This window comes from Toxorhynchites rutilus, chromosome 1 (genome assembly GCF_029784135.1).
Source record: "Toxorhynchites rutilus septentrionalis strain SRP chromosome 1, ASM2978413v1, whole genome shotgun sequence".
In the NCBI taxonomy this organism is placed as follows: domain Eukaryota; kingdom Metazoa; phylum Arthropoda; class Insecta; order Diptera; family Culicidae; genus Toxorhynchites; species Toxorhynchites rutilus.
Window position 1 is genome coordinate 85,226,095 of NC_073744.1, and position 144,179 is coordinate 85,370,273.

Consider the following 144,179-nt stretch of genomic DNA (forward strand, 5'->3'; position numbering starts at 1 on the left):
TCCGCGCCTATTACATCTGCACTGCTTTGGAGACGGACATGAGCGGTCGCCCTCGAATACTAACAATGTTCGAGGAAGCGTATCCAGAGTTCGTCGGGAGGCTTGATCAGAACGCGATGAACGCGAGGCGTAGAGCGATTGTACGCAACAACATGCTCTCCCAAACGCAAATCGACGAGATCAAGCAGCAGGTGCAGAGAGAAATAAGCTCCAGGAACAACAGAGCAAGCGATGTGTCGAGACGAAGTTCAGTACGGCTGAGCAATTCATTCGCGTGTGGGGCACGCGAATCAGCACCAGTGGAGGCCACAGTACTACAACCCCCTGAGCCGGAAGACCCACAGCCAGGTCAACAACTACTACGCGATCTGGTCTTCCACTACGACGAGGCGATCTCACAGTTCCGCGACACAGACCCATTGTCGCGCCCCAGGATCCCGAAGTTGCAGCATTCCCGCAGGCTGACAAGTGCAGTAAAGCTCATGAACGAGCACGTTCTTCCGCTGCACTTGGTTGATGCTGAGAACATGGAGGAGCTGCAACTGAAAGTTTACTGTGCTGCTGTGGCGACCGCCAAAAGTTTAGGATACCGTATTAGGCCAAGAGGCGGACTGCTCCAACATCTCCGTGAAAGGCGTGAGCCTCCATGGCGAAGGAGATTGGAGCAACGGATCCTAAACAATTGGAAGACTGATGGCGTACAAAAGAGGCAGCAGATCGGCGAAATTATGTCGCCAAGTTGCTGTGATCGTGCGGCCTACTGAACTTCGCCAGCTGGGAGCTCACCAGCTGACGGAAAAACTCGACACACTGGTACAGCAATTGAGCGTCCTAACTAAACGGCTGAAACGTTACTCTGACTCTGCAAAGCGCCAGGAACAAAATCGGATGTTCAGAGATAACGAAAAAGCGTTCTACGACCACATTAGCGACGAGAAGCCCGACTACCGCGAAAGTTTGCCAGATATTAGCGATGTGACGAACTTCTGGGCTGGTATTTGGGAGACCCCAGTACAACATCGCGACGGGCAAATGTGGTTAAGACGGGAGGAGGAGAGTGGTGGTGAAATTGGAGAGATGCCAGCTATCATCGTCGAAGAGAACGATGTCCGCGAAGCCTCGCGGTACCTGAGGAACTGGGCAACACCGGGCCCCGATGGTGTTCAGAACTTCTGGCACAAGAAGCTGACCGTCGCACATCAAAAGATAGCTGAGTGCTTCAATAAGGTGCTACGTGACCCACACAACCTCTCTGAATTCGCCACCCGTGGCGTCACATTCCTCCTCCCGAAAGACAGCAACACATTGAACCCATCAAAGTACAGGCCGATAACGTGCCTATCGAGTCTGTACAAGATATTAAGCAGCATCATAACCGCCAAAGTTTCTGCCCACTGCGAACAACACCATATCATCGCAGAAGAGCAGAAAGGATGCAGAAAAAATACGCATGGCTGCAAAGACCAGGCCATCATCGACGCAGCCATAGTCGGCCAGGCGGTTTATAACCAGCGGAACCTGAGCATGGCCTATATCGATTACAGGAAGGCTTACGACTCCATACCTCACTCGTTTCTCGTCCGGGTATTGGAGCTCTACAAAATTGATCCCGTCGTCGTTAGGTTCCTGCAGCATGCGATGAGGCAGTGGAGCACGTCTCTGCACCTTAGTGATGGGGAAAATGTGTTGCAGTCTAGAACGCTGCAGATAAAGAGGGGGATATTCCAAGGCGACTCTTTCAGCCCGCTTTGGTTTTGTCTGGCACTGAACCCCCTCAGTAGGACGCTCAATAGAAACGGTCATGGCTATAAAATAAGGTATGGCGACGGCGCCCACGAAGAAGTGACCCATACCTTCTACATGGATGATCTCAAGGTCTACGCTGATTCACGTCAGCGTCTAGGTGTAGCTATCCGGGTTGTCGAAGACATAAGCAGGGACATCTGCATGGAGTTCGGCCTCGACAAGTGCCGCTGTGTCCATCTGCTGAAAGGGCAGCTTACCGAATCCGGAGGTTACGAGGTCTATGACGGCGAGTTCATAAGAGACATGGTTCGTGGCGAATCCTATAAATATATTGGATTCCGACAGCTCACCGGGATTCGCCACTCCGACATCAAGACGGAGCTGCGAGACAAGTTCTTGAGTCGAGTGAACTGTGTCCTGAGGACTTTCCTCAACGCGGGGAACAAGGTACGCGCGATCAACACATTCGCGGTTCCCCTGCTGACCTTCAGTTTTGGTGTAGTCAAATGGAGCAAAACTGACCTAGAGGACCTTGAGAGGAGGATGAGGAAAGCATTCAAAGAGGCCGGAATGCACCATCCTCAATCGGCACTGGAGAGAGTTTCACTACCACGCAAAGAAGGGGGACTTGGAATCGTCGACATTTCTGCACTGTGTGTTGCCCAGGTACGACAACTGCGCGAGTACTTCGCAGAACGCGCCAACCAAAACGCGCTATACCGGGCTGTTTGCGCCGCTGACAGAGGATACAGCGCTCTGCACTTGGCGCAAGCGGAGTACCAACTAAACTGCAATCTGCAGACAGTGGAGGAGAAGATTGCAGCTTGGAAGCAGAAGGCAGTGCATGGTGCCCACCCCCATCAACTGAACCGGCCACACGTCGACAAGGCCACATCTAATCTGTGGCTAACGCGTGGTGAACTCTCTTCAGTAGTAGAAGCCGACATGATAGCCATCCAGGACAGGATAATGCCGACGAGAAACTGCAGGCGGTACGTCTGGCATCAAGACGTTGATGACATTTGCCGGATGTGCCATCAACCAGGTGAAAACATAGAGCACATTATGGGAGGCTGTCCCGTTTTGGCCAACGCAGCCTACACCGAGCGCCACAACAACGTGGCCCGTATTGTTCATCGACAACTGGCGCTCCAATGTGCTCTACTGGAAGACAACGTACCAAACTACCGGTACCTGCCTGCACCTGTCCTGGAAAATGACCGTTTCAAGCTGTACTGGGATCGCACTGTTCTGACCGACCTCTCGATCCACCACAACCGCCCAGATATAATGGTTTACGACAAGAGCGACCGCAAAGTCACCATCATCGATGTCGCTATTCCACTGAACCAGAATCTGGAGGAGACCCACGGTCGCAAAATCTGCAAGTACCGACCATTGGCCGTGGAGCTCAAGGAACTGTGGGGGCTAAGGGAGGTCCCAAGAATTGTTCCAGTCGTTCTCTCTGGAACTGGAATTATCCCGAAGACACTTCTGGAAGCGCTAAAGGTGTTGAACATCGAGAAGGAATTGGCCGGCATTCAAAAGTCGGTCATCCTTAGCACCTGCGCGATTGTCCGACAATTCCTCGGTCAGGACTAAAACAGCACGAGCATGCAGATACGTGCATTCCGCAGAGCCTAGTCCCCCTTTGGCATTCAGAAGCCCGGGGGCAGGTGAAAATTCTGGCTAGGTTCGCCTAGTTAAGAAGTGAGATAAGTCTGCCTAAAAAAAATTAACTGATTTTGAGCAATGAAAAAATTCAATTCAAATTGACTACACACAATAACTGTCCCATGTCAAGATCCAGTCCGTGCCTCTAGGCTCAGACCCATAAACTACAGGGTTTTCCATTTCGGGCTTCCGAAAGTATACAGCCCTGCGCTGACAACGGTTTGACATAGCTGTCAACCAAAGCGTCATATCGTTAGTTGAATGTCTGCCATTTTACAATATGGATCGTTTTAGCATCGCACAACGTGCTATAAAAATGATGAAAAACCGGCAAATGTTTTTCGAGCATTACGGACGGATTTTGGTCGTCATGGACGGCGTACAGAGCACACAATCGCTAATGTAGTGCGTAAATTCGAACAAACTGGATCCGTAGCGGATATTGTGAAACCTATGCATCATCGTAATGTGCGTTCGGCCGAAAATATTGCTGCTGTTGCTGCCAGTGTGGAGGATGACCCGAATGTTTCGATTCCACGGCGTGCTCCGCAATTGGGCTTGTCAAACACATCATTGTGGCGAATTTTGCATTTGGACTTGCACCTACATCCATATAAAATCCAACTGATACAAAAATTAGAGCGTGGTGACCATGTAATGCGTCGGCATACGTCGATTGGGTGAACGAACAACAGCAGCAAAATGCTGAATTTTCGCATCAAATTTTCTCCAGCGATGAGACACATTTCGAGCTCGGTGGCTATGTGAACACCCCAAAATTTCCGTATATGGGGCTCAGAAAATCCACACGTGATTGTTGAGAGGCCATTGCATCCGCCAAAAGTCACTGTTTGGTGCGCATTATGGTCTGGTGGAGTCATCGGGTCGTATTCCTTTGAAAATGAGGACGGCGAGACGGTAACTGTGAATGGTGAGCGCTATGGCCGCATGTTAACCGATTTTTTTTGCCACAAATTGAAGATATGGATACGGATGACATGTGGTTTCAGCAGGACGGCACCACGTGCCACACAACACGACCGAACATGGCCATATTGCGAACGAAATTTGAGGGACGCATAATTTCGCTTTTTGGTGATGCCAATTGGCCGTCCAGATCATGCGATTTGAACCCGCTAGACTTTTTTTTGTGGGGTTATGCGAAAGACCGTGTCTATGCCCACTCTCTGCAAACTCTTGAACATTTGAAAGACAACATTCGTGAAGTTATGACCGAGATACCGCCCCATAAAGCCGAAAAGTCATCGAAAATTACCTGTTCCGGATCAAGGTGTGCGAGGAAGCCCTAGGTGGACATTTGAATGATGTTGTATTTCACACATAATGGCATAAACCAAACATTAATTTGGAATAAAAGTTTCATCGAAATTCGAATTCTAAGTATGTTTTATTTCAATTTACTTTCGGAATTTAAAGTTGGAAAACCCTGTATTTAATTTTCCGATTTATGGAGAATCGACACGCGCCTTGCTTACAGTGCAACTGTCAAAATCAGTCTTCAAAATGCAACGCGGTGCTGTGTGTAACAGGTTTTTTTATACTCAGTTGAGCTCTCACTCCTTGTAGGGGAAGTGGGGGTATAGTGGTCACCCTAAGAAATATACTCATTTCCAACGTCCACATATCGCTTCAATTCCCGTTTTTCGAAGAGTATCTAGCAATTCATTGTTGTTCAAGATAGCGAACGACTTTTACTATATTACAGTTGGTATGTAGGCGCGCTGTTGTTTTCATGCCTCGCTTAGAATGAGCGAATACAAAACGGACGCTATAATTTGATTTGTGTGTGTATAAATCAGGCGCGCATCACACAAGTAAGAAGCGATGTTAAGTATTTAATATATAAGTTCGTTATGAACACGCGCTGATGAAAATTGAACTCGAGTGCAGCGCAGCGTATGTTTTCTGAAGACTAATTAAAAATACTAATACTTCCACAAAGTCGTCACTGTTTATCCTTTTCATCGAGCCCCCTCCGATTTTTTCATTAGTTTTGAGATTGTGATATTTTGAGAGAGCTACTCACTTATACCTAGGCTGACCAAACGTACCATTTTGAACGGGACAGTATCGTTTTTTCGACCATTTTTATTGTCCCGTCTTTTTATCAATTTGTACCATGCAGGACTACGTCTTTGATTTCTAAATAAAGGGTCGCTCTACGAAATTGATAATGAGACATGTAACGACTGATCAAGGTATTTCTAACGCATAGTACGCGAGTTTTTTTAATTCTTTATTTTTAATACTTTCAACCACCTGGGCTGGTTCGTTACGCGAAAAGCTGTATACTGTTCGATGGGAAATTTATCCGATATTTTTTTTTGCTTAAAACACAAACAGTGATTGTATTAAAACAATTTGACGAATAAAGTGGGTATGTTATTTCGATATTACTCGCCACTCACTTTCCTCCACAACGCAACGGCAATTTTTTTGCCTACATTTGGACTTTATCCATTGCATGTTCATTTTTCGTTTTACAAGGTGAGTCAATGCGTATTACTAATTATCCTCCATTTGCCGACAGTAGGCATGTATCAGTTGGTAGACTCAATGGAGTGATGATCCCGGAAGATGATTATACTCTATGACCCCGAAGTTTCAACGAGAGTCTGGTTCGAACAGTTAAACGTTGATAGAGATTTCATTAGATTGGTGCTCAGGTGTCTGCTCAATCTATTTGTGTTCGAATGCCGTCTTTATCGTGTCTAGAAGAATTATAACATTATAAATGGATTGTGTTGAGACGTCTTTACTTGCAATTTGCTTCTCTAGCGACATGATAGGGATTTTTTCTTCAAAGGTTTGTCCCTGGACTTGGGTTTTATACCAAAATGTACATCGAAAATGCACTTGGCCTAAGGGAAATAGGCCTTCTACTATCGCAAAGCCTGGACTTCATCCGAAGAAGGTTCTGTTTTGCATTTGGTGGGACTGGAGAGGTGTAGTGTACTACAGTTCTTTCCTCAAGGTGATACGACCAATTCTTGCAAATATTGCAATTGACGGGATCAATGGAAAGCCACCATAGTTTGATTGGGACAATCCACCGCGTCATCAGTACTCCCCAGATCTTGCTCTAATCGATTATCCCACTCTTTTAAAAATGAGCCTAGTCGCTTCAAAAAAATTGTGTAGATTTGACGCCTAGTAGTAGACAACCTATATGGAATCAGACTTATAGGGATAGTACACTATGGAAACTTGAAAAAATTAAAAAAAAATTATTAATTAAAAAAAAATTCTGGCTTAAAATGTTCTCTGGGATGTCTACTTTACTGTAGTTTCTGTTCCAGGTTTATCCGATGGTACGTGTCAAAGTTACAAGCCAATAAGTGGACCTAAGTCTTTGCGTAACGAGCGCAAATCCAAATTTGAAAACGCGTTTTTCTCGAAACTGAGTTTTGAAAACTGGTGGGAGTTCTACCTCCGGAACGGTCCATCCGATTTTTATGAAATAGTTTTTTCCCAAATACTCCACTAAATTTCCTGTCATCGTACGTAGGATTTTTTTGGTATTCTGAAAAATAAAATTTTGGTGAATGTTTTTATCTCGATTTTTGAGGCAAAAACGCAATTTTTTTTACAAAAAATGTTGCCATTACGTCAAAAATCAATATTTTGAAAAAAATCTTACATACGGTGACAGGAAATATATCCAAGATTACGTAAAAAATCATTGGTTGAAATCGGTCCACTAGAAAAACTTGTAGAACTCCCACCAGTTTACAAGGTTTTGACTGCAATGGTTCAACAAACCGGTTGCGGCTATTCAGGGGACAGTCCAATTGACACCAATATATTTTATGTTTTTATACCTAATAAAACTATGATATCAGATTAATGATAGTAATTTATTTTCTCGTTGAACAAAAACGCGAAAATCACATACTTTTTATGATGTTCATAGTGTACTACCCACTCAAGTAATTAATCGATGGAGACTCCATATTTCGAATATGACGCAGCGGGAGTTGTGTCACGAATAATGTCGTGAGTTTGGAAGTAGAAAAGGAAAAGGACAAACAAGTTTGAAGTCAAAGATTCAGATTGGTTTCAAAACTTGTTTTAGAGATACCATTGAAGGAGTATAATGTCCCGTGGCAAATTGAAACGCTAGGGTAGCAGAGGACCCTCGTCCTCTGGCGCGAAAGTCGGCGAATTGAAAGACCCGAGCAGGATCCCCCCCTACAACATTCGTAACGCCGTCTCGATGTTAGGATAAACTGCTCCAGAGAATATCTGAGAATAATGTTCAAGATGCCTATAGGCGTCGAAGAGTTCAGATTCAGGGAATAGGTCCTTCAACTGCGTCTTGAACACTCTGATACAACTTCCTCTTTATCAACGTCTGAAGAATACTTCCGTCCGAATTTTGAAGTAGCCTGCTTCAATTGATCCATGCTCATAGATGTTAGTCCGTCTCCCTTCTTCTTCTTCAATGGCACTAACGTTCCTAGAGGAACTTCGCCGTCTCAACGTAGTATTACTTGCGTCATTTTTATTAGTACTTAGTTAAGATTTCTATGCCAAATAACACGCCTTGAATGCATTCTGAGTGACAAGCTCTAGAATACGCGTGATCACAGTGCAAGTCGGAGGAAATTTAGTCCGTCTCCCGTTATAATTAAAAAATCAGATGTTATATCCACCATAGCTTCTCCACGCTGTTTCAACTGTATGCACCGAATGTAGCTCAAGCAATTACTGTAGAACGACCAAACAGTGACTTTTGGCGGATGCAATGGCCTCTCAACAATCACGTGTGGATTTTCTGAGCCCCATATACGGAAATTTTAGGGTGTTCACATAGCCACCGAGCTCGAAATGTGTCTCATCGATGGAGAAAATTTGATGCGAAAATTCAGCATTTTGCTGCTGTTGTTCGTTCACCCAATCGACGTATGCCCGACGCATTCCATGGTCACCACGCTCTAATTTTTGTATCAGTTGGACTTTATATGGATGTAGGTGCAAGTCCAAATGCAAAATTCGCCACAATGATGTGTTTGACAAGCCCAGTTGCTGAGCACGCCGTGGAATCGAAACATTCGGGTCATCCTCCACACTGGCAGCAACAGCAGCAATATTTTCGGCCGAACGCACATTACGATGATGCACAGGTTTCACAATATCCGCTACGGATCCAGTTTGCTCGAATTTACGCACTACATTAGCGATTGTGTGCTCTGTAGGCCGTCCATGACGACCAAAATCCGTCCGTAATGCTCGAAAAACATTTGCCGGTTTTTCATCATTTTTTATAGTATAATTTAACAAAATTAACACGTTGTGCGATGCTAAAACGATCCATATTGTAAAATGGCAGACATTCAACTAACGATATGACGCTTTAGTTGACAGCTATGTCAAACGGTTGTCAGCGCAGGGCTGTATACTTTCGGAAGCCCGAAATGGAAAACCCTATAGAATACGAGGAAAAAAATAACTATTGAAAATTCTTCATTTGGCGCCCCAAAGGATCAGCACACACTACGCTGCTATCTGGGTATACATATATTTATAGATACAGTTTTTATTGATTACGCTACACGGACTCATACTTAACTCACTGTCCTATCCGATTTTGGAGAGTCACGATTACGAGAATGCATTTCTTCCTGGACGGATAATCAAAACTTTCCAAGTGCAATAAAATAGGTCATTCCACAGGACAGGTGCGAAAGCGGAAGGAAAAGCAATCGAAATGATCCAGCCACAACAAACACGAAGACGAGCGAAAGAAAATTATTGCGGTAAAACAAGCGAACAAAGCTTTCGGAGTGTAGAAGTTTGCCAACTTCGTTCTTCTGTTAATAACCGCCGTAAAAGTGTTTTCCTACGTGCAGAAAGCGCGAAGCAGACGCGGCAAGGTGGAAGTAAGAAGTGCACGTGGGAAAAACAAACAATAAAATCTTTCCCCCCACAGTTTGTGTCGCGGGTTCGTTGGGTCCGATGGGGTGCGAACTAGCGAGAAGTTTTCAAATATCATTAAAATTACTTCTTGTAATTTTCTCAGTTCATTAGCGGAAAGTGTTTGGTCGTATTAATTTTCTCTTGTTTCATTATTTGCACACTCTTTTTTGCTTGCTCTTAGCACTCATCAGCCGTACTCGGGAAGTGGCGCCATCTTGAATCTTAATATAGCAAGATAATACGGTAAAGAGTTCATACATTGTTGCAGACAGAATGAAAAACGAAAAATACAATGGAAGGTAGCTTACCACGTGTGCAAAGAAGAGTTCCGCGTTTAAAACTACTGTTGACGATATTGTCACGTGTCTCACATCTAAAGGCATATCAATGCTTTAGAAGGATCAGGGGTGATTCGAATTAAAGATACAAAATTAAAACGAGAAAAGTTTTGTCGCGAAGAGTAATTTTATATCAAACCTGAACCTCAAACCGGTTGACTGTAAGTATAAATACTCCAGCTGTCTCTATCAGCTATGGATTAATTAACTGCACATCGCATAAATCAGTTCATGGTTCCTTCTTTTCAATTTATGAGATCATTTTTTTCAGATTCTGCTCAATTCTGGGCGAGTCTACATTCGCATGGAATACCGATACTCATTGTGAATAGTTGAGTTTGTATGGAAAACATGTTGTGTCTGCATTCCCGTACCTTTACTCGGGTTGTCGCAATCAGTGTTGGCCTTTTCTATTTTCCCCCCAATTTTTAATAGTTATTATTTCGTTTTTGGTATTCCAAAAAGAAAGCGCTGTGATGAGTAACAGCCAAACCAGGCCGAGGGGTTCGTTTTTTTTGTCCTTGAACATATTTTTTACCTCATCTCAAACACCTTTTCCATGTTTCTTTTGACACAAGCATCAGGAAAACAATATCGCTCGGTTAAATTCATAGGACAAGCAGATTTTCAGGAACCACGACGCTGTTCCGTAAATTAGTATTTCGTGCCAGAGCATAACAAGTAAAGGGAGCGCAGAAGTGAAGGCAGAAAAAAAATCGTTGTTTCAATTTTTAATTAAACGCCAGTCCCTTCAGAGACCGGGCGTGTGTTGGAGAGCATAGAAATGGGTGTAATTTCAGCTTATGCATCGACTTCTGCTTGTCTGCTGCATTCGGTTCAGTTGATGATGAGTTTTCATTTCATCACATTCATAATGGTTAATGATGTTCCCATTTGAAGCACATTAAAACTATCCTTCGTCGATGTCGCTATTCGATATTATCATTATTAGTCGCAAAGTGGCCAAATTCACTATTTTGCATTTAAAATGGCCCAAGGAAAAAAACCTATATTGTTCAGTATAATATTCTATACATCAAAACTCAATTAGGCTAAGGGCATTTTGAATTTCGTTTTAGAGTTCCTACAAATCCAGGAATGCTCCATCATTTCAGTCAGGCTCTTTCAAAATTGGATTTCAAACGAAACGGAAAAAAATATCCGTCCTGTTTTTCACCCATCTGTCCCACAGTCAGCGGGGAGGACTAAGGCCAATGGAGCACAAAATATTGGTGAATTGAGGAGACGGGCAGATAAAGTTTGCCTGAAATGGCGCACAAGGAGAGTCATCGTTAAACATAATAAAATTATGAAAGGGATCATTGGAAAATTGTTCACCGGCAGACAACGAGTGCTCTTCAGCTGTCCTCTGTTCTTTGATGTACTTTTCAAGAGCGATACTGAAGACTTGATGTTTCCGTCGAATAGCTCGTGGGAAAGAATGTTGTCATAGGAGCATAGAAAAACAATTTGTGGAATTAAAATATCACTAAAACAAAGGCTTTCACACAATATGTATTGTAGATGGTGAGGATTTTGAGGAATCCGGCGATGGACAGGGAACAGTTTTTGAAACGAAATTGTATGAATTGATGATGGACTCACAAAGTTTTTTGTACAGTAAACAATCGAGTTATTTGTAATTCATTCCGCTGTTATTTCGAGAGTTTGTGAAGTATTAATTAGCTTTGTTCGTCGAATAAGCCTAACAGTACAACTTGATTCAGACTGATTCGTATAGTTAGAGGTTTTTACTCGTTACATCAACCGCCTTTTGCACCGTGCTTGGAAGACTTTGTACAAGGAGAACAATTGACGTATCATCATTGAAATCAAAAGATTTTGGAACTTGATTGTAGAGAATAATGCAAAACTTTATCGAATTGGTCTTGAAATCAACTTAGAAAATTTTACAAACTGACAAATAATCATTGATCAACATTTCAATAACCACACATACATAAACATTTTTTTTTTCAACATAAACATTATCCAAACTGACATGATTTTCCAGATCAAACCAAATGTCAAGAAAAAGGAGGCAAATTAGTGACAAAACACCATATTGCACTTATGTGTGAATATAGTAGATAAATAGATGTATATAGAGTAAGACGATACACGTCATAAAGATTTTCGATTTGAGTGGAGTGAAGTAGAATTCTCACAACTGGAAGAAAAGAATATTACCTTGGAGAGTAAAAAACGTGAAAATGTTGAAAAAATGAAAAAAGCTGGATAAAACTGAAAAAAATGTAAACTGGAGTTTTTTTGCCTTTGGCTATTTTGCTTGTTTAAAAAACTGGCAATATCCAGGAAAAACTGTAAGGTTGGCAACTCTGACTGCAACTTCTGGTCACCTCTCTATGTTCACTGGAGTTTCGTCGCTTCTTTGTTATCACGCTTACTAAGGTATGCGACATGTTTACATATATGCCATTATTTACTTTGACATCTATGTCATCCGCTTGGTATATTTTATCGCATTCTAATTGAGTGAGTAAATTTGAAAGCTATCTTTTATGTTATGTGTTTATGTGTTTAGTTTGATTTGCCTTTTCAACATGAATAGACTAGCACTAGAACTATTTCTTTTCTATTTTTTTTTCATTGTTATCTTTCCATTATTTCCATGGAGTGCAGTTATAATGTAAGTGCAATGAATACTTGTACTGAGCGACTTTTGGCAAAACATCGAAATATCGAACAAGGAATTAGGCTATTTTCAAACTAAGCATACCCTGCTGATTACTCGCTGTTTAGAACCAAACAAAAACAGAAGTCTCGAAACCTTCTATGTAGCCTGCAAGTGCCATTGGAAACCGCCCATTGCACCTCTCACATACCTTCATATCTATTGCACAAATACTGTTTGCACACATGTCCTGTGTGCAACCGAACCAAATCCAAATCTCCTGATGCAAAAATTTCTTTGATTCATCAAGCAGTGATTGAGCAATAAATATTTGAAACTGAACGTTTTGCGTGACGCGACCAATAATGACATTTTCAATTTATACTACTATTATGTTGTCGAGAAGCATAATCACACGACAAAAAATCATAGGTCTGAACAGCACTGAACAACTTTATGAAAAATAGTTTCCATATTTAAATTTCACGTTTTTTATTCGATTCGATTCTTTGTTTTTAGGAGGCTTTAAACTTTGCAGTTCATTCGCCTCTAATCACACATTTTCTATGTTTTGTATTTCATATCAGGAGATAACATAATAATTCGAAAACATTTAACATATGAAATAAAAAATACACTGAAATTAAAAAAAAAATGCGCGGGGAATACGTGGCCTATTCAAAAAGTATCGCGAGATTTGAATTTCCGCGAGTTGCGTAGATTAGATTCTCGTTTTTTATGCCGTTATATTGATGCTCATGCCGGAAAGTTTGGCTATTTTGAATGTTCAGTGAATTTTTGCGTACTCCGAAAAATGTATCAAAGAATCTGTATCAAACTTTGTCTGAAGAACTTGAAGTGTGCGGACGCATTCGAGATGCTAACTGTGCGACGCAACGTTTATCGGTTTAAATGTTCTCAAAGGGCCGAGAAGAAGTGAAAGGCGAAGAGCATACTGGATACGTCAACAACAGACATTAATGACCCATTACAGCGTGACGTGACAACGGTATGACTCACTAAAAACGGTTTTTTTCTCGTTTTCATCTATAAATCACACGATTTCCAAATGGTAAACGATTTTAAAGTGATATTGAGAAAATTTCCTACAATAATCATCAGTTGGAGAATATTTTGCAGTTGAATGCGCTTGTTGCCAGCCCAATACTTTTGTGACGTGACAACATCTGTCTTTTTGCTGGTTCCGACTTTTGAACATTAATGTTGTATTTTCAGTTCCGTTTCAAAACATACAAATAAACTTTGTTCTATGATTTGTCAATGAAAGATGAACGTAGATTCCTGTATACTTAGTTTTTCAAAAAACCCGCAAGAACATGCATTTTGACGACATGCATTTTGTGACGTGACAACGCGCTCTGTGCGAATAAACAGTCTCCACGAAGCGTTGTCACGTCACACAATCAATAAGTTGTATTAAATAAGAATTTCACCGTATTTTAGCAATACTGTTTTTTATGTTTTTTTATTACTCTGAATACTGTTTACTTTCCTCTGAGATCTCCCCTTCCCCTTCCAAAAGTTCATCCTATAGAGGAAGGTGGTCCTAACGCAACTGGTAGTCCTTTGTGTCTCAGGAACGGTATTTTCTACTGAATTTTCAATAATGTCAAATGAAAGGTGTCATAACGCTGACAATTTGCTCTCTTAATTTTAACGTTTTAGCGCCATTTTACGTTTTCATTCTTTCGAAAACAGAGAAGAAATATATTAGACCTGTGTGCAAAATGAGTTCTATGTTCTTTTAGATTTTGAAACATTGTGAAACAAGGCAATTTTAATTGTTTATGGTATGTTCTAATGTTCTAATAAGCTATATAAATTGAATCTACCTGTTTCCTGTAATACACGGTATCTCTTTATTTGGGAAAAATCGGGGTGGTCCTGAACCGACCTACAGTTTTTATAACGTGATCGTTTAACACGTTCACTCTGGCGCTTGCCATCAATGGCTAGCACAATCCTGGTTCATCCAGTAGCGCTCACTACAGACGGAACGCATTTGATTTTACTATCAGAAACTTTTGATAAACTCTTTGTATGCCTGTATGTTAATGTTTGCGTGTTGAAGATGACTTTGACTTTGACGTTGACTTTGATCGTTGATCGTTGATCGTTGATGTTTGTGTGTGCATTTTTAAGTGCACTTTCTTTGTAGAACTCCACACACGTCGCACTAAGACTAAGTTCTTTCCACTCAAACATTATCTCCCTCTCACTTAAATCCTATCTCTCACTATCAAACATTATTCTTTTTTTTATTCCTCTTCGCACACCCATGGATATATGCCAACATTACCATTCACGATCGTATTGTGGGATTTCATGTCATTCCCGGTCTTTTATATCCGTTTTTAACGAACCGGAAGTCACCATCCTTGATTTCAAAATGGCATCGGAATACGATATTCGACTTCAAGTGGTAAGCCCAAATCGTATGGGTTTTTCATATTTTTTTAGCATTCAATACTACCATCAGCAAACAGGGAGTTGGAATAAGATTATATCTTATAATATGGAATCTACGTTCATATATTGTTTAGAAAATATAGGAGAAAGATCATTTGTATGTTTTGAAACGGAACTGTAATTAATTATTATAATCATTAATGTTCAACAGTCCGAAACAGCAAAAAGTCAGGTGTTGCCACGTCACAAAAGCATTTGACTGACAACAAGCCAATCTAACTATAAAATATTCTCTAACCGGTGATTCTTGTTGGAAATTTTCTTAATTTTACTATAACATCATCTAATTTTGTGTGTTTTATTCATGAAAATGCAAAAAAAGTGTTTGTAGTGAATCAAAATGTTGTTACGTCACACTGGAATGGATCGTATACTTTGCGTGACGTGACAACAACTTCTGGAGACAGTCGATACTCCTCTCTTTGTGGATCGATCTCAACCAAATTTTGTGGGTTGTTGACCTTCATTGTTTGCTCAGAGAAACCCAAGTATAAAAATGTTTGAACCTATGTTCATCTGGTAAACTAAAAAAATGATCTATTTTTGTGACGTGTCAACGATTCAAAATACATGTTTTTCAAATGCTTGTTTCTCATGAATTACAAAATGCAACGTAGGTCTACTCGAGGCTCTTCAAACAAGCATTTAATCACGTATTCAATGTTATATAGACATTGAAGTTTGGTTGTGTTAATGAACAGGGGTCGATTTTTAAATCGAGTTGATCCCCAAAATCAGTTTTTCCTCATGTCGACCCCTGGGAAACCTATATCAACCACTTTAAAAACCAAAGCATAATCATCTCAATGGAAGCTGCTGACTTATCGAAGGCAATAATCAAAGTCGAGCAAAAACACGTGGAAGCAATGTTTTGGCGCAACTAGACTGACACAAAGCGGAAAGTTATACGGATTAAATAAATACTCAGACGAAGTCAAACACGTTTTATCACTTTAATAATTTAGCATGGAATGGATTTTACAGGAAGTACAAAATGTCAAAATATACACTGGTATAAAAAGGTAGTACATGTTAAGGTATGAAAAGGTAATAATGTAATCATCAAATATAGGTGTGACGAAAGCCGTGTTGCCAATATCTCTACACAAAGCAGCTGTCAAAAATTAACAGGATATTCTAAAGATATGTAAAGAAATGAATTGTAAACAATAAACACACTCCCACGCCAAACTTTATATTGTACCCCTAGATACTTACCGTTTTTTCATCACTAGTTTGGACGCCTGTTCACATATTCTAGGATAGGTGAACAAATATTTTGTTTAAGGTGAAGGTGGAAGCAAGCCTTTGTAGTAGTATAGGTAAAACCACGTGTAAAAATGGGGTAATAGTGTTTGTGAGAGAAGAGCAATTTGTTTCGTTTGTTTTGATCTTTGTACGTAAATAAGTCAATTCACTTATCAGACTGTGTGACGCTTCACTGACACGAGTCTTAGAATATATTTGAAAAAAAAATAACAATTCAATACTGAAGTAAAATGTATGAACGATGCTTTCCGATGATATAGAAGGTGTATTTGCATATGAAGCGAAATTCTGATTATACGCGAGCGTAACATGAGCATATTTATAACACATGCGAATTGGGGCTTTTGGTATTAACAAGTTTTGCTGCACAATAACTCGATGTTGATATTCCCTTAATATTTTCCTTCGTTGATCGTATTGTTTTCACAGATTCACGTTAAAGAGCCTTAACCCTTGTAATACTTTTCCGATTACTATTTTTGAAAGCATAGGCAGTGTTCCGTGCTTTGCAATAAAATTTGCTTAACCAATGTTAAAGTTGCTAAAACTTACATTATAGACCCATTAAACGTAAAAATAATAATTGTATTGACATCAACACAATTTGATTTTATTAATTTTCATGACATGAAACGCTATGACTCAGGAATTACATTTTATTGAACGGTTTTTATAGCTTTATAGCATCGAAACAGCTGTTTCGATGATGTTTTCTGGCATCAGTGTCGAAAAAGTAACGATGTTTTCACGATGTACAAACAAAACCATTGCGGAAAATTGAAAAATGAAAAGTAAACTTTCAGAGCACTAGCTTGAGTTTTACGACGTTTTCCACTATACATTGCGACGGCAGATGAAATTTTAATATTTTGTGAGTAGTCGATAAATTTTGGTTAATATTACTTAGTGGGAAGTGTGTGCAAACCATCATTTTCTTCACACTGTTTCACAAAATTTTTGATTTTCGGGCGAGGGGTAAGGGAAGGAGATGAAAGAAATGAGCGCCATTGTGACAGCCATTTGTGGCTAGCTTCCACTTCTTCTTGAATGGCGTTAACGTTCCCCGTGGAACTTTTGCCGTCTCAACGTATGCATTAACTAGCGTCATTTATTAATACATAGTTGAGATTTCTTAAGCCAAATAACACACCTTGAATGTATTCCGAGGGGCAAGCTCTAGAATACGCGTGACCGTAGTGCAAGTCGAAGAAAATTTATTTGACGAAGAATCCCCCGACCAGAACGGGAATCGAACCCGAACACCCGGCATGACAATGTGAGACGCTTACCACTCGGCCACGGGTGCACGAGCTTCCTAGCTTCCACCTTCACCCTAATCTTAGCGATTAATTCGCATAGACATTACTTTGAAGTTTGGAGACAAAGTGGTCAGTGGTGGATAAAAACTGACAATGATCTTTTCACCAAATCTGATATACCTTATCCCATTCTGCTCTTGAAGCAGTCCCTTTTGTGGCTTTAACCGTGGAAAAATAATGGACCATGTTTGTTTCAACAATGATTAAATCAAATTTAAAAAAACCAATACATCTATCAATTTAACATTTTATATGCGAGTGACACCTTTGACCAATTTACCTCCAGGCAAAAAAAAAATTTCACCTTTTTTCCCAATGATGGAAAATTTACTATTTTATATATTTTATAATCAAAGCCGTTTGCTATCTTGAACAATAATAAGTTGAACTAGAATATTCTTCGAAAAATGAGTATTGAAGCAGTATGTGGACGTAATAGCACATTCCTTATGGTGAACTATGCCCCCACTACCCCTACATGTTGAACAGTGTGTAATAGTCGAACAAAGTGTTTTTTTTTTTTTTATTTAAATCGTTTATTTTTACAGGCTCAGTTACATAGGTTTAAAGGAGCCGAACTCCTTACTGTATTGTTACTAGTATATAAACATTTTTCCTTAATTCTAATGTTAATAATATAGGAAACCGATTACTCGCGGTCGACTCGAGTTTAGAAGGGTGACATATTTTCTTCAGGAAAAGGAGGGGATATGAGGATATATTGACAATGATCACACTCACACTCTCAATCACACTCATCACACTCAATTCTTAAACCTATCTTATATCTAATATGTATTTACATTTCATCTTATTCTTAAGAAGGGATCCGATCTCTCACAAAGGAAAAGGAAAAGGAAAAACTAAGGGTGTAAGGACAATCACACACGAAGATCGATAGCTTTAAGGAATACATATATTTGAGACATGTAATCAAGGTCTAACCGAGCCAACACGTCTCTCACCGGCATCATGGGCTGCCTTCCTCGGGCCCGAAGGGTGACTACTAAATTCGATCTGGCGACAAGATACAGCTCGCACGACCAAACAACGTGCTCGATGTCGTGGTAACCTTGGCCACAAACACAAAGATTGTTGTCGGCAAGATTAATACGAAAGAGTAGCGCATCTAACGAACAGTGATTGGACATGAGTCGGGAGAAGGTGCGAATAAAGTCCCGACTCAAGTCCAGACTTTTGAACCATGGTTTAAGGCTAACCTTAGGGATAATCGAGTGGAGCCACCGGCCCAATTCATCTTCGTTCCATTTGCGTTGCCAGTTAACTATGGTATTTTTGCGGACTAAAGAATAAAATTCATTGAAGGCGATTTGACGCTGATAAATATCGCCTTCAATTGCACCTACCTTTGCTAATGAGTCAGCCCTCTCATTACCCGGAATTGAGCAATGTGAAGGGACCCAGACAAAGGTAATGACATAACAGCGTCTGGATAAAGCACTCAAAATTTCTCGTATTCTCTCAAGGAAGTACGGCGAGTGCTTTTCTGGCCTCACTGAACGGATAGCTTCGACAGAGCTAAGACTATCCGTTACAATGTAATAGTGTTCAACAGATCGTGAGGCGACGCTGTCCAGCGCCCAGTGTATCGCTGCCAATTCAGCAATATACACTGAGCAAGGATTCTGAAGACTGTGTGAGGTGCTAAAAAATTCGTTGAACACTCCAAATCCTGTGGACTCATTCATAGAGGACCCATCAGTAAAGTACATATTATCACAATTGATATCCCCATACTTTGCATCGAAGATCGTTGGAACGATCCTCGATCGAAGATAGTCTGATGTTCCATGGATATCCTGCTTCATGGACAGATCAAAATGCACAGAGGAATTGATGTAGTCAGGAAAACAAACACGGTTGGGAATATACGAAGAAGGATTAACCTGCATGGAGACGAATTCATGATATGAGCTCATGAATCCAGAATGAAAATTTAGCTCGATCAGTTGCTCAAAATTTCCGATCACCAATGGATTCATAACCTTACACCGGATGAGGAACCGAAGAGATAATAAATTGAAGCGATCTTTTAGTGGGAGTAGGCCTGCCAAAACCTCGAGACTCATGGTATGCGTTGAGGGCATACATTCCAACGCGATACGGGGACAAAGATACTGAATTCGCTCGAGTTTAATGAGGTGTGTTTTGGCAGCTGATTGAAAACAGAAACTGCCATACTCCATCACTGAGAGAATAGTTGTTCGATACAACATTATAAGATCTTCGGGATGGGCTCCCCACCAGGTGCCGATAATTGTACGGAGAAAGTTTATTCTTTGTTGGCATTTTTTACTCAGATACCTAATATGGGCCCCCCAAGTACATTTGGAGTCGAACCATACCCCAAGATACTTGAATGACATAGCATGAGTGATCGGTTTACCCAAAAGTTGAAGCTTTGGTTTTGCTGGTCTATGCTTCCTAGAAAAAAACACCATCTCTGTTTTCTCCGTGGAGAATTCGATCCCTAGCCTAATGGCCCAGGTTGAAAAATTGTTCAAAGTATCTTGTAAGGGTTCTTGCAGGTCGGATTCGTTTGATCCTACGACAGACACTACTCCATCATCTGCAAGTTGTCTTAGGCTGCAATTTTGTGTAAGGCAATTGTCAATGTCGCTTACGTAGAAGTTGTAAAAAAGGGGACTTAAACATGAGCCATGGGGGAGCCCCATGTAGGAGACCCGACTTACTGTCGAATCCCCGTGAGAAAAATTCAGATGTTTCTCACAAAGCAAGTTATATAACATATTATTCAATAGAGGCGGCAGACCCCGAGAGTGTAATTTGTCTGACAGGACCTCTATTGAAACAGAATCAAAGGCCCCCTTTATGTCCAAGAATACTGAAGCCATTTGTTTTTTGTCGGCGTAAGCCATTTGAATTTCTGAAGAAAGCAACGCAAGACAATCATTCGTCCCCTTGCCCCTGCGGAACCCATATTGTGTATCTGAGAGTAGGCCATTCGTTTCAACCCAACGATCAAGGCGAAACAAGATCATTTTCTCCAACAATTTCCGTATACAAGACAGCATTGCTATTGGGCAGTACGAATTGAATTCGGACGCGGGTTTTCCGGGTTTTTGAATAGCTATAACTCGTACTTGTCTCCAATCATCTAGAACAATATTATGCTCCAGAAACCGATTGAATAAGTTCAACAAGCGATGTTTCGCCACATCAGGGAGATTTTTCAGCAAGTTGAACTTAATTTTATCCGATCCCGGAGCAGAATTGTTACATGAAAGGAGAGCAAGAGAGAATTCTACCATCGAAAACTCGGAATCAAGATCGCACCTATCTTGTGGTATATCTCGAATAATTCTTTGCACTGGAGCGGAATCGGGACAAACCTTTCGTGCAAAATTAAAAATCCATCGATGTGAATATTCTTCGCTTTCATTGGATGAAGAGCGATTTCTCATGTTTCGAGCCAATTTCCATAATTTTTTCATTGACGTTTCTCGTGATAAAACTCCCACGAAATTTCGCCAATAAGCACGTTTTTTCCCTTTGATCAAGTTTTTAAATTGACTTTCAAGGTCCAAATACGTTTGAAAATTCTCAATGGTTCCACGTTTCCGAAAAGCTTTAAATGCATTCGATTTATCTCCATAAAGCTTGGAACACTGGCCATCCCACCATGGATTGGGAGGCCTTCGACGAATAGTGGAACCTGGGATGGGTTTCGTTTGAGCGCGAACCGCGCTGTCATAGATCAAACGAGAAATGAAGTTATACTCCTCCAATGGAGGCAAACCATCTCTGGAATTGATGGCTAGAGCAATCGCGTCCGCATATTTTTTCCAGTCAATGTGTCTTGTGAGGTCGTATGCCATGTTTATTGATTCAGAAGAATTCAACCCATTGGTGATAGAAATTTTGATTGGCAAGTGATCACTACCGTTGGGATCCTGGATTACATTACACTTGCAATCTAACGATAGTGAATTCGAGCAAAGCGAGAGGTCAAGAGCACTTGGTTTAGCAGGAGGTTTAGGTACACGTGTTGTTTCCCCAGTGTTCAAAACGGTCATATTGAAGCTGTTACAAAGGTCATATATCAACGATGAACGATTATCGTCGTACGGTTCCCCCCAGGCAGTTCCGTGAGAGTTGAAGTCTCCCAAGATCAATCGTGGCTCAGGAAGGAGTGAGCACATGTCAACAAGTTGCTTGCGGCTAACCGCAGCTCTCGGAGGCCAATACAAGCTGACTATACAGAGGTCTTTGCCTCTGATGTTTGCATGACAAGCAACAGCTTCGATCCCTCCAATAGGTGGAAGGTCAATTCTAAAAAATGAGTGACACTTATTGATCCCCAATAGTACCCCTCCGTATCTGTCATCGCGGTCCAAGCGTATTATATTAAAATCGTGGAAAGAGAGATAATTTTGAGAAGAGAGCCAGGTTTCGGATAGAGCAAAAACATCACAATTGAGTTTATGAATTAGAAATTTGAATGTATCCAATTTAGGGATAAGACTACGACAATTCCACTGTAAAACAGTGATATCTCCGACCTCTCTATTTAAATTAGACATCAAGAGAGATAATCATTGCAAGGAAGGGCCATGTTTGCATCAATTGCTGCAAAATTGTCTTTAGTACTGGAAGCATTGCGGTGACAATGGTTCTGATGGAGTCGGAAACATTAAAACACGTGAAGATTTGATCCACAAGGTCAGACAACTTTATAAATCCCGATTGGGAAGTTGAACTTGACGGAAAAACAGGGACAGTTGGGGTTTTTGATGTCCCCTCGAGTGCTGGGTCGTTCGAAGGTGAACTATTACCACGGAGGCCAGGAGGGACCTGATTTTGCTTATCCGCTGCACTCGATTTTTTGGGCAAGCTAACAGGGGGTATCACCGGAGGGACTTGTCCTTGAACTTTGGGAGTGGTCACATTTTTGCGCCGGGGATTCCCTTGAGAAATAAACGGCGTGCCCCCGTTAGCTGTATCCGCTTCCATTTCGTCAACTGGCAACGTAGCGAAGACATTGTGTGTATTGATTGGTTGTTGTTCTTGAGCCAGTGGAGAAGCGCCCTTCAAAATTTCTGCGAAAGTGCGTTTAGAGCGTTCCCTCAAAGAGCGCTTCTGTTTCTCCCAGCGAGCCTTGTATGTTTCACAAGCTGAGAGCACGTGTGGGGATCCCCCGCAATATGGACACTTGCCAGATCTTTCGCGATCTGCAACGATCTCAACGCCTTTCCATTTGGCTTAGGCCTGAAGAAAACAACCCAGGGACCAGTTCCGGGCGCATCTTCTGGATAGACCTTTACACGGGGAGTGGGAATAACAGGGGGGGAAGGCGAGGACGGGGATTGAGAGTGGGAAGACGAAGGTTGAGAAGGAGCGGGAAGAACAGAGGGAGAAGACGAGGTTGAAGGTAGAGTGGGATCGTTAAGGGCAGATGGGAGATTTGCTAGTTTTTTGGAGGGAGGCTTGGTAGGGTTAGCTGACTCGTCCCCAGAAGAAGTATCTTCCGTATTTGGTACGCGTTTGAGTGACTTTTTTTTATCCGTTAGGAGGGAACTAGAGTCAGAGACCTCCATATCCGAAGGTCCCCCACCCTCTGCCATTTTAAAATTGGCACTTATATTCTATGTATTTTTTTTTAAATAATATTTCACAATAATAATAATTCACAAAAACAAACAAAAAAAAACTTATAATTAATAAATATTTTCTCTCACTATATTCAATCTTATTCACCTATGAACGCACTCCAGTGCAGATGAACGGGAGCGTGCTGAAAGCTCGTTGGTGGTGGGAATGTGCCTACGACACCACTACACACAGTCGTCGGTGAAAGCTTACCCGCACTGTCACTGTTGGCACGATGACTCGGCGAAATCTCCAATGTCGGCGAAGCAGCGACAAAACAAAAACCAATGCTTGGCTTTCCGAGGATGAAAGCCTCTATCCACTTGCAGGCAGGGCACTTCACTCACTATCCAGATAGCGAAATGAACTCTTCAGCGGCAAAAAAACAACAATCACGCGGTAACCGATAACGGAACTTGGACGCGACTTTCCTTCGTCTGGTTACTTCGGGCAATCGGCGAAGAATGAACAAGGTGTAAGCCGGATTCATACTATTCCGACACGTAGGCTATCAGACCCCGGGCCGGAGCATTATATAAAAAATGTCACATTGTATACTGAGCTACACTTGTTTTCTCTCAATAAATAATGTTTAATCATTATATAAAGCTTCAATCTACCAAATATATAATCAAATAAAAGAGATGATTTTTGGACATTAAAATTTGATGCGGGATGATTTGGACCGTCTGTGGGGTGATTTGGTCCAGTGTGTGTTTCATCGGAAAAAGCATACTTATGTTCATGTAAAGTATTTTGGGATAACATTACAATCAGTAACAGTATTCTGGGATCGATACCAGGTGTCTCGGTCAGATTCCAGACCAGAAAAATTGGATTGAGACCATCTCGAATTCTGCATGGATCTTTTCACTGTTGTTCGAGCATTCATAAACACTTTCGATGCTTGGTCAAAGAAAATCCATTCTTGATGACCTGCGTTTGTCTTTCAAGCTTCTCCTTCTCCCAACGATGTCTGTCCATTCTCTTTTTGTAATTCAGTGGCATCTGGAATCAATTAGACCAAAGAAAAGTCTCAAACCTGTAGGACCAATTCACCCCACAGAAACGTGTCCATGTCACCCCACACAACATGCAAAAATTAAAATGCAATTAATTTAATTTATTGTTATCAACCTTACAGTTTCGCTGCATCAAATTGTTCCTCTTCTGTAGGCGAACAGATCTTTACTGCACAATACACGAAAAGTTTTTTTAATTAGCGGGAAAAACATAAAAACCACTATCGGAAAACTCACATTTTTTGACGATCAAAGTGCTTGCTGTGTTTATGCTACCGTTTCCCCCTACTTGTGAAGTTTTACCAAAGATTTTTTACTTTAGGTACATACGGTTCAACGATAGAAGGAAAAGACATTATAAAAAATTCAAGTAGAGCCGTAATTTTTGAGATAAAGGGGTGGTTCAAATCACCCCATATGACCAAATCACCCCGTGTTACCCTACATGTTGTTTGGTACATGGGCTGAAAAATCCCAGGATTTTTCAACAGATGGTGCCACTAAAAATAAACAAGACTCATTTCGAGATGTTCATCTGTGACTAGCTTATGTGTGAAGTTCCATTACATTTAGTTTATTTGTTCACAAACTACAGTTGTTCAAGTGTCACTTCCTGAGCATTCTATTTCTTCGAGAACAACATTTTATCGGTGGCTTAGTGAATTTGATATAGGCCGCACAAGCACAAGTAGAAATCGTAAAACAAGTGCATCGGTTCGTTTTGAATGATCATAAAATGAAGTTATGCGAGTTAGCTAAGGCGGAAGACATTTCAAAAGAATGAGTGGGATATATTTTGCACGACATTTTGCCACGACCAACGGCCGGCCGGGAAGGTTTTAGCCTCCGTTTTTTAGGATGCGCATTAGGGTGCCAATGAAAATGGTCATCTCGAATTTCAAAAAGTTACCCCATAAAAAATGTTCACTACCTCGAAAAAACACCCTATGCAAAATATCAGCTCAATCGGGCTTAAGGGAGAGTGGCGGAAAGCGGTCAAAGTTTGAGTTTTTTGAAAATCGAAAAATCACCCAAGGGAGTTTTTTTTTGTCAAAAAAAAAAGTTTTTTTTTTCACTTGGTCGTTTTTTCGCCTGAAAAATCGATTTTTGACAAAAAAAATTATTCGAGATTACTGTAAACCTCGACGTGTCATGCAGTTTAAAGACATTTGGCACCAACATTTTTTTTAAATCTCGATTTCCGGTGTTTTTTCGGTTTTCAAAAAGCTCAAATTTTAACCTCTGTGACACCAGTAAATGATGTCCGAATGAGCTAATATTTTGCATAGGATATATTATCGTGCAAATCAACATTTCGTAGCAATATCCGAATGAAAAATCGAGACAACAATTTTTATTGGCACCCTAAACCATACTTTTCGTTTCGTATTCCGAAAAAAAACTAATTCCCTGAGTGCCGATTTTTGACAAAAAAAAATCGATATGACACTAGATCTCGACGTTTCATGCCATTTTAAGACATTTGGCATCAAATTTTTTTTAGAAAACCTCGATTTCCTTTACTCCCCCCTTTGGTGATTTTTCGATTTTCAAAAAATTCAAACTTCGACCGCTTTGCGCCACTTTCCCTCAAGTCCGATTGAGCTGAAATTTGGCATAGAGTGTTTTTTTCGAGATGGTGAACATTTTGTATAGGGAAACTTTTTGAAATTTTAGGGTCGATTTTTTCCCATACATTCATTGGCACCATAATGTGCATGGCATAATCTTCATCGATTACCTGCAGAAAGGAAAAACAATAATCGGAGAGCATTATGCAGCATTATTGGACAAAGTGAACGAATAAATGAAAAAAACGGCCCCATATGGCGAAAAAAATAGTTCTGTACCATCACGACCATGGTTGCCAACTATAGTTTTTATAAATCAGGGTGAGTGAAAATAAAAATCAGGAAGAAATCAGGATAGATCATATTCGGTTGTCCGGAAAGTTCGTGTCAATTTTTGGGAGAACAAAAGCAACATTTTTTAAAAGCAGACATCATTTATTCAATGTTATATGCACGTTTTTGTTCCACAGTCATTCGCCATCTTTCATGTAGCTTGAAAATTGCATCCTACCAGAGTTGTTTGCTTTCTCGTCGAAAACTGTTCAATGAATTTTTAGTCTCTCCATAGAATACAAGTTTTTGTCTTTGAAAGAATTTTGCAGAGACCCGAACTCGTGATAATCTGAGTGTGTAATAACAGGTATGTTTAGCTGATGAGATGTGACATCCCTGCCAGGTTCCAGAATAATTTATTGTGTTATTTATCGAGACATAAAGTTTGGCGTTGGTCCGATGTTAGAATGTTTGAATATTTAAGAAAAAACTAGATATTAGGCTGTCAAAAAAGTCCTGCGGTATTTCCGCAAGGTGTCGTTGTAAGCGCGTAGTTCTAGTTGTATACATTGTATCGAGTCATACTATAGCTTGTTGGAAAGGTATTTTTTGTATAATATAGTCCTTGACAGTGTTTTGTTTGGTTAAGTCGTTCGTGAATTATAGTGTCGCAAATATGGAGCAAAATAAATAGAAAATCCGACATATTTTACAGTACTACTATGACAAAGGCAAAAATGCATCTCAAGCTGCCATTAAAATTTGTGCAGTTTAGGGACCCGATACAGTTTCCATTTCCACCGCACAACGATGGTTTCAAAGTTTTCGTTCTGGTGTAGAGGTCGTCGAGGATGCGCCACGCTCCAGAAGGCTTGTCGTCGAAAATTGCGACAAACTCGCTGAATTAGCCGAGAAATACCGGCGTAGTAGCAGCCGTAGCATCGGCCTAGAGCTGGGGATAAGTCATCAAACCGTTATTAACCATTTGAAGAAGCTTGGATTCACAAAGAAGCTCGATGTATGGGTGCCACACACGTTGACGCAAAAAACATCTTTGACCGTATCGACGCATTTGAATCGCTGCTGAATCGCAACAAAATCGACCCGTTTCTGAAGCGGATGGTGACTGGCGATGAAAAGTGGGTCACTTACGACAACGTGAAGCGCAAACGGTCGTGGTCGGAACCCGCTGAAGCGGCTCAGACGGTGGCCAAGTCCTCATTAACGGCCAGGAAGGTTCTGCTGTGTGTTTGGTGGGATTGTCAAGGAATAATCTATTATGAGCTGCTTCCCTATGGCCAAACGCTCAATTCGGACCTGTACTGCCAACAACTGGACCGCTTGAAGGTAGCACTCATGAAGAAAAGGCCATCTTTGATAAACAGAGGCCGCACTGTCTTCCATCAGGACAACGCCAGGCCACACACTTCTTTGGTGACGCGCCAGAAGCTCCGGGAGCTCGGATGGGAGGTTCTTTTGCATCCGCCGTATAGTCCGGACCTTGCACCAAGTGACTACCACCTGTTTTTGTCCATGGCGAACGAGCTAGGTAGTCAGAAGTTAGCCACAAAAGAGGCCTGTGAAAATTGGCTATCCGAGTTTTTGCCAATAATTTTTTTTTTCCAAAATATATATTTTTATCAAGGCTCATATGGCGTTAGCCTGACGCGGCCGGAGTTCAATAATTTGACAGTTTTTCTTATTATCTATGTTAGTAATATGTAACCGATTACTCGCGGTCGGCTCGAGGTTAGTATTACAAGTGTTCCCGTAATTGGGATGTTGCTGTCTCCAATGCTCTGTACGTGTGCCCGTCACGGGATACTTCCTATTGGGTTGCAGCTGACCATTAATCAGCAACGCCCCCCTAGTAAAGCGAGCTTCTATAACAGGGGTATTTGAAAGTTGGCATCTCGTTGGGAACAAGTCATCGAACAAAACGGCGCATATTTGACTTAAAACAGATGATTGTAACTAATTTTATGAACAAATGAAAATTTAAAAAAAATACCGCAGGACTTTTTTGACAGCCTAATATAAAGTTTACCATTGGGGCTTCGAGCATGTTGGCGAATAAATGACTAATAAACGATGGAAAGGCGACTAATTCACGAAGTTTGGCCTGGATCGCTGCCTTCAATTTGTCCGATGTTAGCGATACTTCTGGTTACTTGGTAGAAGCTTTTTATACAAAATTATTTGGTTACTCACCTTACTTGCAATATGAAAATGCCCTAGAATTGCATATATTTGCAATGCCGATTTCCCCAGATTTTGAAATCTGTGATAGGGAACACATTACGGTGGGTACGAAAGCTCCCCTTACTTTCATGTATTTGCAATGCCGATTTCCCACAGGCACCTTAGCTTTGGAGTCTGTAGTCTATGTCTATCTATCTATACAGCCATTCCATGCCAAACCGATATATTGGTTCTCAGATTTTCGTGAAAATTGGTAGTTTTGTTCTTTATCGCAAAATATTTGACCCGTATTTTTGAATTTTTTTCATTAGGGTGACCATTTCCATTTTAGGGTTGTCCGAAAAAATCAACTACCTCTTTTTTCCAAAAATGACTTTTTTTCAAAAATTTATAACTTTTGAACTTCTGATGATCGATATATCAAATCAAACCAATCACCTGGTCTTTTTTGAACATATGTCGAAACCAGAGAGACGTTTTTTTTTGTTTTTAAGTTATGATTTTTCAAAGTTAACCGATGGTTCGAAAAATCAATTTTTTCCTCTTTTTTCAACACAAAAATTCATAACTTTTGATCTACTGGACCGATTCAGATGATCGACACATAAAATTAGAGCCAAATTGATAGTCTTTTTTGGAAAATATTAGTCTTGCGAAAAACATGGATTTTGATTTCGTAATTATTTATTGTATTAGTTTTTCGTAGTTTACATGGTTTCGGGACCAAGCATGCTCTATTTTTTATATTTTTTTCTTGAAAGCTGAGGTTTTTTAACATAACATATCCGAAAATCAGAGCTGTGTTATTTTTTGTTTTTAAGTTATGATTTTTCAAAGTTAACATGTTTTCAGTCTTCGTTCAATATTTCTATGCGAATAGACTGGATATATGCGACTTGAATTCAATTAATTGGCAAATGTGTCATTTTTTTCTAAAAAGGCCAGCTAATTGGCTTTAATTTTATGTATCGAGCATTTGAATCGGAAATGATTTTTTGGACATCCCTAAAATAGAAATGATCACCCTACTGAAAAAATAAAAAAATACGAGTCTAATGTTTTGCGATAAATAACAATCTACCACTGTTCATTGTTCAGTGGTTTGCATAACTCGAGATCTAATCAGGTAAATTTAACCAAAATTTGCATATGAAGGTTTTAGGAAGCAAGTGTTTCCATGGTGATTCAACACCACAACCCCATCTCTAAGGGCAAGGGGATTGCCATAAAAATGAAACACAAACTTCTGCATAACTCGAGAACTGATCAAGCAAATAGATCCAAATTTGGGATGTCAGTGTTTTTATGTACGAGAAATTTTTCTATGATGGTATGACATCCCTCCCTCCTCTGGAATGGAGAGGGGGTCCCATAAAAATAATACACGTATTCCAACCATACATGACAATTGAAAATTCTCGGAAAAATCTGAAGGAAAATGGGAAAATTCGGAAAATTTAATTCGCATATGTTCTACAATTACATATTGAGAAACGTTTTTGGTCCATTTGATGTTTGCGCTAACGAAATTGATATTCGTTCGAAAATGGAAATGGATTTCAATGTGACAAAACGCAATCCTATATCGTCTTCTATCTATATAAATAAAAATGGATCGCCGAATCATATTTTCTGTATCAAACATTTATTCAATGTAACGGAGAAACATGTTATTTGCAAGTGGTTGAACGAAAATTGTGTCTGAAAATAATCTGTCACTATAAAGACGAGTTTTGGTAATAATAATCTGACACTATAAAGACGAGTTTTGGTAGAAGTACTAAAAATTTTATAGTAAAAGGTAATTTTAAAGGTATTTTTTTTTTTCAATCAATGAACAATTCTGCGATTGGACCCATGAACAGCGCTTAGTAGAAAACGTGTATTTGATAACGAAAAATAAATTTTGGGCGGGACGAAGTTTGCCGGGTCAGCTAGTAAAATATATAATTTTATTCATTTTCACTGTAATGAATTGCTATAGAATACCTAAAATTAATGATGCAAAATTGTAGTAAACCTATCAGAAAACGACTTAGCAATAATTGTGAGTACAAGAGGAAGCTTGTATTTTCAATTTCGACCAATCAGAACATGGTATTTCCGTTTGGATAATGGTTGAGATTCATCGATCGATGACATGACAAATATGTTTTTATTCAATTGAAAAAATTGTTATGGAGTGCCGAAATTGATCGACGTAAAAATCTCATCAATCCATCATGAAATGACTGAGTAATAAGCGTTTGAAATTGGACATTTTTCACGATGCGATCGATTTTCGTTTTTTAATTTGTACCCCCAATATGTTTCCGAAAAACGTAATCCTACGTCAGAAAAAAACTGCTACTTTAATTGATTCTCCCGCATAACCTATCCCTCGATATAATGCGGCGTAATATATGCTCAGCACGTAAAGATTCTAGCGAGCACAACTTTAAAGGTGAGAATAATAGGTCCTCACCTACGTTTGACATAATTTGTCGCTTAATTAAAAATTTTAATTACCGTTCGTTCGCCTCTGTCAGCATGTTACAAAACAGCTGGACCGTCGTCCTGACGGATAGAAGGGCATAAAAAGTTACCATTCTTCGTTTTGTTTTTTTGGGAATTTCACGAATGATGATACACATACCCGATTTGTTTCGTTCTGTTAGATTTTTTTATTTGATTTTCATTATGCTTCAGGTTAGTTACAATTTCATATAAACTAAATTTAGATTGTTAGTCACAACTACGTGCAGATTTAACGTGGTCCGAACTGAGTTACGCTGCGCTGGCATCATTCTGCTGCTTCATTTTTAAGTGATGAATTGTGTCGATCTTCAACCGCAAAAGCACGCAGAACGAATATTCCTCAGTCAGTCTCCGCTCTCAAATTTTAAACGAGGAAGTAATGCTGGAAAAGTCAAAATATAGCGAAAAACAAACTTCGTGAGCATTTTGCAATTGGAAGTAATTAAAACATTCAACTTTTTCAATTAAAACTTAAGAATTATACATTAAATAGTGCTAGTCTGACTCACTCTCTCCAGACGATGATAGTTTTTCTCATCCAAAGGTGGCAATGTAAAAACAAAAATACTCAATTATCAGGTGTTACCTTTGGATCAGCTTGCTTCCAGCATTTATGCAACCAGAAGGCTTTTTCGCACATGTTTTCTCCCTCCGGATAAAGACAGCGTTTTCCCATATGGAGCGCGATGTCGTGCATTGAATTCGGTAGCGAATCGTGCAGCTTCTCCAGGTGCACATTGCCCTCATCATCGACGACTCTCGCCTCGTGGAAGAGACAGTTCATGTAGCACTTGAGTTTCTCATCCTCGTGAATTTGACCGTCGCTGAACTCCTTGATGGCCTCTACGGTTAGATGGTCGAAATCATCTTTAATTCTTTGCTCGTTGAATTACTAATGGTCTAATGGTTTCATAAATTGTTTTCAATGCGATTTAAATATTCATTACTGTTCGATTTTGGCACCATACTTTCGGCACATATTGATTTTTTCACTTAAAAGTATTTTTTTAAAGACGCATCAAAAGCACAAACTGCTCGACTTCTAAGTGCGAGCTTTGTGAAGAAATACTCGTGTACTGGTGCAAAAATGAATATCAACACTAAATCCTGAATAATTCTAAAACCGTTTTTTCCTTCATAACTGGAAATCAGAAATTTTGCTCAATTGGTAAATGGTCAAATAAATGTTAGGAAAAGTGACAAAGGGCCTGGCCGGGTAAGGGAGTAAAAAGTGCCCCCAAACCAAATCACTAGCTGTATGGCAAATATTGTAAAGGATATTAAATAAGAAATTTTGGCGGTTTATTTGAACCCCTATGTGGTTTGACGTAGGATCTATAGTGAAAAACGTACTTTTTCGTTTATTTCACGCCATCATCAATAGATCCGAGATAAAAATTTGAAAAAAAATACTGAATGTACATCTTACCACGGTGTATCAAGAAAAATTATCAAAAAAAAAATTTCATCAAAAATTATTGTACCAAAAAAAATATTGAAATTTTGAATTTTTTTTTTTTTCGAGATTTAGAGATTCAGTACTACTCTAATTCATATTTAAATGTGCTCTCACGGCTTTTCTAGATTGATAAATATCTTCAAACTGTTTTTTTTTTCAAATATCTAATAATAAAAATAAAATTAAAAAAAAATACACAGTACAAAAAATGTTATAGATTTTCTGGCATTTCGAAATTTTGAAAAGAAAATATAACTTTGAGACCCACTCCTGCTCAAATTTTTGTTTAAATGCGTTCGTATGTGTTTTTTTTCTACATGTGGCGTAATTTCCTGAATTTTTAAGAGCATTGTGTGCTCTTCATCGTCAGCATTATTATTTTTATTTTTTTGTAAACGATTATTTTATTGTATTCGTGGTTTTGAATTGAAAGATTAAAATTTAAAAAAAACAAATCGGATTTGTGGTCTCAAAATTATATTTTTTTTTTCAAAATTTCGAAATGCCAGAAAATCTATAACATTTTTTTGTACTGTGTATTATGTTTTTTTATTATTTTATTTTTATTATTAGATATTTGAAACAAAAAACAGCTTAAAGATATTTATCAATCTAGAAAATCCGTAAGAGCACATTTAAATATGAATTAGAGTAGTACTGAATCTCTAAATCCCAAAAAAAATTTTTCAAAATTTAAATATTTTTTTAGTACAAAAATTTTTGATGAAATATTTTTTTGATAATTTTACTTGATACACCGTGGTAAGATGCACATTCGGTATTTTTTTCAAATTTTTATCTCGGATCTATTGAGGATGGCGTGAAATAAACGAAAAAGTACGTTTTTTACTATAGATCCTACGTAAAACTACATAGGGGTTCAAATAAACCGCCAAAATTTCTTATTTAATATCCTTTACAATATTTGCCATACAGCTAGTGATTTGGTTTGGGGGGCACTTTTTACTCCCTTACCGAACCACTCTTTGGAAATATAAAAAAAAAAATTTGATACCGCGCAACACTGAAAAAAATCACACATATCTAGAAAAGCCGTAGAAACACATTTAAATATGAATTAGAGTAGTATCGAATCTCTAAATCCCAAAAATTTTTTTTTCAAAACTTCTATATTTTTTTTAGTACTAAAATTTTTGATGAAATTTTTTTTGATAATTTTTTTTGATACACCGTAGTAGGATGCACATTCAGTATTTTTTTCAAATTTTTATCTCGGATCTTTTGAGGATGGCGTGAAATAATCGAAAAAGTACGTTTTTCACTATAGATCCTACGTCAGACCACAAAGGGGTTCAAATAAACCACCTAAATTTCTTATTTAATATCCTTTACAAAATTTGCCATACAGCTAGTGATTTGGTTTGGGGGGCACTTTTTACTCCCTTACCGAACCACTCTTTGGAAATATAAAAAAAAATGTTGATACCGCGCAACACTGAAAAAAATCACACATATCTAGAAAAGCCGTAGAAACACATTTAAATATGAATTAGAGTAGTACTGAATCTCTAAATCCCCAAAAAAAAATTTACAAAATTTGCCATACAGCTAGTGATTTGGTTTGGGAGCACTTTTTACTCCCTTACCCGGCCAGGCCCTTTGAAAAGATAAAATGGACATACCGTCTGTCACTCCGGTTTTCCCCACACATATATCGTGAAGAGGTTTCATTGCAACAACGAACTCCGGAGGCGGATACTGCAAAAATAAAATATAGATTGACTAGTTCAAAAAAATTGCTCACAAAAAAAGCTTTACCTCAGCGTCACGCCGAGGAGTAACGTCTGCAATGATGATGGCAATCTTAACTACGCAGAACGCTAACAAAACGCCGCGATTCATGATGCTCGCCAAGAGTAACACTATTCACGACCCAAAGATAATACTAGACTGAGAATTGAGCATCGGATAAAATGGTATTTATTTTGAAAATTTGCTGCCAACCAAACCCGCCTTTAAGCGCTTTGTCACGGTGAAGCTCACTTTCCCAAGCTCTGGTTATGTGGAATCGCACGAATGATGTCGCGATCAAGGGAAAAGCTAAATAAAATTGAACAGATAATGTAAACACGATGACAACGCTCTACAACGACTGGACGAGAACTTTGGATGAGTTCTGGCTAATTGCTATGTTCTGCTCCAAACGCTGCCGGTGCCTGTTTGTGACGATCAGAGGCGTAAATGAGAAAAAGATTAAAATCGAATCGGAAACCAGGGAGTGAACAAGAGTGTAATTATGTAATTCAATTTTTACAGTCTCATTCCGACTCGAGTCTATCAGGGATGAGGCGCTGCTCTGTTCTGGTTCTTGTTGCAGCTCTTAGTATCGCCATCTGCTAAATGTTTCGTTCTTGGTCCACCCCCATACCATAAAATCGTTGTCACTGTTTTCGCTTGGTTTAGAGCAGAAAATTGCAGAGTGTCTTTATTGAAAAGAACCCGCAGTGAGGGAACGAGCGAGCGAGTGAGCGAAAATGTGTTCGAACTTTAATTAAAAAAGTTCATCATCAATTAACTAAAAAGAGATTTTAAACTTCTGAGATGGTCCCCGCGAAACGACCAATATGCGAACGAATGAGGCAGCGTATAAACATGAGACAAGATTGACAAATTAATTGTCGGGTAATTGTTGTATAGATGAAAAATATACTTTGTAATCACGCTGTGTGTGGCCGGGTTTGGTTTTCCCCCTTTTCCGAGGTTAAATAGAGAGGAAAATCGGAAACGAGCATTGGAGCCACGTTATTTTTCGTTCAATAAATAAAGCTTGAAACGTTATATATTTAGGGAAGTGAACGTCGATCTTATGAATACTTTGTGATTAAGAACCTTAATAATACCCGATTTCTATTTTTATTGACAATAACAGCTTTCAGGACGTTTTTTAATATTTGACGAAAAAACTAGAGAATCAGATTTATTCTTGCCCCGTGTTCTTTTTTTGTTAGGAAAGCGTCGAATACTGAGACTGAGAGTTACAAAGTAAGCATCTGGAGGTTTTAGGGTGCAATAAATGTTTCTGTGGTGGTTAGATACTCCACCCCCCTCTCTATTGGGGAGACTGCCATACAAATGAAACACAAATTTCTGCATTACTCGAGAACTAATCAAGCAAATTGAGCCATATTTGGTATGAGAAGGTTTTAGGGGGCTCGAAACATTTCTATGATGGTTCGACACATCTACACCCAAATGGAATCGAATTCGGGATGTGAGGGTTTTTGGGTACGAGAAATGTTTCTATGATGGTATGACAACTCTTCCTCCTCTGGAAAGGAGAGGGGGTCTCATATAAATAATGCTCATATTCCAACCGAACATATTCCAACCAAACATGACATTTGAAAATTTTCGGAAAACTCTGCAGGAAAATAAAAAAAATCGAAAAATTCAAATCGCATGTGTTCTACAATTACATATTGACAAGCATTGTTAGTCCATTTGATGTTTGCCGTAACGAAATTGATCTTCGTTCGAAAGTGGAAATGGATTTTAATGTGATAAAACGCACTCCTATATCGTCTTCTATCATATAAATAAAAATGGATCGCTGAAAACGTGGATGTGATAACGAAAAATAAATTTTGGTCGGGACGAAGTTTGCCGGGTCAGCTAGTATACAATAAATATCTTTGAGAGCTGGGACCGACACCGATATTGAGGAAGCGCTTTTGATGCGGGCTGGATGAAAAGCGCAGCAAGATTGAATCGGGACTCAACTCTTAGAATGCGAACTTTCCTTAACAAAATGTCCATTAACATATTGTTCAGTGTGAGTTGTGATACAATGCACCAAATGACAGTAGTTTTTGAGCAAAGGTCGGAAAATTTATGAATAGTAACGTCATAATCAATTTGATGATGGTGATGTGCGTGACAAGTATTCAAGTGATTTGGACTTCTCGGGAAACGTGTGGATCGGGAAGATGTGGATAAAAGTAGAGATTCAGACTCCAGTCCCAAAATAGTTGAAACCCATCCACTAACCATGGTACTTATAATATTTCGAGTTGCAAAAAACTAAAAAAGGTGTTAACACACAACGGTACCACGCATGAACGATTAATGAAGTAATCATTTGTAAAAAAAAAAGTGGGAACTATATGTAAGGTGCCATCTGTAACAACATTACATTTCATACTCAAACGCCTGATATGGCAACACAACGTTCCTGAAACAAACCATCGTAAGTTAATTGTTTCTCCCCCAACCACTTTCAATATGTGAACAATTGGAGGTAATCAGTAAATAGCGAATTGCTTTCTCTCTAATGCAGTATGTGCTATGATATGCATTCTAATCTTTACAGTTCACGTTGGATATGCGGCTGTAATATCACTAATTAATGCCAATTGTTCGCACCTCCAATCAATCATTGATCCCAATTTGTGAATTGATATAACATTAATTAATTCGCTAGCTCTATGTCTAGAGATGTACATCGATTCGTTGTCACTTGCACAGTTTCATTCGCATTCGCGACATAGTCTGCCTCCCAAGAGAGGTGTCAGGGCTTCAGAAAAAAAGTTTTGATGCCAAATGTCTTCAAATTGCATAAAACGTCGAGACCTGCTGTAATCTCGAATTTTTTTTTGTCAAAAATCGACTCAATGGTACTTCATTTTCTAGTTTCGCAGACGTCATTTGAGCATGAAATGAAATCGGGATTAAAAAAAAATGTTGATACCAAACGCCTTAAAATTACATGAAACGTCGAGATTTACTGTTATCTCAGAACAAAATTTTTGTCAAAAATTTACTTTTCAGGCGAAAAACCGACCGAGTGCCAAAAGTGAATTTCTGTAAAAAAAAATTGAGATAACAATAAATCTCGACGTTTAATGCAATTTTAAGACATTAGGCATCCATTTTTTTTAGATCCCGATTCCATGTACTTCATGATTTTCATAAAAAAATTAATTTTATACGTCTGCGAAACTATAAAATAAAGTCCTATTGAGCTAATATTCTGCACAAGGTATTTTTTCTCATGCAAATCAACATTTCGGAGGAAGTCGCGTGTGAAGTATCAAGATGGTCATTTTCCTTGGCACCCTAAGCATTACGTTTACCTTGTACAGGCAAAGCTTTTTTGTGCGGACTTTTTTGTGTGAATTTTTTTTGTTTTTTTTTGTGCGGTATATGAAAATAAGAGTATCTGACGGAGTTATCGTCCATTTAGTTTTTTTTTTCGATGTTTTAAATGCATTTCAATGCGAAAAAGCATATGTTTGTCTAAGTCAGGGGTTCTCAAACTGTTTTGGGCAAGATACCTCTTTTCCTAAATTAAGTCATACCCATAGGCAAATTTCTATGAAAATCGTATCACTACTTTTTTTTCTTACTGAATAATTATCAATTTGAAAACATTGCAGTTGGTTAAATTAATAAACTTGACATTATTTTGTCACGGAGGCGATCTGGCTTAGTGGTAACATCAGCACCTCTCACGCAAAAGGTCACGAGTTCAATTCTCACTCCCGACATTCTTCCAAAAAATGGTTTAATGTGACAAACCAGCCAAAAGTGTTTGAATTCACTATAATACAGAAAAAAAGGGTTGTGTGCAAGACACGACCGCATAGTTTACGTAGGATTCCGTTAGGCTATCTACTGCATGCTGATTTTTGGATATGTTTGAAAAATTACATTGTTAAACTCTTCGATAATGATTTGGGTTCGTTTTGTCTGGTTGTTAGGTATTGTTTGTTCACTCCACCAATGTCCTTAACCGAGTGATAATGATAGAAGAATGGTGATTAGTCATTAGATGGTGCGTATCACGTACCAAAGCCGCTCTCTGTGGTCCTGGACGAGATGGCTCCTGTGTTATGTATGGATGAAATAAAGAAAAAAAAGCTCATCAATGTAGTATAAGATAATTATCATTATCGAACACAAGTTTTCTCACCAGAAAAAAAGTGTTACTTTAGTATAGAGAAAATATATTTGAAATGGAAATTTTTAATTTTTTTTATTTTCTGAGTGTTTATTCAACCCATTTCCTTTTCGCTTTAAACCCAACGGAACACGATGCTACATGCTTCAATGCGAATTTCAATTGGGCTAACAGCACCCAATACGATATGTAGAGCATATGTGAAATCACTTTTTCGAATATTCCTTAATTTTTTCAATTTTGCTCGTCGCATGAACTTTCCTTGTGAGAAAAAAAATCGTTTCATATTTCAAGTCATTTTAACACAATGCTACCACATACAATTTTACACTTACAGTTATGCTAAAAGTTTTACAATACATGATCGGTCATTGATATGAAATTTCACGAAGCAACCAACATAAAAGTTCCAAATTTAAATTTTATTTATATTCTATCAAGCATAGATTCTATTCAGTTCATTGAAACATCATTCTTCCATCAACCCATCGAAAGATTCTTAATGGAACGAAAAAACACTTGTTCATCGCTCCCAACTTATTCGCCAGCACGTATGCAATCAGCAATGCCCAGACTAGTTACAATGACTACTATCCATTTGTGCGCGTCGTTAGTTAAACTATCTACTGCGAGAGTATTTACATGCTGATTTCCCCAGACACCTTGGATTTGAAATCTCTGTTAGGGAATACATGTCGGTGGAAAAAAGCTCCCCCTACTTTCATGTATTTGCAATGCCGTATTCCCCCAGGCAGCTTGCTTTTGATGTCTCTGTTAGGAACCCGCAGCATGCGTCGTCAATTTCGACCAATCAGAAGTGGGTATTTCCGTTAGGATAGAGGTTGAGATTTTTCAATTGTTCGATAGTTAGTTTCATGACATATATTATTTTCTTCAATATAAAAAACTGTTATGAAAGGCCGAAATCGATTGACGCAAAAATTTCTTCAATTCATCATTAAATGACTGAGCAATAAGCGTTTGAAATTGGACAATTTTCACAATGTACTCGATTTTCGATTTTCAATTTGTACCCCAATATGTTCCCGAAAGACGTAATCCTACGTCAAAAAATATTTTCTCATCATATCCAACAAAATAATTAAATAATTGTTAATAGTAATTACTCACAAACTATTAAAAAAATTCAAATCGCAAACCAATCTACACAGTGCATTCAAAAAGTTCCGGTACTACCGCGCGCTAAAATCGGGAAGTGGCGCTATCTCTGCTTCTACGCGCGTACTACTTTCCGCCAACTCCTGGCCAGCTATCGTTTCTACCATGAACCGCTATCTCGATTCAGTAGCTAGTTTTGGCTGATAAGAGTAACGCAGTGTTTCATTGTCGCATCACAATTTCAATTATGCAGCAGAGAGCCGCCATCAAATGTTGTGCCTCCAGGGCAAACAGTGAAAGCGGTCTTCTACAAAAGTGTCCTGGAACGATTATTGGCACGGATAGGGCGCGTGCGATGATGTGACGCGTGTTATGAACACCATACCGGCTGAGCAGTTTAAACGCGCCTTCCGACACCTCTACGAACGTTCAAAAATTTTGTGGTAAGAGAAGGCCTATTGTATCAAACTTATATGTAATCTTTTGAGTATCTTGTATCTACCAAAATATCAAAATGCGGTTAAATATTGGTTAGTTAAAGAATTAAATCTCCGCGTTCGTTGGTTTTCAAATGGTTTCTCCGGTTTCGCATTGTTTGCAATCATAATGAAGCCTTTTTCGACAAAGTATGATGACGGAAAACCGAGAAGATATTTTTCAGCAATGTCTCACATCGCAGGATAATGTTTTTCAATGTTTCGTTGAAACTAGAACATATGACAACCTTGGTTGCACTCCTGCCGCATTGATGATAATCAATTTTTCTTGCATTATCACCTTCGCTTATTCCATAGGTGTGATATAGTACTGATTTATTATCCACTGAAGAATTTGAAAATTTTGAAGATCTAAAAACATTTTAGTAAAATCCTTGTGTAATGTATCCAAGTAAGTAACATATGATAATATAACATGGTCTTAAAGCTTTTGTGATAATTTTGACAAATGCAGAAACTGTGAATATTCTCTTCTGCTTAAATTTTGTTTTGAAATTTTTGTCAGAAGGGCCAATATTATCGATATTGTTTCAACCAAGTTGAAATCGTCACTCTGCAGCTGAAACACTCATCCAAAAATGCTGAAAATCTTACGATGCAAGAGGCTTTTGGTGGTCTCCAATGTGTTCACTTCATTTAGCTTTGTAATCTCTCGAATTAGATTTGAAATTGAGTATTATCATTCAAGCCCCAACGTATTTCAGAACGCATATGAACTTGCAACCTAAAGGCAAGCTTGTTATACAGTGAAATATCAGGAGCATTTTTGGACATTTGATGATGACTTCCTTCGTGTTAAATCGCATATATGTTTAAAATACAGAGAGATATTAAACATGCCTGAAGAACTCGTACACCCATACACCTTATCTTGTACGAACCTGTTCACGTTTTTTCACTTGCCGAATTTTTCATCTTGTGCTTTTTGTACTTTTTTGCATTCATCTTGTGCACACTCATCGTCTTGTTAAGTTTTTAAAATGTATAGCAATAATATTTTCTACTGAGATATTAGTCATTCTCAGGGATGCCATGTGTACAGAATATTCGGTATTCTACAGATTTTTGACAAATTTCAGATACAGAATCTGTATATACAGAATTATAGATTTTCTGCAAAGATACAAAATTTAAAGATATTTTTTCAAATTCAAATTTAAATGTTAAATTAATTACAGTTCATTTTCTCTGTCTACCTTCTTACTAATAAACTTCGATTTTTTATCGTTTTTTTTTTTCCAAAATATATTTTTTATTAAGGCACATGTGGCGTTAGCCTGACGGGGCCGGGAGTCCAATATTTTGACAATTTTTGTCTTACAACTATGTTAGTAATATGTAACCGATTATTCGCGGTTGGCTCGAGGTTAGTATTACAAGTGTTCTCATAATTGGTATGTTGCAGTCTTCGATGCTCTATACGTGTGCCCGACACGGGCTACTTCCTATTGGGATGCAGCTGACCATTAATCAGCAACGGCCCCCTAGTCTGTACCCCATATCTAGCGTGGTGCGTCTTTCTCGACTCGAGGAATCCAGGATAGAATGGTCACTAGCCGGCGCAATCATCAGTTCGTGTAGAGTTGTCATGAGCGGTACAACCTTTGGCTCTTGTTGAATGATCAGTGGACTGCACAACCTTTGGCCCGTGCATCTGTAAAGAGTGTGTGTATGTATTGCCGCGACTAAGTAAAAGTTTATCGATCGGATAGGAGGGATATGAAACGGGGACACAACGAAGGAAACATCATTAAACGTTGACATCGGAATTTCTGAGGAACAGGTATAGATGAAGCAGAAGATCAGGATCCCGGCTACCTAAGATATCCCGGACGGGGATATCCGATTGTCTGCCTTTTGCTCTCAGTGCTCTAGAGAGCTGAGAGCGAGCAGCATGGAACCGGATACACGACCAGACAACATGCTCGATGTCGTGGTAGCCATCGCCACAATCACAAAGATTGTTTGCTGCGAGCCCAATGCGATAGAGATGCGCGTTTAGGTTGTAGTGATTGGACATAAGCCGAGATATCACGCGAATGAAATCACGACCTACATTCAATCCCTTGAACCATGCACTCGTCGAGACCTTAGGGATAATCGTGTGTAACCAATTTTTCGACCAAAACACTCAATAGATGTCTTATTCTTGTTAGGAAATAAGATGAGCGTTTATCAACTTTCATTGAGCGGATTGCCTCTATTGAGCTGAGACTGTCTGAAAAAATAAAATAATGGTCGATGGGCAGTGTTTCAATGATCCCTAGAGCATAGTATATCGCACCCATTTCTGCGACATACACGGAACAAGGATCTTTGAGTTTGAAAGAGGCTCTGGAATTTTCATTGAAGATGCCGAAGCCAGTGGACCCGTTTATGTATGAACCGTCAGTAAAGAACATTTTATCAGATCCAACTTTCCCATATTTTTCCGAAAATATCGACGGAATAACATTGGAGCGTAGGTGATCTGGTATTCCATGGATTTTTTGTCGCATGGACAGATCAAAAGTGACAGAGGAATTGCAGAAGTATGGGAAGCAAACTTGGTTGGAGATGCCTGGTGAAGGGTGCACGTCGTGGGTAAGGTACTCATGGTATAAAGACATAAAACTTGACTGAGGAGTCAGTTGGAGTAGATTTTCGAAGTTATCAATCACCAATGGATTCATGATCTTGCAACGGATGAGAAATCTGTAGGATAATTCTGTGAACCGAAGAGTAAGCGGGGGTACTCCTGCCAAAACTTCGAGACTCATCGTATGTGTCGAATGCAAACACCCCATGGCTATACGCAAGCAACGATATTGTATTCTCTCCAGCTTGAGAATATGAATCCTGGCAGCTGATCGGAAGCAAAAACTGCCATATTCTAACACTGATAATATCGTTGTTTTGTACAACAGAATGAGGTCTCCTGGATGGGCACCCCACCATGTTCCGGTTATTGTTTGGAGAAAATTGATAATTTTTTATCGTTGAGTCATGAAGATATGTAGGGGAACTCGGGGCAAGAGCGCCACCTTAAGCTAATACGCGTTTTTGAATACTCTTTCGATATATTTTTTCCATTTTTTTGCTGGTCTGTTCATTTATACTTCTATTAAGGCGTAGCTATGCATCAAATTGTTCAAAAGTTATGTTTACTATGAAAATGTTTCATTTACAAAAATTATGTTTTTGGCTTGTATTTTTCCAGTACGGGGCAAGAGTGCCACCTCGACGGGTTAAGAGTGCCAATCTTATAAAAATATAATTTTTGATGAAAAAAGCACTGTGAAATTCACGGTTTAAGTTCTCAAGTTCAGGTGGCGTTCACGAAAACCCGCAAGCCAAACTGCTCTGGCCAATTTGAATGTTTTGTCAAAAGAGTGATCTAAATTATTTCACTCTGCGATTTTATACCCTAGGTTCGGGATGTCGTGTGTTGTCGGCCAACAAAATGACTTCTGCATATTAAGGATGTGACTCACGAGTTACTCCTCCTGTTGTTTAGAAAACACAGTTTTAAAACGGCCTAACTTCTGCACATATTTGGTCAATGTTCTTCTGGGAAAACTATATTCCTCCGCAGCTCGTCTTCATGATTTACAGAATGTACGGCAACAACCATAGTTTCCATCTGCCACTGGTTTCGGAACGAAATCCGTTTATATTTACAAACCATGACCACAACAAACACAACCACGATTACACTATTCGCGTTTGACAGATCGATTTCGAGGTTACGATTATGGCATTTTTACCCCGGTAATAATGGCTCCTTTTGCCCCGGAAGTTGAGAGATAACAAATTTATTTTTTATTGAAATAAATGCGTACGATTTGAATAAATGCATACAAGTTGAAGAAAAATGATTATTCTACACTCGACAAAAAAAAATAGAGAACAGAGTGCGAAGTCGGAAATTTTAAGTGATTTTTGACATGCTGTATCTTCGTGAAAAATCAACGCATATCGATGGGAGGCACATCATTTTGAAGCTACAGCTTTCAGGTATTAGAATATTTTACGTACATATTTTTTATTTTGGTGTGATAAGGTATAGTAGGCAATAATATCGGGAAGAAATGAAAAATCATTTCTTCGGTTTTTCAAGAATACACAATTTGTTGATAACCAACTCAAAAAAAAATCCATATAAACCAATTAATCAGCTTTTTTTTAGGTTCAAGAACGTTTCTGTAGGACCTTCCCACACCGAGATATTTCAGTTTGAATGAAAAATTACCCCCTTGTCTTTGATGATGAATAATTCAATAAACAACCATCGCACCGCAAATCGAAAGGCAGTTTTGAAAACTCCAATAAATTCTGCACAAGAATATTTTGTTACTTTGACGAAGAAAAATATTTAATTTTTTCACATTGTATTTCAAAAAAGGGTCAAAAACAGGATTTTCATAGTACTTTACAAAATCGACTGTAGTTCTGCAAATATCGCAGTAAGTTCTAATATTTCCAGGCAAATCTTTAGCCTAGTGTATTCCCTAAACATCTGTGAACGTTTAATATTGATACGTTCAACCGTTTTTTCTAGCCGATTTTTCAAAGTTTGGAGTAAATTAGAGGAGCCTTTAATCGCAATCGTATCAGAAGTAAAAAATCCTGCGCGACTCTCAGAACAAACGATTCGTAACATTCGTTTTTATAAGTTTATAGGTACAAATATTGTAAGGAGTGATGATACTCACACATATTCATACGCATTTCCAGACATACACGCACTCTTTACCCACAAACTCATAAAGACGAAAGTTACGATTCGTTCATTTTGAGAGTCGCGTATGATTTTATACTTCTGGTACGATTTTCGATTAAATGCTCCTCTAATTTATTCCAAACTTTGAAAAATCGGCTAGAAAAAACGGCTGAACGTATCAATATGAAACGTTCACAGATGTTTAGTGAATACACTAGGCTAAAAATTTGCCTGGAAACATCAGAACTTACTGCGATATTTGTAGAACTACAGTGGATTTTGTAAAGTACTATGAAAATCCAGTTCTTGGCACTTTTTTTAAATCGATGCAAAAAATTAAAATAATTTTTTTTTTCGTCAAAGTAACATAATATACTTGTGCAGAATTTATTGGAGATTTCAAAACTGTCTTTTGATTTACGGTGCGATGGTTGTTTATTGAATTATTCATCATCAAAGACAAAGGAGAATTTTTCATTCAAATTGGAATATCTCGGTGTGGGAAGGTCCTATAGGAACGTTCTTGGAACCAAAAAAAAAAGCTGATTGATGAGGTTAATTGGATTTGCTGTTGAGTTGGTTGACAAAAAAATGTGTTAGTCCAGAATATTCTTGAAAAAACAAAGAAAAATTGATTTTTCATTTCTTCCCGATATTGTTGCCCACTACACCTACACAAAGGTATGTGATGGTCATCAACAGATAACCATCACATATCTTTCATCTTACTACTTGACGAGAATGACGCACCAAAATGATTTGACGATCAAGATAAATGTTTAAAATTTGACTGTTCGGCACTTAGAGGCGAATGAACTGCAAAGTTTAAAGCCTCTTAAAAACAAAGAAAGAAGAAGATGTTCGGCATGTGATTTCGATTTGTTAAACACTGTCCTTGCTAATACAGAGTGGGAACGACTTCTGAACAATGATACAGTTGACCAGATGGTATCAGTTTTCTACGAATCACTCTTTGACGTTTATAATAGATACATACCTCAAAAAAGACAAGCATCGATCTCTGTTTACAAGCTTTGGTGGACTTCCGATCTACGGAAACTTCGTAACCGTATCCGTAAAATGCGCAACCGATATTTCCTAACGAGAAACGAACTTGACAGAGATGGACTTCGCGAGATTGAGATGGAGTATAAAGTCCTCCTTACTGCAACTCACGACCAGTGTTGCCACACGTACAGATTTATATGGAAAGGTACAGATTTTTTCGTTTTTGGTACAGATTCTGTACGGTACAGAGTACAAATTTTCGTCAAAAGGTACAGATTGGTACAGATATTTTCCGCGGGTGATTTTTTTTTACATTTGAACAAAGCTACATTAAGGTACATGATTACTTTTACGCCGCAGTATCGCTTGGTGCGGCAGTTCGAAACTTTTAATAAATGATAGTATGCAATCTAGATTCAGAAAAACTCTGTATATGCATCATCAATCACACGAATGGCGAATGAAATGTAAATGTGATATTTGTAGTAAATGAATCAGTATTTTCTATGCTATAAAATGGATTTTTCTCTGCAACGAATATCCTCAATGGTACAGATTTTTAGTACAGATTTTTGGGAGTAAAAGTACAGATGAGTAAGATTCTTAACCCCTCTGGTACAGATTCACATGTGGCAACACTGCTCACGACAACTACTTACGCAGGATACAGACTGCCATAAAACAAAATCCTTCTCGTTTCTGGGATTACATAAAACAACAGAAAGATGACAAAAGAATCCCTAACACCGTCAACTTAAATGGCACTTCTCACTCAAGTTTGGAGGCAGCCAATCTGTTCGCTACTTTCTTCGAAAGCGTGTATAGCAAAGAATCACCCGATTAACGACAAAACTTCTTCGAGCATATAACTCCGTACAACATCGATCTACCATGCTTACAGTTCTCACCGGATGAAATTCAAACAGTCCTCGAAGATCTCGATTCAACAAAAGGACCCGGAACAGATAACTTGCCTACTGTACTTTTAAAGAAATGTGCCGTGTCGCTTGCGAAGCCTATCGCTGCCATTTTGAATTGCTCGCTCCGGGACAGAGTATTCCCATTTGCATGGAAAATGGCATCCATTGTACCGATCCATAAGTCCGGAAATTACAGCTGTGTCTCCAATTACCGTGGTGTATCCATACTTTGCAGCCTCAGCAAAGTCTTTGAAAAACTTATTCACACGGTTTTATACAGAGCTGCTGTACCGATCATCTCAAACAGCCAACACGGTTTTATGAAACGTCGTTCCACAACCTCGAACCTCATGTGTTATGTATCGGAAATATCACGAGTGTTGGAATCAAAACGGCAAGTGGATTCAGTTTACGTAGATTTTGCCAAAGCTTTTGATATGGTACCGCACAATCTCATCATTGGCAAACTGAATCACATAGGATTTCCAGTATGGGTCACAGAATGGCTGCACTCGTATTTATCCGATCGAGAGGCCCTTACCGTGGTGAATTCCGTGCGTTCCAGGACATTCAACATTCCATCTGGTGTGCCTCAAGGGAGTATTTTGGGCCCACTAATATTTATTATGTATGTCAATGACTTGTGTGAGCTGATTCCTCCATCAAAACTTACTTTCGCCGATGATTTGAAATTTTTCCTGGTGATCGCATACGTCAACGATTGTGCTGCATTACAGGAGGATATAAATCGACTGCTAATCTGGTGCGATGACAACGGCATGCGCGTAAACAGCAAAAAGTGTAAAACAATATCCTTCGCACGCTGCAAAAATGTTATTAGTCATCACTATCACATGGGACTGGATCCTCTGGAACTTGTGAATTCAATTATCGAGTTACTATCGATTCTAAGCTTAAATTCAACGAACATATAAGTATCGTAATCGCCAGGGCATACACAGTACTGGGATTTATTCGTCGGCATGCTTCTGGATTCACCGACGTATATTGCCTCAAGACACTGTACTGCTCGCTCGTTCGCAGTATTTTGGAATATGCCTCCCCGGTTTGGACTCCGTTCCAGATTACGCAAATCCTTGCGATCGAGCGAATTCAGAAGAAATTCATGCGGTTTGCCTTGCGTCAGCTCCCATGGAATGATCCAATCAATCTTCCCAGCTATCCTGATCGCTGCAAGTTGATCAATTTAGAAATCCTCTCTGATAGGCGTAAAAAACAACAGCGACTATTTATCTTCGACCTTATAACTGACAACGTGGATTGCCCCGAATTGCTACAGCAGGTTCCGTGGAATATTCCTCCTCGTCGTTTCCGGAATTCTCCATTATTCCTAATTCCGTTCCACAGAACGATCTATGGCTTTAACAACTGTTTTAATTTATGTTTGCGATCGTTTAACAATGCTGGTGAGGAGTTTGATTTCACTTTGTCCAAAAACGTGTTTAGAGTTAGAATAAGGCGTTTAGAATAATTTAGTTTGTAAGAAAACAATCTGTACGACGTAGTCGAAGATGGTGGAAATATAAATAAAAATATGTACGAAAAATATTCTGATACCTGAAAGTTGTAGCTTCAAAATGATGTGCATCCCATCGATATGCGTTCATTTTTCACGAAGTTACAGCATGCCAAAAATCACTTAAAATTTCTAACTTCGCATTCTGTTCCTTTATTTTTTTTGTCGAGTGTATTTGTATTTATGGGTGGAGTCATGCAAACATATAGAAACTGAGGGTATTTCGTTAATTTGCGCCTATGCGTTTTATATAGATTGCAGTGGTAAGAAGCTCAGTTAGTATTTATCTGTTTTCCAATAAAAAAATATTTAAGGTTCTAGCTGATAATATGTGAGATATATGCAGTATCTGTATAAAACAAAGTTCTGTAGTTAAATAATTGTTAAATAATTGTAAAAGATGAAATGTCACCTCACTTATCCATTCCTGCTAAGGATGTTTTTGGGACACTTTTTGATCATTCCACACTCATCAGCGTGTGTTGAGTGAATATCCTCGCTTAACAATGCCAACAAAACAAAGTTCTGAAATCGGTTGGCTTCTACAATGGTTGACTCTATTTTGAAAGCAAAGAACTATGTACCGGCTGAATGAGGAGCGTCAGGGATGAAATTGGCGGAAAATTTAAAAAAAGCAAGGTTCAACAAAACCATGTAAATATAAACTTTATAAAATTGATTATGAGAAAACTTTTTTTTATGATTTATTTTGTTGTATTATTTAGTTGTTAAGCAAACTATAGTTTGCTTAACAACTAACATCAATAACAATAACATCAATAAATTCAAATCAAAATAAACCTTTCTTTCCATGTTTCCCGTTAGTATTTTAATAAAGACTTTTTTGCTAAAATTACAGATATGCAGTTTTTTTCAGAAAATTTACAGGATCAAATGTGGCAACCATGGTCATTCTTATAACAGGCTGGTTCACGTAACACAACTTATGGAGCATCTTAAATATTTCAAACAAGAACTTGTGTTACTTTATAGGGGTTGATATTCAGACCCCGTCGACCCCCAAAATCAATTTTCGTTTCTGTCGACCCCTGTGAAGGATACGCTAGCCTGTTCACTCTGATAATAAAACGCCATACGTTATACTGTGAATATGACATGTATTACGATACACATACAGTAGAGTTTCGATTATTCGGGAAATTGGGTGACAAGATCGTTATCCATAATCACGAATAACACAATGGAAGATTGGGGAGGTGCCATCAAGAACAGAAATATTTCAGCATGTAAACTACGATTTATGAAGAAAACAATCATGGAACATTTGAAATAGACACAAACAATTCCAGATAGGTATACATAATAATAATTAATATGTCAATTTTCAGCCCTCGCATAATAAAGCCTAAATAGTTTCTGACGCTAATATTAAAAATGGTTTTTTGGTGATAGTACTTTTTTTGTTCGATTCGCGTTTGTGGTATACCGGTACGATAACCGGTGCTTCACTGGATAGTTTTTTTTTGTTTTAGTTTACTACATTCAACATCGTTTCTCACGAAGTTACCAGTATAACAGGCGGTCGTTGTCTAGTACTAGGCGCGTAACACAAAACATTGTCTCAGATAATTTCCCTCCACTTAAGTAACGCAAAGCACTCCAAACAAGTAACGCGACCTTGTCTCCATCCCACTCGTTCACACTCTCTGAAAGTTTGTATTCCGTTTGGATTGGAGGAAATATGAGTTTTCCACAGCAATTGGTAGTTTTATGACTAAAAAACAGGAAGTGGGTTATATCTATGGTATAACCGCAAGGGTGACGTAGGACTATCGTTGATTTAGAGATCATTTGTTTGAAGTTGAATCTGAATTCATTCTGAATGAATGAATATTTGGAGAACTTCGAAAACGAGAGCGTTACGTTGGAGGCACAAGGTTTTATGCATCCAATATTGGATACGGAAATATCCTACTGATGGGGAAGAATAATCTTCAGAAGCTATCCTGTTAATTGCGATTGATTGAAAAATCACAAAACCAAATGTATTTGGTCACAGTGTTACATGGATAGAAAACATTAAAATAAACTCTTTCACATGAATGTAATTTTAAATTCCCAGAGGAACTGGCAGATTATTTTCAGTAACGATTAGATATTTCCACATTTTCCTCGATACTGGAAGCCCACCAGTGGTTAATGCTAACTCGATAACCATCTGTTAATAGCACTTGATTGAAATATATTTGGTCACAGTGTTACATGGATAGAAAACATTCAAATAAACTCTTTCACATGAATGTACATGAATGTACTGGCAGATTATTTTCCGGATCTTTCTCGATGTTGAATGGCATCCAAACGGAAAGAATTCCGCGCGTGTATGTGTGTGTGTAGCGGCTGCTTCGAGATCTTCCCGGGGAACCGTTTGTGGCATCACTCTCCTCCTGATGGATTCCCTTCTGGCCTAAGGTGCACAAACAGGCTCTTGGTGACACCGTTCATCCGCGCTTTCATGATAAATGAAGAGCTTTACCACAACAGCGACAACATGTTCCAATCGCTGTTCAATTAGAACTGAGTGGATTTCCGAGCGGCGCTCGCTTATATATCGATTGGTGATTTCAATAGCCTGTTTTGAAAGCAAATTTAAGACTATTGAAACATGTTTTTGGATCAGAAAGTAACAAGTATAGAACGCGTAGACATTTTATCTTTCGAATGAAGTGTTTATCAACCCATTTCGTTCAGTTGTTTAAGAGGTATTAACACTCAAAATCTCGGTCTTCGGCGTAACGCTTTCGTTTTCGAAACTTTGATTTTACACCCCTGTATAGAAATGAAAGACGTAGTCCTACGTCAAAAAGGGCGTATCGATTTTAGCAAGAGAAATCTATGAGTAGTACCGAAATAGTGTCTTAGAAAGAGTTATAGAGTGCTCTTTACTAAAGACGATATTTCAACTCGTTTCAATCGAGCAGCAAAAACGATACAACTAATGCATAATTGATTTGCTGTCATGCTTCATATTTTAAATCTCTTTTAGATACTGTCTCTTCAATTTCAAGCAATGACTGACATACACTTTTCATATCTAAGGCGCTTTGGTTCCTATCCTATCAGGTAACGCAACATTTCATAGATCTTCATGCAGCACATATTATCGTTTCATTTCTATTTTATCTAGCAACGATTGACATCCATATCCGACAGAACCGAATGATTACGAACCAGAACCTTGCATTTTGTGAACCAAAATTCTTCCAGGTAAAAGCGGCAGATAGTAAATGTAAATTCATAAAATTTAATAAAAGTGATTTTGAACCCCTTCTAAAAGCATTAATTTTAATAGCGATGCGTACGTTTTGTGGGGGCGTTGTGGGCCATTTGTGTTTGTCATGTTTGCTTTTGATATCAGCGTTTCACTCACGCTTTTTCGTCCACCCACGGGCACCACTCCTGTTTGTATGATTGTGAATGTGTATGTGCGTGTGTTTGTTTTTTTTTTGCGTGTTGATATGGAAGACTTCGGAATGGAAATAGATTTGAATTTTTCATTGCTTTGTTTTATTACTGGGAATTGTAATCGCATGCCTCTCGGCTGCTTTTCGCCTTTTTCGCCGACAATGTTTATATTATTTATTTTCGGTGTTTTTATGGTTATTGGTTTTAGACAAATTTGATTTTCAGGATCTGTCTTGACAGGCACAACGTTTAATTCGAGTTCTGTACGAATCTCAAGATTTCGTTATTCGGCTTCGCTCAATTAAATTATGGAATATTGTTTGAGGAAGCTTTCTGGTTTTATGGCGTTTACAAATGTTTCCAAATAGCGCTGTATGTCGCGATACTGCTTGAATATGGCCAGCATAATTTTAATTTCGATTCGTGGAGTTTTTACTTGAAGTATCCAATCTTTACGGGAACGGAAAGGGAACCATTGCGTCATAAATAAACAACGAATGAAAAAATAATGTATTTTCTGCGATTACCTGATACCACACAAATGTTTCAACTGTTCATCGGCACATTATTATTTACGCATATTTATATTTATTTTTGATTTTCTACATACTCCTTTTGAAACAACATCGACTAACATATATTTTTCTCGTCCTAAAGCATCCTAGTCGGAATGTTTTTTTTAGATTTAAGGATTCGCCTTGAAATCAACACTAAAGAACCAGATAGCTTTTAACAAGGATATCTGAGGTGCAGACTACATTTTTTTGAAAATTTATTTCACTGCTATAATTTGCTATAATAATGTAGAAAATCATTCATACGAAAAATACACATTTTCGAATTTTATTCGGATATTTAAATAATGAAACGACATGAAGTACAAAAGTATTGTTTTCTTTCTTTTAATTTACAGAAACAACTTAATCGTAAACATCTACCCTAATGACTTGAGTTAATAACCTTTCTTACGTAACGCTTTGATGTCCTGATCTCCGTAGTAATCCTCACTGAAAAAAATAAATATAAAAATAAAAACGTCATCAATATTATTCTTTTCAATGTGCTTAAACTTGTTTTCATCGGTATGTATATAGTGTGGTATGAGATATACAATCTTATTGGTTTTAAAGTAGCACATCAATCCTTATTTTACGCGCAGGCGTTCAAAAGCATGATTTCAAGATGATTGACATGGTCAAATGACCACCAAACGAACATGGCTCAAACAAATTTTTATTCATTCCGAACAAGCTATGCATATTTTTGAATGAAATTTACTTTTTTTGTCAGTCAGTTAAAAGTGTATAGGGGTTCGTTCGTGAGTTTTTCTTGCTGTCAGTATTGTATGAACCACGATTGAATGGCTTTTAATTTGTTCGGGAGTAAACATTAAATGATTCATACACACAACGGTAATTTAATTACGTACACCGCCCGGTTCCACTGAATTAGATTAGCTCTCGTTTTCGAACAGTAAACTCATTTGTTTCGTCAGCACTGTGAGTAAGTACTGTTCCCCAACGGAACTTGCAATAATAGCGCCTGTTTTCGTCCGGCAACAGCGAACCCCACGCTTCCAGGAGACTTTTCCCCCACCCACCCTGATCCTTGTACTGCACTCGCCTGGCATTCATCGGACGTGAATCGGTCACGGATGGAGTGTGTTCAGAACACAGATTTACATTCCAATAGTACGCATGAGTGTACTAATCAAATTTCGGCACGTTTCTCAAACAACATCAAACAGCATTGGCAAATTAATTAATTTGATTAGCAAAGAGTGAAAGCGCAAAAACCCAAATCATTGCAGAAATCGGGAGATTGCAAAACGATATTGCGGGTGTATAATCGATGGATGATGTGATTGGTGCAATTGTAGAATGAGAAAAAAACACGTTCGTTGAAATGGTGAAAAAAAGTTTTTTAAAGTTTTAAAGCTAATGTTTTAAAGCTAATGGGCCCTTGATCTTCGCAATGTACTGGTAATTTATTGTAATTTTTTGAGTATCTATCATGCAATTATAAACGATCATATTCGATGGGAAAAAATTCCTCCACGCATATGATTGAAACTCATCCACTATAGTGTACCACTGTATTTCATAATTTTGGACCATGTTTCTCTCAAACTTGTTCAAACTAATAAAATACGTTACTCGGAACAATTTCAACAATTTGAGTTTTTATTGTTGTAAACAAGGTTGAGATCTAATTGTATAAGTAGAAGAATTTCTCTCGTGCAGAAATATCACATTGTCACATTATCTTCCAAGAAGTTACAACACCCTATATGTATTGTTGAACGACAAAGAAGTCTTTCGAAACTCTTAGATTCTGATTATGTCACTTCGCAACTGTAATATCTTCTGAAGTGATCAGTGAAGTGATCATATCCAATAGTTTCACGTTTTAACTTCTAAAGATTTTTTTTTTGTATTCAGAATCTGGAGCTTAAAATTGCATTAGTGATATGGATAGAGAATTGAAGATCATGACTCAACATTTGTAGAGATCACATAAACGTTCTGGAACGATCCGATGAAATCAGTGACAGTGACGAATGTTTTCAATATAAACGCATGTTTTTCTTATCCTAAGTTAGCACAGTAAAGATGAACAATTTTATTACAATTATTTTTACATTCTTATAACAGGGTGATTATTTTGAACGTTCGTTTCTCGAACATTCCCAAACGCAACGAACAGGTAAACGATACATTCGGGTGAACGTCATCCGGAAAGTGGTTAGTGGTTTTGTGTGAAAGTGCTTTGTTAGAATTAATAACAAAATATTTATTTACCATTCAAGTAATCCAATACTGTTGTGAGATGTATTTGATAGAGGTAGAAATAAAATTGCGATTCAGAGAATCAAACATTTGTTTAACTTTCGCTAAATTTTAGTTACTGAGTTTGAAACGCCCTGATGTTTTCCGAAAATTCACCATGACTATATCATGATCAGATGTGGAACCTCGTAACCGCATATTACGTTACAAATCAAGCGGAAACAATTAAAAACCCCTTCAATGGTATTTTCCATGAACTAGGTCATCATTACTAATTCCATGTAAATATTTCAACCCATTAGCAACTAAGTTGTAAACAATATTTTTTGGAGAAAACCATTGGTGTAATTTTCATTATTGGCGCTAAAGAAGCAACAATGTTGAATAATTATAATTTTTTTCAGTCGTCTATTTTCCGGAAAATGACTGTTCAAAACATCGAACACTGGCCAAAACCTGCACTTTATTGCACCTCGAACGAGCAAAGGAGGATGAAAGTATCTGAGGAAAAATCTGAATTCATCCACCTATTGTGGGATGTGATTTTTTTTTAATTTATATAATTTTAACTTATTACTGGCAAACTCTTTCTTTCAAACGAAAACTATTACAGTTATTTTTGTTGTGGGCCATGGAGAAATGACAATGCTCAAGAATTATTTCTTTCCGATTATCCATTTCCCAAAAAAATTATCATTTTCCAAACCTGTAAAGTACAAACATGTTGCGAAAAAACAATGGCGTTGAGGGCTGATAGGTTGTCATTCAGTGGAATATTATCATCATCTCGGTTTCCTTCATTCAACCAGATGCCAGATGATTCTATTACTATATGGTTGCTTTCCGATGACATGATTATTATATTCTTTGTTTTTGAGAGGCTTTAAGCTTTGTAGTTCATTCGCCTCTAAAAATGACATGAAAAATTATGAAAGTTGCTGTTCGTTGAAAGTTGTGCGCGAGATAGCTGAAACAGTAGGCATCTCAAAAGACCGCGTGGATCATATCCTGCATGGAATTTTGGGCATGAGAAAGCTGTCGGCGCGATGGGTGCCGCGTTTGCTCACTCCGGACAACAAGCGCAACCGTGAGACCATTTCAGAGCAGTGTTTGACGCTGTTCAAGCGCAATCCGAAGCAGTTTCTGCGTCGTTCGTGACCGTCTACGAAACATGGATCCACTGGTACACATCAGAGACCAAAGAACAGTCGAAACAGTGAACTTCACCCGGGGAACGTGCTCCGAAGAAGGCGAAGAATGTCCTATCGGCCGGAAAGGTGATGGCCACCGTTTTCTGGGACTAACAAGATGTGATCAACATAGATTACCTGGAGAAGGGCAAAACGGTCACAGGGCTCTGCTATGCCAAATTATTGGGTCGATTCGACACCGAATTGCAGAAAAAAACTGCCCAATTTGGAGAAGAAAAAAGTGCTCTTCCACCATGACAACGCACCGGCTCACACCTCCGCCGTCGCCACGGCCAAGTTGGTCAAATTGCACTACGAACTGCTGCCCCATCCACCGTATTCTTATGATTTGGCCCCGTGTGACTTTTTTTTTGTTTTCAAACTTGAAAAAACACTCGCTAGGCAGAAATTTGAGTCGAATGAGCCGCTACGGAGCCCTACTTTGCAGACCACGAGAAAACGTATTTTTCAGATGGTTTAAAGAAGTTGGAGCATCGTTGGGTCAAGTGTATCGAGCTAAAAGAAGACTATGTTGAGAAATAAAAAACTTTTCCAAAAATTTTGTTTTTTTTATAGGCTAAATACTTATCGAACTGCCCTCGTAAGAGTAATATGAGCTTGACAAAAGACACAAAAAATCACGCATTGGAGCTGTCCGGCGTTGAAGAAATTGAATTCATTGATAGAATCCAAGGAGGTTTATTTGGACATTTTGAAGCGAAAACTAAGGGAAAGCGTATCTAGGTTATGGAGTGGCCAGCACAGTCTCTCGACCTTAATCCGATCGAGCATCCCTGGTCAATTTTGGAAATCAAACTCCAGCAATTTCGGCTGGTAATCACAACTAAATGGGACAAAATCACTCCGAAATCAACTGCTAAGCTTGCTGAGTCGATGTCACGACGAAGTCGAGCAGTTAATTTAGCCAAAGGTGGTCACACGAAGTACTAAAACTATGTGAGCCAGAAGGGTGGATATATTTTTTTTGCGTTATTTTTTAACTTGTTTTTGACGTAGGACTACGTCTTTCATTTCTATACTGGGGTGTAATTTTAATGTTTCGAAGACCAAAGCGTTATGCCGGAGAACGAGATTTTGAGCGTTAATAGCTCCTTAACAACTGAACAAAATGGTATGATAAACACCTCATTCGAAAGATAAAATGTCTACGCCTTCAATGCTTGTCACTTTTTGGTCCTAAAACTTGTTTCAGTGGCCTTAAAATAGCTTTCAAAACAGGCTGTTAAGATCACACAAATCGGTATAAAAGCGTGTGTCGCTCGGAAAACCACTCAGTCATGATTGCGCAACATTTGAATTACCATTGCTGGAATGATTGGATGTTTCCCTAACACAGACTTCAAAACCATGGAGCCAAGGGAAATCGGCATTGCAAAGTAAATACAAGCAGCGAGTACTTTTGTACTCGCCTGCGTTACTGCAAATCGAAATGTTTCCCTATCACAGATTTCAAAACCATGAAGCGTGGGGAAATTGGCATTGCAAATGAGATGCGAGCTGGTTATCTGCATTTTTGCAAACCGGAATGTGTTTTCCCAACACAGATTCCGAAACTAATAGGTTGGGAAAATCGGCATAGCAGATCTCGGCAGTACTTTTATTTCCCCATGCATTTTTACACTCCGGAATTCGTTTTGCTAACACGGTCTACAAAAGCGGGTAGAAATGCAACGCTTTGGCTCGGTTATCCAAGACTGCATATCCCTTCTTGGCGCCAACTCACTGAACTTCTACGCATACCGTTTGATGATTAGACAAAATGTTGATAACTATTTGCTGCTATAACTACTATCATAATGCATAATTTGACCTAAATTGGGATTTGTTTGCAATTGATTTTGTAAATTGTTTCATCAATTGAATAGTTTAATCAATAATTTAATCAATACATACGAAAGATAGCTCTGCGATTTCGTATCCAATGAGGAACATCCGATGCGAGTATTGCTAATTGAAAAAAACACAAATGATTTCTAAGTCAACGGCAGTCCTACGTCAACCTTACGGTTATATCGTAGGTATAACCCATCCATAGTTTTTTGACATCATGTCTTAAATCATCATGCCATATCATGTCTTTTTTATTTTGAACATGAATTGGCTTTTTTACATAATTAGTAATGAACTGAACAAACAATTAACCGTGTATTAATTTTCTGGTGGTTTTTTTATTTGAAAAATATTGCATACTGTACAAAAGACAGACAATAATTGGAGACAAGACAGCTGTAAACAAAACCCCAGGTAGCCATGAGTCCGCTGGATATGAGACAATGGAGGTAAATCATCTCAAACACTGAACCGCGCACTCTGATTGAACCGATTAAAGACAATACAGATGCCCAATAACCTAGTAACTACCAAACCTACTGCACCCTCCCTATTCAGGTAGCATTAGGTCTGGTGGAATGGCCACAATGGAGTCATATCCTCAGTCTGTCTTTACTACGGGTTTTGCTGGAACCGTTGGTAATATGGATGGTAATTAAGCCACTAAGGGCAGGGCTATTGTCTACCTAGTGCTCAGGACATCAAGAGTTACAGTTCAGGCCGTCCATGAGATCGAAAATGTGGAATGGGTGGCGTTAGGGATATTCCAAGGAAGTCGACAAAGTCTTTTGCCAGAAGATATCGAATATCTCAGTTATTAGAAAAACTGCATCTCTATTGCACGACAATAGTCCCCGCATAGAGCATGAAGAAAAGATGTAAACAAAATTAGCCCAGTATTGACTAGATAGGTGGCTTCTGTTATTTCAATAATTCATTTTGCGCCATCATGTACGTAGCTTCACAATAAGATATTGAGAAAAAGGCACATTAAGTCCAAACGCAACATGGCATGAAAAACTATACGAGAAGACGTTAGCGATGACTTTTTCTGAACTGGAACGATGAGTCGATAAGACAGGACCTCGAATACCACCTTCTTGTACCAATTCCAGTAGATATTTCATCAAGTAGGGGCAGCGCCTTCGTATAAGAGGTACAGAAGTGTGAAGAGGTTAGGTAAGCCTTCTAAGGGTCATACCGCTCGGGTCTGCCTTCTATGGCTAATACCCCTTGTTGTCGGAGGTACTAGAGAGTGAAAGGTTGGTTGCACACCTTACGTGAGCCACATCCTACGTATGGAAGTAATTGAATGTTAAGATGGAGGTATCACTCGTAACATACCCGTATGAGAGGCGTTCCAAATTAAATTCCAATTCATTATCGGAACATTTGCTCAAATTTACTTGTTATTCCCCTCCAATGCAAATATTCATTCATCGGTTTTCGTCAGTGCTACCAAACATTTTCACTAAAGAGTTCACTCTTCCGTAGTTTCGTAGTTCTACGTTAACAATGCAGTCGTGTTTTGGACATCAACCTTCAATTTTCTTAAGAATGATGATTGTATTGAATGATTTTCAATATTTATATGGCAAAAATGGTCGTTTGAGTGTGGCCGTATTCAGCTTATTCAACAATGTGGCAATCTCTTTTCTGAATAATTAAGGCAATATTGAAAAGACATTTTTGACGGTACTAGGATCTTTCTAACGGCTTCAACCGAGGCGTTTGAAACCGATTTGAAAATTGTATTGAAGCTGGAAGAAACTACTTTCGAATAATAAGACTATCAAAACACATTATTTGAAAAACATTAATTAACACACTCCCTGTTTGTTCCCGTTCGATCTACTCCGTGTTTTCTGGCAATTCAACACTCGCAAGTAAGGATGCGGGTCATCGATGTTTCAAGGTGATTGTGTGAGTTCCATTTTCATCTTGCATGTTAATTTGTGAGAAGGTTTACTATTTTGTTACAGTTTCATGTCGTAAACGTCCACAGCCGTCCACTGGGAGCGTCGTGGTATTGCTAACCTAACCCGTACCGTCAATAACGAGCAACTAATACATCGGCGATAAACAATATTCATATACCCGCCACTAGAAATCAGGAATGCGTGAATCACTCGCTCAAAATGCAAATGCATGGTTCGTTCTATGGACAATGTGGAGAGAGATGAAATATTGCGATTCATGCTCTGTCCGTTCCCAATTTATTGATTCTAAATAAGTTATCTCCGATTTCAAATCACATTTTCTATCTAACGAGCAGACAGTATTCTTTCATTATGCTGATATCACACACCGAGGATGCTCGATACAAAGAAAGGATGGAATATATCCTGAACAGCGGGATGGAATATATCGTGAACATATGTGTTGTTGGAACAAAAAATTGTAAGGGGTTGTATCTAGGACACGGCCGCATTTTTGACGTAGAACCACGGAATTATATTAATCAATCCGCTTGTTTTGACGTGGGACTGCATCTAACCTTTCAATATAGGGGTCAATTTCAAAGTTTCGGATGAAAAAAGTGTAAGGTTTTCCAACTGGTATTTGTAAGCATACATTCATGAAAGATACATTGTTCTTAAATAAATGCAGTGTATGTCCGTATTCCAAAATTTTGGAACACAAAAAAAATCCGTATGCTGCTGACACCTTCTTTGTCGAAGCATTCTTTGACACGGAGGGATTCCTCTTCTTCGAGGGTGTGTAGTGAATGCGGATGAAATTGCATTGCCGTTTCGCAATATATTCCATTCTTGCATCGAGCTGTGTGTGTATATGTGTGTGAAATCAACATTAGGTATGAGTGATATCCGCTCGTTGTGTTGCATTTAGTTACTTCTCGCCCGCAAGTGTGGTTTCATTACATTCCATCAGTGGAAAGAAACTCTACTCCATACTTCTCCTTCTCTTGTCTTCCCCGACAGAGATAGAAACCATTCTCGCTCGATGTTCGCCAGCAACGATGTTGCTCCAATGACCATCAAACGAGAAGTGGTGTGGGTTCAAATCGTGGATGGCTTATTTATACCAAATATGTTGGTAACTGGCAGAAACGAATGTATTAATTGCTCGTTATTAACGGTACGGGTACGGGAAGCAAACAAATCGGCAGAACAAATGTATGGGAAAATGGGAATGCTTCCAGTTCTCATTAATTTAAAGCGTTTAGGGATTGGGGTATTGTAATGTATAGCGTATCAAACAAATCTTAGAGAATTTCCTATTCGATTGGTACGCAAATCATCATAATCCGTTCGCTGTGGAAATAGTTATTAACGTTAACTTCATTTCGTAAAAACGTGAGCTGTTTTCTGATTTGGCAACCTTCCGGAAAGACGTCAAAAAATCTCCAATGACCGAATGTGTCAACTGAGAAAACCGCTGCGATAGCAATGCGTACATTGACCTATTGACCACTATGCTTCGCAGGTTGTGATAGGATAATATACGACGAACTCCAACCCCGTAACTTCGAAGTCGTAGCGCTGCAGGAACTTTGCTGGACAGGACAGAGGGTATGGTCCTCGACAACGACCCGATAGGAACGGGTCGACCCGAATAGGTGCACAGCGGGCAAGATGGTACGACCAAGTGGAAGCCGACTTGCGGATCCTACGCAGACTGCATGGCTGGCGACAAACAGCTATGGACCGAGGTGAATGGAGACGACTTCTGTGTACAGTTCAGGCCACTGGGGCCTTTTGCTGATTAAGTAAGTAAGTAAGTAAGCGTTTCAGTGTCGCTCTAGACAGCTAATAATCAACAGTACATGTCAATGCTCGACAATTGAGTTGAGTTCATTTGGAAACTGCTCAAATCGACTTTTTTTGCTTTGCGAATTGCTCGCGACCCTCAATGCAAGAATTCCATCATCGACCTTTGTCAGTGTTACCAAATATTTGCACTAAGGACTCACTCTTTCGTAGTTTCGTAGTTCTACGTTAACATTGCGGCCGTGTCGTGGACATCACCCTTCTGTTTTCTTAAGAAAAATGATTGTATTGACATATCTAAATAAATAATGTGTTGCAACGCGCAAATTCGAGGAAAGGATCGTCGGAAAACTTTCTATTTATGTAGCCAAAATGGTCGAATAAAAGTTGTATTTCAGGATCTGGGTAGTAGTAGTTTGTTCGGCGGAATTATTCCTGATCACTTTTTTCATGTCACACACGCCGACATTATGTGATATCTCACGCCAGATCACCATCTGCGTCACCTTGGATTAGGTTGGGGCATGCGATGCATCCCTTTTTTCAAATTTCCGTTATTATCTAATACACACGCACACACACATATCAAATATCAAGCAAGCACATGATTGTCATGTTATGATCGAGAATGTCGACATAAATTTCTTTCACTCGGTTAGCACATGGTTAGGACATGAGATGGCTAGTCTCGTCTTTGAGAGCCGTAGACAGTGGAACAGACAGAGTTATACAGAAAAGACAGAATTGATGGGATTGTGACATAATGTGAAGATATACTGTACGATAAATGCAGCGAAAGAGAGTAGTTACTGTTTGGGATTTTTTGAGATATTCCGTTTTATTTTCTTTTCTTCTCTTAGGTTTGTTTAGGTGTAAGCCTTTCAATTTTCCAATTTTTACACACGAATGAAATCTCGTTTTCATAGAAAAGTTGGTTTGTTTTGGGGAAGTATTCCCCAGTAAGTATAAATGTAAAACTGAGAGGCCTCAAGGGTATGGACAAGTAGATTACTGGAACAAAACAAAACACGCGCGTCATTGTGCTCACATGGCATCTTAACTAGGACGAAGCAAAATAAATAAATTAAAAAAGTGTATTTCTGATCTAGTGAAGCTAGAACTTGCTAGGAGTGAAATTTTTTGAAACAACTTCGAATGGGTGTTTTACTTTTTAATAGTGTCAATTTCAGCTGATTTGAGTATCCCTCTCTGACTATCACTTAACTAAAATCTTTACTTTAATAACAGTCTATGTCCCTCCGGCAATAAGCGAGATGTTCTTTCAAGGAGGATCTTTCAAATTAGGCGTATTACATCTTAGAAACTAGTTCCACTACTGCCCCTAGCGTCTAAGTCTCTAGGTTTTATAGAAGTACGTTTCTGTTTTTTGTTTTAATTTTCCTTCGCAGATGGGCGGTTCGATTTAGCATGGGGTTTGGATGGTGCACCGGCACCACCTTGCTGGAGGGCGAGACCGGCGAGGAGTTCGCTCTTACGGATGCTTTTCAAGTCCAAGTCACCATAGTAATCTTCACTGTAGGGGTGTAAATGAAAGATGTGAGGTTAAATGTGTAGTGAGATGACATCGGGAGTGAAGATCGTGTGTGTGTGTGCTTTTGTTTAAAAAAAAAAAGAACCAATTGGAAGTAGTAGAAGTAGTAGACATAAACATAGTTAAGTAAACATTTAGAAGTGTGTTAACATTGAGTGGGGCGTAGCGTCCAAACGGTTTGCAAGCCAAACTAAAAGGTGAAAAAAATCTTACCATCCGGGGACATCTTCTGGGTCTTCGCAGTTTCCAGTTCCGTCAGAATCACCGATCTTGAAAACGGTTCCAATTGGGCATCCGTACTCGCGGGCAACTCCCTCCAAGCAGATATAGTACTTGCGGCAATCCTCTGGATGGGCGTGTCTCGAGAAGGATCCAGCATTCGAGATTTCACCGGCAGCTGGGCAAGCGAAACCATTGGCTACCTCTGCGGGTGTTGAGAAAAAAAACGAAACATTGTTGTAAACCGTTGAAAGCGGTGCTCCAATTCCAATAACTTTACCTTCGACCTTGCACTCATGAACCTGATCGGCCCACATACACACACGGGCTTCACGATCGTAGGCCAATCCAGGAGAGCATTGGTAGCGGGAGGCTTCGCCGTTCCAGCAGTTCCAGAAAACATCGCACTTCGTGGGGTCAGCGAAGATACCATACAGACGATCGCAGTGTGGGGTGGAGATTGGTGGTTCTGGAACGAAAAACGGGAACGGGTCGAGTTATGAGACGTCATATTTTTTACCATTATAACAGTATGACATAAAGAAAGAATTCGATTTTCCACCATGTAAGCAAATAAATTCACGATTCAATATTGGTGAACAGAATGCTTTGTGAATTCAGTTGGCTTTAAAATAGTTGATTCTACCCGAAATGTATACAAATGTTCACTGCGAACGAATTCTGATGATTTGCATGTCAATCGAAGAGATATAATAGGATTTATGTAATAATATTTCTCGATAGATCGGAAAAATATTTGGATCAATCGATAGGAAATACTTCTACTGTGATATACGCATTATAAAATAAAGAAAATTGCGCATTCTTAAACACGAACTATTGAATAACTGGAACATGTCAAGCATCTGGATAAAAATTTCGCGTAATTCGGGTGGTTTTATGGTATCTTACAGTTGTGATGTAGAAAGAAAAAAATAATGTAGCGATAATGATGCCACAAGTCACGTTGAGTCAAACTGAGATAAATTTCGGGACTGTGACATAATCTGTTTTTAAAGGCGAAGTAACTGCAAAATTTGAAGCCTCTTAAAAACAAAAAAAAACTGAAATGGATATTCTGTTAGTAATATTTTAGACAGCATTCAGTCGATTTCATACGTTGAAGCTGAGAGTAAATTTGAAAATATGTTTGCTTTGTCGATCACTCGCGTTTCTCAATGCAATAATTTTGTGCAGTGGATCATGCAAGCATCGCTGGTGCTTCCGTCTGATCAATATTAGGATGACAGATGAATCGTGTCTGAACAATATGCTTCATCTTTTTCTTTGTTTGTTTACGGAGATTAAAAATATTTCGATTCATTCGACAGTTAATTTAAATTTTATCAAAGATGTGGGTTTCTTTCAGAAATACAATAAAACAGTCTTCAGAAAATATACGTTGCGCTGCACTTGAGTCCATTTTTCATTGGCGCTCGTTCATAACAAACACGTATTCTCTCAGGGTACGGAGTGTACCAAATTCATAAACAAGAGAGCACACATACACATCAAATTCTAGCGCCCGCTTTGTCTTCGCTCGTTCTAAGCAAAGCATAAAAACAACAGCGCGCCTCCATACCAACCGTATACGCTTGTGTGAAGAAAAATAACTCAACAGAGAAAGCAAACCGGATTCAAGTGCGGTTTAAAACAGATATAGAAATACGGCGAAAAAAAATTTGGCGCCAAACTCGGAGCAAAAACAGTGCTGACAACAAAACGTTTGATCTGTGTTTCGGAGCGTGCTCATTCGCCAGAGTGCATGTGTATACAAGGAGTGAGAGTTCAACTGAGTACAAAAAAGTAGAAGTGGGTTATATCTGTGATATAACCGAAAGATGGACGTAGGTCTAACGTTGGCTTAGCAATCAATAAGTAAAAAGCATATAACTCTTAAACATTTCATCTTTCGAATAAAGTGATTATCATACCTTAACCGGGAAAGAATTATTAACGCTCAAAGGAGGAATCGATTCCTTCTCGGGAATATCCAGCGCAAATAGTACCCGCTCCCCAAACCCCGATCATTAAAATCATCATTCATCCGGATCAGAATTATTAACGCTTGAAAAGAAATGGATTCTTCCTCGGAATTTCCCCTAGGATTGAAAACGACGATCGATTGAGCAATAGCCTGTTTTTAAAGCAATTTTAAAGCTATTGAAATAAGTTTGCGAGTCAATAGTTAACATTCATATAACACGTGGACATTTTGTCTTTCGAATGAAATGACTATCATACCACTCCGTTCAGCCGACAGAGAAGTATTAACGTTGCACTTCAGCGTCACTCTCTCGTTTTCGAAACTTTGAATTTACACCCTGGTACAGAATAGAGATGGGTAAAACCGTTCACTTTAATGAACCGTTCAGTGACCGACCGTTCACTTAAGTGAACTAGTTCTTTTGGGCAGTTCACTCACTCTTTCGTACATCAGAGGGAAATGCCAAAGCAAGTATAAAAAAGTGTGAGATGTTATGTAGGACTGTTCTGTTTATTCATAAAATGCTGTTAGCAAATGATGATGTGTCCGAATTTTGTTAAACATATTTTAGCAGAATATAAAATCAAGCTATGATTTTGGAATTTTGATTTAGTTTTAGCCATGATTCATTCTTTTCAGAAAAAAACTAGCGTTGCGCTGCGATGTTTTGCAATAACTGTTATAGCAAAACTGTACCAAAACGCGAACGACTCGAAACTCTCGAAATTATCGAGCACAATATGATATTAAACACAGTTCGTTCTGAACTGAACTGTATACACAGCTCACTCAGCGGTCTTCTTACACAGTTCGTTCTGAACGAAAAAAAAAAAAGAACGACCGTTCGTTCAATCTTTTTAGTGAACTAGTTCTTTTGAACAGTTCATGAACGGTTTGCCCATCTCTAGTACAGAACAGTCAAAACTTGTTACACATCAGCACCGCGTTGCATTTCCGAAGAGTGCAATAAAATTAGTTTCTTCAAATTCGTCTTAGTTGATAATTTCTCTTAGGCTTTGAAATAGAATGTGTTGGGGTCGAACATATTTGATATGTTGAAAATCCAACAAAAAATGGATACTAGGGCCGCATTGAAGGTACATGAGGGTTGTTCTGTGTTGTCAATCAAGAAAAAGTGAGTAAAGAAAGTGTGACCGAGTCGGATACAGATGAGAACCAATCTTCATTGACTGTTTCGTTCGAACCAATGAAGTATGATGTTTTCTACCCTCCTATACTCGCGCGCAAAATCATAACTCGTATGCTCGCACACAGTGTCACAGAAGGATGGAAGGAAGGTTTCGTATTGGGTTGGGAAAAAGAAATGTCGTATATTGTCAATATATGATAACACTTAAACATATCTTGTGTTGTACTTATCGCATCGGGTCATACTATGCGGCTATTTAAAGAGGACAATCTGTGCTACAAGTGTTGTGATTGTCCTTTTCAGTCTCAAGTTATAGCGCGTTAAAGATGGATTCCACCAAGCAAGAAATTCGCCATATTTTACGTATTTACTACCTGCGAGGTAAAACTGCAACGAAGGCGGCCGAAAAAATTCGTGTAGTTTATGGACCCGATACTGTAATGATTCGCACAGCACAGCGTTGGTTTGATCGATTTCGTTCTGGTGTAGTGTAGTAGTAGTAGACCGGCATGTGAGCACTCGCTCGATTGGCCAGGAACTGGGTATAGACCATAAAAGCTGGTGCCACCCGAGGAGTTGACGCAAAAAAATCTTTTAGACCGAATCAACGCCTGCGATGCACTGCTGAAACGGAACGAACTCGACCCATTTTTGAAGAATATGGTGACTGGTGATGAAAAGTGGATCACGTACGACAACCTAAAACGAAAAAAGTCGTGGTAGAAGCGTGGTGAGCCGGCCCAAACCATCGCCAAGCCCGGATTGACGGCCAGGAAGGTTTTGCTGTGTGTTTGGTGAGATTGGAAGGGAATCATCCACTATGAGCTGCTCAACTATGGCCAGACCCTCAACTCGGTTCTCTACTGTGAGCAGCTTGACCGTTTGAAGCAGGCGATTGACCAGAAGCGGCCAGAAACGATCAATAGGAATGGTGTTGGGAGCTCGAATGGGATGTCCTATTGCACACACCGTATAGTCCGGACCTGGCTCCAAGTGATTATCATCTGCTCTTGGTGATACTAAGTTGGCCTCAAAAGAGGCTTGCGAAAACTGGCTGTCTGAGGTTTTTTTTGCAAATAAGGCGGGGGGGGGGTTTATAAGGGGGGGATAATGAACTTGCCTTCTGAATGGCAACAAGTTTGCGAACAAAACGGCGCACATTTGACTTAAATTGGATAATTTTAAGTATGTTAAATAAAGCTCAGAGTATGTTAAATAAAGTTCGCTCAGAAATACGATATTTCATAAACTTCAGAAAACATTTTTTCTTCAACTTCATTCAGTTTTAATAATCATTAAATTCAGTCTCCTCAAAACAAAATTATTAATTTTCGGTCTGTGAGGCCGTATGCGAGAGTATTAACGCGAGTATTAACGAGGATTAACGTTGTGAAGATGGGAACTGTTGATGTCAGATGGAGGACAGGGAATATCTGCATTTCCGAAAATTCTGGAATATATTTTTTTAAACGAATGGATTCGTTGCATTGTTCAGCTTCATATGGTGTCGGTTCCGCACATGCCACGTTTGCGAACTTTTAACTTTGAAGTCTCTGTTTTTGAAAGCTACGATAAATTTAAAACAAAATCATGTATCTGGGCCCCAAAAACATCAACCTACAGTGAAAGCTCTCTATAGCGACATCGCAAGGGACCATCGTTGTAGAGAATTGCCGCTATAAAAGATGTCGCTATAAGGAGAAAAACGCCCAAGCTCACGCAAAACAATCAAATTATATTAGAAACAAAAGTAATTGACGTCTAACTATTGGAACTAAAAACATTGAACAATGAATGTGAATTTCAGCTCATTCGCCCGTTATTTTTTTCCCTCTAGATAGAGAAAAGGGTAATACGTTTATTATTTTTTTTTGTTCATAAACCAGCATAGATAATCTGGACAGCACCTACTCGCTGGTTTCGAGAGGGTGGGCTCATAGTTTCATTGTTGAATGCTCCGTCAGTTCTTGATTGAATAAACGATTGATTTTTTTATCTCATCGCCAGACAAAACATACCAATCGAACATCATTGACGCCATTATTCTTACCCCTTTTCACGACTCTAGTCCATATTTTTGTTGATGAATGAATTCGCATTGTGCGGCTCATTGAATTCATTAGACAATGTTGTCTTTTTAGTACCCTTTTCGAACATTTAAAGAACTGTCAAAGATTATTAAAAGAATTAAAAATAGATAAACATCAAACGACAGCTCCGAATCCTCGGATCAGCCAAATTTATGGTTTTACGAATGACATTTTCATCAACACTACACATATTCAAAGTTCAAATTTCTGTAGGAGAACAATCTATTGTGGTTTACTCAAATGCACACAGGAAATCACAAGCGCATAATTGGCTGGAGTTTAAACTCGGTCAGCATAAATAAATACACAGCATCGCTAAAATACGACACTGACACTGCGGAATTCATTAGACAATGTTGTCTTTTTAGTACCCTTTTCGAACCTTTAAAGAACCGTTAAAGATTTTCGTGTATTTCAACTCATCTTGGCAGTGAATGTTTTCGAAGTGAAACAAACGATACTTCAAGTTATTGCTTGATTTCTACATCAAAAGCTTTATCTATAGAACAAAATGCAAAATGCAATTTATTCTTCTGCTCTAGGACGGGATTCTTGTACAACAATTCTTCGATTAATTTGTTTCAATAAGCTTTCCCTATCTTTTATGGCTTGGATTTCTGTCTTTGTAAGTATCCGAAAATTTAAATCAGTTGGGCGTGAACACAGTTGATTCACAGTTGATTGAATCTTAAAATACACAACATAGACTATTTACGTTCGACACACACACTATGAGTGTAGTGAAATTGAAATTTGTCGCAATAGAGAATGTTATTTTATTTAGTAAATAGAAGCGTCGAAGTGTCGTTATAGGAAAGGTCGTTATAGAGAAATGTCGCAAAAAAGAAAAGAATTTCTATGCGATTTTGAAGGGACCTTTAAGCATGTCGTTATAGGGAGATTTTTCGCTATAAAGATTGTCGATATAGAGAACTTTGACTGTAATAATGAATTATAAAATTTCTTCTCTAAGTTAATATCGTACATGATTATTGAATTGAAAGCGAGTCGAATGCAATAAGTTCGTAGTCCAACGATAACAGTGCAGTCGTGTCTTGGATACCACCCTCCTATTTTTTTTCATTTTCACGTTCCAAACAATGAATTGATTATCCTGTATGTTCAAGCAACAATCATCTGTCTCACCGCTGAAGAGGTTAAATGGGCGAAACAAGTCTGTTTTGGTCTCATGAAAATAAATTATTTTAATAATCACTATTATCATAATTATTCGTGTAATGATTACTGATAAACATTCCGTGGCTCACCTGTTGGTTCAGAATAATTCAATTGCGATACCCATTTGAGCGGATTGAAATGTATAATCATTTATCCCTGCTATGGGCAAAGTGGTGCATTCGTTTTAGACGCAACTGATTGTGGTGACCAGTCGGTCACAGCCGTGACCCACGTTACGGAATATCTGCAACTGCGTGAACACGATTGATGGCGAAAAATGACTAAACATATGTGAAAAACATAATCCGCAAAACCAATATCAATTAAAATATTTACAGCGCTCACTTGCAGTGCGTAAAACCATTTTATTGCACCCCAAACTTTGATAAAACATTCCTGCAAATTTGGGAAGTCTGGAAAACTGCACTGATACAGTATAGGGTGTGCGTCTATTGCCCTTTGTAGCATAAAATTTGTCAACTACATTTGCGATGAAATATGTCGATTAACACCACACCCCCATATCAGGTGGAATATTCTACACCTGGCGCGGTTGCTGAATTAGACGCGAGTTTCTAATCTCACCGCTGCCAGCTGATGTGAATGGCTAATGCGTGGATCGCAACAGAAGTCATATTTTTGTTCAGCCGCAAAAATTAGGCTCCGCGCCGTTTATGGCTGGCAGTGTTCGCACATTATGGTGTGTTTGTGTGTGTGTAATGTATGTTTAAATACTTGCATTTGCGAAAGTCGCATGTGGTTGGACAGATGGGAGCGGATAAAAGGTGCCTTCAGGTCCACGACTATGGGAAAGACTGGGCATGAAGGGGAGCAGGGAGTAGTCGTGGGATGGGGAAAGTAGATTGCCCCACAGCCAGGGACGAATTTAATATAATTTATGAAATTTAATTTATCGCATCCATCTTCCGGTATAAATGATCTCGGTGAGCAGATTAGCAGACATCGTGGGATTGTGCAATATTCTTCTTACCAGCAAGGACCGGGGCTAATGGTGAAGTTACCGTTGGAACCCGTCATCATCTTCACGCGCGAAAGAGTTCGGTTTCATATGTGCATCAGTTATAGGGTGTAATTCTGTGAGCCATGTTTGTGGGGTTTTGGATTTCGAGCAAATTAAAATTTAGTACATTTTCAAAATTTCCAAATCGACACAGATAAGTGATGTTGTCAAAGATTATTAAAAGAATGAAAAATAAATAAACATCAAACGACAGTTCCGAATCCTCGCATCAGCCTAATTTATGGTTTAACGAATGACATTTTCATCAACACTACACATATTCAAAGTGCAAATTTCTGTAGGAGGACAATCCATTGTGGTTTACTCAAATGCACACAGGAAATCACAAGCGCATAATTGGCTGGAGTTTAAACTCGGTCAGCATAAATAAATACACAGCATCGCTAAAATACGACACTGACACTGTGTTAGCTTCTGCTGGTAATGTCTGGCCTCAGAGCCCTAGTTATATAAGGGGGCGGGATGGAAAGCCCGGGAAGAAATCAAACCAAAGATATTTATCCCTGGATGTCATATATTTACCTAGCTGGGTTCGGTCACCACAGTCAACATTGTGCAGGTAATCACAGTTCTCTGTCAGATATTTCGAATCCGACGCGTCGAAGGCCAGACCGTTTCCGCAGGTTTTCAGTTCCGCCGCATTGTTGTCGCACTTCCAGTATTTGTCACAGGATGTGTGATGTGGGTAAAAGCCGAAGTCATCTGGACATTTAAAACTTTCCTGGGCCATTGCTGTAAAGAGGAGAAAGAGAAACAGGATTGTTAGAATGACAAAACCATTAAGTGTCGTGCCGTATTAAACCATAATCCTGTACAGATTGTGTCGGAGGAAATGTTATCGTTCCCTGCGGTTCGTCAATAAAATCCCAACTCGAAAATTTCACGCGCAGGAAGATATAAACTGTTGATTAAACTCGTTTCTCCACCTTTCGAGTGCATCAATACTAACTGAAGAAATCCCTATTTCATCATTATTCTTTCCTGTACCAAACTGGAGGACTCGGTAAAGTACTAAATAAACTTCTGCGTTTGCTACAAATTCTCACCTCACCGGAAACAAATCAAATAAAGAATAATTTCCCGCGTGTGCAAGACAGCCGGAAAAACTTCCGCACTTTTGTGCTGAAACTGTAGATTACGGTTAACGGGAAGCAGACGAACCATGTCATTACGACTCACAGCACAGAGTGGTATCATTTTTACGCCCCCGCAAAACTTTGATCTCCTCACCGTGACGAGGATTCTCTCTGATTGTTCGAGGAGAACCGTCTGAACCCGTCTGCCATCAAAACTAGAACAACATATTGAGTGTATTTCTCTGAGATGGCTTATAGAACATAGCTTCACAACAAATGGCTCACAGAAGCGGTTAGCCTCTCGATGCGATTCTTGTGTACCTATTGTGTCATATTTCTCTAATGGCCAAACTTTTTCAGGGTGATAAATATTCAATCGATGGACTTTCATCACTATGTACGAAATTCAATTATGGATCGAAAACTTTTCGATGATTATTCGATTATGGCTTATCATCAGTTGGGTGTATAACACGAGCAAATATTATCTAAATCAGTGGGCTGATCTACCACCAACAATAACCGAAATGGCATCATAAAATCAGTAAATGTTTAAAACTTTCCCTAATTTCATGCATCAAAGCAACTCTCAGCGTTCTCAATAACTTCGACAGGCTGAAGCCATGGAGGAAGGTGAATGAGCACGACATTAAAAGCTTTCATCCACAAAAATGCCATAGCGAAAGGGAAGCTAATAATAAAATCAAATAAGATTGCACCCAACGCCTTCCAGACATCATAAAGCAACTTTCGATATCATGGGTTCCAAGAGGCATGAAGTGTGATACATTGAATGGTCTCGTGGATGTCTTCCTCTGTCAGAGTTGTGTTGGGCATTTGAGCAAAAGTTTATCTATTCACCCATCTCGTAGCATACATGCTCGGGTTGGAAATCATTTTTTGGTTATTGCTGGTGATTGATAGCATAGGGAAATGGACTCGGGAGAGGACCAAAATAGATTATTCTCGTTCATCGATTTTCGGAAACACCTATCTAAAGAATAATTGCGATCTGCGGATCCTTTGAGATCTGTTCGATCTCAAAAGTGGCACTTATTTCCTACCGTGAAAGGCGCAACAAGCGTAAAACAGTAGAAGGGTAGCTCTCGAAAGTTTAACTACTTCGGTGGCATTTATTCTTTTCTGTTTTAGTATTCCTCACCCAGCAGCGCCACACCGCGTTTGTTCGAGCTTCAAAGAAACCAAGTGTTCTCCCTTTCGTTGCATGGAAAACTCGAAAAGGTCAGGTATGTTGTGCCTTGCAATCTCCCCCACTCACACTTGCGCTGAATCACCGACATAGGTGGAATCGAATGGCAGAATCTGAAAGTTGATATAATATAACGTTCACCTTTTGGCAATTCTTTCACACACAAAAGATAGGAAACTTTAGAGTGTGTAAGCTACAGAAATTAGAAGCCAGCGGGAAAACTAACAGTGCAAGATCTTGTGAAAGAGGTAGATTTAATACTCGATATCAACAATAAGCAATATAAGTTATAATCTCCTGTTCGATAAAAGACGTCCTCCATGTTATATGGAGCCAAGCCATAAACGAACTTTGTCTGAAACTTCTGTCTCTAACACTTCATGGCAGCAGTCAAAGGTTGAAAAAACGACGAAACACGATGGGCGAATAAAGATATCATTATCATGAAAACGCCAATATACGAACACGATTATGATCGCTCGAAGTAACGAACGTCGTTCACGGAAGTCTTTGTCTTCTGTGCAGCATAACATCTCCAGCATCGATGAATGCCTCGGAGCTCTTTATCGATACTTCTGTGTTCCTAAAAACGAATGTTTCGATCGAAACCATCTTTTGCGCCACCCTCACGGAATGCTCCGAATTAAGAATAATAAAATTTCACTGTCTGCTCTCTAATTTCCCTCCGGGCTGCTTGCAGCCAATATCTACGATGACGTTGTAATTACAACGCTTTCTGGCTTTCCAGCCAACATCGATCGATGGTTGAAAACATGTTCATCCATTCAATCTTCGATTGGGATGATAGGATTTTGATAGCTCACAGCGGCCATCTTGGATTCCGTAAATCTGACATTGGCAGTCATTCGATTTTAGTAAGGCTTACCGTTTAATTTATGACCATCGCTTGCATAAAAAAATTATGTTTTCGAATGAGACTCATGCCGCTTTGAAACACGCCGTTATAGGTGTGAGTTAAACCTACAAGTGATTCATGAATCACCATTGCAATCAAAGCAACTCACAAACACAAACTCACGGTTTGGTATTTATTTTGGTGTGTTATTCGAGCCGTACTTTTTTTTGAAAAATAGCTTAGGATCTCACAGCTACCGTGAATAGCGAGCGTTATTGTGGACCTAATTTTTCTTAACGAAGGTTAACAAATGATGATATTCTCTTTCAAAAAGATGGTTCATCAACAACTGCACACAACAAAGCTCTTTCAGACTTTGTGAGTTTATTAAGTCATTGCTACTGCACAGATTCCGATCCCAGAAGTCAACTCGTTTTAATCATATCATATTTTTCAAAAAATTTTAGTGCATATAAATCATCAGAATATAAGTTTTTTTTTGTGAAATAGTTACGAGTTATTTCGTAGTTGACGTCCTGAGCAGGTGAGCAACCTACGAGTTGGCAATCAACGTGTTAATTGAAGGTTTCGTCAGTTTCATTTAATCACAATCGGCTGTCTCGGATAGTCTTCCAAGAAAGTGGCATTAAAAGAGACATATAAAGACGTCGCAGCTACACTTACCACTACATCTCTTGCGTCGGCACTTCTTCGTTTTCATTGGTTTCATTGAGTACATTTCGAAGCGTTCTCACATTCATTCATTCGAGCAGCGTACATTCGCTAGAATGAATTAATGTTTCGATTTGCTCTGAAAACGACGTTTTTAAACTTCGTTTGAGAGAGAAGAATGAAACGAATGAATGTGAAGCGGAAAAAGCGTGCACGAGAGAGTAACACTTGAATAAGCGGCAACTTGAGAAGCGGTAGGTCATTTTTGAGTGACGATTTTTTAATGAAAGTGAATTTGTAGGGCCCTGATACCAACGTTGTGTGCTCCTGTGGCCGAGTGGTTAGCGTCAAAACCTAACATGCCGGGGGTTCGGGTTCGATTCCCGTTCTGGTCGGGGGAATTTTTCGTAAAAGAACTTTCCTCCGACTTGCACTGTGGTCACGCGTATTCTAGAACTTGCACTGTGGTCACGCGTATTCTAGAGCTTGCCACTCAGAATGCATTCAAGGCGTGTTATTTGGCATAGAAATCTCAACTAAGTACTAATAAAAATGACGCAAGTAATACTACGTTGAGACGGCGAAGTGCCTCTAGGAACGTTGGTGCCATTTAAGAAGAAGAAGAAGAAGAAGAAGAAGAAAAAGAAGATACCAACGTTGTAAAGTTGTGAGTATGCTTGAACAATAATAAAAAAGTCGAGCCGGGGATTATTAAAGCATTTAAAAAGGCATTTTGTACAAAATATAAATCAAAGACTAGATATTTTCGCTTTTCAGCATTATATCTACCATATAAGAACATATAAAGCATAGCAGCCATTTATTCAATGTTCTCCATTGTTGATTCAGGGCTATTGTTTTGTGCCTAGTGGTTAGTTAGGATGCATACTAGCTATTGATGACATAGCTCGACTCAAAAAAATCATTGGCATCAAAGCATGAAGAAAGTTTTGTTGTATTGAAATCTTAAACTGAAGATTGGAGAGAACTGATAACACCAACATATCATACGAATATGTTCAAGACGATTTGCATGAAGGTTAACATTTCAGAAGAGTAACTGTGAGATTGACGAAAGAAGTGAATTGCTTAATCGTATGTTTTGTGCTAAAAATAACACAAACATGTACATTAATTTTTTATGAATAAATTCCAGTCGTGCACAAATTACGTAACGAGAGAAGGGATGAGATCGAGATTGCGTTACTTAGCGTGTATTAGAGATAGAAATTGCGTTACGTAACGTTCCTAAATCCGGATGTTTAGCGTTACGTCATTTGTGACCCACGCTTAACGTCAATTTTAGGTTTTTTTTCTGTGAATCGAGCCAAGAGTGTATAGAGTCACAGTAAGTTTTGGTTGTCAGGATGAATTCATTTGTTTACATCGCTGCTTCACCTAAGCGAGCGCGTCGTAATTCGATCTTATACGTTCGAAAAGAAAATATCCGTCTATTCTTCCGAGAGTTAGTAAAACTTCCGAAAAATCTGAAATCCACGGTGAAATCCACTACGGTCCCGGGAAAATATAACTATCGCCCGGTAACTTGAAAGTGACAGAGCGGCAAATCTAGCGGATCCTAAAATGCATGCGAAAGTAATGAGAACCCGAAGCTGTCATCAAGCTGGATTAAGTACCCAACCAAGGCGCCTCCATGTGAAACAATCATATGAAATTCACTTTCAGCCATATTGGAATTGCTGTCGGTATTGTTTACAAACTGCATCAGCACGCTGCCAGCGGCTCTCTTCAAACTGCTACGACGCTTATTCGAACGATGCCTACTATGTTCGACTTTCGCGAAATTATGTGAAAAAGAAGGGATGATTTTGTAGAATTTCATTCTCATTTCCACTACTCTCGCATGTGAAAATGCAAAAATGGCGTATCCTAGCAATAACAAAACAAACAACCCCCGCTCCACTAACCGTAATCCCCTTCTTATTGAAGTGATGATGTTGCTCCACCTGTTATACATTGATATAAGCGCCTTGGTACCCAACTAAGAATGTCCCATCAGTGTGACGTTTTTATGGCGATTTTATTCAGCTGAAATCCTCTATGCAAGCCTTGTTCTAGCAAATTAGGAGAAATTATTAAGCTAAAGCCAATATTATCGAATCGTCTATTCGCCCATATTCTGATTTGATAAGCTCTACTTAGCATGCTATTTCGAAGATGATCTTTGTCTGTCTGCAGTATTTTCTTCTACAATATTTCTTTAAATAGAATTAGTTGGTGTGCTGCCATATAAATGAAACACAAATTTCTGCATTACTCGGCATTCAATCAAACAAACGAAGCCAGATTTGGCATGTGGAGGTTCAAGGGGGCAATAAATGTTTTTTATGATAGTTAGACACTCCTCCCCCCTCTCTAAGGGGAGGCTGCCATACAAATTAAACACAAATTTCTGCATTTCTCTGAAATTAGTCAAGCAAATTTTATCCAAAGTTGGCATATGAAGGTTTCAGGGTGCATTAAATATTTCTATGGTAGCTAGACACTCCTCTCCCCTCTCTAAGAGGGGGCTGCCATACAAATGACACACAAATTTCGGCTTTATTCGGGAATTAATCAAGCAAATCAAGGGAATTAATCAACCAAAGTTGGCATGTGAAGGTTTGCATACAATGTTCCTATGGTGGTTAGACACTCCTCCCCGCTCTCAAAGGGGGGGGGGGGCTGCCAAACTAATGAAGCATAAATATCTGCATAACTCAAGAACTAATCCAACAAACAGAACCAAAGTTAGCAAGTGAAGGTTTTAAATGTGTATGCAATAAATGTTTCTAAGGTGGATAGACACTCCTCCCCCCTCTTTAAGGGAGGGCTGCCATACAAATGAAACACAAACTTCTGCATAATTCGAGAAATAATCAAGCAAATTGAGCCAAATTTGGGATGTGAGGGCTTTTGAGTTAGAGAAATGTTTCTATGATGGTATGACACCCCTCCCTCCTCTGGAGAGGGGGTCCCATAAAAATAATACACATATTCCAACCAAACATGACAATTTAAAATTTTCGGAAAACTCTGAAAAAAATGGAAATGTTCGAAAAATTCTATTCGCATATGTTCTACAATAAAATATTGACAAGCGTTATTAGTTCATTCGATGTTTGCGCTAACGAAATTTATCTTCGTTCGAAAGTGGAAATGGATTTTAATGTGATAAAACGCATATATATATATATATAAATAAAATGGATCGCCAAATGTGTTGATAAGAGCAAACTCGAGAAAGGAATTGTCCGATTTAGGGCTGTCTTTATTCTATCATATTTTCTGTATCAAACACTTATTCCATGTAACGTAGAAACATGTTATTTGCAAGTGGTTGAAAAATCTTGAACGAGAATTGTATCTGAAAATAATCTGATTTAATAATGATGAGTTTTGGTAGAAGTACTAGGAATTTTATAGTAAAAGGTAATTTTAAAAGGTAGATTAAAAGATCAATCAATGAACAGTTTTGCGATTGGACCCATTAACGCGCGTTTAATAAGAAAACGTGGATGTGATGAAGAAAAATAAATTTTGGGCGAGACGAAGTTTGCCGGGTCAGCTAGTAATAAATAAAAACAGTCTAGCGAATCCGTCAATCCGTTCTCGAGATTAGCAGTCACATGCACAAACAATTTCATTTTAATTTTATATTACTCATTGAAACACAAAAATTCGCTCATTTTTTGGCCCGGAGTAATTGAATGACAGATGTCCTCAAAATATGATGCTCACATGGCCGAGTGGTTAGCGTCACACATTATTATACCATGGGTTCGGGTTCGACTCTCGTTCTGTCTGGGGTATTTATTGTCAAAGAAATTTCTTGAGCTTGCCACTCAGAATACATTCATTCAAGCCGCGTTTGTTTGGCATAAGAAATCTCAACTAAGTATTAATAAATAATGCAAGTTAATATCTACGTTGAGACGGCAAAAGTTCCTTCGGAAACGTTAGTGCCATTCCAAAAGGTACCCGAAGTGGTCAATAAACTGCATCTTGGAATGATCAGAAAATCTGCGCTGCAGTATTATTATCAGTCATCAGTGATGGAGATCCCGATGAAGGAAGATCTCCGTCCAAACATGCTACTTGCAATAATAAAAATTGGACTGTTTGCGCTATTAATAGCACAACAATGAAGGCCTAGTATTAAAAGACTCACTGTGCGGTTCAACTGAACAGTTGAACAAAAAAAGTTTTCCTATGCTGAAAAGGCATTAGTGTGTACTACCATATGAATCGATAAGATAAAATGGATACGAATTTGTTACAGTTTTAAATGCTCATGTTTTTTTTTCTGTTGTTTAAAATGTTGTAAAATTAATTGGATTTAGAACGGAACTTAAAAATTTTTCAAATTGCTTTCCAATATTAATTATGATTTGATGATGGGATTTTTTTTCTCGTTTTATTGTCTCCTAGTGCATCCTAGCTACCTCATCTGTTTCGTTCATCTAGGTTTGAATCGGTTTGAATTCAGGCAATAGACAAACAGATATTCTGATGCCTGGCCTTATACTGAACTCAAGGGTTCATAGCAATGCTATGTCCCTTTTCCATGCGTTGTTTTTGAAATTTTAGTTCAGACAACTGAAAACTGTCATTCTAATAAATTACCCAACGTATGAATCTAGGACCAATTTCTCGATTCTTTCCGCATTCTCAGAGAGGTATCCGATAATCTCAAAGAGTCGATTTAGAGGTTACCCACAGCTTTGAAGCATATGTGCTAAATTGACCACTGATTGAAAAATATGTCTAGAATGTTTATTTTGTTTTATTAAATGAAAAATGAAATTTAGAAAAACTGTTGGAACTGAGTCAATGCTTTGACTACATAAATCATTTGGAATTTGAAAAAAGTTTTTGAAGACATGATGGTAGCGCTGCTTAAATAGTTGTGACTCACGCACTGAAATTCAGATTATAATGAATTTTGACAAGTGACTGACACAAATATGCTTTACACAAATCATTTTGATCTGTCAACGGTTGTGCCATCTATGGCGCCAAACCAGTAACTTATTAAATGAAGTATTTACCTTCGTCTCACACTTCGAAAATGAACCCCGAACAATGTGCGCGCGCTGAACCATGTAAGAGTAGCGTAAAAGCAATATGGTCTCTCAGCTTTGGAGATCTCATCATTGTCAGTACCGTGGCACACGGAATACAATACAAGTGCAACAAAGGGCGCCAAATGCAGTCAGTTCTAACGCGCCCCCCCCCTCCCTTTCCTTTTTTTTTACCAGATAGTGAACCAGTTAGAGGCTATGCATATACTGTAAAATTCGCTTTCCTTTGGAAAATAGGGTGCAGTAGCAAGCTTCATAATTGTGTGCATATATTTGCCCTTGTATCCGTCGTCGCTGCCGTCGTCGTCGTCCAGGAAATACTGGTCTGACCACTCCGTCTCTGACAGCGTTTGTCTCAGGAGAGGAGCGAAAGGAAGAGTGTTGTAGACTGCCTTGAAACTACGGAACGTATGCTTCGAGATGCCTGAGAACGATCTTGCGAAAGCGGCTCGAACGTTCCGGTGTGGAGTGCGTTAGGGAAACAGGGGGAGCGGAACATACCGGCTGCATTCTGTAGAGATGCAGGTTTCACTGTTTGTATAACAAGAACAATCTTGTCTAGAGCTATATACGCGAAAGCCAATCTGCTGCAGCCTTAATTGGCATGCAAGTTGCACCTCGGCACTGCGCTGCAAGGTATATTGGGCCCACGATTAACGTTCTCAGAGGTACACGACACCGCACGGATCAAACAAGCGAGAGTGCGTTTCGAAAGTACAAATCGTGGGATCAAACAGAGAGTGCGTTTTGAAAGTACAAATCATGGTGAATGGCATCGTTCTGTTGAGCGCTCGGGAATTCCAAGGTGGGGAAATGTGAACTTATTCCACTATTTAAATAGTGATTTCCAGACACGAGACTAGAAAGCCGACAGAGGTTAATGAAGCTATTATCACCGCTAGCAAATTTTTGGGATTCAACTGTGAAGGAAATGAACATTTTCATAATACACGCGGTCAGGATAATTGTTTCCAACCGTGTGTTAAATTCCATAAATTAGCCGCACCTTTCGTTGGCGATTCATCACACGTGAGGGGCATCCTCATCGATAATAATTAACCAATAATTACCACGATTTTTATCATTCGTCGCAATCTTTAATTTATGTTCGCGCTTCTGCCCCGAGCGCTAATGACGGCGACAATATCTAGGGCGCGAAATATTCTCTCATTAAATTTATGTCTAAATTATAGCACACACACATTATTGGCCGGCGAAAGTAACGGACTGCATCGGACTATTCCGAAACGATAGCATAACTTTGAATACTTTATTGATTTTAAATTACTCCCCAGCTGGTCATCACAAGCTCCGTGCAACTCGATGGGCTGGGTCGAACTGTGGTCAGACCGGCAATCATTGCCTATAGGATAATTGTGGAATGCACAAAACTGGAAATTTCAAACCAATATTTTCCAAACGGCGAAAGGTGAGAAAATTGGTCGCCCCTTTTATTAGCGAATGGCTGATACAAAAAAAATCCCCTGAAATAATCCCCATTGGCCGTCGAGTGAACATTTAGAAAACTTGCCGAGAACATCAAATGCCATTATGTTTTTTTTCTGTCAAACTGCTCGAGCCAAGTTGGTTTTCTACACAGTCTCGTAAACTCAATAGCTAAAGGCCTTTTATAGCGAAACCCCTTTTTACGGCCTTCGGAAGGCAATCGTTCGACATTTTGATGAGCTTCGAGATCGTGACTCTAAGCGAATCATCATCATCCTCGGGTAAAGATGTTATGATAAAGCGTAATTATGAGAGAGTAACTTGATTCGAATCGACTGGGTTTTTTCAATGAAACGCCGTTTTCTTGTTATGTTTCTGCTCAACGGCAAATCACGCCTGCATATACTTTTTGGCGATAAAGTAAAAAATATGTTTTTTTCCAATGAGGCAAAGTAAACCAATATAGAGCAGTAAAATTGTTGAAAGACATCGGTTTCTGCGAAGGTGTACCCACTGTATGCATACAAATGAAAGAAAAAAACACTCACAATCTCACTTTAACATGGTTTCATCCGTCAGATCTCAACGGTATGCGTTAATCTGGTATTAACATTCCGAATCATCCGGCGGGGCAGCGTTATGCAAAGACTCGGAGTCAATGTTGCTGCTAGTGCTTACATAAAGTGGCGCGGCGCTCACAACTCCCCCGACGTGTTTGGGGTCATCGGCCAACGCCCGTCGTCAACGGTGTTTATTGCATAACCCTTACTCGAATGACTCGCGCTACTCCTAGATTGCATCGTGTTTTTTTCACTTGGGATATTTTCATAATGCTACCAGTTATTCGTTTGGATCAAATATATTTTGGAGTTCATATCCGCTGCTAGTAATACGTTGAAGAAATTTGTATAAATCGCAATGACTAAGCGGCGTCGATTCGGTATTGCCACTGGTGGATGCCGATGGTGTGGGAAATGCCTACCACTCGCGCCGAAGTCGTCATGGTCAGCTTAAGGTAAACGGTTACTAAGCCAAATGCGTTCGTCTGTCACCGTTGATTGGTGTTCGAACGAGTGTACAAATATATGCGGTGGTGGTTTGTTTGTGTGGTTGTCTGTGATCTTTGTTTTTGCAATGATTTTAGAGGAAATATTCACCGTTCAGAGCTGTGTCGTTCGGAGTGTTTGTGTTGTTTTTGCCGCTTTGCGGTGACTCAATCGGTGACTAGGCGGTGCAATAGATACGGCAGTAAATGTTGCCCAATGATGTTAATTAGTGTGAGCCGCGTGGAGCCGCGCGCGCGAAATGTTGAGTAACACGCCCATGCTTAGCTCCACTACTATAGGTACACACAAGGTACAACTTTTTATCCAGTTGTAATTATTTTTGCTCTCATCTGAAAAGTAACAATAACGCTCACGCTATGCCACCCACTCTCCCCAATGCAGCGGATAATCGGCTGTTTGTAGAAAGGAAAATGTACAGTTTTCTGATTATGATGATGAATGCATGCAGCATGAACGTCCAGTTTACTTATTGCGATAGAGGAAACAAATATTTTCATTTGTGAATTTTTGTATACTCTTCCACTTTCCCTAGCAATGCTTACGGCAGAGTACGAGATGAGCGCGCCCGGGAAGAATTTCAATGATGGAATTTTTCGTATGATTCTCCAAATGGATGGGATCTCATATGTTCGCAGGTGACAAAAGCAGCTGGTATCATTTGTTGCTAATCACGCAGTAGCAGCTGGATACAAATTTCACCAAAATTAAAATTCACCCATATAAACGAAGTAATAAATTACAGAAATGAAACATCTTTTCCGCTTTGCATTCCGTTTCTCCCAAAACATGTGTGTGAAAAAGTAAATACTCTAATTACGAACAAACTCTCGGCATCCTTCACATTTGATGTCATCTCGGTGGAATGATGGAAAACTAGCGCGACAATTGAGCTCATCCGCTCCAGATTGTTTAATGGGGAGCAGGATGATGATAATGGGTCTATGTACCGCTGTCAGCTGGGTACAATGCTTTCGTTTGGGCCCAGCAGTGAAGCGTCAGGAAGTGAAATCTATAAATAAATAGATGACACTGTGGGAGGAATGTCGACTCCTTTCGGCACACGTAGAGCGCAATCCTGTGTCTGTGGCAAATTGCTCGTCTGCATTAATATTTCATTACACAGCACAGTTTACGGAAGTGGATGGCTCCATGCTACTTCGTCTCAGCCAAACATCATACCCACACACACACACATATATACACAAACCGTGCAAAAAAGTATCCTCATAAGATCTCATGACAATAGAGATAAACTACAATGCTCGCATAACGTGATGGCGCACCAAGGAAGCTGGATTTCGCTAGGTCGAAGTCGAGAACCGGATCACCGGCTGCTGCGAGGAATATGCTTCTCATCAAGTTCGGGTTTTGGCACTAACAAGCACCGAAGATTCGAACACAACGACAGCAGAGCGAAGTTAAACATTAATATTTAATATTCATTAATCCGGACACGGAGAAAGTATAGCAAATGAAATCCCTCCGCCAACGGATTCCTACTGGAGGAATGATCTACTCCCACAATAAACTAGCATTGGCTCTATTCCCACAGAGTGCTGGAATCAAATCAAAGTTAAAGTAGGTAAAAAGTTCGATCTCATTCGGCAACATGTAGCAGGTGACAAATGTAGATTTCAAACTAGATCGTCAGTTTCTCGTCAAGATATTTCTTTCGATTTGCATCGATGCCCGCATATTCCTGTATTTGCACCTCAGAATACAGTCAAGGGGTGTTCGTCAGCATGGGAATCTCAACCGAATACCAAAAAAATAGATTTTAATAATAATAAGATAAGTAATTATACGTTGAGTTGACGAGGTTCCCTAGGAATGTTAGTGTCATTAAAAATGCGAAACGGAACCTAAGAGTAACCTAACATTTCCATGAAGAATATACAGTAAAACCTTTTTGTGCGAATTTTTTTGTGCGATTTTCTGTGCTTGTGCGTTTTTTTTTTGTGCGATTTTTTTTGTTCGATGTATAAAAAGAAGCATATTTAACGAAGTTATCGTCCATTTAGCTTTTTTCGATGGTTTATATGCATTTCTTTGCATATTTGCGTCTCAATTATCCACCTCTGAAATCATTCCCCTCCTCTCATCAAATACTCTAAGTTTTTCTAAGTATTTGCAAGACATGATTTCTAACAGCAACACGTTTCGACATGCAACTAAAAGCACAAAACAGCCACGCGCTACCGAAAAGGCAAAGTGTCCCATCGCAAAGCAGGGAAACAAAAGGAAATTGAACGGTGAATGGCGTGGATTTGAGTTATTTTCTTGGGGGAAACTTTTTTTATGCGGTCCCTATCTACCGCACAAAAAAAGTTTTTTTCAAAATGTGTACCGAACACGAGTTTTTAAAGCTGCTGGTGAAGTTTTGCACGATTTTTTTGTGCGACCTTTTTTGTGCGGTCCCTATCCCCCGCACAAAAAAAGGTTTGCCTGTGTCTAGCGATTACAAAAACAAAAAAAAATCATGACAGCAATATCAGTTGGTTTGCAGCAGCCATAGCGAAAAAAGTCAAACAACTACGCTCGATGCTCTGTCCATACTGCCCACTCCGCCCCGGACGATGTCCAACGAAGAATTTGGACATCGTGAGTCATTTCGTGTTCGCCGGCATTTACAACATCCTCTCCCTTCTGTAGGAAGGCGAGAGCGTCGAACGGAGGCCTGGTTCCGGTCGCCCGACGGTGCTGCGCGAACGTAATGTGCAGCAGAAGCAGAAGAGGAAGACCGAGAGCAATGTAGTCTCATCGTTCCGCACCTTGGGTCGGGAGGTCAAAGCAAACCGACCAAACGGTAAAGAAGTGCTTGGCCAAAATGGACATTTTTATGAGAAAGCATTAGTCGAGGGCGGCTGTTTCTGGCGGCTGAATGGCAGGAGACCGGGTACTTTACGTCTCCAAGTGAGGGAATAAGCAATGACCTCAATTATATCTCGCGCACCAAGCTCTCGAAGCAGACCCTTTCGCGGCTGATTAACAGCGAGAAGAGGGAATATCCAGCTGTTCTTACTTTTGGAGCTAGCATTGAACGGGGAGATATACAATAACAGTGGCGTAGTGTGATCGGATGATACCCGGGACGGCTATCTTGGGTGTCACCCCTCCAATTAATGTCTTTGTCTTCTTTGATTTCGTTTCAAATGAAAAATTCAATTTATCTAACCAATAAACATTTTTATTATAAAATCAAATAAGGCTAACAAGAAATTATAACAGAAGCATATTATTAAATTTCACATTGTCGAAGGTAATAGAGTAACAGCAAAACTAATCCATTTGCAATAAATTTTAATTTTGAGAAGCTTGTTGACATGATGCCACAGCAATCCAATGATTGGCATCGTCCAGGATTATTTCCGCAGCTTTCAAATGTCTACGGAATCTTGATTTCGCTAGCTCGCATTCGGAAATTTCGCCGTAGAAAATTGCTAGTTTAAAATCTAACACAAGATCAAGTGCGATGTTCTGCGTGAAGTAGGCCGAAGATTCTGAAGCAATTCAATTCAACTTAACTAAAGATAGTAGGAAAACCGGAAAATCACATGTGAAATGCTGCTCGCTAGTTACGAAGCCTCTTCTCCATCGATTAGTGGCTGGCTATGAAAAATGGATTTATTTCGAGAATCCAAAGTGTCAAAGATCTTAGGTATATCGAGAGGAACATCGTTTGCAAGGCCAAATCTCTATGGACGGAAGAAAATGCTCTGTGTTTGGTGGGATAATACAAGTTTGATCTACGATGAGTTATTCAACATTGCGAAACCGATAGCACTGAACGCCAACGACAACAAATGATCATTTTTTTTGGGACCAACTCGTGAGCGATCCTTAATATGCTAATAAATACTCATGTAACGTGTGTGAACACAAAAAGGATGAAAAAAAAAAGAAAACATGCAAAAATGTTTATCCTTCCACATATATCTAAATATGCCTAGTACTATTTTGTTCAGTACTACGCCATTCCTGTCACTTTGTCGAATGTAAACATTGCATACAGTTTTTATTTCCTAGTTTGGAACTTTGCTTTAGACTAGACGCGTCAATAGTAGACCCGAGGACTACTTGGATTGTATGAATCTTGCTAAAGTCTTGATAGGTGTAAGTTCCCTAGGGATTTCGGACGAGAACGTACGAAATCGCTGCTCGCCTAAATGCAAGTGTCCAACTGGAAACCGCGAATGCAAGTCCCATTTCCAAATAAAGCAAACGTAAGACGCAGCCACCGTGCGGAGGAATCCGTTTTGCAATCTTGTTGGGTGATTTGTAATAGGACAGCACCTACACTCAAACTAGCGTTGGCAGAAAAGATGCCATTTCCTGTTCATGAGAGTCAAATGCGCAAATAATGAGCTATTTTTAAAGCTTAAAAATGGTTTGTATGTATGCGTGCAGACATCTCTTTCTGTTTTCTTTTCTCTTTTCATTTGGGGTTGTGCAAAAAAAAGTCCATACGACGTCATTGGGGATCGAACCAAGGCTGGCTGGAATGCAAAGTTACTTTTCACGACCACGCTATCCATATAGCTGCCAGCGCTATTATAAAGGACCGTAATAATATTACACCTGATCATAAAATGAAGTTGGAAGGCGTTTTCTAAAACGATAAAGAAGAACATGAACGAGAATATATCTTTCTCTGTCTGGGCCGTGTATTTGGCAAACTATACGAAAAGCTTTCATATGCTTTCAAATGTGTCTCCTGTTTCGCTCCCTCATATTGGCTCTAGCATATATATTATACAAATGATATACATGTATTGAGGAGTAGAACATTTTATGTTATCTTTCAGCTCATTTAATGTAATAAATCGGGATGCCAGAACATGTGCTAGAAATAAGAGAGCAAATAAGACGCCGCCTGTGTGTGCAGAAGTCATTTGGGTGGCCAAAGAAAGGCACCAAGAAACTGTACCTGATAGCAGTAAAATAATATGGTTAGTGTTCGAAACGAAAGCCAAAGAGGCTAGAATGCCGTTTGCGTTCGATTCAAGATCCGTAACTCGTGTACTCACAGACTGTGCGCGTCTCTGTAATACTGCTATTGTGTATTTTTAGGCGTTATTGGTGTGAACGCAAGATAAAGATATAATTGAATGAAAAAAACTCCAGAAAATATTTTGTCTTCAACTTCATTCAGTTTTAATAGTCATTTGATTGAGCCACCTCATTCAGTATCGGTCTGTCGGACCTATGCGCTAGTATAGGAAGGTAAAAACGCCTGATAATTCTGGAAAAGAAATGTCATTCCGAGCGAGTCGCGCTATTTGCCAGGTGGAAACTCTACGGAAGGAAGGATCGAGGATGGACGACCGAAAATGATAGTTGGAAAGTCGAGATAGAAGCTCGAGAGTTCACAATATTGGACGAACTCGAAGAGCGGAGTAACATGTATACGGACAAAATCGAAGAAATCGCTGTATTCAGCTACCTCTGATCAGGATGTTCCGAGTGAAGGAACCATCAGAGTCCGGCAAGAATGCACCAGCTACAAACGTAGCTGAGTGCTAGGTTACAGAAGTTGCAACAGTTAAAGCTTATAAAATAGATGAGTGCCAGTGCTGCACTGAGCGAATCGACCATAGATGATAGAGCTGTGACAAAGGAAAAAGAGTCATATCAGGCAAACGACGCCATTGCGGCTATCAATAAACAAGCAGACATACCGTCAAAGAGATGAACTGCGAGCTCAAATGAAGAGCAATCTATCGACGAAACGATAGAAACAACCACAATTGGATGGTATAACTTCTGGATCAAATCAGAACTATGTTTCAACACCAATCACTGAACGGAGAAATGAGTCCACAGAAAGGGAACCACAGGCTACAGTAAACAAGCAAGTTCCCAAACGAAAAAAAAAAATCAGGTAACGGATGCGGAAAAAGAAAAGACAAAAGCTCCACGAGGCAAAGGAATGGCAGAAAATCCCGATCACCCGTTCACGATCATCGCTTGTGCTCTTAACCCTTTCTCTACGAGCGTCGTCTTTAGACGACATCAGGGTGATACTACGCATCAATCCCACGATATGCATACTTTTCGGCGCAGTGCTCCGTGTTTTGCTTTGCTGTCATGACTTCCGCTGTACACATCATGGGAGGTAATTCTATTTATAATATGTCTCAATTTTGAGGTCATAAATCTCTACTCAGTGAGCCATACGAGTCAAATCTCTCCTACCGGCCCTGATTTGGACTTTCCGTCCATGACAACAAGGTTTTAAGAGTCGAGTGGCACTTTAGAAACCATGGCTATCGAAGAAAAACGTTAAAAACGGCTGAAGTGGGCACAAGATCACATCAATTAAACAATTGATGACTGGATGAAGACAATTTGGTCAGATGAGACATAAATAATGTTATTTGGATCTGATGGTACGAAACGCAAATGACGACGAACGGGTTCAAATAAAAAAGGGGGCGTTTGATTCCTACAGAAAACATGAAGCAGGTGAATTTTTGCAACACCAGAATTTTGTTCCACTGTTCCACTGACCTAACCTAATGACAAAATAGGTTTATCTGTGAATGCTTCCAGCAATTTCGCAAAAAAAATGAAACTTGATCGTCGGTACCTATTCCAACAAAATGTAGATCCAAAGCATACCTAGGAGCCGATATCAAATTGGTTTATGAAAAGAATAATCAATGTTTTGGAATGTCCATCACAATATTTTCACCTTAACCCAATAGAACCTTTGTGATCTATTCTGAAGGTAATGGCTCAAGAAAATATTCCAACAATCCTTCAACAACTACGACGAGTAATTGCAACTTAGTGGAACAAAATCACACCAGAAACAAGCTAGGCTTGTCGAATCGATGCCACAGCGGTGTTAAGCTGTCACTCATTCCAAGGGCGGTTACACAAAATTTTATCTTGATATTCGGAGTAAGACCGGAGTAAAGTAGATGGTATTTTGTGCCTCATTTCTTCCTGTTATTTCAATCATCTGATCACAAAAATTGACCAAGATTACCTTCATATCACATGACTATAATTTGAATTTATCTCTACCGATAGAAAAATAAACATAATTTTGATTTTGATTGCGTTATTTTGGTAGATTATTGGAGGAAATTTGAAAATTCACCAGGGGTAGTTCATCCACCCCGGGTATTACGAACTGTATACATCAAGAAATGTTTGGAGAAACGTTTCCTCGAGAAAGATAGAAAAACTGACATCCTGCCATTACGGAAAGAAGGTGATAGAATAGTATCCCGGAGCTTGGGGAAGACGCAAAAACGGTGAAAAGCGGAAGATAATTCATAGAAATCTGGCGTTCTACGGCGATAAATGTCTACGAAAGTCGCTGTACATAATTTTCGAGCGTTGCTCCCTATGCTTGGAGGTCATTTTCAAAACTGAAGAGCAAATGTCAAAATCAATATGAAAGGATCATCCCGCACACACACTTTACTTCCACTTCCTTCAAAGTTAGAGGTATTCTGATTAAAATCATTTCATTTAAAATCATTTTAATCATTTAAAAAAAATGCACACTCAAAGTAAATACGTCAAATTTAAGTTGACCACCAAACTCCGATTGCTCCACTCTTTGTGTTGAGAAGTTCCTTGGAAACGCTATTGCTATTGAAGAAGAACAATGTTTTTCTAATATATTCTTAAGGTGTGATCGTTACGACCTCATCAGCTATTTTGAAGCTGCCCGGGCGGGTGGGTTCAACACTAGACGGCAGCAACTCACATTAGTCAGACCATTTTATTATGTAAAAAACTCTTGTGCAAACATAAATTGGCGCCATACTCGTGTGAGAGTTACCCCAAAAACCACGATTAGCAACGAAATAACTAACCGGTTAATAGAATTGATCACGCCCTAATATGTGGCAGGCACTCGGCTTTTTCATGCAACTGCCTTCGATACTTCGATATGCTTTCGACTCGGCATGTATTGTCGTTTATAGCCGGTGAATTGGAAATAATATGCAGTGCAATTCAAAGGATCTTTCCGCAATTTTTTCAACATGGAAGCGATGAAGCGACCTGCTTACCCGGACAATCATTGCACTGTGCACAGTCACGATAAAAATCGATCGCGCAGGTGTGAAATAACTCCATTGTGGTGGTCTTGGGGTACACCTAGGAACTACTTTCACTTTTCCTCCAATCGTGAGCTGCTCAAGGACCGTGGTTGCAATGGAAACTTGTTATCTATTTTTTGCAAGGCCTTTGCGCCGTATGGATTTCGCGCCAACCTTTACCTGGTCGCTTGTATATAAATCAGATTTGTGCATATTCAGAGATGCTGATGGATGTCTCCAAGGTTTGACAGTTGCTGCTCAACAGAAACGGCTCTCGGTTCTCGGTAAAAGGTTAAGATACTTCACACATGACATTTGACTGCTGCGCTTCGGGTATCGGGAGCTGGATCTATATCTATTATTTGCATTCAGAAGATTGTGCATAAATTAAATAAATTAAGTTGTATCCAATTAGATTCAAGCATTCATTCTCTCCTGCTCACCACATGCCAATCACTTCGTCCGGTGAAACGGCAACCCAAGTAAACACAAACGACCGGCTGGCGCTTCAGATGAGAAAGCCTTCACCTCGCTTTAGTCCGGAGTCTGAGATTTATTTACGTGACTTTCACCGATGTGTGTTCTGTTGCATCCCCATTTGCACGAACAAACCGAACATAGTGATGCAAGGGTTTTACGAACGCCGACTCCCACTCCCTTCGCACGCATCTCCCCCTATTTTTGACGGGGGGATCTGTGTGTGTTTTGCTGAATTGATGCAATGCATTCTATGTTTATTTATGTGTTAATTAAATTCTATTATCCATTAATGCCCTCGTATGCCACTAGGCGTTGGATGGGAATTACCCGCATTCCTTGTGTCCGCTATCCCACAAACGTTTGGAGAACTGAACCGCCACTCGACTTCATGTCAGAGCAGCACAACCCGGGAGTAACACTACATAAATATTCGGTGTGTACGAAGCATTTGGGATGCAATTGAGTTGGAGAGAAGCATTGGAATGATTAAAGTGTGCAACTGGGTTTAATTTAGGCTGGTGGCTGAATAAAGACATTGAAACGGTTTTGAATTGCATTCGTGTCAATTTTAATTGATACTTTGGAAAAGTTCCCGGAACCAAAATCATCTCGCAGAATTCAGGGTTCATCAGGCACCATCTCACTATCGAAGATCAAGGCTACATTGAAACTACCATTATAATTTGGCACACTCGCCTCAATATTATTCGACTTAAAATGAACAAAACTCAAAATCTGACCTCCAAACGTAAATAAAAAAAAAAATTAAAATTCACCAAGTTCACATGACACGCCAGTAGGACTCGATAAATTCTTCGTAACTTCGAAGGTATTTTTTTAAATTAGGCAATTGGCAAAATTTTATTCAGTTTTAATCATTTTGAAAAAAAATTTATTTGAATGGCTCCGATGGGATTACGGGCTTTTAGCGAGATCAACGATTTTACCTAGAACACTTATCATCTTGCAATTACGGAGGGGGATCTTTGACACCTAAAAAAAACCCGTAAAATTTAACTATTGTGGTGGCCAGTCCGCCATCCGGATCTAGATCCAGTGGAGAACATCTGGAGGATCGTTGTGCGTTGGATCTGCGAGGTTACCAACAAGGAATATAACAGAATCGATGAGCTGAAAGTGTCAATTTTGGAAGCGTGCGAAGATTTTGAAATGAAAAATTTTTAAGAACTTGGTTGGAAGTATGCCCAGGAGAATTTCATGTTATCCAGCAGCTGGTTATTAAAAAGTTGAATTATTGATAAAACTGAATAAAATTACAAATATGAATTTAAAGCTTGAGTGCGGCTATAAAACATAGCCACATTATATGAAACTTAACATAGCGTCAAATAAAATAATGTCTTCTGCAATTATAATCGTATCACCTTGCTGTTTTCGTAATAAATCCATTGTAACTGTGGATGTGCAGCAATTGAGAATGTCACCGACGATTTTTTCAATTTTCGGATTGAAACGCCCGATAACTACGGCAACTATGCGAGTGAAGCTCAACATTTAGAAAAAAAGTACGTCAAAGGTGTGAGTGAAATCCACAAGGTATTCATGAATCATCGTGATTCATGAATGACAAGTGATTCATGAATGACAAGTGATTCATGATGATACTGCCCAAGGCGCCTAGAAGTGTATCCTAAGGTGAGGCCGTTTCGTCACTTATTTGGGTAGGGGAGCGGTATATGAAAACAGTAAGGAGGAAAGCAGAAGGGGAATTATTTGCTTAAAGCGTGAAAAAGACAGACTGATCACGAGCGAGCTTGGGCACAAGCGTATTGTGTTTTGTTTACAAACAAAACACAGTAGACTTCCAAGATGGCTGAAGAGTGGTTTGAGCAAGTTGGCCCACCTTAGGATATACTTCTAGGCGCCTTGGATACTGCTATTGCAAAATGCTCCCCAAATTACTGCGATCATTCATGAATAACTTGTGGATTTCACTGACATCAGTAACGGCAGTTTTGTGGGATTCCATAACTGTTCAGCCAGAAATGTGTCAAGTTCGTAAAATTGTTTTAGCTTTCCATCTACTTCAAAGATCGCTTTCCAACTATTTTGAAACTAAATCTGCGATCTTTCGCAGAAATATTAAATAATATGTAAAACTGGCCTGAAGATAATTGGCTATTATGTTGCTATGCATTAGGTACTCAGTATTATTTTCGGTTGCTGGTTTCACATCGTTGTTATGAGTGAACCAACAATGGCTTTCGAGTGCTTGTATTGGCGAGCTCTTATATTTATTTATTCATATACATTAAATTATTTCTGGTAAACCCTACAAATGAGAGGGAAATGCATCGACTCGCTCCGATTTTTAAAACTTTGTGCACACAATTTCGAACAAATATTAAGCATCTGTGCAATGTAATTGCTAATTACTGTTATTTGTTTGGAGTGGTGCAGTGGGTATTAATATCAACAACAAGTGATCGTACATCAATATATAGAAAAATGTCGTTTCAATTATATTGGCAGCACTGCACTATAAAGAACTTTCAGTTTGCTAAACAGAGCGATGTGTGGTTGTTATCAAATCGGAAAATACTAAAAAAATTTAAACCGATAGATGTTTCTAAGATTGCAGTATTTTTTCCATTGTTAAACCCCTAAGCGAACGGCGTGGTATTGATTCGAAGTTCAACATATTTGAGTCGATTAAGAAGGGACGTTCTTTTAAAAGAAGCTAGCGAAGCATTTTGCATACAGAGGGCAAGAGTATCGGTTGAAACGGCTGACCGTCTAGGTCTTACAGGAAAACTTCGCCGAGAAAGAAGAGTTCAATCATATGCTGTTCCCAAAACCAACTGTTCAGCAATCAAGCGAAAAATATGCCTCTTGATGATCACCAGAAACATTCAACGACGATTGTGAGAGGCTGGCTTTGTATTCGCAGATCAGCGAAGAAGCCGACTTAAAAAGACCGCTTGGTACCAGGCTTAACCTGCAGTGTTATAGAAGGACCTGTTAAACATGAGAAAGGAGAAAGCCAAATGGTTGGGGGATGTTTCTCTAGGTAAGGTAAGGGACCTCTCTTCGTCGTATTGATAGGGTGTCAGTAAGACAATGATCCCAGGCATATTTGTAAAAATATGAAAAAATGATTCCTTGATCACAAAATTGATGTGCTACAGGGCCCTCTAACTCACCTGATTCAAATCCAATGCCTTGAGAAATTGTGAACCGACGAAAACAGATGTATGTTTTCAAGTGGTGTCGTGACGGACTCAATGGAGACATGGATTTTGAGAATTGAAAAAAGTTTCGATACACTGCGAAATAGTGACTGTCCATGAAAATTGAAATGAAAGTCCGGACCCACATGCAATTATACATGAAAAAATATATATAACTTTCCATCCTAATATCAACCATTCTAGAGGTAAAACCAAATTCATGTTATGAAAATCATGTTTGTTGATAATTTATATATAGGATTTCAAATCATTGGACGTTAGAGTGCCAATGAATGTATGAGAAAAAATCGACCCTTAAATTTCAAAAAGTTATCCTATACAAAATGTTTACCACCTCGAAAAAACACCCTACGCCAAATATCAGCTCAATCGGACTTAAAGGAGAATGGTGCAAAGCGGTCAAAGTTTCAGTTTTTTGAAAATCGATAAAGACCCAAGGGGAGAATAAAGGAAATCGGGGTTTTCGAGAAAAAAAAATTGATGCCAAATGTCTTAAAATTGCACGAAACGAGATCTAGTATCATCTCGAAAAAAATTCTTTTTGTCAAAAATCGACACTCAGGGACTCGTCAAAAATAATTATCTCGATTTTTCGTTCGGAGCTTGTTTTGAAATGTTGAATTGCACGATAATATACCCCATGCAAAATATTAGCTCATCCTAACTTCATTTATTAGTGTTGCAGACGTTAAAATTTAAGTTTTTCGAAAACCGAAAAATCACCGGACACTAATGAATGAAGTTCGAATGAGCTAATATTTTGAAAAGGGTATATTATCGTGCAAATCAACATTTCGCAGCAAGTTCCGAATGAAAAATCGAGATAACTATTTTTATTGGTACCCAAAACTATTCGTTTCGTTTCGTACGCCAAAAAAAAAAGTCCCAGAGTGTCGATTTTTGACAAAAAACAATTTTTCAAGATGAAACTAGTTCTCGACGTTTTGTGCAATTTTAAGAAATTTGGCATCAAAAGAAATTTCCGAAACCCCCGATTTCCTTTACTCCCTCCTTGAGTGATTTATCGATTTTCAAAAAACTCAAACTTTGATCGCTTTGCGCCACTCTCCCTTAAGTCTGATTGAGCTAATATTTGGCATAGGGTGTTTTTTCGAGGAGGTGAACATTTTTTACGAGGTAGCTTTTTGAAATTAGAGATGACCATTTTTATTGGCACCCTATTGGACGTGCAGCAGCATTATTTTATGAACATGATTATTACAAAAAAATGTGTTATATCTTGAGAACGGTCCATATAATAATAAAATGTTGTATATAGATATTCCTGAAGATTTACGTGTAGATTTTTTTCATTCTATTTTTCTTAACGGTTGCGAGTTTTCAAAGTATTAACATATTACAAATTAAGAAATCATAACACCATTTTGGTGAGTCCTAAACATCAAACTTCGTTTGGTTTTTGATGGTTCAATTATAAAATTTTAATGAAAAATATGAGAAAATATATTGAAAATGGGCTTGTATATAATAATTTTTTTAAAGGGTATGTATATAACGTTAGTTTTTCTAGAAAGTTTATAGATTTTCCAATAATATTAAGCCCTTGATAACTAGCCGCAATGGAGATTAGTCATATGATAATGGAAATTATAGTTTTTAGAAGATCCCAAGTTCTATGTCTGGCAAAATAAGAGAGGCTGAGGTCAAGCACATCCAGCTGTCCCGAAATCGAATTGCATGAAGCAGGTAAACGTGAGAATCCCACATCGAAAATGTGGACATTTTTTGATCCAAATAGCAACAGAATAACAACAAGAACAGTCTAAAGTGTCTCCAACTGAGTTAGCAACTTAAGTTGGAATAAATTAGTTGAAGGTCAATCTTTCATTCGGTAGAATTTAAATGACTCGAGGAGTGATAAGATTAACCCCCGTTCCCTGAGAAGTTTTTCATGGTATTTTCATACTATGTCGGATCAATTATCTGCGAGAGAAAAAAAGTGACAAACATATGCATAAAATGCGTTTGTTTGAATTTACAGATACTAGCCGCGTAGTATCTATTCCTTAACATTCCAACAATCACGTTTGATATACTGCATACGACCTTACGGTTCGATGGGAGCTTTTTTCGCCTTTTGATGTTAAAATCATACCCCGCCAGCGCCCCCACCCCTCCACACACACACTTTCTGCTGACGTTCTTCTGGGAAGGCCAACACCAGCTTATGTAATCTATTCATGAAGTGCACAAATGGTGTGTGTATTTCCAAACCGGCCACGCGAAACAAAGCGCTGAACAATACGACGACGGAGACGACCTCTGTCTGTCCCAGCATTTTGCGTGAAGTCCTCTCGGGGACAAATTCTTGATCATTCTGATGGATTCTATCTCCGCTCTCATCTGGGAATATACACGCACGACGCATATCCTGTTAAGGAGTGTGTAACCAAGCGTGATTTCACATCCAGCGGGTCGTCTGTTGGTGAAAGATGAAATTAATCTTTCACAAAGCTCGCAACACCACACGCACCCACGCATGCATTGATGGCTTTTATATTTGCGTTTCAATTATTGCCGCTATCTCCCGGCTATTCCACATATCGATAATCAGTCAACAGCAAAATCCATGTGCCGATGTGTAAGTGACATAATGGTTTGACTATTGATTTTTGATATCTCGTGATTAACAGCCTCCTTGGCGGATCCCATCTATCATTGATGCATTTTCGTTTGGGGGGGGGGGAAATTTAATTACACTAAATATGTACTTGACGGATTTGCGCATCGATCGCCGTCGTTTATTCCACTTGGGTACTCCTTTCCTGGTACCGTCCGCATAAATGATGATACTGTATAAATTAGCGAACAATATTCACACGCTTGCAAGCTTCGAAAGCTAAGTTACTTGCACGAAATTGTGTCTCCGTCTTCCTTGCCATCACATGATTTGTGAGTTGACGCAGTTGATTAATTTAATTACTCTAAAACAAATACCTCCCAAGCCACGTCGGAACCGTTCAGCTTCAACATCACCCCAATGTTCAACTTCCCGCAGCTCACTTAAACGCACGACATTCGCGTAACCATTATCATTTCAACCACAAAATCTGAAATTTTAAGCTACTACATGGACTGAAAAGTCCCGGGATTTTTCAACAGATGGCGCCATTGAAAATGAACAAGATTCGTTTCGACAGGTTTATCTGTCACTAGCTTATTTGTGAAGTTTCTTGACATTTCGTTTATTTGTTTACAAACTACGGTTGTTTACGTGTCAGCATTGGTATAGAAAATGGAAAAAGAGAAAATGGTATAGAAAATGGAAAATGAAAAGGAAGATTTCGTATAATGATCAACCATTGTTTTTTTTGATAGGAAAAACTCCTGAACAATCAATGTAGTGGTTGACGAAATGTTATTCCACATCTGCTCTTTCGAGAACAACAGTTTATCGGTGGTTTAGTGAATTTAAAATGGGTCGTACAAGCATCGCAGATGCACCTCATCTGGAAGGTAAAAAGAGGTTACGAATCCAGAAATCATAAGACAAGTGCGTCGTCTCGTTTTAAACGATCTTGAAGTGAAGTTACGCGAGTTAGCTGAGGTTGAAGGCACTTCAAAAGAACGAGTCGGATACATTTTGCACGACATTTTGGACATGAAAAAGCTATCCGCGTGATGGGTGCCGCGTTTGCTGACCGTCGAACAAAAACAGTAGCGCGTTGATGATTGAACAGCAGGTTTTGCGTTGTTGAAGCGTAATCGAGTGGACTTCTTTCAACTTTTTGTGACAATGGATTAAGCGTAGATCCATTAACAACACTCCTGCGTCCAATAGGCAGTGGCACTGAGACATATTTCGAAGACTCAGACGATTCGTGTTATAGAAAGGGAATCGGAATGTTGGAAACTCGCTATACCAAGTGTATTACCCTCGAAGGAAACTATGTTGAGGAATATGTACAGCTTTGCCCAAAAAAACTATTGTTTTCATTAAAAATCCCAGGACTTCTCAGCCCATGTAGTATATTTATTTATTTATTTATTGTCAAACGTCTTCGACGTATATAGCGTGGCAGGGAAAGTTTTATGTGGAAAAAAGTGAACGTATGTCATTTTTTCCATGCATTTTAGCCAAATCTCCATACAAATTTGACATCAAATGTGCCAGCTCACCTTTTTACCGAATCGGTTTAATTTTTTGTGAGAGTGATGTTTCACTACAAGACAAAAAGCATAGGGCTTATAACTTCCATTTTTGTGTCAGTCCTGATGGATATGGTTATACCTTCTCGTTTAGGCCCGGTAATTGATGATATCGCACATAGTTTCAAAGTTTCCCGAATCTTGAATCTATAATTAATCTATGACGAAACATATGAAGCAGCTCGGAAATCAGCGGTTCATTTCGAAAGTAAAAAAAGTTAGTCCCGAGAGACTCGTCCAACGTGTTAAAGAAAAATAGAAAAGTTCGCAAAAAAATTGATTACCCATATGTTCTGCAGTGAAAATTTCGTCCAGTTGAAACTCATTTCTTCAATTGGAATTCAAGTTGACCAGATTGAGCTTCGTGTTTCGTTATTGTGAAAATAATTATAGATTTTCAGATGAAACAAGTATATCGATAATTGTTTCATTCATTCACTAATTGAACTTCGAAAGGCTTTGTCTGTTTTCGATAGAGAAAGTACCAAAAAACCAATTTCGGTAAAAAGAACTCAAAACACCACTTTTTGGAAGGACGAAGATCGCCGGGACTGTTAGTTATAATGTTTAATGACTTCAACGTCATACAATATTTGTAGTTGAATTACAGAAAATTGTTTTCTTGGCTTATGGCGACCGTTTCCTGACGGAAACACATGCAAGAGATTGTCCATTGACGCTTCAGAAAGTTAGGAAAAGAAAGATCGCCGGGACTGTTAGTTATAATGTTTAATGACTTCAACGTCATACAATATTTGTAGTTGAATTACAGAAAATTGTTTTCTTGGCTTATGGCGACCGTTTCCTGACGGAAACACATGCAAGAGATTGTCCATTGACGCTTCAGAAAGTTAGGGTTTCGATGTTGAAGATAAATAAAGAGTAGTTTCTCGCAAATGGGATCTATGGTAGATCTTGCCAGGAAAATGGGGAAAGCAGTGAAAACCTGCTACAGCTGCTCTGAACATTGGTATATGATAATATTTTGAGAAAATCTAATATTTCCAATATACTCTCACAGATTTTCCTACCAGCAGAGTCAAATATAAAAGACTTTTGAATCTAAACTTATAGTACTGACGAATTTCATGCCAACTCAACTAGACATTGGCATCAGCATCTCGGATTGGAATGAAAGAGTTTGGGCTTGAGGACATTGGAAAATTAAGTGTCTTGGCATACTTGAAACCATTTAAAAAAATCTAGACGACTGTTCGAAAAGAGTATAATCTTTTTTCTCATTTTCTTACAAAAAAAATATTATTTAAAAACTATATGATCTAGAAAAATTTTGGTCGGAGAATGGAATGCAGGAAATTGCTTAAGTTTCCGTTTCAAGACATTAAAATGAATTTTTGAAAAAAAATATTCTTATTTTTTTCTCAGGAACGTATTTTTTTGAAATTGTTTTTTTTTATTTTCAAATATTTGCTCTTAATGTTTCGTGATTTTTAATGAAAATTAGATAAAAAAAACAATGAAAAAAAGTTTTTCTCCATTTTTTTCTGTTACAAAAAAAAATAGATAGTCTCATATTTCTTGAGTAACATTTTTTTTAGATATTTCAAGTGTGCCAAGTAGCTAAAATGGCCAATGTTTCAACACCCACAATGTTTCTCTGCAATCTGGGATGATGCGACAAACTCCTACTAAGACGAGTTGACACGAAATCCGTCTATTGCAGATGAAATTTCATTGAATTTATGTGAAAAGGTGAATTGAGCACATAGCATAAATCGTTTTATTGTGATCACTGGATCGAGATGGATTTATTCCCACGTACCCATGAACCAAAGTGACTTAAGCTCGTTTCGATGGGACGGCGAATTAAGAATAGACAAGATATTGCCAACATGTCTTGATGCTCACTAAGTGCTACTCCACTGTTGGTGAGAGTGAGTGGAACTCTCAGTATTTGAGATTGAATGATGATTATCGCGTGTCAGGTAATGACTCGTCTGATCAAGATGCCAGATTGTGTGGGATATCTCTTTTTCAAGAGCCCCGCGAACTAATTCATTACGGTAAATATTTACTCTTGTGGTATTTCTTCAATTCATGCAAAAATTTTCTTGTGTTCATGTTCCTCAAGTTATTTTTGATTCGATTTCAAAGTTGATTTAGCAGAACTAGCGCAGTTATCATTCGAAATTAATACAAAATAACATGCTATGATCGCTTATCAGATAATAAACTCTCCTAAATCATGTTCACATCAATTAAATGGAAAAAATAGCAATGAGAGCTCTCACACCATGCAAAACAATTCACAACAATCCAACAATCCGTGCTTTTGCAGCTTACTCTTCCAATTAAATTTCCAAATTACCAAGTCTCCACAGTCAGATCGATCGAATCGATATAAATCCATGCAGGGAAAAAAGTGAAACTCCTTTCACTAAACAACAACATACGGTGCTTTCCTGCGAAGAAAAAAAACAACATCTATAAATCTTCGGCTTTAGAGCCGAGAGTGAAAATCGATGGCTAATTGGTGGAAAATTGCAGCGATTTTCATTAGGCGAATATCCACACTACTCTTCTCCCGATGGTAAGATTTGTTCGTGGAACGGATATTGTCTTTGGCCGAGAGAATCAAGTGGTGAGTTGAACCTGTTTCGGACAAAACAGTAACTAACTATATCTTGATGAAATTATCCCATTCCAATAGTCAATGGATTGTGGTTCCAAATGATTTCTAGCACAGTTGAGCGGAGAAAACAGATAGAAGGAACAAGTGATACAGTAATGAAAAAGCACTTTATTGTTTGTTGTCTGCCTTGGCTGTGTTGCAGCACAAAAAAGGTTAAGTTGCCATAGTTGCTATTTCTTCGGCCCTCCCCGATGAACAAGGAAACGATTCAGTTTGCAGGCGGTTCGCTTTTACTTCATTGCACTTTTACTTATCTTTGATGGACAAAGCCTCATTAAGATGAGAAACTCAACATCATCGACTAAACGGTGTGAGGGGGTGGTGTGCCTCATTGAGTTCCAAGTACTCCACTGCAATCGTAATTCACAGGAACTGAACAGTCGACGTACTTCGGGGCAAGATTTCAATCAAGCAAATTAACTAATTTGATCACGTGCTTGTCAACACCGCCGTGAAAGAAACGGCAAAGAACTAGATTCCGAGACGATAGCCACAACGATAGAACTGTCAACGAACTGCACGAATTCATGAACTTACTTCGGCTAAATGGCGGAACGTTTGGGGCTGATGGACGAATGGAACATCATGAATAATGTCGGACGTGTATGGACTAGCTAATATGGTCGGAGCACAGCGTGAAATTCAACGGAAAACTCATCCTACATGCGTGCAAAGACAACATAAAAATGCCTCCTCTGTCCTGTTTCGTAATACAATTAGAAGAGGCACAACGAAAATTACAAATCTTTAAACTGTGATCCGTTACTCAACAGTCGACGTGTGCCCGATTTAGGTCGATTGACACAAGTTCGAAAATTTTCGTTCGGAAACCGCCCCAAGCTCAGCAATGATCGTAATTTACGGCCTATTCAAATAAGCTGTTATGTCGAATTCCAACGCAAACGCCACTTACAAGATTAACAAGCCGCCAGCAAACCACACAACAACAACAAAAAAAAAACTGGTTTGGAGAAGGGGAGATTGCATAATTCATATCTTGTCCAACGCTCCAGTAAGCACCAATATTTTCGTTTCTTCGTCGTCAAGGTCGTGAGTGGTTCGCTGTTCATTTTTCTTGTTCCGTGCTGTATCCCCACCGGCGACAATGTTCGAATTTCATCATCGAGCTGCTGCTGCGCATGCGAATCTGGTTTTTCGAGTGCAATCGAAATACCTCAAATTATGAGCGCGGGAGGGGATTGTCTTCCGAATGATTTCGAAGTGATCAATCGAGATTATTCGAAACTAGGTGACCTTAACATACATATTTCCCCTGGAAGAATCACACTACAAAACTTGCGCAGCTTGTTTCTTGTGCAACAGATGTTATAGTCTTCGATATATTGTTTCAAATTGATTTTCCGACACCTTCGTGGGGGAGGAGGAATTCCGATGATAAATTTGGTTCACTTTCCGCTTAGTTTCCGTGTAGAGAGCCATTTGCTTCTATGCATTTTAACGGCGTAATTTTCTACTTCATACGACTACTTCATAGTTTGCACGATTCGAAAACATTTCCTTTCACTTGAGCTGCGCCTCAGATATCACTTAGATTTTAGATCCCCGCCAAAACTGAAGCTACTGCAACAATCGAACGAAACCAGAGTCACACTGTTTCCTCGTGTTATCCCACTCTAGCAATCGCTCAAATCCTTAGGTATGGGGACTACATGATAGTTTTTGCTACTGGTAAAGCACGCAGTCCCGAGTTGAGTTTGGTGAAGGTGTTTTTTTTCCTCGACACAATCGCAACAGGATATATGGTAAATAGTTGTATGTTGAGGTGTACATACCGGCTCCAAATAAAGCAACCACAAAAACTATGCTATATTTCATCTTGACGCACTGTTTTTCGCTTCCGCACTGTGAACGGAATGTCCTTTTCCAGGAACCTCAAATGTCCAAATACACTAAAACGGCTTTCAGGTATGCACACACCGTGTCACACCGAACAAACACTGCACAATCAATCAATTGGCCAACAGGTAATCTCCTTCTGCACACCCAACTACGGCACTTTTAAAGATATTCTCTGATCAGTGAACGCTGCGAAAGCTCTATGGAAACTGTATTAAAAACAAAATTTACAATCGGTTTTTATACCCCAGTAGGTGGAAAAAGCTTTTTTCTTTGGTTAGCCGCAGCACCAACACAAGCATTTTACGGCGAGAAAAAAAAATATATCCGTCAAAGTCGCGTCTCTTTCGTTTGCGCATTCGGTACAGGTTCAGACCTTATGTTATATGTTTGCGTTGCGCTGCCGAGTCTCTGCTCCAAAACTCTTTCAGCCCGATTCTCTATGCTCTTTGCGTCTGACGCGATTGTGGCCATTCGGGAGGGTCTTACAGACACGCACTCTTCCTCTCTCTTGCTCTTGCACGGCCACTGCAATTCGCGGGGGAATCCTCTCGGCGAGAATGCATTTGTTGGCCGACTGCTGCAGGAGGAAGAGAACTCAATCGATGGTAGCGATAACGAACTTTTCACCTCCACACTCCAATGTGATCCAAACGTTAGATACAATAATTCTTCGAAGATTCGAGATTGTTCAAATTTCAGGAGTAAGCAAAAATATATCGAACATGCCGATGATGTGATTAGAATATAATAAATCCGCACATTCATTACAATCACGCTTTGGGGTCGGACTGCATCTGAATCAGTTCTTTGATGGTCGTTCGGTCACAAATACATACGGTAACTTTTATAACTAGCGCCTTTTTTATTTTACCGCTTATTGTTGGTCTAGTGATATACCTAGAGGATCTTATAAATGCAGTTTTTTTACAGTTGAATATGCTGTTTTGCTAATTATTTGGTCAAATGTTTCCAAAAAATATTTTTCCAAAAGTAGTTTCTCCAGGAATGAAACAGACTGACAATGTTCCGGCCCCGTAGGGGTAGTAGGGGCAAATTGGTCATGGGGGGCAAAGTAGTATTACTATTGACTATTGATACCGTATTGATAGGCACCTTATGTTTGAAGAATTTAACGACTATCGAGTTATCTGTACTTCAGTAGAGCTGTCGCATGTCAAAATATAAATAAAAACAGAAATTACTCTCTCGATAGCCGTAGTTCAGTGCGCAAGGTATCTAAGGAATTTCTCGTGAAATTTAATTTATTCAATCTGATATAAAGGGTGTGTCACATCAAATTGCATCACGGAAAAAACGTTGTAGAAATTTAATTTTTAGGAATTATATCTTCAGCTTTCACTTATAATCAGATAAGAGTGTATAGATCACGTTGGCCATGCTTCAATGTCAATTTTTCGTAAATTTGGAAAAATGTCGTCGTGAATTAATCCTGTGCACTCATTTCGAGAATCCGGAGTTGTCACACCGGGACATCGGTAAGATGCTGGGAATCGTCCAATCCACGGTCAGCAGAGTACTAAAACGATACTTCGAGAACCTAACCATCGACCGGAAGGTGAAGAACGGCAAAAATGGATGCTCCGTCAGTGAAGAAGATCACAAGCGCGTAGTTAAGCAGTTTAGACGTGATCCGAGAAGTTCGGTCCGGGATGTCGCCAATAAGCTGAATTTATCAAGTTCATTCGTCCAGCGGACCAAGCAGCGGGAGTTTATGTACGCAGAGGTTCAGAAGGCTCCTAACCGCGACGAAAGGCAAAACATAGTGGGGAAGACGCTAGCCCGGAAGCTGTACACCGAAATGCTGACGAAGCCGCATTGCCTGGTAATGGACGACGAAACCTACGTCAAAGCGGACTTTCGTCAGCTGCCGGGCCTGTTGTTCTTCTCCGCAGAGGACAAATTCAGCGTTCCGGAGAAGATTCGCAAGCAGAAACTATCCAAGTTTGCCAAAAAGTACATGGTGTGGCAAGCGATCTGCTCTTGCGGAAAACGGAGCGCCCCCTTCGTGATAACCGGCACGGTAAACGGGCAGGTTTACCTTAAGGAGTGCCTACAGAAGCGCTTACTACCACTATTGAAGCAGCACGAGGGCCCACCATCTTCTGGCCGGATCTCGCTTCGTGCCACTATTCAAAGGACGTGTTGGAGTGGTACGAAGCCAACGGGGTCACCTTCGTGCCAAAGGAAATGAACCCGCCCAACGCGCCTGAGCTTCGCCCAACAGAGAAATATTGGGCGATTATGAAGCAGGCCCTCCGGAAGAACCCAAAAGTTGTCAAATCGGAGGCGGACTTCAAGAGAAAATGGATTTCTGTTGAAAAAAACTACAACCTGACGTTGTACAGAACCTTATGGACGGGGTAAAGAGGAAGGTGCGAGCATACGGGCTTGGACTCGAAGTATGAATAAAAAGAAAATGCCAAAAGTTGTTTAATAGTTTTTATTTTACTGTCTAAAATTTTCAAAAGGGTCTACTGGGTGAATTTCTACAGTGTTTTTTCCGTGATGCAATTTGATGTGACACACCCTTTATTGGACAAATCATCAGTTTGGACGAATGTTCACATATTCTACGAGAGGTGAACAGACATTTTGTTAATCTCAGCGATTAATTAGCATAGAAATTATTTAGATGTTTGGGGGCAAAGTGGTCATAGGTGAATAACAACTTACAATGTTATGTTCACTAAAGCTGATATACCTCATCACATACTGCTCTTGAAGAAGATCCTTTTGTGACTTTGACCTTGGATAAATATGCCATTTCAACCAAACCAACATCATCATGCGGAACGTTATGTTTTTCTTACTATGTTTTTGTATACAAGAGAATTTAAATTGAGACTCTAGATGAATAGGCCAAGCTTGTTTCATACATGTACCTACTACAGGTCGGACTCGATTGTATGTGATTCGATTATATACAGTTTGGAATTATTTTTTTTACATTTCAAATATGACTTGTTTTAATAAAAATTGTAACCTTTGAACGTTAAGGTGAAATTTAAGTGGCTATTATATGTACAGTGGGGTATAAATCGTGATTTATGAAGATTTTGCTTGAATTTTCATTAGGATTTTTTTTATCTCGATATTGCAGCGAAATTAAGAAAATGTTGGGTGTCAAAAAACAAATTGTAGAGTGGTTTGGGAACTTTAATTTGATTGATAGAAACATTCAGAGTCAATGTCAATTTTTGGGATAAAATTAATAATCACACATTAAAAATTACCAGCTTGGAAATTTTCACTTCCGAAACGGTTATTTAAATCCACTTATTATTTGTTCCACTACTTTATCCTGTACTAAATTTTCTCATCTTTCAAATAAAAGTAACAGAATCGTCTCCTGTAGCGTATTTTTTAATGTAGAGTCAGTTTGACGCAATAGAGTCCGAAACAAACAAAAAGTTCTGAAACTTTTTCATTGTTGAAATTTGGACAAATGTGTAGAATGATTTTTTCAAGAATTATGATCATTATGATCTATCTACCTTCTGAGGGATTCTGGAAAAAAAAATTTCATTTGAGAAAGGTTTTTTCTGGCTTCAAGGGGATGAATTGAAAACTAAATTCTTCTTTTATTTTCAATAAACAAAAAAATATGCATAAAACACGAATTAAAAAAAACATTTTTTTGACTCGATTATATACAGGATTAGATTATACACAGTAAAAAGAAATCGGAGACTGTATATAATCGAGTCCGCGCTGTATATCGAATATGATTTGAACAAATTTGGACGAAAAAAACGCATAAATATATTTTAGCTTGATATTTGCGGGTGACTACTTTGCTCACACTGGGTGACCACTTTACCTGTAAGCAAAAAAAAAGTTCGATTTTCACCTTTTTTTCTAATAATGAAAAGTGTAGGGGAGATGGGGGTAAAACGGACATGTTAAGAAGAACTTCAATTATATCTTTGGAAACACATGTTTCCCAAAACTTTGATGCAGTTTCTTTCTTTCTTCAATATACTGTTTTTCTACCTAATTGACCAAATATTTTACAAAAAAGTGTTTTTCAATATTTTTTACTGAAATTAAAACAGACCGAAAAGTACAAAAATTTTTTCGGTGCGGGTAATATGGACAGGTGCATAAATAGCTTTAAATAGTCAATAACGGCCAAGTCCATGGTCAGAATGGTCAGAAGTGCAGTAGTCAGAAGTGCAATGAAGTACTTCAGAAACATTTACCTTTTCATAGTTATGAAACGCAGTGTATATCGACACAAAATATATAAGGTAAATGATTTTGTTTTTGTTTTATAGTATATTTAGGATTCGTAGTATATTTAGTATATATGTAGTGTATTTATATATATGTAGTATATGTAGTATATGTAGTATATTTAGTATATTTAGGATTTTGAGATTCACATGTTTTAAAGGAATATATAATACACCTTTTATTGGTGTCAATGTGCACCTCATTCGAGCTAGCTTTCAATCGATCACCAGATGATTATCTGCCACGTATTTAGAACTTTTCTGGATTATAACACTTACAAATATTATAAACAGCATGCTTGCACACCATTTGTATCAGATTAGCATGGCTAAACTATTAAATTAACGCATTTCGATGACCTCAATTCTGATCATGAGTTGTCCAATTCACTAATGTTGTTTCGTCCACGTGATTTCTATAGCAACCGCTTGGCGCGCTGCAGTTTGTTTAGTGTCCTTCGCGCATAGCAGAAATAAAGTGTCTCTGTGTTGAATGTGTTGAGGTGAGCACTTTTAAAATGCCCAAGAAACGACTATATTCTGAAGAAAGGAAAATATGAAATTAAAAAAAAGGGGAAAATTTTTTTTGGGCAACCCTAAAATGGAAATAATCACCCCAATGATAAAAAACACGGCTCTAATGTTTTGCGATAAAGAACAAAACTACCACTTTTCACGAAAATCTGAGAACCACTTTATCGGTTTGACATGGAATGGCTGTATATATACATTTCCATCGCACTTCTAGGTGGATTGACACTATTTTCGTAACTCAAATAATCATTCAAGACACTTACATGTTGTTAATTGAAATTATTGAAAAATTGATTTATAAACACATTACTTAATAGAAAGTAATATTCACTACTTTGACTCATTGTCAGGAGTAGTATTACTTTTTTTAAATCGTAGTTCAGTGAAAAATTAATATTATTCAACAATTCCTTGAAACTTACGAGTGTTTATCACTAGAACACATTTCTACGTAATCAGAATTGTGTTTTACTCTAATTTACGATAGCTATTCAACAAATTATATAGTTCGAAAACTACCATTTTTGACCCATTTTCACCCCCATCGACAGTATATGGATATAGAGTGAAACGACTTTACGGTATTGCGTTCAATATCACAATGAAAGTCCTAGTTTCTAATTACATAACATTTCATTCGTTATACATGGTGAATGATTTAAAATGATATCAATGTTGCGTCAGCACTATCTCTGCTTATATTTCAGACAGCCATTTAACCACTTTAGGGTGCTCCGAAAATATTTTTTTTACATTTTTCCAAAAATAACTTTTTTCAAAAATTCATAACTATAGATCTACTGTACCGATTCAGATGATCGACATACCAAATTCAAGCAAATTAACTAGCTATATTTTCGTTTTTAAGCGGTTTTATTTATCTGACCCTGTAATTTGTATGTTTGTAACATGTTTGTCTGTAGCGTTTTACCACATTAATAGAAATTTGAACCACTTCCTGTTGACCGATTGATCTGAAATTTGGAACACACCTTTATCTCTGCAGTCATTATAAAACTGCGAAGTTCATTACTTTAAAAATCCAAGATGGCGGCCGCTACAAAATGGCGGATCACATATTTTCTCAAAACCCCATCAAAATGAGTATCAAGTGAAGGGGCCTGACCAATAGATCACAGCTATTTATGGGAAATTCAAAACCAAGATGACCGCTGTAACAAAATAGCCAATTACTTTTTTAAACGGTTTCATTCAATTTGACTTGTTTGTATGTATGTTTGTATGCCAGTAGGGTTGTCGCACATTGATAAAAATTTGACCCCGTTCCTGTAACTTATAGATCTGAACTTCGGAACAAACCTTCATCTCTGCTGTCATTATAACACTGTGTATTACATTATCTTGAAAAATCCAATTTGGCCGCCGGTAAAAAATGGCTGAATGGCTTGACATGGAGAACACACTACATTATGAACAACATAAATTCAAAAAGGTGTATGTATTTTTTCGTAATCCCCTCAATATCGGTATCGAAGGAAATGATTTGACTAATAGCATACAGTACATCATCAAAATATTCCGAACGAAATTATGTAAGAAAAAATGAAAAAAAGTTGAACAGTTTTATTGTAGAGAAGTATACTAATCATACAGATAATGTACTAAAAACTAAAAAATAAAAAAGTAAAAAAAAACTTTTTAATGTACTAAGAGCTAGACAATAATTAGGCAAGTAGCAGTTAGTAGTTATCACATCCCTTCATTCATTAATCTAGGGCAATGATGAGACTCAAATAAAATCGTGGGCATATGATTTATTAATTTTTACTTTTTTTTCAAAAATGCCTTTTTTTTAAAAATCGAATTAGATGATCGACACATTAAATTTAAGACAATGAGTTAGTCTTCTCTGAACAAAAATATCACACTTACGAACATAATGGATTTTGTTTTCGTAATTATTAATTGTATTTGTTTTTTGTAGTTTACATGATTTCAGATAGAAAACGCCATTTTTTTATATTCTTTCTTGAAGCTGATTTTTTTTGTATTTTGTATTTTTTTTGTATTCAAAAACCAGAGTTGCGTTTTATTTCGTTTTTGGGTTATGATTTGTCAAAGTTAACTTGTTTTCAACCTTCGTTCAATATCCCTATGTGACTTGACTAGATGTATGTGAATATAATCCTATTGTTTCGCAAGTGTAATATTTTTTCAGAACATATTGCACAATGCTCAATGGTCCAGGAGATGCGTTTAAGTGGAAACTAGCATCTAAAGCTCGACAGTTATTCTTTAGACAAAAACTGTCTTCGACAAAGCTGTTACATATGATAGAGCGCTCATTTTTATGTTATCAAAAATAGGGTGACTAAAATTGTCAATGAAAAAAAATATAACTTTCTTATCTTTATAAATAGAGATAAACATAGTAGCACCCTGTGTTAGGTTGTGTAGTGTGGCACCAGTTATTTTAAACAAGTTTGTAGAACAAAACTTTTTTTCTATCATTTAATATAATCGAATTAGCGCTTTTTTTCTAAGTTGCATAAGGGTGATCATGAAAAAAGGGTTTTTTTTGCTTTAACTTTCATATTTCAAATTCTACATCAAAACTGTCTTCGTACGACTTTTAGAGCTTATCAATTCCAACATTTTGCGATGCAGAACTTGTCAATATCTTAATCCTGCTCAAAGTTATTGATGTTTTTTGACGTAGGACTACGTCTAACCGGAAGATATAGGGGGTGAAATGGAAATCTAGGCACTGAACAAGTAGGAAAAAATGCAAGATTTGGAACGCTTATAACTCGAGCATTTCTCAATAGATCGCAAAGGTTTTTGCATCAATTGATAGGCAATATATCTACGCATCTATCATAACGAATAACATATCATTTTTCTTGAGATAAATAATTGAATAATTGTGAAATATCAAGCATTGTCAAAATGCACTATGTGCCCATTTTTGATTGGTCCATTTTGTGCTCCTCAAATCGTACCGACCAAAACGGGCAACCAGAGCAGCAGCGAAATAGAATGAAGCACGATTGGAAAGGAAAAAGCAAAAAATGAACGAAACATTGGTCGCAGTCTCACACATGCGTAATTCTCGAGCCAGCCAGTCAGCTTAAAAATCCTCGCTCCGCTGCCGTAACGATCATTTTTTGTGTGGACACCGACTGGACAACATCGTTGCTGGACGGGCTGGACGGCGAGGGATCGAGTGCCTTTCTCAAGGCAAGAGGGCGGAGGTGGTAGCGCTGGAGTAGAATAGAGTAGAGTTTTCAAAGGGCCTTTCTCAAGGCTAGAGACGAATGAACTGCAAAAGTTTAAAGTCTCTATAATACAATACCTTCCTTCCTTCCGTAACGATCATTCTCATTCAAACCGTACACCACATCGGTTCGCATCACAACACATCAACAAACCAACCCAAGCAGCCATTTCTGGACATGGTAAAGGAGGAAAAGTGAAGGGAAAGGCAAAATCCCGCACGAACCGTGTTGATCTGGAGTTCCCCGCAAGGGTAGCTAGGCCGAGCGCGTTAGTACCAGTGCACCAGTCCACCTAGCCGGCGTTATACAGTTTCGGCCGCCGAAGTGATCGAGTTGGCTGGTAAAGCTGCTCGCGACGATAAGAAAAACCGCATTCAGAACAGAACACATCAAGACAACAACAGGCAGTTGCAGCGAGTGGCGAGTGGCAAACGCAATCACAAAACGGCATCAGGTAGCAGAAGAAAAAAGTTTGTTCTTTATACAAACTGCTTTGGTGGCAAATCCAGAACAAGGCGGCATCGAGGGCGTTCGAAATGGTTTTTTTCAAAACCACGAGTACTAAGTTTTCTAAATTGGAACCATTCCAACGCTTTTCAGGGCCATTAAACCTTCCAAAAAAGAGTTTAAGAAATAAAGTTCAATGCTTTCTAAAACAATATCCAAAATAATAATAAAACACAAATTGAAATTTTTTTCATCATTTGTTTGCCAGGTTATGATGAGTATGTGAATTTGGCAGTTGTTCTGAGCTTATTGATTTTCACCAATTCTTAAATTGCTTCTAGATTGAAAGTACAGTAATTTACACTTATCTCGACATTTAGCTAATTGGACGGACCTGTAATGCGACATATTTATTTGGACATTTTTGTAAACATGGAGTTCGGGGTCCAAATTATGGCCCCACATTGAAAGTCGACACTGTACCACTGTCATCGCAAATGTTCAATTACAGGTTAAAATTACCGCCAATCCGATACTGAGTGGTGGTAATGCGACGTGCCATTGAATGTAATTTACTGTAAAATATGTCACAAGCTGGATGGGAAGAAATTTTCCAACTGTGAAAGCTGTGGCGAGTGGCAAATGCAATCGATAAACAGAAAGGTTTAGCCGAACATGATGGGGGTACCGAGTGATAACAAAACAATAAACTCTTTAGATTGAAGATAATTTTGTGATCCTGAAAAGGACCCTTTTTAGCCTGCATGTGAATCCAACGAGCGAACAAATCGTAATGAATGTATTTTTTTCGCTCATTCGTTCGTCTCGTTGGACTCGCCCCTCTGGCTGAGTCTGCCGATTTGTCTCTATCCTGTGAGTGTGTACCGCTAGAGTATAAAACACGCGGACCCTAAAAAATATCTTATTTCCTTTCAAACCGTAAAACCGTGTGGTTGTACGGCATCGGCATCGTGGACGTAACAGAGGAGGACAAGTTAAGGGAAAGGCAAAGTGTCACTCGAACAGGGAACTGGAGACAGGGAACAGGTCTCCAGTTCCCTGTTGGTCGCATTCACTGATTGCTCCGCAAGGGTAACTAGGCCGAACGGATTGGTGCCGGAGCACCAGTATACCTAACAGCGATTATAGAGTTTCAGCCGTCGGAGTGCTCGAGTTGGCTTGCAAAGCTGCTCACGACTATTAGAAAACCCGCATCAAGAACAGAGCAGCTTCGGTTCGGCGCTCATCAAGACAACAATTAGTTTCAGTGAGTGGCAAAGTGTTTCTCCGGCACGTCGCATTAAATGTAATTTACTGAACAACATGTCACAAGCTGGATGGGAAGAAATTTTCCAACTGTGAAAGCTGTGGCGAGTGTCAAATGCAATAGCTAAACAGGAAGGTTTAACCGAACAAGATGGGAAGATCGAGTGATAACAAAAACACAACACCAAAGGTTCTTTTCAGAACCATCAACATATTCATATAGAGTAAACAGTAAACTAATCCATTTTTCAGGTAGATAGGTAGGTATTCACGTAGGAGAAGAAAATAAAACAATATATTTAAAATATATATTTAACAAAAGCTCTCCCCTTTGTATAGTCCTACGTCACTCCGGTTATGTCCCCGACATTACCCACCCGTCTTTTTACCCAAAAATTCATGATTTCAATTTCAATTTACTCAAACACGAAAAATAACATTATTTTGGAAATCACACATCATGTAGAGTGAAATAAAAAAAATGCCGCCACTGAAATTTGTTTATGTTATGCCCCAGAAAGAATGACAAACAATTGAAGAGAGCGTATTTTTTGGGAAGGAATATCAATTCCATGACATTAAGTGAAGTTGAGATATTGACAAGTTTCGCGATGCAGAACTTGTCAATATCTCAACTTCACTTAATGTCATGTTTGTATTAGTAAGCTCTGAAAGTCTTTCGAAGACAATTCGCATGTAGAATTTGAATTATAAAAGTTAAAGCAGGAAAACAGTTTTTGACATGGTGACTTGTCAATATTTTGATCCCACTCAAAACTATTGATGGGTTTTCACCCAAAAACTCATGATTTCAATTTTAGTTTACTCAAATACAAAAAATAACATAGTTTTGGAAATCCCACATTATGTAGAGTGAAGTATGGTCTTTCAAATGCCGTCAACAAACTCTTTTTTATGTTTGCCACAAAAAGAATGACAAGCGAATGAAGAGAGCGTATTTTATGGAAATAAATATCAATTACTTTGAGTAGAACTGATATATTGACAAGTTCTGCATCGCAAAATATTTGACTTAGTAAGTAAAAAGCGTTATATCGGTTATTTCAAGAGATAGAAAAAAAACTTTTTCCAAAAAAATTTTCTTAAATAACTGTGAACTATTGTCGAACTATGTTTACCTCTATCTATAAAGATAAGAAAGTAAGATTTTTAATTCCATCGTAAATTTTGTTCACCCTATTTTTGACAACATCAAAATAAGCGCCCTTTCATATGCAACAACTTTGTCGAAGACAGTTTTTGTCTAGAGAATAACTGTCGAGCTCTAGATGCTAATTTCCACTTAAATGCACCTCCTGGACCATTGTGCATTGGCTTTAATTCGATATGTTTATTATCTAAATCATTTTCATTTGTTCAAAAGTCATAAATTTTGGAAAAAGTCAATTTTTGGAATGAGGCGCAAAAAAATATTTTTCGTACTATCACTGCCGTTCTACGCATAGTTGTTCCATGTTCCAAAATCAGCTTTCTGGAATATTTGTCTATCAGAAGCTTTAGGCATATCAATTCCTCAATACACCGGGTTTTTATAAGCAGTGAACTATTGATTAATGAAACGTAACAAGATACCCTCACTTGAATCTATCATGTTCGATTACGGGCTTAAAATTCATGATGAGACAGTTATGCCTAGAATATCAACATGGGACAATTGAACTTGATGTTGTTTTTTGAAATATTGGGAACAAACAATATGTTTTTTTTGTGTTTTCCGAAATATTATACGGTTAAGAAGAAAAGTGAAATTTTCCGAAATGTAACATGTGATAAATATGCGTAAAACTGCAGTTTAAAAGCATAAAAAAGTAAACATAATTAATGAAATAGCCAGTAGCATCGGAATTTAGTATATGGTAGGGATATATTTTGTGACGTGTTGTTCGGCGTGTTCTTTTATTCTTTTATTTGTTTGAGATTTAATTAGTTCTACCAAACCATAAATGAGTACATTAGCCCTGGTGAAAGCTTGACATGAAATTGTTGTACTTAAACCGATTCATTTATTATGGATCTACAAAAAAATCATGGTGGAACCGTTATGCCTGGAATATCAACATGGGACAATTAAGCTGGATGTTGTTTTTTTTGTATATCTTGTGTAAAAACCCCTCAGCATTCAAAAAAATATAAAAAATATAGCGCGTAATTTCGGAAACAAAATTCAGATGTTCAGATGCTGGGATGAGTATTACGGCCGAAAATTGAAGTAAGCGCTCTTAAAGTTGCAACCACCGACTCCGAATTTCGGTAGTAATTTTAAATAATTAGTGAGTATCACCATGATAAAAATGTTGATTTTGACTAATGGTTTGGACATTGATAGATTACTAAAATGTTTTAACGGGTTCGTTCCACGAAGACACAAATCTGTCAAGTCGCTAATGAATGACCCTTTATTTTGGGTTATAAGTTCGAAGATACATATTAATTAGTACATGTTGGACGACTTTTTGACGAATAAAGCAATCAGAACAGAAACGGAATATGAACCTGAAACTGAATATTGAATTTAATTTTCCACAAACATGCTTTGGAATAATCTTACCTCAATTTTGAAAAATATCACAAATTGAGTTTTTAAATTAGTTCGATCCGTTTTAAGAAAATGGTTTCAGCTAGTGTCACAGATTAAACATTTCGATGCAATTCAATAATCCAAATGCCATCAACGGAGAGGCATAATGCATCCAATTTTTATCTTGAGTGAAATGTGGTAAAATTAAATTCAGTTGGCAGACACTTTGTGATTTGCATTCTCAACTCATCGCGTCGTCTGCATGTCGAACTTTTTCGAATCATAACCGATTCGTCAAAACGAGGCGCGGAGTTTTTATGCATTTAATGAGTTTTAATTCTTCTTTTCTTTCGTGCTGTCATTTGTGTCATGAGTGCGTCGCAGAAACTCGTTTCACATAGCCCGAAACAACAAGGCGTTCTAAAACCGAAATGCCAGCCAGCAGCAGCAGCAATCGCAATCGGTGGTTGGTGTACTGGTACGTGTTTGGAATATAACTTTCAACATTGTTACCGTGCCGTTTGACATGGTGACAGAATAAGAATACATTGCATTTCCATCGTTACGACGCTCGGCGGTTGAAGTATTCTTCGGTAGTATGTACATAGGATGATGATTATTTTAACGGAATCGCATCCTGTTTTGCTACAAGAGTTTACATTGGAACAGCATTTTTTTCTGGCTAGACTTCATTAACTTGATTGAGCCGCCGAAAAACGACTGCTGGCCTCGTTTTGAGCTTACGATTTTGGCTTGCTACGGAACTGGGTGTGTTTGTGTGTGTAGGGTGCTTCTTTATTATTTTCTTTTTTTATTTAGTTTTAATCAAATTGCTGAGGAATAAATCATAAGAACGATCGTTTTGGTGTTCTTGTATAGACTTTTCCAAATAAAAGATCGAATCGAATCCCTGATAATCTCTGATATCAGAAGTAGATCTTGAAATTATTCTCTAATACCGTACAAGGTTACCATAGGGTTAATGCACATCAAGTAGTTATGCAATTAAGTAATTAAAAAAAGTAAAAAAAACTTTTTAAGTTAAACGGTTTAATGTACTAAAAGCTAGAAAATAATTATGCAAGTTGCAGTTAGTAGTTATCACATCCCGTCCTACATTAATCTAGGGCAATGATGAGACTAAAATAAAATCGTAGGGCATATGATGAAACAAATAACTGAGGATAATGGAAATTCGACATGCCCACGATTTTATTTTAATCCCATCATTGCACTAGATTAATGAAGGAAGGGATGTTATAACTACTAACTGCAACTTGGCTAATTATTTTTTTGCTTCTAGTACATTAAACCGTTTAACTTAAAAAGTTTTTTTTTACTTTTTTTTTATTTTCTAGTTTTTAGTACATTATCTGTATGACTAAAATAAAACCATTCAACTTTTTTTTTAATTTTTATTTTTTACCTAATTTTCTTTGGAATATTTTCTTCTGGTTCGTCACTTTTACTTCCATTTTTGGAAGAATGTCGGGAGTGAGAATTGAACTCGTGATCTCTGCGTGAGAGGTATGAATGTTACCACTACGCCAGATCGCCTCCACAATTATGTACTGTATTCTATTAGTCAAATCAATCCATTCGATACCGATATTGAGGGGATAACAAGAAAAAGACGGGTGGGTAATGTCGGGGACATAACCGGAGTGACGTAGGACTATACAAAGGGGACAGCTTTTGTTAAATATATATTTTAAATATATTGTTTTATTTTCTTCTCCTACGTGAATACCTACCTATCTACCTGAAAAATGGATTAGTTTACTGTTTACTCTTTACGAATATGTTGAGGGTTGAAAAGAACCTTTTGTGTTGTGTTTTTGTTATCACTCGATATTCCCATCTTGTTCGGTTAAACCTTCCTGTTTAGCTATTGCTTTTGCCACTCGCCACAGCTTTCACAGTTGGAAAATTTCTTCCTATCTAGCTTGTGACATATTGTTCAGTAAATTACATTTAATGCGACCTGCCGGAGAAGCACTTTGCCACTCACTGAAACTAATTGTTGCCTTGGTGAGCGCCGAACCGAAGCTGCTCTGTTCTTGATGCGGGTTTTCTGATTGTCGTGAGCAGCTTTGCAAGCCAACTCGAACACTCCGACGGCCGAAACTCTATAATCGCTGTTAGGTATACTGGTGCTCCGGCACCAATCCGTTCGGCCTAGTTACCCTTGCGGAGCAATCAGTGAATGCGACCAACAGAGAACTGGAGACCTGCACGGTTCGAGTGAGACTTTGCCTTTCCCTTAACTTGTCCTCCTTTGTTACGTCCACGATGCCGATGCCGTACAACCACACGGGTTTACGGTTTGAAAGAAAATAAGATATTTTTTTGGGGTCCGCGTGTTTTATACTCTAGCGGTACACACTCACAGGATAGTGACAAATCGGCAGACTCAGCCAGAGGGGCGAGTCCAACGAGACGAACGAATGAGCGTTAAAAGGGAGCGATGGCAAAAAAATACATTCATTACGATTTGTTCGCTCGTTGGATTCACATGCAGGCTAAAAAGGGTCCTTTTCAGGATCACAAAATTATCTTCAATCTAAAGAGTTTATTGTTTTGTTGTCACTCGATATCCCCATCTTGTTCGGCTAAACCTTTCTGTTTAGCGATTGCATTTGCCACTCGCCTCAGCTTTCACAGTTGGAAAATTTCTTCCCATCCAGCTTGTGACATATTTTACAGTAAATTACATTCAATGCAACGTACCGAAGCGCCACTCAGTGTCGCATTGGAGGCGATTTGAACCTGTAATTGAACATTTGCGATGACAGTGGTACAGTGTCGACTTTCAATGTGCGGTCATAATTTGGATTTCTATGTTTACAAAAATGTCCAACTAAATAAGTCGCATTACATGTCCGTCCAATTAGCTAAATGTCGAACTAATTGTAAATTACTGTACTTTCAATCTGGAAACAATTTAAGAGTTGGTGAAAATTGAATAATCTTGAAAGTCCCCAACTATCAATAAGCTCAGAACTACTGCCAAATTCACATACTCATCAGATCCTGGCAAACAAATTATGAAAACATCAATTTGTGTTTTATTATTATTTTGGATAATGTTTTAGAACGCATTGAACTTTATTTCCTAAACTCTTTTTTGGAAGGTTTAATGGCCCTGAAAAGCGCCTTGTTTTATGGAATGGTTCCAATTTAGAAAACTTAGTACTCGTGGTTTTGAAAAAAAACCATTTCGAACGCCCTCGATGCCGCCTTGTTCTGGATTTGCCACCAAAGCAGATTGTAAAAAGAACTAACTTTTTTCTTCTGCTACCTGCTGCCGTTTTGCGATTGCGTTTGCCACTCGCCACTCGCTGCAACTGCCTGTTGTTGTCTTGATGTGTTCTGTTCTGAATGCGGTTTTTCTTATCGTCGCGAGCAGCTTTACCAGCCAACTCGATCACTTCGGCGGCCGAAACTATATAATGGCGGCTAGGTGGACTGGTGCACTGGTACTAACGCGCTCGGCCTAGCTACCCTTGCGGGGAACTCCAGATCAACACGGTTCGAGCGGGATTTTGCCTTTCCCTTCACTTTTCCTCCTTTACCATGTCCAGACATGGGTGCTTGGGTTGGTTTGTTGATGTGTTGTGATGCGAACCGATGTGGTGTACGGTTTGAATGAGAATGATCGTTACGGCAGCGGAGCGGGGATTTTTAAGCTGACTGGCTGGCTCGAGAATTACGCATGTGTGAGACTGCGACCAATGTTTCGTTCATTTTTTGCTTTTTCCTTTCCAATCGTGCTTCATTCTATTTCGCTGCTGCTCTGGTTGCCCGTTTTGGTCGGTACGATTTGAGGAGCACAAAATGGACCAATCAAAAATGGGCACATAGTGAATTTTGAGAATGCTTGATATTTCACAATTATTAAATTATTTATCTCAAGAAAAATGAAATGTTATTCGTTATGATAGATGCGTAGATATATTTCCTATCAATTGATGCAAAAACCTTTGCGATCTATTGAGAAATGCTCGAGTTATAAGCGTTCCAAATCTTGCATTTTTTCCTACTTGTTCAGTGCCTAGATTTCCATTTCACCCCCTATATCTTCCGGTTAGACGTAGTCCTACGTCAAAAAAACATACACCTTTTTGAATTTATTCATAATGTAGTGTGTTCTCCAAGTCAAGCCATTCAGCCATTTTTTAGCGGCGGCCACATTGGATTTCCTAATTATTTTTAATGTGGGACAACCCTACAAACACACAAACATACATACAAACAGGTCAAGTTGAATGAAACCGTTTAAAAAAGTAATTGGCTATTTTGTTACAGTGGCTATCTTGGATTAAAAAAAATATATGGCGCCATTTTGTGGTGGCGGCCATTTCGGATTTGCATTTCTCATGTATAACTGTGTTCTACTAGTCAAGTCCTTTTATTTGATATCCATATTGATGGGGTTATCAGAAAATAAGTAATCCGCCATTTTGTAGTGGCGGCCATTTTGGATTTACATTTTTAATAAATAACTGTGTTCTATTAGTCAATCCCTTTCATTTGATACCCATATTGATGGGGTTTTGAGAAAATGTGTAATCCGCCATTTTGTAGCGGCCGCCATCTTGGATTTAAAAAATTTCAGATCAATCGGTCAACAGGAAGGGGTTCAAATTTCTATTAATGTAGTAAAGCGCTACAGAGAAACATGTTACAAACATACAAACATGCATATTACAGGGCAAGCTAAATAAAACCGTTCAAAAATACATGCGTTTCATGAAGTAGGGCATTTCTGTAATGCAATATTCGTGTTTAGATTTAAGCTACATCATTAGGGCCGTTACAGACTGTTGATGAATTGACAAATAAAAGAATAAATATATGTCCTATTTAACTCTTTAATTTTCATGATTTTCATGATCATACTTAATATGCTATACAATATAGAGGGAATCAGGGTACAACCGACACCCTAAACATTTCCACATTCGGATCTAGAACTATCAGACAGAAATTATTTTTCTCTTTTTGAAATGGTGTTTCGAGTTGTTTTTTGCCAATTCAATAGCAAAAAAAAAGGATTTCATAAAAAAAACACGGAAGCTTTGGTTCCAGCTTGGGTGAACATCCACCGGAGAAGTAACCAATGAGCGGTGTTCGAGGGATACCATGAGCTCTGGCAGCCTTTTTTGTTGACATGTTTTGACAACACAAACACGAGGTCTTTACAAAAATTCATCTCATTTCGTGACCCGAAACATCCTGCCAGAGTATTCTTTTTTTCGTTCCGCTACGATTCATTGCTATCATTTTCGCCATCCAACAACACGAAGGTAAACATTCCAATCATCATTACCTCTCGCGTGAGCCTGTGTGAGTATTATCCACCACAAAACAGCCAATTTCGCATCTGTCAAGACCAGTGTTACCAGTTTATCCGCTATCAACAAACGCTGTTCATCGTGACGCCGTGGTGACGCTTCGAATTTACGATGGATATTTGCAATAGCTGTGCGAAGTCTATGACCACGAATGAAGTTATATGCGGCGATTTTTGCAAAGCAGTTTTCCATTATGAGTGCGTTAATTTGTCTAAAACTTTTTATAGAGACATTTGTGGAAACTCAGCTGTTTTCTGGCTCTGCAAAGTATGTAGTGATTCGATGAAGAACGCTCGCTTCAAAAATGCCATGTCGTCGACAAATGCAGCCACACTGGAACTGAGGGAAACATCCGTCAATGCTGCGCACGAAGGCATTATCGAATCGCTAAAAACGGGAATCCGAGTCAATATTTTAACTCAAATTCGGCAAGAGCTTCAACATAATTTCAAACAGATCCCGGAAATAATCGCAAACACAACTATTAGAAGTGCTCCGCGTCGTCCTTTCGAATCCTCAGTCCAAAGTTCTGCCAAAAGACAGCGTGGAAATGAAGCTTCAACTCTCGGTCCTACTATTCCTCGAAAGCTGGTCGGCGGGACCGACGGCCAAGGCACTGACGCATCTGAAATCATCACGGTTCAAGAACGTCCAGCGGAAGATATGTTCTGGCTGTACTTGTCAGGAATATCTCCGAAGGCGCCCAATGAGAAAGTAGTCGAAATTGTCAAGAACAGATTGGCAACTTATGTCCTGAAAGTTGTCAAACTTATTCCGCGAGGAAAAGATACGAACAGTCTCTCGTTTGTGTCTTTCAAAATCGGGATGAAGCTTGATCTCAAAACGAAAGCAATGACATCATCTACCTGGCCGGTTGGAATCCGCTTTCGCGAGTTCGGGAACCTGAGCTCCTCTAGGACGGGGTTTCCAGATCTAGTAATCAGTGCGCCAACAACATCCAACTAGCGTCGTCTACGCAATGCTTGCACGTCGTGGATCGAATCATCTGCTCTTCCAATCGTAACACTGTGGCGACGTTGTTTCCAAAGCATTTGACAATTTATTATCAAAATGTTCGAGGCATGCGTACTAGAATTAGCGAGTTCTACAGGAAAACGACAAGTTGTGACAACGACATAATTGTTCTGACCGAAACGTGGTTGCGCCCAGATGTAGTAAACAATGAGCTTGCATCAAACTACTGCATTTTTCTGCGGCGGCGGTGTTTTGGTCGCTGTTAAATCCTATCTTCGTTGTAGTGCAGTTACGTTAACAAGCTGTACTCATCTCGAACAAATGGCCGTTTCTATCCGTCTTCCCGGGACAACCATCTACGTCTGCGGAATTTACATATGTCCGAACTCTCATCCTGATGTTTATGAATCACACGCAGCTGCTGTTCAAGAGATTTGCGACCTGTCCTCAGTTTACGATGTCATTGTTGCACTTAGCGACTACAATCTCCCACATCTGTCATGGTGTTTCGGCGAAGACTGCAACAGTTACCTGCCAGGTAACGCGTCTACCGAATCAGAAATAGCGTTCGCAGAATCCATGCTCACATCCGGACTTCACCAAATTAATTCAGTTCGTAACGTAAACGGCCGCCTTCTTGACTCGGCGTTTATGAGTGAATCTATCTATGTAGAGCTCATAGATCCGCCATCTTCACTATTAAAAATTGACCCTCACCATAATCCGTGATTGACGAGAGAATCGACGAAAGCATCCAACTTTTTTCAGCATGTGAAAACAACTTCGTCAATCAATGTGTTCGTCTCGCATCATACGATACCACTCAGTGTGTGAGCGAATCCAAACATGTGGTAGACAAGTTCATTCTGTCTCGTAAGTAGAAAGAACAGCAGCTCTGTCGACCAATGATTCACTCTCCGTCGATCGGATTTGTGTGCGGATGAGACAGAGAAGGATCCCCAAGCGATAATTTTCCCGTGATTGTACTCATTTGAACAATTATCATACCGGCAGCAAGCGTTTTAAGGGCCAATGCAGCAAATGTCTGTATATTGTGATGCATACCGTACAAATATTTATAAGCAGGGAACAAAGCGGCGATTTTTATTCGATCAGTTGTTTTTGAATGTCCCTTACTTATTCTTTAAATTTATCAGGTGTAATACATATTTTAGATTAATGTGGGTTAATTGTATATGCGATAAAAGATGTTATGATTTGTAAATGCTTGTGGTACAGTAGTTTGCTTCCGAAGAATAGCAGCATAAAGGACATTGGAAAACCGCCAGCAAGTAATTTTTAACGACCAAAAAAAAACAGGACTACCGGAAACGTAAAGAAGAAAACATCGAATAAAAAAGTATGATGCATGAGAACATACACACAGATATGATATGAAATAGATAGCAAGAATTTTTATGTTATCCGGATGGTCTATATTTACCAGTTTTCGCATGGAGTATAGCGTTTCACCAATCGATGGAAAATAAATACGATACAGTAATCTTCCGAATATACATATTCCAGTTTTTGCGGAATGTTTCTTCAGGAAAGTGCAGCAACCAAAAACCAGACGGGTTTTGTATACCCAAAATTATCAATAGGCTCGAGCCTAAATAAATAGATCTCTCTTGCACGATCCATATTGAGGATTGTGTTAGTCACAAATAGATAGGTCGGGTTAATCCTGAATAAACAAAAAACATCTTTATCGCACGATCCTTATTGAGGATCGTGTGAGTCAGTTTAATGATAAGGTCGGTCGATGCCGGGCCTAAATAAATACATCTCTCCCGCACGATCCTTGTTTGTGGATCGTGTGATTCATAGGGTCTAGTTTTAAGATAGGAATTTTTGTTTATGTTTTGATGTTACGATAGCGGGGAGCTTATCGTAAGTTCGTTTTGTTCATTATAAACAAAGTAGGTAATAGATTGAACCAACTCTACCTGAGTAGTCAGTCGGTAGGAATTAGGATAGATTATGTTTCGTTAAGATGAATCAGAAAAATAAAAGTGAGTCGGAAGTTGAACGCCGAGAAGAGCTGTGGTGTCTCTCGATAGATATAGAAAGAAAGCCTAAGCCCGCTCGGCCCGTCGCAAAAGAAATGAAGTTCTAATGTAAATCCGGAAGGACTTTTCACACCATCAAATAACGTTACGTTCCAGATTGTATCCATTACTTCTCCCAACAAAACGTTTTTAACCTGTTTTAACCCTAATATTCTCGCGCAAATCGTCTCCCAGACCGACAATCAATAATATTGTTTTAAAGAGGATAAATTAAATCACTTTAAAAACTGAGTTAAAGCAAAGAACACATATAAATAGATTATCACGTATTCTGCAAGGAACATGGAACAGCTTTTCTTCTGTTAAGAACTTAATAACAGAAAAGGTTACAATTATGATTTTTTGGGGTTATATTGAAATAATTTTAATATAAGTAAAAAAGAGTAAGTACAGGTCGGACTCGATTATCCGGAGGCTCGATCATCCGGAGTATTTTGGTTTTGATTTTTTTTTTATCGAAAGTTTTGAACAATTTGTTAATATACTTTATAAATATGGTTATTTGAACAAATTTGTACGAAGCTAAATAGAGGAGAGAGCTGGAAAAGGGGTTGGTCTATACAACTAGTTTCGATTATCTGCAGTAAATTTATATACGTTGGCAATTCCAAATTTAAATGAATACATCGATTTAATATTTAAACATACCTAATATGATAATTTAATGAAACATGGATGTAGTTAGGATGAGCAGTGTCTGTTTAGTATGTTTTAATTCGGTTATCAACAGTGCATCATATGATCTTTCGAATAATCATGGATGTAGTAAGGAAAAGGAAAAGTTGGGGTAGGAGTGTTGAGATTGTTGCAAAGAATACAAAATAAGTGATTAATATTTGAATCCGCTTGGATAGTCCTTTGATTTATTGGATTCTCAAAAGATGTCTATTTCGCATCTTCATATGTTACGATATTATCGCAGAATAGATTTAATTTAATTAATTTTTTTTTTCTTGCAAATTATTATTTATTTTGGTTTAAAAATAAATTCATGAGTAACGATGTGCATTAGAGTGCCAATGAGAACGGTCATCTCAAATTTACGAATGGGACTTCCTGAAAAAAAAAATGATTACCTCGAAAAAATACACTATACAACATTTTAGCTCATTCAGACTTTACTTACTGTTGTCGTAAAGACGCCAAAGTTTGAGTCTTCAATGTCCAGCGCGGATACAACCAGGTTACAAAACTAGAGGGACGAGATATAGCTTCATGAGGATGCATCGTATGCCTTTTCGAAATTTACAACAAATCAGTTTAGCCAGCAAGTAATCAACTACCCATCCCCTCTTGGATGATGCCTACACACGCTATTAATGATTTTTTCACTCGCTACCAATGATAAATCATTGATTTTTGAAACAAGTTATCTCAAAAGCTTATTTCAATAAGTGCGATCGTTTGCCCCATAGGCTGCGAACTTGTGCCTCCACTATTGGACAAAAATCCGCTTTTGACAATTTGTATTATAATAAATATTGGACAAGCAAAACTCGAAGCATTTATAGATTGCGTTTCGATGGTTATATATAGTTACTTTTTAGTAAGCAAACTGAACACTATTGGATTTCCTTTTAAAAGTTATCGAACGACAACTGTTAGGTGCGCACCTGCGAGCATTAGCACATCGAAAAGTTATATTATAGTTATATTTTCATCGCATCGCATTTTTGCCTTGCGATTCAATTCTTTTCTGAGAGCGACACCACTCTATCACAAAGCGATTCGATCCAAAGCTCCGAGGCTAAGCACCCAATCGGATCAGGAAACGAAAGTAAAGCGACGGCAGAAACTAACGAACGAATCATAAAATGATACAAGCAAGCATCGATGAACACGCGCACAAATACCAAACGATGACTCTCACGCTGTGTTCATTCAGTGTTTTCGTTGACACGTCAGTTTTCTGTTTCATGAGTGATTTAAAACATATTATTGGGCCTTATTCCCGAATACACTACACGTGAAAACAATGTGGAGTGAGTACAACCTTATTCCGGATTGCACGCCACTGTAAACATTTGGTTGAATTCATTATGAATACACCAAGTTCATCCACCGATGTTATTCTGGTTTACACTTCACGCTCTTGCTTGTGTAAACAGAGCGATTCCCCGTGCTTATCATAATCATACACTCTCCCAAAAACTTAGTATATATGACGAGTTTTTTGGTAAATATTACCAATGATTAATAATTTTTGAATCTACTTGAATCTATTTTTCAAGTGCATTTTGGTTGAAAAAAAATTCTTTTTTCCGCATACTGTCAAACGTTTCTCATATAAAAAGAGTAAACGTTTTCATCACTCTGGCTTTGTTTATTAACCTTTTGTGACCGAAATAGAAATGAAATAAAGGTTGTAATTTGGGTAATTCGTATTTTTAGAAAGGAAAAAGTTCAAATAATACAACTCTAGTGTTCGAAATAATTAAAACCTAACATTTGACGAGAAGTAAAATTGAATTACAATTAAGTTTAGAGGAGTTTTGAAGTCAATAAGACTGAAATTTCTGAAAATACCAAAACTAATTTCTGCAAATCTACCGAATTGTCAGTTGTGCTTTCATGATTTCAAACGCTCGCATTAATTGATGAAAAAATGTAGTTCTTTCATTTAATCTAATTAGATTATTTTTGTCTTTCATAACGATACTTTCTCTATGTGGTTTATTTTAAGAAAATAAACTTTTTTCCTTCCTGATTATTGACATTTCAATTGGTTTCTTTTTGACTACCAATTTGATCCTATTCGCATGACCCAGATTCGTACATATTACGCGATAAGAATGTTAAATCGGCCAGTATAAGCCAGTAGAAGCAGTCGGTTCAACGTTGATTTAACATACACTCTAAACACGTTATGTTAAGCCAACCTTAATGCATATATTGTATTTAATTTATTGATCTTTTGTATGCATATTTGTTCATTTATTGAACTAACTTTTTTAAATTATTCATTGAACTATCTAAACTATAGACATCTGATCCTGCATCGATTGGGTCTGATCCACGGCTACAAATTAGGAAAAAATACACAATCATTACTACAAATAGCTACGCCAGACTACTCAATTCTCACCATTATCCTCTCCCAGGACCAGCGTGTAATTACTTCTCAGCCAAACACAATCGGGAAATATCACGAAGCTGACGAAACCCTGGCGGCATTAGGTGAGGCCTGCTCTATGCCCCGTTGCAATATTGACTTGACACGCAGCGTCAGTGGATACGGAACCTCTGTCGTGACGAATCCGGAAAACATCCAATTGATCGAACCACCGATCACAATCTGCAAAGCGTTTATGAAGTTGTCCTTGACCAAATCCAATAGCATAAAGATGAATCTAGGACTCGAGAGGGTTCGTCTTTGTGTTTCGAAGTACCCAGATTCCTTGTTATTGAAGCAATGTCTTCAAATTCTCCCGCAGCAGACGATGACGAATCATTGCTATCCAATATGTATCAATATTAATTAAAGAAATTGAATTGATTTTCAAGAATATTACTTACCAGTCCCGAATTCGGGTTAATTCAACCTTCTTCTGTGAAGAAATCAATATCGGAAAGTAGTGCCGTTCAACTCAATTATCAACTCGGTATTTAAACTAATAATGTTATATTTACATTTTCTTCGCGGTTGCCAGTAATGACAATCGTAAAAGTTACTAACACCGCGAAGTAAAATGAATCAATCGTTGGCAGGGATGTGTATTGCATCTGACATTTATTTTACAAACGATTGGTAATATTTACAGAAAATATGTACATTCTACTAATGTTTGAATTACAAAAGATTTGGAATCTTTTTTTAGTAATCCATTTTCTGGGTGTATCGACACAACTCGAGGATAAACAAAACAAAATACAACTGACGTTTCTCTTAGAAACGACATTGGAAATGAACACACGGTCATTTTGGTATCCACTCCACTTAATACACGAAGTTCATTTTTACACTTCACGAAACGGGAATAAGTACAACAAAGTGAAGTGAGATGTAAGCGTAGTGGGAACGTAAGTGTACGTGGATACGGGAATAAGGCCCATTGTGTGTGTTGAATGAATCAAATAAGAGAATTGAACGAGCGCTCGTTGATGCGATTGGAACCATACTTGGGTGTAAGTAACGTGGATGACTTGGATTTTAAACGATGTGACTTCGCGGCGCTTAATGACCTGCTTGCGGCGGTTGACTGGGATGCTACACTCAGTGACGCATTCACGGACCAGCCAACTGCACTGTTCTACGAGAAGATTTTCAGCATACTTCACGATTATATGCTGCGTAAACACAGGAGTTCTGCAGTTCACTCAAAACTCCCTTGGTGGACACCAGAACTACGACACCTTGGAAATATCGTTCGGAAAGCGTGTAAGCGTTTTTTTCCGCGAAAGATCTTGGTGCAACAGGGAAAGATTAAAACACCTTGAAGCGCTCTATAGCGAATGTCAAGAAAACGCGTTCTGAAGCTACACTAACCGCACCGAGTAGAATTTGAAACGTGATACGTCATATTTCTGGTCCTACATTAGGAACCTTAAAAATACCAATCGAATTTCTTTAGAAATGACGTATAGTGGAGCAACTGCAGACTCGCCCGAGAAAATCGCTGACTTCTTCGCGGACTTTTTCAGCTGCGTGGACAATAGTGACTCTCCCTGTTTTTCATCGGCTGGTCGAAATATTCCATCGTTTGACATAAGCCTTCCGCAATTAACTTTCGCTCCAAATGGCGTAGGTGCGGTTTTGAAAAACCTCGACCCTTCTAAAGGTGCCGGTACAGATTGTCTACCTCCAGCAATTTTCAGGGAATGTCAACCCAAATCTTCAACCGCTCCCTGCGCGAGTAAAGGTTTCCAGAGGTTTGAAAGATGGCATCGATCACTCCAATCCACAAGTCTGGTAGTGTCCACGCTATTAACAACTACCGAGGAATCTCGATACTATGCTGCATCGCCAAAGTTTTTGAAGAACTTGAAGAACTTGATTGCATGGTGTGCTGATAACGGCATGGAGCTGAACATCATCAAGTGCAAGACAATAAGCGGGGGGTCTCCGTAGCCACATTGGTTGCGCGTTCGCTTAGTAGGCGATCGATCGTGAGTTCAAAACTCAGGGCCCCCATTGACCATCTTTGTGTTGTTACAGAATAGCTACGTCCACGCAACAATCATCAGCGATGGAGATCGATCCACGGTCGAAATAAGATCGATTCATCCATACAACTGCTCTGCTCTGCAAGACACATCGGGCTGCTGTTCTATAAATAACTCAACAATGATCAATCAACTGTCTTCGCTGTCCCGTCTTACTGGATAATGGGAAGAACAGAAGGAAATCTCTTACGCCTAAATGGCTACTGTGTAAATATGTACCATTTGCAATGGTATAGCAGGGAATACTCTAACGCCGAAAAATGGCAACTGTGTAATGTGCTAATTATAGATATGATAAATATGTGACATGTACACGATTAAAATTCGGCTCTGTTACAGCTAAAATGCTAATGAGCCTAAAATAAACAAAAGGGATAAAAAAAAGACAATAAGCTTTACGAGGCGTCAATCGTTTGTATCTCATGACTACGTTATTTGCTCTGCTGTAATCGATCGCGTTAACTCCATTAGAGATCTCGGCGTTATTCTCGACACCAAACTGAAGTTTACCGAACACATCAACACCGTCATCAGAAAAGGATACGCTGTCTTATGGTTTATCCGGTGGAACTCGCAGTCCTTCCGGGACCCGTACACGCTGAGGGCTTTGTACAGCTCAATGGTACGTGTCTCTGAAGACGCAGCATGCGTGTGGGCTCCCTACCATACAACGCATATCGTCTGGATTGAAAAATTGCAACGCTGCTTTATCCGTTACGCCTTAAGGCAAGTGCCATGGAATGATCCCACTCATCTTCCTGATTACGAGACTCGCTGTATGCTCATCGACTTGGAAACTCTGTCGGCAAGGAGGACGAAAATTCAACGTTTGTTTGTATTCGATTTGTTGTCCGGAAACATCGACTGGAATGGACAACCATTCGGATTACTTTCCGGTGGGCCAAACGGTCAGTAGAGAATATTACCTTGGTGCCTCATTTTGAGAGAGTAAATTACTCACAAACGATCAGATTTGTGGAAGGATAACACTTGGATTTTACAACACGATAATACACCAGCTCATACTTGGATTTTACAACACGATAATACACCAGCTCATTGATCGATCATTGTGAACGAATTTTTGAAAGAAAATGGCAGGAATGTGATTGAACAAGTACCGTACTCTCCAGATATGGGCACGTGTGACTTTTTCCTATTTTCGGAACTCAAATTATCGCTTCGTGGGACCCGTTTTGACAGTATTGAAGACATATAAACGAACTCGCTGCGTGAACTGAAGGCTATTCCAAAATACAGCTATAAAAATGTTTCGATGACTGGATTGTTGATAGGAAAAAGTGTATTGCCTCAGGAGGGACCTATTTTGAAGGCGATAATATAAATTTAAATGTTAAATAAGGCAGTTTCTTTAAAAACACAAACATATATTTGACAGAATATATGTATGTTCTGTAAACTGAATACTGAATCAAAAAGATTGTAAAAGTTATAGTGGTAAATCATTATTTGGACTTCACATTACTATGTATCAGATGAACGTCTTGTGGTACATAAGGGGAGGAGGAGGTCCAAAATCCGTATTTCTAGCTTTACGTTATTACATGGCGTCTATGAACGATGATTTTGCGATTATCCGATTGGAATACCCTATGATCAGAAAGTACTGGGAATTTTTAAATAAAACAAAATAGAGTTAAATTTCAGGCAAAGCTATTTTATATCCGCCAAAATATGATCCATCTGAAACAACACATAGGTGCCAACGCTTGACCTAGTGCATACCTGGTAGGCTGAGGAAGGGAAGGTCTTTAGTTCCCTCGTCGCATTCTCTTGGATCCCCTCGATCGACTGAAATCTCTTTCCACGAAGTGGCAACTTCAACTCGGGGAACAAAATAATGTCGCACGGGGTCATATTAGGTGAATACAGTGCTTGCTCGATGTTGATTACTTGATGTTTGGTCAAATAATTCAGTACAATTCGGCTCGGTGCCATCATGCAAAATCCACGAATTGTCGGACCACATTGACTGCGATCCAGCATGCACGATACGTTTAAATAAAAAAATCCCGCTACTTTCTGATCATAGTGTGTCCTCAACGTTCGTTACATACCTCAGTTTGGAACTCTTAAAGAGAGGGTTAAATATAGAAACCGAAGAAAACCAAAGAAAGCGAGTACTTTATTCATGTTTATTGTCAGTTTTCCGTATGAAATGAAATGATTCTCTGTATCCGAGGTTTTGTCCTTCAAGACACCCGAAATATCAACTCATCAAGTGATACTGCAACAATCGGACTAGTTTAAAATGTCACTGGACCCGAATTTTGCGTAAGTATACATTTACATTTGCGTTCAGCGTTGCTAAGATCAGAGCAAAATGTTAAAACCATGTATATTAGCATGTCAAATGGGAATGGCTCAGTTTGTTACACATTTTTGGCATTTCGATCTATTGGCCATGAATTGTTTGCCAAGAGTGTTTAATTAATGGAAATTATAAGGGGTAAAACTTTAATTGGTCCATTAAAAGTTACATTTTTTCACTATTCTTCCACAATCGCGAATCTTACGCGTGATTCTACTATCAGTACCACCAAAATTATTTGACGGAATTGTTGCGTGTTGACTAGCTGCAGCATTAATATTTCTAAATTCATTATAGTAACACATTCCAAATCCACCAACCACTTCATATTCGTATACATACTGCTTTCCAGTCAGAAATGAGAACAACAACCATCGTAAATCAGCTCCGTAAGGATCACAATGACCGCATGATGATCACTGTCCGGTTTTGTCTATGCGCAGTAATCTCCACTAAAACAATTCCCTAACGATTATCTAACTTGGACACGCAAGTTAGTAGTGTTGGGTGGCAACTCTCGCATATCGTCAAGGTGAAGATAACATGAAGAGAGAGAAAACTGATTATGTCTAGATCACCGAATGAAAGCAACATCGACATTTTTGTCAACAGGTCCATTGTGACGTTGTGCTTCAATGGGTTGTAAAAGCAAATCCGACCGGTAATGTGGTGAGGAGAGAAAAATATGTGCTCTGGTATGATGATTTCCACTGCGTCAACAGCAAAAAGTCAAGCGGTCGATTCGGGGCGAGATTATGTTACATTTTGCTTTTTTTTGCTACCAGCTTGCGAGGTTTAATAATATATAAATGCTCAACTGGTTTAGCCAAAGTTGTCTTTTTATCGGAGCAAATCCGAGATAGGCCCCCAAAATCATAAATGCTGAGTCTTGTCGAATGTTGAATTCGAGTGTAATTATTTAAGATGCCGAACATTTTTACATCGCAATAAGTTTGCATTGCGGAAAAGAAGAAATATGACAGCCCAACCTTCTTCGCCCACATTTTTCATTCCACTTGTTATGTTGCCTTCTATGAGCAGACAACAATGTTGCGTCATATCGTTACCTGTTTAGCTAAAAACAATTCACACCAAGGTGCTTGTCCTTCGTAGGTGTCAGAAAAAATAATCAATATTAATGCAACAATTTTTATCAATTGCCAAAAAATTTCCGGAAGTGATAAATTAAAAAAAACAAAACCTAATATGCAGGATCATTATTAACAACATTCATATCGTTTGGAGAAGGCAGCGTTTTGACGCCCTAGGTATAACATTGTCTCCGGGCTATCAATGTCTAAAGAAAACTAGGCAGTACGCATATGTCTGCAGACAAGAACACGTCCGAGAAATCGTCGAGCAGCCATGCATATGTTTTGATTCAAATCAATTCACCAACAGTTGTCTTCTGGATAATATCATTTTTAGGAGTAATGAAACGTTTGGATCAATTTTTGGGACATCCTTTTTTTATTTTTGCGAAAAAGGATCTTTTTCTATTTACGATTCAAAGAAATGAGAACTTCAAGATCGACGACGCATCATAAACCATTAAATCAGGTCTTTTATTCGGTCAGAGTAGGCAACAATGGAGCAGAAGGTAGTATGTGAATATTTCGAACCATGCTGTTTTTACACTTGTTGTAAGCTGCCTATCATTACGTGTTCTAGGGATCGTTTTCAACGTACCGATGTCAGAATTATTGACTGTAGTTCGCTTTTCGCATTGGTTAGTCCTTAAACTGAGTAAATAAACTCACTACAAGAAAGCCACTGATTTGATGCAACCTTGCCGTCGAACCCTTCTTTTCGTGGTAATGGAAGTTTTCAATATGAACTGAAAATCGTGTCCAGCCTTCATCCTCCACTCAAGATTTTCGAGATCAGTTTTTGACCATTTATCTATTAAAACTGAAAAACCATTGGAAAATCACAAAGTTCTGGATGTATCGTGCCTAGTTTTCCGAGTTATTACGATAAATTTCGGACACTTTTCTTTCAGTGTAGTTTATGAAATATTTCACTAATCATTGAAATATTTCACTTACATGACAGCTGAAACCCTCCTCTTTGTTTCGATATCCTACATGTTAACATTCTTCTTCAGTTTGGTAAAATGACGTCGAATCAAGTGGAAGTACGCAGACGTATTTTGCGCGAACGGCAGCAAAATCAAACACTGTCGGTACGTGATCTCATCAAAAAGCTAAAACTGCCGAAGAGTACCGTGTTTAATGTGTGCAAATCTTTTGACCAGCGCTTAACTGTGGATCGGAAGGTTGGAAGCGGAACAAATCGAAAAGTATGCTCCCGACAGATGGACCAAAAGGTGGTTGCCATTATTGAGAAACATCGCAACCTTACAGTTAGAAATGTGGCTGGAAAGGTTGGAAAATCTAAATCGTACAAAAAGTGAAACAGAGGCAGAGACTGAAGGCGTACAAAGTGAAAATGGTACCCAATCGTGATGGTAAGCAAAATTTCACTGCAAAAAGCCGTGCTAAGGTGCTCTACACCCAGTTTTTGCAAAAAAATTCATGCACCATAATGGACGATGAAACTTATGTTCTCGAAGACTTCAAACAGCTTCCGGGTTTCGCTATTTATACTGCAATGCGAAGGAATGCCGTAGCCGAGTGTTTCCGGACCAAGAAGCAGTCTAAATTCTAAAAGTACTTTGTTTGACAGGCCATATGCAGTTGTGGCCGAAAATCCAAATCCTTCGTCTCTACCGGCACTATCAACAAAGATGTCTACGAGAAGGAATTCTTCTAGAAGCGGTTGCTACCATTCATAAGAAGCCACGACTCTCCAGCGTTGTTTTGGCCAGATTTGGCCTCTTGTCACTATGCAAAATCCATCCTGGAATGTTATAATGCACATTAGGTCAAATATTTGCCAAAAACAGCAAATCCACCGAACTGTCCAGAACTTCGCCCAGTGGAAAAGTACTGGGCTCTTATTATGCGAAAACTATTCGAAACTAAGAAGAAAGCGAATGGGATTAATGATTTCATGAAAAGATGGAAAAGCACCGCCGCCAGCATATCTGAGGATACTGTACGGAACCTAATGGCAGATGTTCGTGAATTTTACAGACAACGTAATTAACATCGAAGTAAGCTTTCCTTGTTTTAGATATAAGTCTATTTTACTGAAATAAACAATCGGGTTTGTTGTATTACGTGAATTTTTGTTTTACTGGCATCATCTTGGTGTCCGAAATTTAACGTGAGCAGGCTTTAAAAGTCAGAAACCTGCTCGCAGAGAGTAGTATCTTGGTAGTTATTTGGGCAACATTTTGTACGAGCTGTTATCGGCCTGTTATTTGATTCAAGGGGGTATTCTAGTCTAGAGATTTGAAAAGAAAAATATTTTTTTCATATTGCTGAAGTCTAGACAATCAAAAATACAAGCTCGAAGTGGTTTTGTGAAATTGAGAAACCTTATAGGAAAAATACGTTATATTAGACTTCGAAAATTGAATGGATGTCATGAATGTCATAGATTTTACAAATTTGGAGGCATTGACTTTTATCCCTTTCGTTATTTGAATTTGACTCAGTAGCATTTTAGCAGTAACAGAGCAGAATCTGATACTGTATATGTTTATCATATCAATACACATTGTAAATTATGTATTTCTTAAGCGTTTTTTTTTGTTCCACTGGACCGTACAGTGCGACAATAGATATGAAGCTTCCACTGTTGTATTATTACTGTGTTACTATAGTCCGACGTTTCTCGTTGTAAGCAACAGAGCGCATATGGATGGAGAGATGCTGGATCTCCATCACTTGATGATTGTTACGTGGACATAGTCATTTTCAAGTAACGCACAAAGATGACCAAACGAAGGCCCCGAATTTCGATTTCATGATCGTCCTCTAGCTATCGGACATGCAGCCAATTTGGCTAAGAAGACCTCATGAAACTCGTTATCTACCCAAAGTCGACGGCGATGTGGAACAACGATAGTTTCAAATCAATCGACGAATGCAAGGCACTGTTAAACTTTGGTTGCAGGTTTAATTCTTATAACAAAACAGGAAGTGGATCATATATATGGTATAACCGCAAGGTTGACGCAGGACTATCGTTGATTTAGTGGACATTTGTTTGAAGTTGAATCTGAATCAATTTTCAATGAACGAATGAATGAATATTTCAGGGAATTCGAATACGAGAGCGTTACGTTGGAGGCACGAGGTTTTGAACCTCGAAACCTCTTTGTCGACTGAGCGAAGTGTCATGATTATCACTTCGTTCGAAAGATAAAATGCCTACGTGTTATATGCATTGCAAGCAAACTATTGATAGAGTCGAGAGCCAAGACAACAATAACAAATTATTGAAATGTAAAAAAATATATATAAATGCATCCATTCCATGCCAAACCGATGGAGTGGTTCTCAGATTTTCGTGAAAAGTTCTAATTTTGTACTTTATCGCAAAACATTAGACCTGTATTTTTTTTATTTTTTCAGTAGGGTGACCATTTCCATTTTAGGGTTGTTCAAAAAATCAACTTTTTTCCCTTTCCCAAAATGACTTTTTTTAAAATTCATAACATTTGAACTACTAAACCGATTGAGATGATCGACATATCAAATTAAAGCCAATTACCTGCAGAATTCGAATTCTGTTCTCGTTATTATTGATTGTATTCATTTATACCAGGTGATTGGCTTTAATTTGTTATATTTATAATCTGAATCGGTCAGTAGTTCAAATGTTATGAATTTAAAAAAAAGTCATTTTTGGAAAAAAGAGGAAAAGTTGATTTTTCGGACAACCCTAAAATGAAAATGGTCACTCTACTGAAAAAATTAAAAATACGGGTCTAATGTGTTACGATAAAGAACAAAACTAGCACTTTTCACGAAAATCTGAGAACCACTCTATCGGTTTGGCATTGAATGGCTGAATATGGATACCTGCTTGAAATTTCATCTGTCATGATCAGTGATGGAAAAAAATTGCTTCGAGCGATCAATAAATTGGTATATACCACTAGTCAGATGTATTGACATCACCAGCAACGAGCGATGCTTTCGCTTTTTTCATGCCTACGCAGAGAGAATACAATAAACCGAGAGCTGCCAAAATCTCACACAAGAAATATAGAAGTGAGCTTGAGCTTGAGCTTGAGCTTGGGTAGACTGTACAATTCGTAGTTGCTCTCCGTGATTGACCTGAACCAACCAAATTGCACAAAGAACACACAGAATGACGCTTGGGACTAGCAAATCATTCTCGTTGTGCAATTTTCGGTGATTCGAGCTTTAAATGGTTGTTGATTGAGGGTAAATCGATAAAATGACCACTCGTTTGTTAAAAAAAACATTTTTCCCTGTAACAATGTCCTTATTCCGATGTATACGAGATTTGTTAGTAGTTGTATGGAGTATTTCTATAATTTTCGTTTAGAATTTCCAAAAACTATTTTTTTTAGAAAAACAGGAAGTGGGTTATATCTATGGTATAATCGCAAGGGTGACGTAGGACTTGTTGATTTAGAGATCATTTGTTTAAAGTTGAATCTAAATCCATTCTGAATGAATGAATGAATGAATATTTGGGGGACTTCGAAAACGAGAGCGTTACGTTGGAGGCACAAGGTTTTATGCATCCAATATAGGATACGAAAAACCTTGTTCTGAAGAATAATCTTCAGAAGCTTTCCTGCTAACTGTACTTGATTGACAAATCACAAACCCAAATGTATTATATGGATATTTTATGGATAGAAAACATTAAAATAAACTCTTTCGCTTGAATGTAATTTTCAATTCCAAGGGGAACTGGCAGATTATTTTCCAGCAACGATTAGATATTTCCACATTTTCCTCGATACTGGAAGCCCACCAGTGGTTAATGCTAATTCGATAACCACCTGGTAATAGCACTTGATTGAAACATATTTGGTCACAGTGTTACATGGATAGAAAACATTCAAATAAACTCTTTCACATGAATGTATTTTTAAATTCCCAGAGGAACTGGCAGATTATTTTCAGTAACGATTAGATATTTCCACATTTTCCTCGATACTGGAAGCCCACCAGTGGTTAATGCTAACTCGATAACCATCTGTTAATAGCACTTGATTGAAACATATTTGGTCACAGTGTTACATGGATAGAAAACATTCAAATAAACTCTTTCACATGAAGGTATTTTTAAATTCCCAGATGAACTGGCAGATTATTTTCCGTATCTTTCTCGATGCTGAAAAGCATCCAAACGGAAAGAATTCCGTGCGTGTATGTGTGTGTGTAGCGGCTGCTTCGATGGTCACCTTCTCTTCTCCTGAAGGATCGGCTTCTCTGTGCTCACTCACAGTTTCAAACAAACTGCTGGCGTTTCAGGACAGATCTCGATCCTTCGCTGTCCAGCACCCTCAGCAACAACGTTGTCTTGTCGATGTCCTCACGAAAAATTAATGCGTCTCACCACCAGAATATCGCTTAAGTATGCTTTTTGTGCGTGATTGAATCGAGAGAAGGCGTGGTTTACGATGGCAATTTGGAAGGCAAACTAGAGGGGAATTAACTCTCTGAGCTCGGAACTTTCGGCGACTGAGCAATAATCGATTGCGGGCGCATACAATATTTTATACGGAAATATCCTACTGATGAGGAAGAATAATCTTCAGAAGCTTTTCTGCTAATTACACTTGGTTGGAAAATTACAAAATCAAATGTATTTGATCGCTGTGTTATATGGTTAGAAATCATTAAAATAAACTCTTTCACATGAATGTATTTTTAAATTCCCAGAGGAACTGGCAGATTATTTTCCAGAAATGATTAGATCTTTCCGGAACTTTCTCGATGCTGAATGGCAACCAAACGGAAAGAATTCCGCGCGTGTATGTGTGTGTAGCGATGTCTTCCCGGGGAACCGTTTGTGGCATCACTCTCCTCCTGATGGATTCCCTTCTGACCTAGGGTTCATCCGCACTTTCATGATAAACGAAGAGCTTCACCACAACAGCGACAACATGCTCCAATCGCTGTTCAATTAGAACTGAGTGGATTTCCGAGCGGCGTTCGCTTATATACCGATTGGTGATTTCAATAGCTTGTTTTGAAAGCAATTTTAAGACTATTGAAAAAAGTTTTTGGATCAAAAAGTAACAAGTCTAGAACGCGTAGACATTTTTTCTTTCGGATGAAGTGTTTATCATACCATTTCGTTCAGATGTTTAGTAACTATTAACGCTCAAAATCTCGGTCTCCGGCGTAACGCTTTCGTTTTCGAAACTTTGATTTTACACCCCGGTATAGAAATGAAATACGTAGTCCTACGTCAAAATAGAAAAATAGAAAAATAAATAAAAAAATAGCATCTTCTCCTTCGTTGCCACGTTGTCCGGAACATTGTTTGTAGGGAGTTGTAATAATTTCATTTTCCCATACATTTGTTCTGCTCATTTGTGAGCGAGCAACTTATCGAAGGGGAATGATTTAAAGTCTCCGTGAACAATGAAAGTAAGAAGAAGAAGAACGAAGGAGAATATTTGGCTAGAGCATAAATATTAAATATCGCTGAGGCAAACTTCGAGTATCGTTCTAGATACGAAGCAATGAACATCGTTTTTTCTTACTTGTTTTGCATGTCTTCGTTTCGGATAGAGCTGTGGAGGCGACCAAATTACTCGCTGATGTCTCGGAATTGCGATCATTATATCTGACGCCTTTCCATTAAGGTTCAATTGTGTGGGGAATCATCAAACTAGGCTATCATCGGCTCACCAAGAAAATAATTGTTCAGGAATTTTGTGTGTGATTTGATTTCGCATGACAGTAGCTAAACTATCTCCACCAAGGAGGAAAGCTGAGCTAATAGAGACTGGGAATTTAATAGAAAGGGTTTCTGTTGAGAAGAGCTCAAAGCGGAGATAATTGTGTGTATATTAAGTTGCTTCAAGCCATCGATATATGGTGTTGTGTGCGTACGTGCGTGCTTCATAACCGGTATGTATAAATTGCATCTTTACTATGCTAAAACCCCATTTGTACCTGCTCCCGTGTGCATTGGCCCTGTCCCGATGCAACAATCACCTAATATTTTGATGCTATGATGGACGATGGTGCTAATTATGAAGCCGCGATAATAAATATAAACAAAGAGGGAGGTAGCGGAAGAGGAATATTTACCCCAGGGTATGAATAATGGATCTCTGCTGAGGCAAATATTCAGACTTTTTCTTTATTAGAAGCAGTCAACATCGCTTATTTTCCGTCATCATAAGGGCTTCGTTGGTGCCTTCGAAGGTTAAGGCCACATTATTATTTGAGGAATATCGAGCTAAACCATAGTGAATGTCGTGCTGGAATGTTGTGAATTATTTGAGCTCGGGTGCCATTTTTTTTATGATGATGGTCCCACCTCTTTCCCCTACATAGGTTTGAGCTGGACGAGTTATCTTGTGGATAATTATATGGAGGAGTTTCTTTGTAATATCAAATCAACCAGTAAGCAAGTTAAAAACAAAAAACGGTCCGGTTGTACCACTGGCATAGATTGTTTTAACAAAAGAACAAGTAAGGTCATTATCCGAACGCTTAATATTCCATGGCATGTCAAGAGAATTTCCAATCCGGGAAGACACTTGACCGTTCGGGAATCGAACCCAATGCCTATATCAGCATTAGCCATGAATTTACAAGGGATTTCCCGCTTTACTAGATTCCCGAGAACGATCTACTAATGCGATCGCTTTCGAGTCCAGGCAGCTGAGCAACCCCAAGCCTAATTCTAGCCGACACTTGAGGCCCAGTAACTCTCCCAAGGCATGTCAAGAGAATTTCCAACCCGGGAAGACCCTTGACCGATCAGGAATTGAACCTAATACCTATGTCAGTACCAGTCTTCGTTAATCGTTTTCGAGACCAGACAGCTGAGCAAACCTAAGCCTAATTCCAGCCGATACTTCAGGCCCTTCATTTAAACTGGGGTATAATCGCTTCAATCTGAATCTGCAATGAGATCTGCCACAACACAGAAAGATCTCGTCAATTATCTGTTATTAATATAAATTTACAAGTATTCCGGTTGAGCTATCCCTAGCTTGTTCGCAATTTCCACTTTCAATCCCTTAGAATGATATGATTTTCTTAAAAACAGAACCATTATTTTTAGCCAATGCTCAATTTTAAGCTTCTCTATGCCGTTTCACGTGCACGATGCTCAAACTGTTGTAGACTACTCGAAATGTATAAAAAAAATAAATTAATTAAAAACGAGTACAAACAAATAAAATACCACCATCATCATAGTCTAATGATAAAAAAGACAAAAGCACAAAAAATAGAAAAAAATTAATCCGTCATAGCTTCGTCATCTTACATACTAACATTGATTATACACCAGGTCAAAAATCTAAATCATGTTTCAAAAACTCTTTACAAATACTACGAAACATTCGAAGGCTTGTTGCTGTCTTTGCCACATTGGGTAAGGTATTATACCGTCGATATCCCTTATTAAAATTGAATTTTGGGTACACGACATTCGGAAGTTCATGGTTCTGAGGTCGCTTGCTTGTCTTGTATTATATCGATGCATGTCTCTTCCATATATTATAGTATTTCGGAGGTAATTGGGCGTCATATTATTAGTTTTAAGTTTTAAGTAATAAACGTGAACGTGCAATATTTAATACGCTGACTGACTGACATCCATTGTAGGCATTCTAGCATGAATCTCCGCGGAGTTCGTCGATCACATCTCAATATCAGGCGCATAGCCTTGTTTTGCAACATTTGCATTCTTTGCATCTGTCTCTTATTTGCAAGAAATAGCACAGACGCACAATAATCAAAATGTGGAGCGATCAGCGCTTTGTAGATCGTTATTTTGCTTTCAAAAGTCAAGAAACGATTTATTCTACAAAGCACTCCATGTTTTTGAGCTGCCTTCTTTATAGTATAATTAATGTTATCTTCAAAAAGCAGCGTTTCGTCTAGAATAACGCCAAGATATTTGATTGATGATACTCTTTCCACAGGTTGCCCATCTATACTTATACTTAGACTGCCACTATCAAGACTGCGTGTCGATACTACCATGTATTTCGTTTTACTTATATTTAATTTCATTTTTTTCCATTCTAACCAGTCATCTATGTTTTGTAGTTCAAGATTCATTTTTCTGTAACAGTCTTGCAATGTATCTGCCACAACAAATATCGCTGTGTCGTAAGCGAACAAATTCACGTCGCTGTCATTTAACACCTGTTTGATATCATTGATATAAAACAAGAAAAGTAACGGCCCCAGAACACTTCCTCAAACCCAGATTCACTGATCCCGCCGAAATTTACAGTCCCTATAAATAGTGATTTGTGTTCGCCCGCTTAAGTAGCTTTCAAACCACATCAATACAGGTCCAGTTACATCATAACTGGAAAGCAGCTTCATCAATTTACACCGGTCTACTGTCTCGAAGGCCCTTTTCAAATCAATAAATACCGTCTACAATGCAATACTACAATAAAAAAACTAAAAAGCTATTTCTAAAATTTCGCAGCATTCTTAAATAATATCCGAAGCTAATTGAATAAAATAATAGCGTAGTTCTGCGTCAACAATGTGGTCGTGCCACGGACACAATACATTTTTAATGTATTTTCTTTTCGTGTTTCAAGCAAAAAAAAAATTGCTAGATAAATTTTCGGTCTAATAGAATATAATACAACATATGTCACAATAACGATTTTGAGTAATATGCTTATGAAATCTCATAATGGATCGTTATACAGAAATCAAAGACATAGTCCTATGTCAAAATGTGTTTCTTATGATGGAATTGCTAAACAAGATCCGAATCTAAGCCTCTAGATAAACGAGGAAGGGGACCCAAAATGGTTACAAAATCATCTTCGAATAAATTCGTTTCCTTTTTCCTCTTCCTATCAACAAAAGCAAAAATATGCTCAGATATACTTAGCCAGTACAAAATTTTGATAAAATAATAGAAGGTTCTAAAAAATACATTTTTTCGTAAAATACAACTGATTTTAAAAAATGTTGGCGCAGAGATGCTAGAATGAAGGGAGCAGGATAAATGTAGCGCCATTCCTGATATCCATGGAGTCGGTTTGAGACCACATTTCTCTACATACAAATATATAATATCTTATTATTAGTAACATGAAGACCTTGTTCAAAATGGTTTTGTCATTTAATTGTGCTTTTTTATCAATATATACTGTCTGCTATTATGCAACCATTACGTTTCGCACATCAAAAAACGAACACGAGAGTCGCCTGCGTCGTCGATTTCGCATCAAGCGAAAAAAAAACCATGATTGGGTTGTATCGAAAGCGAGACTTGAGAGACTGCTAAAAGGAGCGCGTTCCGTGGAATATGAAAAACGCAAGCCAATGAACCTTCCGGAGCTTAATTATTTATGCACAGACACACCATGGTCTCGTCAGGCGGGAATTATTAGCGAACGAAGGTGGGGTAGGGGTGGAAAATAAATGGGTTGAAGATGGAGAAAAAATCAACACCGCCAACTGACACTGAATCACCGAAGAGAGAAAATGTGACCGTGATCCTCGCTGTAAGCTTTGGTGCGTTTTTTCTTCTTCTCACTTCCCGTTTTCCCTTTCGGTGATTAAAACGATCACACTTTGAATGAGTGGATCGAGGATCGTGGAAGGAAATGAACGGAGAAGGTCTTCAGAATCGTTAGCGTCAAGAATTATGTGCGCTCCAAGAAAACTTCAGTTCACCACAACATGATGTGAAACCCATCAAGCAACAGAGTGAAAATTGAGACGGAACCAGTTGAGCAGGGGATACGATGAGCAAGGTCAGCTCCTATGCGCAGACTGCCATCAAGGAAGGGTATTGGTTCGCAAGTCTACTATGTCTTGGCAACGTGAAAACCGTAAGACAGAAACATTATGAAATATCGGCTTATTTCGGTCACAATCACTAGTTGAGCGACTGAACTGGTTTGAACCACTTATCTCTGGCACCCCCCTCTCTCTCTCCTTCCGCTGACATTTATGTGCAATAAACGTTTAACAAGCACGACGCCAAATAATCATTCAATCGCAGAATAAAGTAAGCACAGATATTTCTATAAAATAAACTGGAGCATAGAACGGGCGACTTTTTATCCATTACGCTGTTTTTGTAGAGTTTTTCCTTGCTTCGTTCGTTCACCACGTGCATTATTTCCGAACCTTAACTTTGACAGGAGGCTGTTCTCTGCAGACAGTGGTAGAAAATTACGGCCCAATGGGCAGAATATTTTCATTGCAACTGTGGATGTAAACATAGAGGGTTGGGTTACTCAGTGAAAATATTTGACGGTGTGATATAGGATCTTATTTGATAAAAAAAATCGTTCCATGCCATATGCATCAAATCTCAGCAGTGACAAAGTTATTGAACTCCGAACCGGACTGTTTGAATAGACAGAACCGAACTCTTTGCTGACTGTTTAAATCAAAATTCGAATTGTTGAGCGGTTCAGGAAATTTAATTTGGGTGATGGGAAGCAATCAAGGTTATTATGCGTTTTGGGAGATAATATGTGAATTGTAATTTGTCAATAGGGCGTATCGATTTTAGTAAGAGAAATCTTTGATAACGCAAAATCTATGAGTTTTACTGGATTAGCGCCTTAGAAAGAGTTATAGAGTATTGATGTCTAAACGTGAAAAACATATACACTGAGAAAAAAAACTATTTTTTTCATTTACGAAAAAAAAACTTTAATTTGCAATATCTAAAATATGTTTTGACGTAGGACTACGTCTTTCATTTCTATACCGGGGTGTAAAACCAAAGTTTCGAGAACGAAAGCGTTACGCTGGAGACCGAGATTTTGAGCGTTAATAGCTCTTAAACAACTGAACGAAATGGTATGATAAACACTTCATTTGAAAGATAAAATGTCTACGCGTCATATACTTGTTACTTTTTCATCCAAAAACTTGTTTCAATAGTCTTAAAATTGCTTTCAAAACAGGCTATTGAAATCAAAAATCGGTATATAAGCGAGCGGCGCTCGTTAACCCACTCAGTTATGATTGAACAGCGATTGGAGCATGTTGTCGCTGTTGTTGTGAAGCTAATTTCGTTTATCATGAATGCGCTGATGAACGGTGTCACCAAGAGCCTGTTTGTGCACCTAAGGCCAAAAGGGAATCCATCAGGAGGAGAGTGATGCCACGGTTCCGCTTGAAACATCGGAGCAGCCGCCACACATACACACACACACATACACGCGTGGAATTCTCGTTGCTATCATCGTTGCTGAAAAATAATCTGCCAGTTCCCCTGGGAATTGAAAAATACATTCATGCGAAATAGTTTATTTTAATGTTTTCTATCCATATAACACTGCAACCAAATACATTTGGTTTTGTTATTTTTCAATCAATCGCAATTAACAGGAAAGCTTCTGAATATTTTTTTCCCCATCAGTGGAAATTTTCGTATCCAATATTGGATGCATAACATGAAAAACGGAAAATGTTTCACATCGCGAAAATCAAGTCATTTTCGAGCGATTATTTGCTTTCTACTCATATAATGCTTCGACCAAATACATTTCGTTTTGGATTTTTTCAATCAAGTGCGATCAACGTAAGACCACGTCTTTCGGCAATTTATTAGAGGTGCAATGAATCTTTAGGAATTCCCGCTCTACGCGCACTAGCAAACAATGTTTACTCAACAATTTCTCAAACTAGAAATGGGTGTTGTGAGAGAGGATTAGCGAACGCGAAAACGACAAACGGGAGAAAGATACGTTTGGAGGTTGAAGGAAATTGGCAGAAACTTCTTCATTCTATCATTCAAATAATGTGATTCATACCACATCGTTTTGCCAGAAAGAGATTATTAATGCTCAAAGGATGAATCGAGTCCTCCGAGGAAATTACCCAGCGCAAATTAGAGTCGACTATCGATTGCGGCATTCGTACACAAATAATTTTATAATGCAGTTTCACCAAAGTGATTTCTTCGGATATATTCACTACATCATGTCATGTATTTCATATTCTTCATAAGGAAATCCATATCCATGGCACCTATCGGTAACGAATTATTATCGAAACCACGATTTTCGCTAAATGCTCCTTTCAGTTCGGCCTGTAAAAAACTTTTCTGTACTCTA

General features: G+C 38.7%; 2 protein-coding genes and 1 pseudogene across 3 annotated transcripts; all 3 read right to left on the reverse strand.

Moving 5' to 3' along the window:
• Positions 1–30,749: 30,749 nt before the first annotated feature.
• Positions 30,750–34,022, reverse strand: LOC129769530 (general odorant-binding protein 83a-like). Its single transcript, XM_055771868.1, has 4 exons — positions 33,866–34,022; positions 33,730–33,805; positions 31,214–31,470; positions 30,750–31,009 (listed from the first exon to the last, which is right to left on the reverse strand). The coding sequence occupies exons 1-4, from the start codon at positions 33,947–33,949 to the stop codon at positions 30,992–30,994; spliced, it is 435 nt and encodes a 144-aa protein (XP_055627843.1). The 5' UTR covers positions 33,950–34,022; the 3' UTR covers positions 30,750–30,991.
• An 18,071-nt stretch (positions 34,023–52,093) lies between these two features.
• LOC129769501 (protein obstructor-E) lies at positions 52,094–102,064 on the reverse strand. 2 transcript variants are annotated; one of them, XM_055771829.1, is made up of 5 exons: positions 101,778–102,064; positions 70,518–70,727; positions 62,828–63,016; positions 62,542–62,752; positions 52,094–52,222 (listed from the first exon to the last, which is right to left on the reverse strand). In XM_055771829.1, exons 1-5 carry the CDS (start codon positions 101,818–101,820, stop codon positions 52,168–52,170), a joined length of 708 nt encoding a protein of 235 aa, XP_055627804.1. In that variant the 5' UTR covers positions 101,821–102,064; the 3' UTR covers positions 52,094–52,167. The 2 variants fall into 2 exon arrangements, with proteins under 2 accessions (XP_055627804.1, XP_055627796.1); XM_055771821.1 differs by lacking the exon at positions 52,094–52,222 and adding an exon at positions 61,583–62,310 and having other exon boundaries at positions 101,778–102,063.
• Positions 102,065–125,516: 23,452 nt separating this feature from the next.
• On the reverse strand, positions 125,517–128,631 carry LOC129761128 (ER membrane protein complex subunit 3-like; annotated as a pseudogene).
• Between the last annotated feature and the right edge of the window lie 15,548 nt (positions 128,632–144,179).

Excerpts from the sequence above, each read along its gene's own strand:
- LOC129769530 (XM_055771868.1), bottom strand. The coding sequence starts at position 33,949 with ATGAATCGCGGCGTTTTGTTAGCGTTCTGCGTAGTTAAGATTGCCATC. Across the intron at positions 33,806-33,865 it reads CTCCTCGGCGTGACGCTGAG|TATCCGCCTCCGGAGTTCGT; the intron begins GTAAAGCTTTTT and ends TTATTTTTGCAG. Across the intron at positions 31,471-33,729 it reads GAAAACCGGAGTGACAGACG|AGGCCATCAAGGAGTTCAGC; the intron begins GTATGTCCATTT and ends ATCTAACCGTAG.
- LOC129769501 (XM_055771821.1), bottom strand. The coding sequence starts at position 101,820 with ATGAAATATAGCATAGTTTTTGTGGTTGCTTTATTTGGAGCCG. Across the intron at positions 62,753-62,827 it reads TCATGAGTGCAAGGTCGAAG|AGGTAGCCAATGGTTTCGCT; the intron begins GTAAAGTTATTG and ends CAACACCCGCAG. Across the intron at positions 62,311-62,541 it reads CCAGAAGATGTCCCCGGATG|TGAAGATTACTATGGTGACT; the intron begins GTAAGATTTTTT and ends ACACCCCTACAG.